This window comes from Salvia miltiorrhiza, chromosome 1, assembly GCF_028751815.1.
Source record: "Salvia miltiorrhiza cultivar Shanhuang (shh) chromosome 1, IMPLAD_Smil_shh, whole genome shotgun sequence".
Classification (NCBI taxonomy): domain Eukaryota; kingdom Viridiplantae; phylum Streptophyta; class Magnoliopsida; order Lamiales; family Lamiaceae; genus Salvia; species Salvia miltiorrhiza.
Genome location: NC_080387.1, coordinates 35,247,166 through 35,391,344, shown reverse-complemented (window position 1 = coordinate 35,391,344; position 144,179 = coordinate 35,247,166). Strand labels below are relative to the sequence as shown.

At 35.2% G+C, this 144,179-nt stretch overlaps 10 protein-coding genes, 1 long non-coding RNA gene and 2 pseudogenes across 16 annotated transcripts; 7 read left to right on the top strand and 6 right to left on the bottom strand.

Annotated features, from left to right (window-relative positions):
• Positions 1–24,322: 24,322 nt before the first annotated feature.
• Positions 24,323–28,864, bottom strand: LOC131007086 (uncharacterized). Its single transcript, XM_057934244.1, has 2 exons — positions 28,646–28,864; positions 24,323–25,222 (listed from the first exon to the last, which is right to left on the bottom strand). The coding sequence occupies exons 1-2, from the start codon at positions 28,862–28,864 to the stop codon at positions 24,323–24,325; spliced, it is 1,119 nt and encodes a 372-aa protein (XP_057790227.1).
• A 21,088-nt stretch (positions 28,865–49,952) lies between these two features.
• LOC131022465 (protein FAF-like, chloroplastic) lies at positions 49,953–51,537 on the top strand. Its single transcript, XM_057951961.1, has one exon. It carries the CDS (start codon positions 50,060–50,062, stop codon positions 51,350–51,352), a length of 1,293 nt encoding a protein of 430 aa, XP_057807944.1. The 5' UTR covers positions 49,953–50,059; the 3' UTR covers positions 51,353–51,537.
• Positions 51,538–55,216: 3,679 nt separating this feature from the next.
• On the bottom strand, positions 55,217–63,021 carry LOC131022444 (serine/threonine-protein phosphatase BSL3). Of its 2 annotated transcripts, XM_057951939.1 has the most exons (21): positions 62,293–63,016; positions 61,605–61,665; positions 61,434–61,512; positions 61,260–61,339; positions 61,030–61,124; positions 60,854–60,953; positions 60,251–60,320; positions 60,018–60,119; positions 59,832–59,913; positions 59,554–59,733; positions 59,030–59,303; positions 58,710–58,944; positions 58,457–58,627; positions 57,874–58,112; positions 57,490–57,574; positions 57,254–57,352; positions 56,981–57,180; positions 56,829–56,904; positions 56,378–56,513; positions 56,130–56,269; positions 55,217–56,001 (listed from the first exon to the last, which is right to left on the bottom strand). In XM_057951939.1, exons 1-21 carry the CDS (start codon positions 62,696–62,698, stop codon positions 55,918–55,920), a joined length of 2,994 nt encoding a protein of 997 aa, XP_057807922.1. In that variant the 5' UTR covers positions 62,699–63,016; the 3' UTR covers positions 55,217–55,917. The 2 variants fall into 2 exon arrangements, with proteins under 2 accessions (XP_057807922.1, XP_057807917.1); XM_057951934.1 differs by having other exon boundaries at positions 55,217–56,269; positions 62,293–63,021.
• A 3,182-nt stretch (positions 63,022–66,203) lies between these two features.
• LOC131022551 (uncharacterized) lies at positions 66,204–71,186 on the bottom strand. Of its 3 annotated transcripts, none has more exons than XR_009101333.1 (4): positions 70,849–71,186; positions 69,545–69,641; positions 66,584–66,684; positions 66,204–66,491 (listed from the first exon to the last, which is right to left on the bottom strand). It is a non-coding gene; the product is annotated as an uncharacterized LOC131022551 (long non-coding RNA). The 3 variants fall into 3 exon arrangements; XR_009101337.1 differs by having other exon boundaries at positions 66,580–66,684; positions 69,545–69,627; XR_009101334.1 differs by having other exon boundaries at positions 69,545–69,627.
• LOC131022532 (uncharacterized) lies at positions 68,000–69,385 on the top strand. 2 transcript variants are annotated; one of them, XM_057952046.1, is made up of 3 exons: positions 68,000–68,439; positions 68,535–68,808; positions 68,903–69,385. In XM_057952046.1, exons 2-3 carry the CDS (start codon positions 68,680–68,682, stop codon positions 69,281–69,283), a joined length of 510 nt encoding a protein of 169 aa, XP_057808029.1. In that variant the 5' UTR covers positions 68,000–68,439; positions 68,535–68,679; the 3' UTR covers positions 69,284–69,385. The 2 variants fall into 2 exon arrangements, with proteins under 2 accessions (XP_057808029.1, XP_057808035.1); XM_057952052.1 differs by having other exon boundaries at positions 68,000–68,808.
• On the top strand, positions 69,654–73,163 carry LOC131022513 (uncharacterized). Of its 2 annotated transcripts, none has more exons than XM_057952039.1 (6): positions 69,654–70,507; positions 71,815–71,901; positions 71,985–72,221; positions 72,300–72,359; positions 72,680–72,757; positions 72,891–73,163. In XM_057952039.1, exons 1-6 carry the CDS (start codon positions 70,444–70,446, stop codon positions 72,971–72,973), a joined length of 609 nt encoding a protein of 202 aa, XP_057808022.1. In that variant the 5' UTR covers positions 69,654–70,443; the 3' UTR covers positions 72,974–73,163. The 2 variants fall into 2 exon arrangements, with proteins under 2 accessions (XP_057808022.1, XP_057808021.1); XM_057952038.1 differs by having other exon boundaries at positions 72,297–72,359.
• LOC131007083 (uncharacterized) lies at positions 73,057–78,550 on the top strand (the record flags this gene model as incomplete). Its single annotated transcript, XM_057934230.1, has 6 exons — positions 73,057–73,476; positions 73,643–74,537; positions 74,625–75,376; positions 75,557–75,842; positions 76,867–77,810; positions 77,949–78,550. Coding segments are annotated over 6 exons (3,879 nt in total), but the record flags the coding sequence as incomplete, so codon positions are not given.
• Positions 78,551–86,899: 8,349 nt separating this feature from the next.
• Positions 86,900–89,554, bottom strand: LOC131022473 (dnaJ protein homolog). Its single transcript, XM_057951973.1, has 6 exons — positions 89,090–89,554; positions 88,430–88,595; positions 88,200–88,341; positions 87,830–88,106; positions 87,525–87,723; positions 86,900–87,437 (listed from the first exon to the last, which is right to left on the bottom strand). Exons 1-6 carry the CDS (start codon positions 89,240–89,242, stop codon positions 87,118–87,120), a joined length of 1,257 nt encoding a protein of 418 aa, XP_057807956.1. The 5' UTR covers positions 89,243–89,554; the 3' UTR covers positions 86,900–87,117.
• Positions 89,555–92,010: 2,456 nt separating this feature from the next.
• On the top strand, positions 92,011–96,890 carry LOC131022458 (protein IQ-DOMAIN 5-like). Its single transcript, XM_057951948.1, has 8 exons — positions 92,011–92,265; positions 93,500–93,590; positions 93,767–94,336; positions 94,431–94,523; positions 94,620–94,847; positions 94,947–95,069; positions 95,213–95,711; positions 96,470–96,890. Exons 2-8 carry the CDS (start codon positions 93,510–93,512, stop codon positions 96,631–96,633), a joined length of 1,758 nt encoding a protein of 585 aa, XP_057807931.1. The 5' UTR covers positions 92,011–92,265; positions 93,500–93,509; the 3' UTR covers positions 96,634–96,890.
• An 826-nt stretch (positions 96,891–97,716) lies between these two features.
• LOC131022493 (glycosyltransferase BC10-like) lies at positions 97,717–100,290 on the top strand. The gene is made up of 2 exons (XM_057952006.1): positions 97,717–99,238; positions 99,884–100,290. The coding sequence occupies exon 1, from the start codon at positions 98,142–98,144 to the stop codon at positions 99,222–99,224; it is 1,083 nt and encodes a 360-aa protein (XP_057807989.1). The 5' UTR covers positions 97,717–98,141; the 3' UTR covers positions 99,225–99,238; positions 99,884–100,290.
• Positions 100,291–107,175: 6,885 nt separating this feature from the next.
• Positions 107,176–109,548, bottom strand: LOC131022500 (probable receptor-like protein kinase At1g49730). The gene is made up of 7 exons (XM_057952019.1): positions 109,079–109,548; positions 108,351–108,606; positions 108,074–108,126; positions 107,935–108,002; positions 107,765–107,854; positions 107,620–107,686; positions 107,176–107,563 (listed from the first exon to the last, which is right to left on the bottom strand). Exons 1-7 carry the CDS (start codon positions 109,149–109,151, stop codon positions 107,268–107,270), a joined length of 903 nt encoding a protein of 300 aa, XP_057808002.1. The 5' UTR covers positions 109,152–109,548; the 3' UTR covers positions 107,176–107,267.
• Positions 109,549–129,903: 20,355 nt separating this feature from the next.
• LOC131022508 (methyl-CpG-binding domain-containing protein 11-like) lies at positions 129,904–132,138 on the bottom strand (annotated as a pseudogene).
• An 11,331-nt stretch (positions 132,139–143,469) lies between these two features.
• The window catches only part of LOC131022478 (E3 ubiquitin-protein ligase PUB23-like), a 1,507-nt pseudogene continuing 797 nt past the window's right edge, over positions 143,470–144,179 (top strand).

The window sequence follows — 144,179 nt, the reverse complement described above, 5'->3', positions numbered from 1 at the left end:
TCAAGTGCTTCCCCTATGCACTTAAAGATCGGGCGAGGACATGGATGCTAACTCTGCCGCCCAACTCTATCACCACTTGGGGAGAAGCTTGTGAGAAGTTCATGCTAAAGTATTATCCCAGCCACAAGACTCAGGAGCTCAGATCGCAAATCATGGAATTCACCCAAGGAATGGACGAGCCCTTTCATGAGGCTTGGGAAAGATTCCAAGAACTCCTCCGCCAGTGCCCGCAACATCAATTTCCTAATGTGATGTTGATGCAATTTTTCTACGATGGGTTAGTGCAAACTGCCCAATTTATGGTGGACAGCACTGCAGGAGGGAACATAACTCGGAAGACTATGGCAGAGTTTAAGAAAATATTCAAAACATTAGCTGAGAGCTCTCAACAAAAGTTGGTCCGTGGAAAGAGAGTTGAGGCCAGCACTGTGACGAATCAGTTTGAGATGTAGAAACAATTGGCCTCAATTATGCGAGATGTGCAGTAAATGAAGATGGGAAGAATGGAACCGCCCCCTGCCCCTATGCAAAATATACAGCCTCGTGGAATTTGTGGTGATTTTAACCACGGAGTTGATCAATGCAATAGAATGGGCGAATTCACACCGGAAGGGCAGGCTGAAGTTCACTCTGTGCAAGGATTGCAGAGCAGACCAGACGGACAGAGCAGACTGCAGCATGGGCAGAGCTATAACCAAGGGCAGCAGAATTTCAATGGAGGATGGAGAGGACAACAGCCCTATGCACCGCAGCCTAACTACTCCCAACAATACCCACCGAGGTACCAACAGCAAGGGAATTTTCAGCGCAATCAATTCCAGAATGCACAGCAGATGCCACCGCAAAAACAATCTCTGGAGGAGATATTGCAGGCTTTTATGGAGGTTAGCAAGCAGAGCATGGAGTCTCAGGCTGCCACTATCAAATGCCTTGAGACCACCATGGGGCAACTGTCGGGCGCTCTGGACCAGATACAGCAGCAGCAGTCAGGGAAAACAAATCAGGCGCTAGCTCTGGCAAAGATGCCAGAGCAGAACAGGAGGCCAGCTCTAGCGAGGATGCCAGAGCAGACTAGGATGACAGCTCTGACGGGAATGCCAGAGCACAGAAGAGGGTCAGCTCTGACTTGGCAGCCAGAGCAGAGAAGACCTTCAGAGCAGAGAAGAGGGCCAGCTCTGACTTGGCAGCCAGAGCAGAGGAGATGGGTGACAGAGCAGAGAAGAACGTCAGAGTAGAGAAGAGCGTCAGAGTTGATAAGGCCAGAGCAGAAACTTCACAAATCAAGTATGCCATATCAACCACCGAAGCCCAGCCCGCCTCTGCCACCATCAATTGTTGATCCAACCCAACCATTACCGAAGCAAGAAGATCCAGGGAGTTTCATTGTTGGTATTGGTTTGGGTCGAGCTGGAGAATTCACGGGCATGTTAGACTTGGGTGCGACAGTCAACTTGATGCCGTATGCTATATTTCAGAAATTAGGCAGGAAGGAAGAGGAGCTTAAATGCACAAACACGAGACTTCAGCTAGCTGATGGAGCAATTAGTAGAACGTGTGGACTTTTAGAAGATGTCGAAGTCATGGTGAGAGGAATCACGGTGCTAGCTGATTTTGTGGTGCTTGAAGCAGGGCAAGGTATTACCGGAGAGAATGGGCAGCTTGTCGGCCTTTTATGGCTACTACCCAGACGTGCATTGATGTGGGTTCTGGAACTTTGAGTATGGCCGGGTCAGGTAGATCGGTAACGTTCTCCGTTTTTGATAAAAGCCTGTTATTTCTAGCTCTTCTATGCATATTTGTTCTCTTGTTGAGATTTCTGACATTGTGGAAGAAGTAGAAATTTTCAGAGCTAACATTCTTTTGCCAGCTCTGCCTAGCACTCCAGCTGTGCCCGTTCGGCCAGCTCTGACGATTTCAGCTCTGCCCGTTCGGCCAGCTCTGACTATTTCGGCTCTGCCCGTTCGGCCAGCTCTGACGATTCCAACTCTGACACTGAATGTCAGAGCAGAAAGTCTTCCGCCAGCCGAAGACTTAGGTTTATTGCTTTCTTAGTCTTAGTTTCGAATTCTGTTTTAGTTAGTTTATTATAGTTCTTTCAATTCATGTTTTAGATTAGTTCTTCGTTTAGAGTTGTAATTACGTGACAGGTTGCTTCTCGAGACCGTTTACGGTATTTCTTTAATCAAGTTTATTTATTTGCTTTTACTTGCATTACTTTAAATTCTGCTATTTCAATTCTGCACTTTTAAATTATGCAATTTCAATTATGCGTTTTTATGATACTTTCCTTTAAATTATGCAATTTAGTTTTATGCTCAATTAGATTAGAAGCTTTTAATTTACAAGTATTTAAATTCCTAGTTAGTATTTAAATTCCAAGTTGCTTTTACTTTATGCGTTTAATCATGCCTAGGTTTAATAGTTTAATTATGCTGAAGTATTTACGTTTGTTCTTTCTCGCCTAGATAATTTTAAGATTAAAGTTTTAGTTAGGTTTAATTTACAAGCATTAGTTAATAATTCATTTTCGCCTAGTTAAGTTTAATTCAAATTAAGTTTACTTTACAAGTTTTAGTTTAATAATCTCTAGTTTACAGCTTTCGTGTGACATAATTAATTGCCCTTAAAGATCTTCTTTGATAGACAACATTGGGTTAGCTTGCCACTGCTAGAGTGTCCTTGTCCTATTGCAAGTCAATCTAGAGGTGTTCTAGTTGAGCCAAATTTTAGCTGACCATTCAGCCAGAGTAGATTTCCAATGCCAGAGCTGATTAAATGTTCCAGAGCAGAGTACATCTCCAGAGCAGATTACAATTCTACAGAGCTGACTTCGTGTCCAAAGCTGACAATTACGCGCACAGTAGCCAGCACTGGCAATCACGCGCAAGGCTGCCAGCACTGCTCCAGAGCTGGCAAACACTCGCCAGCGCTGCTGTTACTTGCCGAGCATTTTTTCCAACCTGAAGTTTCCTTTGATGTCACGACTCTATCTCTTAAGCCTAGTTTTGATGGACTGTTCTTGATGGTTTTTTGGGTTGATGAAAGATAGTCTATATAAAGGGCTTAATGTTCATCATGAGAATCATCCTCAACCTTTGGACCAAGATAATCTTCGACCTTAGGCATCAAAACACTTTACAGTTATCTTGTTTTCATAGTTCTTAAGATTTCTGAGTTTTTGTTCTTAGTTAGCATTCAATTCAGTTTGGTTTAGTTTACTGTTTCGAGTTGTAATCAAGTGACAGTGATTCGCTTCTCGTGACAATTTCGGTATTTATTATTTATGTTAATTCTTTGCTTCTACTTGAATTATGTTTTGCTTTCAATTATGCAATTTCGTTTATGTCGGTTTAGATTAGAAGCTTTTAATTACAGTTGTTTAAATTCTTAGCGTAATAGCGTTTAAATTCGAGCATCCTTTACTTTACCGTTTAATTCTGCCTAGGGTTAGTAATTTATTTATGCTTAAGTATTTGTGTTTCGCCTAGTTGATTCTGAGTTTAATTTCACGTTAAGTTTAATTTACAAGTGTTAGTTTAATTTTACAGTTTTCAAACGACAACCTTTACTGCTTTCGTTGTGATACAATTAGAAGCCCAGTTAAATCTTCCTTGAGAGACAACTTGGGTTAGCTTACACGTTACAATAGATCTCGTCCTATTACGAGTCAATCTAGCGTAGTGTTTAGGTTGAGTCATCTGTCCTTGCATTTTCTTAGCCACTAAATCTAGTTTGTCGTTGCATTTGGTTTTTGCTTCATTTGTCTATATATTTCTGTAGTGTGCATTTCGATTTCTTCATTAGAAAACCCTTAAATAATATTTTGATTGTCGATTATATTAGTACGTCCTCTCGTTCGATGAACATTTATAAATTGAGGATATTTTTTAATAATATAATTGAGAATATTTCTTAGTTATATTATCATAATTAGAAAATAAAATTGATGAGTTATTTATATCAATGAAGATGAATTCATTTTATAGTTGGAGACGTATCAAATGAATGACCAAGATCTTGACAAAATCTTTTTTATCTAATGATCATTATTATCTATTTGAAATTTTCTTTCAAATTTTCTATTAGCCTAGAAAGAGTTTTTGAAACTTTTAATTACTTTTTATAGATATGTATTTCACAACATATTTTCTCCAAACGTTAATTAGCTGTAAATCTACAAAATATTAGTGAATTTCAGTATTTTTTTTCAATTCTATAAAATTGTAATGTAAATACATAAACTTTAGTGTATTCCAGAATTTGTCATGAATCTTAATTTCGCCCAAATCAAAATTGACATGACAAAATTAATGCTGATGTATTGAAATGTGATTATATATATATATATATATATATATATATATATATATATATATATATATATAAAGAAAAAACCCAAAAAGAAACCTTTGAAAGCACAGAAAAGCAGACTAAGGGCCGAGCCTCATTAAAACATTTTTACGGAAAACCCAATGGAAAAAACCGTAAAAAGGAAAATGAGTGCTCGTCTACAGACGAAAAAAAACAGAAGAGGTGGATGAGCGGGAAGGATTATTTCCAGAACTCCAGCCTAACCATCGTCCTCAAACAATCCCGGCTCTGAACCACCCAAACAAAAATAACAGCAAAACAATCCCAAACATGAGCGTCAACAAAGGAAATCTAAGAAGCAACCAAACAGAAAAACAAGGATGAGAGAACCTTCCAACAAGAAACCAAGAGAGCAGTAGCCGAAATCTCCGACCCTCCATATCGCATGAACTCTTGACGTCGACAGCCAATATCGTCCAAAATTTGATTAGGAATGCAGCATTCGGGCGACAGCGGGACCATGGTCAATAGGCCGAAGTTCATCACGATACACGAACACAACCAATGAACTTCAATAAAACTCAACGCCGACAAAGAACTCTGCCGCGGAGCCACCAAAGGGACCCGACTCATCGCATCCCAACCCCGAGCACCTGGGAGTTGTATGAAGATGCAATGAACGCCCCATCCCATCGTCAATCGCCACCTTAACATCATAAAAATCCAAGAAAGAACACAGCTCAAGCCCCCGCCAAGTGTTCGACGACAAATCAGGCAAGAGCGTGGAAAATCTCCAAAACTGAACCCAAAAGAAAATGCAGGCAAAAATGGCTAAAAAGCCGAAACTCATCCCAATTCCCGAACAAAACTGATGAGCTTCAAAAGATCTCAACCTTGGCAGACGAAACCACCGCGGAGCTGCCAAAGAGGCCCGACTCTCTACATCCCAACCCCAAGCGTACCCGAAGGTTGTAAAAGGATGTACAGACCGCCCCACCCGAACACCAAACGCCAATAAAAAACCAACTTCAAGGTTAACAAAAACACTCAGCGTGTAACTACCCAAAGGACTCCAGCTAACCAGCCACCACCAATAATGCGTCAGGGAAAGAAAGACCGAACACCAAGTGTTCGAGAAAAGAACCAAGCCAAAAGGGTGAAAGAAACAAAAGAGAGACATCAAAACTTGATCCGGACTTTGCTATGCGTGGCCATATTCGAAGCCACCGCTTTTTTAATATCGTCCAACGCATAAGGCCACCGGCCTTCAGTACGAGTCGGATTGGCTATAATATCAGCCGCACAATTGCCTTTCCTATAAATATGAGAAACTTGAAAATGAAAATCCAGGAGCAAACGAAGAATTTTCTTCCAAGAAGCCATGAAACGCCAGGGAACATCAAGCGAGCGAAACCTCAAAATATTGATAATATATGCCGAATCCGCTTCCAGCCAAAGAAAACGCCACCCCTTGTAATGCGCAATACTCACAGCATAAATAACGGCAAGAAGCTCAGCCTCAAACGCAAAACCAGTTCCACCCTTAAAGTGAAAGCACCTGCGAACCCAACCCTAATTGTCACGGTAAACACTTCCAGCAGCAATACAACCAGGAGCTCCCATAGTCGAACCATCGGTATTCACTTTAATCCAATGCCCAACAGGAGGCCACCAATGAACCTAAATCATCGTTGGAAGGGGCAGCATGAGTTGCCACGCCTAAACGCCGCAGAATTAAATAGTCCGACTAAGAATTATCAGTGATACCAAGCTTCGCAAAATGAGAATCCATTTCTTTAAACATGACTTTGAGAAAACCAATAATAGTACGCGAATTAAAGCCCATATCATTAAAAGTCGCCTGATTACGACAATCCCAGATTTTCCAAAGCAAATTGATAATTCCCGCTTTCCAAAAAGAATTCACTTGGGAAGTAAATTTGGTGTTCCAAGCCATAACAAGCATACTATAAATATCCACGCACTGCATAGATTCATCTTTGCTAAACTAAGCCATAAAATCCTTCCACACCTGTTGCACCGCCAAACACTCCCAAAAAAGGTGGTTAATGGATTCCTCCGCCAGTCCACAAAGAATACATCTATTTGGACCAAAAATACCTCTTTTAATAAGACAATCAAGGGTCGGCATGCGCTTATGAATAATCCACCAACAAATGAGCGAACGACGTTCCAGGATGAATTTCTCCCAAATCCAATTGCCCCAGCAAACCTTAGGGAAGCTAGAGCTATTTTTTGAAATAAGCCAAGGTTGCAGTAACGTTCCCGCTGACGGAAGGCTTCCAAAAACGAGTATCTCCCTCGTCACCAATAGGAAGCAACAAAATATCAACCACGACATCTGGATAAGTAATAATAAAATCTTCTGTGAAATGCCAAATCCCGTCAAAATAATAGTCTTCAACAGCCTGAGTAAGAAAATCATGCATAAAGTCCATAATATGAAGCTTCTCAGTAAGCTTATATCCCAACCAATCATCCCTCCAGAAATAAGTATTCTCACCATTGCCAATGAAAGAATAAGAATCGTCCACCAAATGATCGACATGGTGTTGGACTCCCTTCCAGAAAGGCGAGGAAGGCAGATAAGTCTTGGCATAACCAAACTGAGTCAATATACACACATTATATTAAAATAACTTATACAAAATTATACTAAAATATACACAATACTAATATATATATATATATATATATATATATATATATATATATATATATATATATAGGGGAGGGCTAAAATAAGTACACTTCTTAAGATATAAAATAAGAATAATTTTCAATCCTTAGATCATCAAGATCTACGGTTGATTCGTAACCCTGTTGGATGAATTTATGGTCCTGAGTTCGAATCCCAAAGGTAGCAAAAATCTATTTTTCACAATTCATACCTTTATACAACGAATTCATACGTGTTCTACATAAAATTCATACATTGAAAATTGCTCTTATTTCTTATTTTAAGATGTGTTCACGGTAGCCCACCCATATTTATATATATATATACACGTGTGTTTGTGAGTGTTAATATATATATTTCTATTATTTTTTTATATTTAATGAATATGTAGTTTAATTTTAAAATTTATATTTTGATAAAATAATAACAAACACATCCTAGCAACAATTATCCTAAAATAGACGAGTAAGGATTATAACATTTTAAATATTTTTTATGCATTAAATAGATAAATTAATTCGATCAAATTCAATCAACAAACAATTAAACTTTCCAATTGAAATAACAAGTGATTTTGCCAACTATATATATATATATATATATATATATAGGGAGAGGTTCAGGAAAGAACCATAAATAAAAAAAGAACGGAGAACCATTTTCAGCCATTCGATCATCAAGATCTACGGTGGATACATCATCTTGTTGGATGAATGCAGATCCTGGGTTCGAATCCTGAAGGGAGCAATTTTATTTTATTTTTTTGAGTGCATTTATTTTAAAAGCGAATGCATTAATTTTTACAGTGAATGCATTAGATTTGATGGTTCTCCCGTTCTCACAAATAATGTAGTTCTCTCTAGAACCACACCCTATATATATATATATATATATATATATATATATATATATATATATATATAGGGAAGGGCTAAAATAAGAGCATTTTTAAGATATAAAATAAGAATCATTTTCAGCCCTTAGATCATCAAGATCTACGGTTGATTCGTAATCCTGTTGGATGGATTTATGGTTCTGAGTTCGAATCTCAAAGGTAGCAAAAATTTATTTTTCACAATTCATACCTTTATACAGCGAATTCATACGTGTTCTACATAAAATTCATTCATTAAAAATTGCTCTTATTTCTTATTTTATGATGTGCTCTCACAGTAGTCCACCCATATATATATATATATATATATATATATAGAACTTATAGTTGGGGTTTAGGTGAGAAAATAATTTTGCTATCATTATGCTATTATATAGATTGATGAGGAGTGAAATACGTTCGCATGCGTGATCATGACACGTGTATATCATAATGTGATGATCAGTCGATAAATAATACAGGGGGTGTGAGATTTACCTGCCAGGGAAGTGACATTTCGCAGGGCTGTAAATGTACATCGAAAAAGATACTATCGTACAGGCCTAGACATGTCTATTGTGGGAAATGATATTAAATACTCAGAGCAAGTTAGTAGACCGATATCTTAATCACTACATGGGAGGAAAGTACACCGTTGATATCATCATCCAACCGTGTAACATAAGACAAATTACTGAGTAACAATGATAGATCGTTATTTCTACAATAATCACATTTACCAGTGCATGCGAAGTACGTGAATTTATAGGAAAAGACTGAAATACCTCTGATACTTGTATCGTATAAATAGTTGGCTGTCACCGGCCGATCAGATGTTATATCCGCCTGAAATCAAGTTTTATAGACAATTTCGAAGTTAAAAGTTAGAAGAAAAAAAACCTATATCAAAATGCATAATTCGAAATTCATCTATATCAAAATGCACAAACTAACATCTCATCTATATAATTTCATAACAATACGAATTAATACCCTTATATTTCATGATATACATCAACTAAAAATGAATTTCTCTCTCCAAGCAATATAATTAACTCAAAGAAATTAAAATGTACTCTCTCCGTCTATGAAAGAACTTCCTAGGAGGGAATGACACGGGTTTTAGGAAAAAGATTGTTGAGTGTATTGGGAATGGTGAAAATATGTTATAATTAATATTGAGAGTTGTGAAAAAGTGAAAAGTAAGTAATTATAGGTGGCGGGGTATAGTTCAAAAATAGATAGGAAGTTTTTTTGTGGACATCCAAAAAAGGCAAGATAGGAAGTTCTTTCGTGGACGGAGGGGATATTATTCAACTAAAATATAGCATGTGTAAATACTAATTCAATAATAAAACAATATAATTTACAAAATAAAAACCATATTAAATTCAGTAAAATAGTACTCCCTCCGTCCCATTAGTAGTGTCTCATTCTCTTTATGGCAATATTCTTTCTTTCTATACCTAATATTTAAATAATTTCCACCAACTCACTTTATCTACTTTCTACACACTCCTTAATCTCCGTGCCCAAAAGAAATGGACACTACTAATGGGATGAAGGGAGTAATAATTACTATAAAGATAAAAATACACAAAAAGGTGATTTTAGGTGGATATAACATCCAAAGAAATCTTTATTTTTTTTTAAAAAAAATTCACCCTTAGATGAAGACGATTCTTGGGCAAAGTAAATATATTGGAAATCATCCTAATTTAATTGATTGGTGGTATAAGAAGAGGGTTGTTTTAGAAAAGATATAGATATATATTCTTCATAATTTAATCATCCAAACTCAAGACCACCCGCTTGGTCACACACTTTAACACATTTTCTTTTGCAAACTAACATATAATATTATCGATATTGTGTATCAAATATGAATATAATTAGTTGAGATATATTCAATTATTAATATTATATTGTCTCAATTTTTTTAATTTTTTTTTTAATTAATATATATCTTGCATTAGTTAGTTCTATATAGCTGTTGTAGGAGTATATATCAATTCATGCATGAGTTCTTTGAATCTAAAAAATAAAAAAGATACACGGTCGGTTACAAATTACAATAGGGTCGGTCTCATTGAAAAGAAATTCAAATTTTACACCTCAAACATTAAAAACAAAAGGAAAAAAAACCGCATGCAATATTAACACTTAAAATAAATAATAAAAACAAATAATTTTTTAATGCACTAAAAACAATGAATTCAGTCAATATCAATATTTTTTCTTTCAAAATTATTAAAAATAATTCAGTATTTTATGGCATAAAATGCTTATGTTCATAAGATAGGGTAGGCATTTTAAATTTACACTCATTTATATATATATGAATAGATACAAACGCATTAACGTCCAAATATAATATACTAATAAGAAAACTCCAAAAACACGTCGATATGATTAATATAAGAATTAAGAAACTCGAAACACAGGTCGATATAACAGAAAAAGGAATTGACAAATACTGGCATATATGCGATTGAGAAGATTCCACGTGTACATAAAAATACAAATTATGGGAAATCAATTATTCTTATAGACAAAGAAAATCACGCTAAATAGGAGTATATATTAGTCGATTGGAAAGTTATTACATGTGCATCGTTGTAGGCTCATCATCAAATTGCAGGACATAAGGACAAAAACAGGGACGCGTCTGCTGCGTTGCGATTGGAGCACGTGGCAGAACCTCATTCGCGGAGTGGATGGCTGTGATTTTGTGGAAAAGGAGAGGAGAGGGGAATTGGAATTCTCCTTCACATATTCTGACAGAGAAATCGTGCTTTCACTTTCGCTGTCTTTCTTTTCTTTATAGGCTAGGCCTATCGCTGCTCCAATTGAGAGAGAGGGAGAATTGGAATGTCTAATAATGGCAATGAGATTGAGAGAATAACAAAGGAGCTTTCCGAAAAAGCTTCATTACAAAAGATCCCACAATCCCTAAAGTTTTGCCCTTTTTCTAAAATCACACACTCACACTCACACCATCACGTATATGTAACACTTCTTAGTTAAGGGAGCTTGCGATTTATAAATTACTCTAATTTGCGCAATAATACTTGTCTTGAGGCTCGTTCCACTCGATTCTTAAGCCTCTAAATTTTGCATGTGTTCCATAATTGAACCTCGAGCTTGGTGATGAGAAACTAGTCAACTTTATGCTTTTAAACTTATTGGGGATTTGGCTATGCTTGTTTTAAAGAATTTATAAAATTTTAGAGCTTATAAGATGTTTCAAGATCTTAAAAGATGTACTTTTTAAGAGATTATTAATTGTCAAAATATTTGGATGATTTAGTTTATAATCTAGAGAGAGAGGCAAAATTTGGTAGAGAGAGAAAATCGAAGAGGTGAAAATTATAATGATATATGATGAAAATAAAAAATAATAATTGAGTTACTTTTGTAAAATAAGTGTTGCTTATAAGATAATGAGACAAAAAGTTGGGATAAGAGCATCCCCATCGCGCGGCACAATGAGGAGGACCGAGCCGATGAAAGGCGTGCCATGCTGGTACGACCCGAGCATTGTCCATGGTGCCGGGCACGCTCGGCGAAAATGTGAAGCGCGTGTCTCACAAGCGCTTGAAATTAAAAAAAAAAAAAACATTAAAAATTTGAAGAATTTGGCCGTTAACTCCACTTTTCCTTTCTTTCCCCTTAATTTCCCAATCCAACTGTTGGATTCAAACGGCTATTTTAGATTTTTTTTATGGCTTTTTTTTTCAACATCTATATATACCCCTCTTCTACTGCTGAAATAGAAATTTTATTAAAAAGAAAAAGAAAAAAAAGAGAGACCAGATACAAAGGAAGCAAGCAAAAGCACCCGCAAGAAACCCCGGGTAACCAAAAAACAAACCAAGACTAAGAGAACATTTTAAGAGGGTCGTCCTCGTCTAAATCGTCCTCTTCATCGTCCAACATATCGCCCCATTTTTTCTTCATTTTTGAAGAGGCCACAACCGACATAGCATGGGCTGCATCGGTAGAGTTAGAGGAGTTGATCACAAAGTTTTGCAGTATATGTCCTCGAGACTGAGCATACTTCACTTTATTCAGGAACTCCACAGGCGAAGAAGTGTCAGGACCTGGGCCATGCATATCGTCACGGCGTGCTGAGTTTTGGAAATCCGAAGACATGCCATTGATTATGATACGACGGAGCCTGTGCTTGATAGAAGAATCAGAAACTCTCCCCTTCTTGGTGATAGCCCCTTTCGGACGCCCTCGTGTACGAGAAATGGGTCCTGTCGTCCCAGTCAAAGTTAGCACAGCGTTGTTGTCAGTCACAACAGCAAGCGGCTGAACAATCAGAGGTGCAGAACTCCTCTCGTATTCCTGCTCAACTACCTCAATTTGGCTCTTTTCGTCATCTGACCCAGGGTGTTCCATATCCTTTCTACCCTGACTGTCCTGAGGGATGCAAGCATCTGAAGCTCGGTCTCCATCAGAAGGCGGCTTGTCCATGTTATCATCACCAACAAGTCTCTGTTCATCTTGCAACTCTAGAGAAACCAACACAGCAAAGGGATTGGATGAGGTAGGAGAGTCTGAAGAAGAGTTCAGTTTCTGTCCAACCTCAGGAATTTCCTTTCCAGCCCATGCTGGAGTTTCCTGATTTCCGGTGTAGGGACGAGGATGAACCCTGTGGTCATCTACCTTGGACTGACGACGTTCCTCGGTCGTGGTCGTTTTATTTCTTCTGCATTCGTTAGAATTATGTCCCACAACATTGCAGACGGAGCAGTAATAAGGCAAATTCTCATATCCAAACTTGACAGTAAAATCAATATCGCCACACTTAATATCTAAAGCTTCAGGAATATCAGCCGAAACATCTAACTCAACAAGAATTCTAGCAAAGTGACCCACATGAGCCTGTGCAGACTGACCATCAATCAAGATAGGCGTACCCACTTCTCGTGCGACCCCGGAAAGAACCTCTGGGTGCCAATATTCATGTGGCAAGTTAAAGATTCTAATCCATACCTGAACCAGGGTAGAATTCGCTTTGTAGGGATCAAAATTCGGCACCCAAGCCTGGAGATGGAGTATACCTGAGCGTAAACGCCAAGTCGTTTTAGCGAAAGCCGCTGCCCTATCCTCGTCGGTGGTGAAATTAAAAGTGAAGTAACCTTTTCCGAGCGGATGAATCGACCAACCAGCAGCCGGTTTCCAAAGCTGCTGAAGTTCCTCCCAAAGATCCGCTGCAAACCGAGGTGACTCACCTTTGCGGAGGATCAGCCGGCCGTGAATCGCATGGGCGAAACGCTGGACTTGTCTTTGGTGGAAAGAAGGCTCTAAAACAAGGCAACGTTTGAGATCCACCAACTCTGGTCGGAGGATTGTATAGTCATGAGCGGGGACGTCCCTAGGCTTGGAAACTTGCTCTGTCGGACTGCCATCCCTAGCTTTCAGTTTATCTGCAAAAGAGGCTTTCGGCGGCACCTTCGGAGCAGACAGCGGACTGACCACTTTCGGATGGGCAGTCCCGATCGAGCGAGGCGGGATCAGGCCCTTAGGACCATCGGCCTGAGAAGAGACGCCGACAGTATGGGAAGTCATCACCGCAGCGATTTCCGAGAACGAAACATCAGCAGTAACTCTAGCAGCCTCCGCCGAACGATCTGTGACAGTGATGCTCGGAGGCATCGTGATCCCAGACTCGGGGAAGAGAAGCGCCGTCATTACTGTGGAAGAGTTCATTGTCGTCTGATCAGCAGTGGTGAAAACCCTAGTAGAACTGTGTAGTGGCGATGAAGATCAACTGACAGGAGCAAAGTTATTAGACACAATGGGGTAATTTGGGAGGGGAGGCTGGAGCGATGCCATTTCTCACAAATAGTTCAGATCGGCAGCGGAGATTGCAGCGCCGACATCGAGAGAGCAACGTGCGTTTAGCGACGCCCGCTGCCTTGCCCGAGCAGCTCGCTGTGGAGTAGGCCGCGCGACGTCGATGGCGTCGCTGCTCTCAAGCGGCGGCGGGGCTGATGGGACTGAGCACAGCAGCAGCGAACGGTGGGCCGGCGTGCGGCGAGCAACGCCGGGCTGGTGGCTGTCACGTAGTCCAGGCTGGTGGCGCGTCTCCTTGCCAAGGGCGGATCTGGAGAAATCACCCGAAGCCGCCACTGGAGAAGACTCAACGCCGCTGCTGGGTAACTTCGTGACCGGTGCCGTCGGCTTCGATGGAGGCCCCGCTCACCGAACGATCCGGCGAGTCGGCGCGAGTCGAAATCTGGGCCGTTGGCCGTTGGGCGTTGCTGAGGCGGGCGAGCAGCTTGCGGAGTGACAGCGAGGGAAGGTCCAGGCCGTCCGACGGTCCGATCCGGCGCCCAGATCTGGTGTGAATGGACTCCAGGGGGAGAAGACGCGTGAACGCGTGAACGCGGACTTTTACTGAGGATGATAAGTAGTGTCAAGTAGCTCAACCGCAGCTCGTCCTCCAACCGGAGCTCCGCCCGAATTTCGAGCGTATGTGGCTCGACAAGCCTCTATGCGAGACTGTGACATGCACGTTCGCCTCACTTCAGATTTGAAAGAGTACATTTGATTTCGTATTGGTCTGATTCAGCCTTAAAAAAATTATTGCAATTTTTATTTTAATTATTGTATTTTTTTTAAGTCTTTAATTTTATTTTAATTATTGTAATGTTGAATTTTATTTTAATGAAAAGTATAATTTTAAAATAGAAGAGTAAAAATGAGGTTAAATGGAAATAGAGATTTTAGCGTCTCTTATAGAGTCAATGCACTGTGGATGGGATGTGCTAAGGTGGGGACCACCAATTAACGCCTCTCCTTAGGGCATCCCACTGTGGATGCTCTAAAGGAACTTATTTTTGGGGGGAGCTTATAAGCTCTTAGTACTTATTTTTACAATTTATAAGTTTTTTAGAAACTTATTTTATCAAACACTTTAAATGAGCTTATAAACTTTTAAACAGCTTATAAGATATGGAAATTTCATGACACAATTATAAAAATCAGTATTTAATAGTTACATAATATAATATCTTTATTTTTAAATAGCATGCCAATTGGTTGGTATACATCAATTTCTTTCTGCATTCTCTTGTTGGTTTGGGAGTTATAAATTTGAATAGTATTAGAGATTATTAGTACTATATATATATATATATATACATATATATATATATATATATATATATAGGGATCCATAGAGAATTATATTTTTCGAGAGAATGAAAAATAACGAATAAGCCTATAAATTTTACGAATAGATCAACATAAATAATGAACAGATGTATTCAATAAATATGGTAAAAATAATGAAAATCTCGCCCATATCAGGATTCGAGCCATGGCCAAAAATCTTATTCATACGATATATTGATTTATTCATCGAAATTTCTTATTCGAACGCATTCTCTATTCTCAAAATATTTATCAGTCTCCATGGATCTTCTCCCTATATATATATATATATATATATATATATATATATATATATATATATATATATATATATTGTTACATTCAAAGAAAGGAATTGTGTTGAACGTATATAGAGTTCGAACCCCAAAAACCCCAAACGTTCGACAAAATTATTGGTATGTTCAGCCGTATTTACCGATGTTCAATGTTTCTCCATTCTCTACTTATATATTCTATATATATATATATTAGGAGAGAGATCATGTACTATCGAAGTCTTATATAGTATATGTTGTGCCCAAAAAAATCACCTATAACGGAAAGCAATAAGAACACAGAGATTTACGTGGTTCGATCGTAAGATCTACGTTCACGGGGGGTTTTCACTATGTTTTGAGAAGAGATTACAATGTACAAAGATGGCTCGGTTGGGACCGATTGGGATGCTTGAATAATGAATATAAGCCTCTATTTATAGGCAAAATACTAAGAAACCTAGTAAGAAAAGAATTTTATTTAGACTTATAATAGGACTATAATTTTTCATATTTATCATCTTTTCCATGATAATCTCCTTCTTTATCTAGAACTTGATAGTTTTCAAGATAGCTCCAAATCCCGGAAAATCAAGGCTGCTAGACCGTGAACAGCGCTGTTATCGTTGGATCGGCCTTAATCTCCCGGTCTTCAAGGGATGCATATTTTTGTTTTCATTGGTATATAATATTAATTTCGGATCACATTTTATTCATATGACGCAATAAGAACACGACACGTGGCAGAGGCATTCCAAGGAAAAATACACCTAGGATTAAAATAAGAATAAAATTTTTAGATATTAAAAAAAAATCATTTTTTTATCTATTTTTTTTTTTTTGCATCACTCACTGCCTTGATTATGCATATAATGCATATAATTGAACACAAATATGCATTGCATATATTGTGGCAGCATCATGCATATTTTTGCGTGCAAATATACATATTTGTGTGTGTGTGTGTGTATTTTTGTGTGCTGCTGAAATAAAGGAAAAGAAAAGCCTAAAAGGAATCGATCGAATACATAAGGATGTAAACTGAGGACCAGACCTATTAAAACCTTTCCGGGAAGAATCCCATAAAGGAAAAAAAGTGCTTGGCTAACACAAGAAAGACCAGAAGCAAAAAGACGTGACTTAGGGGGGAGGAAAGCTAGCAGAACTCCGATCTGACCATCGCCCCAAAGCAATCTGCTCCACCGTAGGCCAAAAGTAAAATCACGAGCTTGGTAGAATAAGCAACGTGAGACTAGAAAAAAACCCCAACGGAAAAAGCCTAACCGGGACCAGAGTCCAGCGCACCGAAACTCTGAAAAAATCCCAATTAGCCCTCCTAAAACCAAAGCCAAGTTCAAAGAAAGGTGCCAGCAATCCAGGCACGAACAAAGCTCTGCAGAAAGAGGTCCGTGCAACGGATACCTCAAAGACGAGACATGGAGCAGCTGGTCCGAATCAACATCAAGAGCCCCCACAGTCAATCTGCTCCTCGGATGCCCACCCCAAAGTAGAAAACGTTGAGAAAACCAATGCATGACCCTCAAATTAATGGACAACACGAACAAATGAGAGAGTAAAGACATCGTCTAACACCAGTTGAGTAATCTCGGGCACAGCCTCATTCTAGAAATCGGACTAGTCATAAGAAGAATCGAGGAAATCGACAACACGATTCCCTTCCCGATACACATGGGTGCAATGAAATTTAAAATCCAGTATGTGATCAATTTTTAATCGTTTTCGAACGACTCTTAAATTTCCACGACACCAAGAGAGAGCACGCATTGAAAATGTTCACTACGTACATGGAATCTGACTCAATCTAAAGCTTATTCCACCCTTTAGCAATATCATGTTACATGGCAATGAGAAGCGCAAACAACTCCGCTTTAATCGACAAACCCACGCTAGCAGAAAATGGAAACAACCCACAACTTCATTAAAAACATATCTGAAAACCCCTCCCGCGTGCATTTTACCATTTTGAATGGCACAATCATTGTTCACTTTGATCCAAGCGGGTGGCAGAAGGACCCAAGAAATCGAGATAGACTTGGGAATCAGCCTCGGGTTAGTCGGGATATCAATCCGCCTAAACGTTTGAAGGTCATAAATAGCATTGGCTATATGCTCTATATTGAAATTCTTCTCCATCTCAATGAAAGCTAGTCAGATATGTCTGATGAACGTCTGCAGCACCGGAGAAGCCCCATCGTAAATAACCTTATTCTGAAGCGACCAAAGACCCTAAAGAACATAGACCACGCCTCTCTTCCAAAGGGAAGTCACCTTGTAACCCATCGCCGCGATAATAAAGTTCTTCACATCGTAAATTTGAGAAAAGTCCTCATCAAACCACGCAATGACTTGCCTCCGGACGGATCTCAAGAAGGCACATAACCAAAAAATGTGATCAATAGATTCTTTGTTGCAAAAGACATAACATGCATATATTTGGGCGCAAGATGTAACATTTCGGCTCTAGACTTGACGGCTATCCCCACAGAACAATACGAGTCTTTTCTAGCGTGTTTTGTCCTCACTCGCACGTTTCCCGAGAAACTTCCCAAGGGGTCACCCATCCTGGAATTCCTCCAAGCCAAGCTCGCTTAACCTTGGAGTTTTTTCCACATGGGCACCAGAAAAGAAGATGCATCTCGTTGATATGAGTAGCACCTATCAAATCATTTAAGCTCTCCTCGAATATGCAGTCTCATACCTGTATATTCTCATAATCCCTCTCGTTCGAGTGTGTTCCGATTCATTCATGCGCCCCTCCGCTTGGAAGTCTTAATCGGAGCCGCTCCTTGTCCGTGCCTCTTTTGCACCGGAGATCACTCCGCACTTCATCCCCGGGCGTCACAGGCCCACCAGCTTTCGCTTGGTTCATCCCCGAACCACACCGTACTAGGAGAGGTTCGGTTCTGATACCACCTGTAATAGCCGGCTCCCTCCGCCTGAAAGACTTAATCGGAGCCGCTCCTTGTCCGTACCTCTTTTGCACCGGAGATCACTCTGCACTTTGTCCCCGAGTGTCACAGGCCCGCCAGCTTCCGCTTGGTTCGTTCCCTAACCACACCGTACTGGGAGAGGTTCGGCTCTGATACCACCTGTAACAGCCCGGCTCCAGACTTGACGGTTATCCCCACAGACCAACACGAGTCTTTTCTAGCATGTTTTGTCCTCACTCGCACGCTTCCTGAGAAACTTTCCAGGGGGCCACCCATCCTGGAATTGCTCCAAGCTAAACTCGCTTAACCTTAGAGATTTTTTCACATGGGCACCAAAAAAGAAGATGCATCTTGTTGATATGAGTAGCACCTATCAAATCATTTAAGCTTTCCTCGAATATGCAGTTTCATACTTGCATATTCTCAGAATCTCTCTCATTCGGGTGTGTTCCGATTCATTCCTGCGCGCCTCCGTTTGGAAGCTTTAATCGGAACCGCTCCTTGTTCGTGCCTCTTTTGCACCGGCGATCACTCCGCACTTTATCCCCTAGCGTCACACAAGATGTTGTGTCTTTGCAAAATATCAAAAGTCGGGTATCGTCCCATGATAATACGCCAAGTAATAATGGAGCGTCTAGCCGCTACTCCAGTTAACCTTGGGGAATGAGGGAGAGAGGTAATCATAGGCGAGGACCGCTATGACACTGAACCAGGCATGGATCCACGAATGTTCATCTGTGCTAGAGGAGGGTGGGAACGGAAATGATATCAAAAGCAACTTCAGGGAATTCAGCAATAAAGTCATCAATGAAGTGCCAAACTCATATGTATTTTTATGTGTAACGCTATGCATATTTATGTTTATATATGTCCATATTTGTGCTCAATTATATGTATAATTAAGGCGGCGATAGTAATCTGACAAGTCGCCTACTGCAATGCATTTTTGTGTGCAATGTTATGTTAAGGATATTTGTGTTTAAGTGTATGCATATTTATCTTCAATCATAGGCATTATATGCACAATCAAGGCGGCCACCGAGTGGAAAAATATATTTTTAAAATATTAAAAAAAATTATTCTCAATTTACCCTCGCATGTATTTTGCCTTAGAAGGCTTTAGAAGCCCTCTGCCATGTGTATACAATGTGTGGTCCAGATTGGTACTACACATAGAGGGTGTTTGGCTAAGCTTATTTTAAAGAGCTTATAAGCTCTTGGAGCTTATAAGATGTAATTTTTAAGAGCTTATAAGTTGTCAAAGTGTTTGGATAATTGAGCTTATAAACTAGAGAGAGAAAATCGAAAAAAAAATGAACTTAAATGATATATGATGGAAATAATAAATTATAGTTGAAAAATATTTGTAAAAAAGATTGTTGCATATGAGATTATAAAAAAAAAATAAGTTGGGGTAGATGAACTTATTTTTTGGGGAGCTTATAAGCTCTTGGAGCTTATTTTTAGAGCTTATAAGCTGTTGAGGAGCTTATTTTGCCAAACACGAGCTTATAAGCTGTTTTGAGGAGCTTATAAGCTCAGCCAAACATCCTTATAGTACTCTCTCCGTCTCACTTATCTTGGCACATTTGCTTTAGGCACGGAGATTAAGAATAAAGAGTTAAGAGTGTAAAATGGGTGGAGACCATTTATTTTATATGTTATTATGAATGATATAAACTAAAAAGAAAAATGTGTCAAAATAAGTGAGACGGACATAATACTACTGAAACACAATCACATATATATATATATATATATATATTCAATCCATGAATTCAATTACTTAATTGAGTTATAGTTGAACAAATTATAAATTGTTAATCTATTCAAATCCTATAATAATACAATCAAACTAACGAATCTGCCGCCATACCTCGAACCAAAATCTAAAATCCAGTACAAGCATTTCCCAAATAATAATAATAATAAATTGTGCGAAATGTGTAAAGAAAACTTTTAGCAAAGCAAAAGGTATGAAAGCCTGATAAAAGCTGCTTGATACATGATGTCTTAAAATGTTTTTAGGACATAGTGCTTGTACAATTTATCGAATTTTGACTAGTCAAAACTTTATGCAAAAGCTACGACCCAACACGTTTATTATTATTATTATTATTATTATTATTATTATTATTATTATTATTATTATTATTATTATTATTATTATTATTATTTTGCAGCATTTTAGTTGATTATGTATCTTTTTTAAACATAGAGTTTCAGGACTTACGGCTTAAGAAGAGTTAAAATTTAGTCCTATAAATTAATTTGGTGGTAGTTTTAGTTCAAACTTCAATTAACATATTGTTCAAGGCTCAAGCTACATAAATATATTTAGTGATAATTCTAATTTTTTAATTATTTCTGGCAACAGAAAATCTATTTGACCGCCCAATTTTAAGTGTGACATTTTCCCTACTATAAATTTAGTAATGTGAACCAATGAGATATTTTCACATCATCAAATGCCATGTTTCTTTAATATATTTTTGAAAAGGTACACAAAAATATGTTATTTTAATAATATGAAATATCTCAATTATTCATGTTGAAAAAATTTATACGGATAAAAATAGCACGTATAAAACTCGTCTACCAATTAGATTTTAGGTCGACTAAATCACTAGCGAGCTAAATATATTACAAAATTAATTCATGAGACTTGATTGCTATTTTTTATTAAATGACGATTTTATAAAAAAAGAAAAGAAAAAACCAAAAAAACCCTTGAAAGCACAGAAGGAGCAGACTAAGGGCCGAACCTCATTAAAACCTTTTCACTGAAAACCCAGTGGGGAAAACCGTGAAAAGGAAAAAGAGTACTCGTCTAAACACAAAACGAAAGTAGGGAAGAGCGGAAGGGAAAGTTTCCGGAACTCCGGCCTAACCATCGTCCCCAAACTATCCCGGCTCTCACCCCACGGGAAAAAAAAAAAAAAAAAAAAAAAAACAAAACGGGCGGTTAGAACCAAACAGCCACCCATCAGCCCCAACTACCGTTTTTGACGCAGATGGCTATGCGAAGCCATGTCAAGACGAACCGCAGCCCTAATCTCCTCAATCTCGTGCGGCCACCACCCTTCCGAACGTTGTTGGTTAGCCATTATATCGGCCGCCTTGTTTCCTTCTCTAAAGATGTGAGAAACCTGCAGCGAGAAAGCATCTAACATCTTTAAAATCCTATTCCAAATGTTTCATTACCTGATTGGACTTGATTGCTAATTACTCCTTCCATTTCATTACAAATGTTTCATTATTTTTGGGCACGAAAATTAAGAAATATGTAATTAATATTCCCTCCATCCACCAAGAGTGTAACACAATTACCTGATTGGACGTCCACAAAGAGTGTAACACTAGATAATGACATCACTTTCTCATTTTAATTACAACCACTCATTTTTTATGGTTCCACACTAAATTCAACAACAGCCACTCATTTCTACTTTTTGCACATCTATCAATTATTTTTCTTAAAACTCGTGTCCGCCAAAAAGTGTTACACTCTTGGTGGACGAAGGTAGTAGATAAAGTGAGTTGATGAAAATTATTTAAATATTAAGTATACAGAGAGAATATATTGTCAAAAAAGAAATAAGACATTTATAATGAGACATCTCATTATGGAAAGTATGACATTTGTAATGAGACGAAGGAAATACTATAATTATCAATTACACTACATGTGACCCAGTGTCTTTTCGCTGGCTTTGGCGGCCAGCTCATTCCGATGGACGCGGCGAGGTATCGAGGATTGGTTGAGGCTGGAGTTTGGAATGACCTCTGGGCTCTTTTACAGTTATTTGGTGCGCTAGATATTGGGGCTTGGAGGGACATATTCCGTTTATGGCTTGGTGAGCATGAATTCTGAGCTCACTTAGCGTACCCCACAGGTTTTTCATGCGCATGGGATTGCTTGCGTCGGGTTCGGCTTCGGCCTTGGCCGTGGGGTTGTACTGGTGGTACTTTCGTCTGGGGTCTGTGAGCGAAGGACATGGGATGACGCTGGTTAGTCTGGAGCTCTTCTACGTTCATCCTCGTTATCCCCGAGTTTGGGTAAAGAAGTACTACAGCATGTCCTGGTGATGGTTAGCCCGAAGCTTGGGATTGCTGATTTTGCTTCCAAACCTCTTTCTTGCCGTTGGTTCTTGTTTCTTCGTCTTTGTATTAGAAGGGTACTATTTTTTCCTCTTAAAATTTTTGTTCATTGAGTTATCTTTAAGAGGGTTTTAATGAGGCCCGACCCTTAGTCTGCTCTCTCTGTGCTTTCAAGGGTTTCTTTTTTAAAAAAAAAAATCTTAATAAAATCACAATTTAATAAAACATACATATTATATACTTTTAGCTTTATTGTTGAGTAAATATCACTTTAAACCTCAAACTATTTTTGCACTATCAATTATATCCTAAAATATCAAAAATATTTTTTTAAACCTTGAACTATTGATTTTGTATCAATTGTACCCTTCATCCATTTTTCACCGTTTAAATTTTCAATTAATAAGACATATAATGACGTCGTTTTGATTATATAGGTTAAAAAAGAATAATTTTAAATATAGTATGACATTTGGCGAACTACATCAAATTTTCGGAGCCAAACAAATGGACAAATGATATAATTAATACAAAATTGATAATTCAAAATTTAAAAGAATATTTTCAATAGTTCAAGATATAATTAATAGTGCACCAATTGTTTGAGGTTTAAAGTGATATTTGCCCTTTATTGTTTAAAAATATGACCAATCAATTGGGGGATCTAGCATTCCCTTTGGGACTGTTGGGTAATTAAGATATTTGTGTTGGCTCATAGATGTGGTGCATTATCAATTGTCATTCAAAAACAAGCTCTATGATTGGAGAACTTCTGATGAGTGGTAATTTTTTCCATACAAAAATAGTTCAATTTATTGCAAAACGTGCTTTACTAATTTATACTTTATATATGTGCGTGATAAATGCTCTATTAATTCCCTCGATTTCAATTTTTTTTTCTTTAGCAAATCCAAAAATTATTGTAATTTTACTTGAGATGGTATTTCGACTTAGTATTACTTTTGATCAATAGTCCTGTACACCCGGCTGTACGATACATCCAAGGTATTAATAGTATTTCGATATAATGATAGTATCATTTAATATTAATGTCATTTCAATATAATGTTAGTGTCATTTCAAGATAGTATTATTTATATAACATGATAGTGTCATTTGTAAAATAAAATTGTGTTAGTGTCATACCAAAATGATATTAGTGTTAGTGTTAATGTCATTTATATCCGAGTGTACAGTACACTTAAGTATACAGGAGACTACCTCTACATACATAGAGGATTGACCTATAGCAAAAATTTCATTCAACGTAAAAACTACAAATCTTGCATATAACCTATAAAGTAATTGTACTTATGTATTCTTATAAGTATACTGCAATTGCATCTTACCCAGAACCATTAAAGTACAAATTTAGTATAAATTATGCACTACAATTTATTTCAACAAAAAAAAAATATAAATACTTTTCGTGTTAAGTACAAACATTTTACCAGTATAATTTTTAGTTAAATAAAATTTTTAAACATGTGACGTATTACAATATATGATCAATTTTGGGAACCCTGAATACAAAGTGCTTTATTTCCATTTATGGGCGACATACACGTGTTCCCCTGCCATTCCTCGCGACACTCAAGTAAGATCTTTTCTTTAGACAATTCCTATAATAATTCAACCTTTACCTTCTTTTAACGTTATTACTAATTTTGTAACGTTATTACTAATTTTGTAGGCATCATCGAAAATATATTTTATGCTAGCTCAACTGTCTTCTAGGATAGTTACCAAACTCGTAACGTGGTTAGGTTTCTCCCATATATTTGGTTTTATATGGAGTATTAAATTATGAAATATCAAACACAATATTAAATTATAAGTTAAGAAATAGCATACCACTTTAGTGGCATTATAGAGGATTTTTTTTTTTTTTTTAGGGATAAGAAAACTTCATAACTAATCAGCGGAAGAGTTTAACAAATTAAACAGGACAATCCTCATCAAATTGGGGTTGAGAACGATTACAGAGAGCAAACTTTGCTAATCTATCGGCTATGTTATTCCCTTCTCGCGGTGTCCAACCATACACATAGTGATGGAGAGCAGCTACCTTGAGTCGAATATCATTCAAAGTTTGGCCCAAGTATGAATTATCTTGGATGTTCTTCTTCAGCTTCCAGTACAAAAGTTGGCAATCCATAACCAAGATTGTATCTTGGATGAGGCGATCCTCACATAGACGGAGACCCTCAAAGACCGCCTTAGCCTCCGCTTCAATCGCCGTGAAGACGCCCGGGATGAAGCCAAACCTGTTTCCTAACAAACAGCCATCTGCATCCTTCATGATAACTCCAAAATCCAAACCCTCCTGCTCATTAAGCGCCGCACCACACCAAAGCAAAACTTGTCCCTGTCGGCAGCACACACTCGCGATAGGCATCGACTGAGGGGGCTGAGAGCTCACCGGTTTCGTCCAAACTGCACGTGAGGCGATCCGAAGACAGTCAACATGGGAAAACTCCTTTTCATTGAAGAGCAACTGATTTCTGGAGTACCAAATGGTCCATAGTACAATAGCAAAAATAGTATGACTCTCTCTATGGTTGTTCTTCCTGAACTCGTCGATCCAGTGGGAAAGATTGGAAGAATTCTGCGCATCCACCGTTTTCAGCTTAAGAGGCGACACCTCCCAAAGAAAAGCAACCCAATTGCAATCTCTTAATGCATGCTCTCCCGTTTCGATCGCTTCACCACACCTTCGACATATAGGATCGACGTCGATCGAACAACGACGCAAACCCTCAGAAGTTGGCAGGGCATTAACCAGACAACGCCATAAAAAGAGCTTCACTTTAGGAATAACATCCAACCCCCAAATCCACTTCCATAGAGTACTATCATTAGAAGAGGAAGAAGCTTCATTTTGTCTATCATTACAGAGTTAAAGAGGCGCGCATGATTGAAACATGATGTGTAAGCATGTTTAAAGTAAATTTTTGATAAAATTTTGTTTGACGAAAAGTAATTTAATTAAGTGTTTAATTTATATGATTCAGCCTATGTATAATGCAATGCGAATCAAAAAAATATATATTTAGAGGTGGAACACATAATTATATAAACATAAATGTGAAAAAATATTTAATATTAAAATAGAAAATATCTCTCTCGACAAAATAATCAAATAATCATTTATTAATTCATCATTCGTGTTATTTCGCAACTTATTCTTGACATAAGTTATTTCAAAAAATATTCTCTTTATACTTATAGTAGCAATCAAAAGAATTAACATCAACTTGATGAATAAAAACATGATAAAGGACAAGTCATATATGTATATTTATTTCAACAAGCTTCATCGAATGAGAACTAACGTCGTGCAAAATGAGGTACAAATAAAAAAAATTACTAGAAGTTATTTTTTACTAATATTTACGTATACTAGTAATGTTTATAAATTGGGGGTACAACTTATACAGTTATGCCACACTGGATTCATCGGTGCTATGATTAATAACTCAATCTGCACTCTAGTCATTCGATCAATTGAGTAATTATTTACCATTCCAAAATTAAAATTAAGTGGATTATTTAATTGACCTCCAATCTTATTAATTTTATCTATCACATCCATCAAATCAAACATCCCAAAATTTTACTCTCTCTGCTCCATTATAAGTGACCCGAAATTTTTTGGCACGAGAATTAAGGAGAAGTGTTAATTTATTAAAAGTGGTAAGACCCACATCTTTTTAAGGATTAAATTTTTCTATTTATGAAAACAGACCACTTATAATAGAACGACCCGAAATGAAATACATGTCACTTTTAATGGGACATATGGAGTATTCTTTTGGTACGATCATCCACAACCATTTGCACTATTTAGGCGATAATTTTATTTTATGGAGAATGAGTCCAATTCGTGCATCAACTTTACAATCTTATCCTCTTATTTTGTAAGAGCATTGGCAACGGACATCCTCGATGCCTTACTAGAACTCGAGTAGCCACTCGAGTAGGCGTTGCAAGTGAGTGCTACTCGAGTTATCGAGTATGCTCGATAATTTCTTTTTTTTTTTTTTAATTCTCTTCTCCTCTTTAAAAATTTCTCTCTCCTCTTTAAAAACTAAAAAAATCAAGTAGGCTATCAAGGAACCCCAATGCAGCACTACCTACTCAATAACACAACCACTATCAAGTAGGCTATCAAATAGGCTATCAAGGAACCCCATTGCGGATGCTCTAAGTCTAGCTAAAATAATTTGTATTCTTAGATTAAAATAGAATTATTCACACATAATATGTATTTTTAATCATTCAAATTCTATGTTCATTTAATCATTAAATTTCTATGTTTATTTAAGTATCTAATTCGGAGTTTTTACTCCACACACATTCTCAATGGACTCTCTCTCTCTCTCTCTCACTCTATATATATATATATATATATATATATATATATATATATATATATATATATAGGGGGCCGCTCCAATGAGACCCCCTAATTTTAATGAGATCTAGGGTACGATCTGGTGCGTTTATTTTATCAATCCTATGGCTGATATTGTATCTGGAGGGAGATTTTTTTTTGCAGGGTTCGAATCCTGGAGAGAGCAAAATATTTTAAATTTTATTATTCATTAGTATATAGTGCATTGTTCATCAGTATATAATGCCTTGTTCATCAGTATATATGTCTTATTCATTAACAATTTTTTAAATTTTGTTTTTCACCAGTATATACATCTTGTTCGTTAGATATAAGTTTTGTTCATTAGTATTATATGTCTTATTCATTGTCCTAGTGTTTCACGAAAAATAGGGGGTCTCACTGGAGCGCGCCCCTATATAGTGTGTATATATATATATATATATATATATAAGGTTAGGTTCTATAGAGACTAACAAATAAGTAGAGAATGGAGAACTATTGAACATGTCAGTAATTCCCGTTAAACGTTAAACGAACGTACAAATAATTTTATTGAATATTTGGAGTTTTTGGGGTTCGAACCCTGTATACGTTCAACACAAAATCTCGTTAAATGTTGAACAAACGAACGTTGACCGTTAGATTAGATTAGATCAACGCATGAGATTTGGTCTCTGTTCTTTGAATATATATTGGTCTCTATTGAACTTCTGAGCTAAAATAAAAACACATTTTAAAATATATGAACCATTTTCAATCGCTAGATCATCAAGATCTACTATTGATTCATCACTTTGTTAGATGAATTCATGGTCATGAGTTCGAATTTCATAGGTAGCGAAAATTTTATTTTTCGCAATTTAGACATTTACATAGCGAATTCATACGTGTTTTATATCGAATTCATATATTTCCATATGATTTCTCTAATGAGGCGTTTATTTTGGTGGATTAGCCTTGATAGATAAAAATAGTAAGGCTACTCCTATGTTTACTTTGATGGATTGAAACTTTAGGGTATCCTAAGGCCCTTCATTATTTTTATCATTTAAGCTAGTTTTGCTTTATTCTTAACCCATTGAAAGAGTGGGACAGAATAAATCCTACTCTTGAAAGATAAAAATAATCAATCTTATGTGTGTGTGTTGGCCTAACGGTAGATGGTTAATGCCTAAGATCTGAGGTCTTGGGTTCGAGTCTCTTTTAAGTTATTTATTTACTTATGTAATTTATCAACTAGAAAAAAAAAATGATGCAGGTAGAAGCGTGAAAATATATTTGATACTGATAAATATACGAACTCCGTTGATAACCATTGTATGCCGGAATACGTACAATAAGGGTTAATCCGTTGATTCACTCATGAATACCGGAAGAACACCGCGAGAAGGGAACAATCCCACCCCCTACATTTTAACTCTCAATTCGACTCCCCTAAAACATAAATAAAACTCCTATTTATACTAAAACCCTAAACATCTAAAAGGAAACAAACTAACTTGACCAACAAGACAAATCAATAATTAAAGATATAATATATTATACGATTCTATCTTCATCATACTAACTGATGCAGGTAGAAGCGTGTAAATATATTTGATACTGATAAATATACGAACTCCGTTGATAACCATTGTATGCCGGAATACGTACAATAAGGGTTAATCCGTTGATTCACTCATGAATACCGGAAGAACACCGCGAGAAGGGAACAATCCCACCCTCTACATTTTAACTCTCAATTCGACTCCACTAAAACATGAATAAAACTCCTATTTATAATAAAACCCTAAACATCTAAAAGGAAACAAACTAACTTGACCAACAAGACAAATCAATAATTAAAGATATAATATATTATACAATTCTATCTTCATCATTCTCTCCATCCTTGAAACGATTCGTCCTCGAATCGGAAACGTCCTTGATGATGTTCTGCATAGGGTCGATCATATTGACCGTGTAGGAAGTCAAAGATCTCTCGATTCTGTGCTCATAATTCCTTGAATTGTTGAGACAGAAGGTCGTCGCCACGATGGAGATAATCTTGAACATTCTGAACGGTTGATTGACGGGAGACATCGCGTAGGAGCATAGCAAGGCTCTGGATACCAACTGATGCAGGTAGAAGCGTGAAATATATTTGATACTGATAATATACGAACTCCGTTGATAATCATTGTATACCGGAATACGTACAATAAGGGTTAATCCGTTGATTCACTCATGAATACCGGAAGAACACCGCGAGAAGCGAACAATCCCACCCTCTACATTTTAACTCTCAATTCGACTCCACTAAAACATAAATAAAATTCCTATTTATAATAAAACCCTAAACATCTAAAAGGAAACAAACTAACTTGACCAACAAGACAAATCAATAATTAAAGATATAATATATTATACAATTCTATCTTCATCAAAAAATCAATCACGCATCTTATCAATCATGCAAATAAACGCTCCATAAGATTAAATCTCAATCATTAGATTATAGGTAGATCAATAATGTAAATCTATTCATATTTTATACTTTAAGAGTGATTTGTAGCTTAGTCCTCTCCAATTAACCGTACAACTATTATAACTTCCCTCCAAAGCAATCTAAAATTAAAAACAATTAAAACCATAAAGAAATAAAAGAAGGAAATTGAACCAATTAAGCGAAGTTGAAAAGAGACCTACATCATCGTTGGTCCTACTTCCAAAAAAAAAGAGAAAAGGAGAAAGAAAAAAGAATGAAGTAACATCTCTTGCTGATATCATGTGTATGATACCTTTATATATATATTATTATATATTCAAATTATTTCTCACTCACACACACACACACATTTTTATTCGTCCAATACATTAAATTATTTTACCATGTGTATCAAATTAATTAATGTACAAAATTAAACTACTTTAGGAAAGGAATTTACATTACGCCGCCATCTTGAAGATGAAGTTTCTCTTAGATAAAATTTTAAATGAAATATAAATATAGTAAAATTAGTTAAAATCATATACTAAATATATAACTAGGGGTTTATATATATAGGGGAGGGCTAGAATAAAAACACTCTTAAGTGTATAAAATATAAATAATTTTCAGCCTTTAGATCATCAAGATCTACGGTTAATTCGTAATCCTTTTGGATGAATTCGTGGTCCTGGGTTCGAATCCCAAAGGTAGCAAAAATTTATTTTTCACAATTCGTAACCATGTTGGATGAATTCGTAACCCTGTTGGATAAAATTCATACATTAAAAAACATTTATATTTATATTTTAAGAAATATTTTTACTGTAGTCATCCCCTATATATATTCAAATTAGTAGCCATTGATAACTGGTTGTCACTCTCAATTGCAGTGCAAGTGGGAATAATGTGTGTGTGTGTGTGTGTGTGATGAGAGAACAAATAAATTTGGTGCTATCAGATCAGCTGTAGCCGGCAGAACCATATGCTCTTTTCCAATAATCTTTCGTCTTATTTTATTTTAGTTTTTTCACCTCAGCCTACATCTTTTTAATTCGTATTTATTATTTTAATTTTTTAATTAATTTTTCATGGAATTGAAATGATATTAAGTGTTTTTTTTTTGTCGCTCCACCACATCCCAACATTTCTTGATGCTATTTTCTAGCTATTGTCTCCTTATATACAGTCGAGCACACGTCTCTCTTTTCAGATATTGGAGGATTCTATTCATTTTTATTTTATTTTATTTTAAAGTCTTTTATGAGAAAATTAAAAAATATATATTCTTATTCTAGGAGTCACTCTCTTCACATACGTTTAATTTACTAATTCCAAGAAATTCATTTGATTGGATTGGCTGTACATAATTTAAAGGATGAATCTTATTAAAACAAATTACAATCCCATCAAAATCATAAGACATTTTTGTTATAAGAAGTAAAAAAAAAAAACTGATGACGTTATTTTGATTTGATTTTGCATGAATATTTCATTTGTCTTTTGGTCATGTTAGATTTTTTTTTCATTTCTTTTTTCAGCTAGAAACGGCTATCCGGAAAATTTTCAATTTCGTACAACGAGATTAATCTTTTTTATTATTAAATGAGAGAAAATATATATTTTGTTATATGAGACGGCATTTTACTGCTGCCACAAGAATAAAATATAATATTAAAGTTGAATTAATTTATACAGAGTTGATGAGGTGGCGAATATCTCTTTCGGTATCATTTATTGATATTACATTAATTAACTAAGTATGATACTTAAGAAAGTAATCCCACTTTAATTGCTTTATTTGAGGAACTAATGAACTTCAATATTCCTCCTAAAAATACTAATTTGCCGTACTCTTTTGACTTAACAATAGTTGTTAAATTAGTAGAATTAGCAATTAATTATAAAATTTAAAAAACAATAGTCAAGGCACTAAGTTGATGCTTACATTTAATTACACTCCAATCCAGCAGAAAATGACACGATGGATTATTACTAATTGTGTACTAGTATTCTTTAATACGATTAATTAAGTATATTAGCAGACAGATTCCACGGATTAAATGAAATTAATTTAGTCAAACTGTGAATCTATCCATCGGTTTCGTATAAATGCGTTAATACTTTCGGTTTTTCGCTATAAACTTTAGTTAATTATTGTATTAGTAGTAGGTAATTATCATTAACTATTTATGTATCCAATCATTTCTTGAGTTGACTTAACACTAATTAGAAGAGTATATTGTACTCCATTAATCAAAGCAGTGCAGCGCATCTAGTTACGTGATAAGAGGGGTTCAAACTTCATATTAATGAATTAATCAGACCTTAATGGTGACCAAAGCTTATTAAGATGATTTTAATATTTTTGACAGCAATGGTCGAATTCGAATTTTCAAAAAGGTTTTCATCACTAAAGGATTCGTAAAATATGTAAAAGCATGTTCATTGATGGCAAAAATCGTCTCCGATATTTAAATTAGACTGTACAATTTATAGAGACAAAATCGTGTTGTCTAAATATATAAACATCAAGATGGTGACGTTGAAAAGAAAGAGAAAAATCTAATACTTTTACTTTCGAGGTTACCTCAAAAAAATTACTTTTAAGAAAGGGGAAAATGAAATTTATCGAGAACAACCAAAAAGAAAAAAAAATTAATAAAGTGACACTATTAATTATTAATTACTAACTTATTAGTGAAACTAACTTCACAAACACTCATATGTATTGATTATTAATTAACTAATGTTGTAATTACTAATCAACATTAACTAATTATGAAAATTTATTAATTTTTAATTAATATTAATAAATAAAATCGAAATCAGATCGACCACACAGGAGATCAGCTCAACTAACTTATAATCGGACCATAATTTCGATTCTTTATTATAATAGTAAAAAGTAATTTATTCTCTAAATTAAGTGATATATATTCAATTAAGCATCAAATTCATTTGAGATTAGTCATTTTTGGAAAACCAAATGGTTCTGGTTTTGTTCTTCATAGGCTCCCACTTTAGGGTCGACCTACGACTCTAGAATGTGACCTAATTTGCTCCATGCAAATTTAAATTTTTTAAAAAAATGTCAAATTTAATAGATAAGGGTAAAGAATTTTAGTGGCATTGCTTTATAGGGAGACAAAGAGCATCCAGCCTTTTCCTAGCCTTCCTTGTTCTGTGGCAAACCCTTTGCAAAATAATTTTATTTTTTATGTCACACATTATCAATATTTTTTGTCTGTCAAATACTGTAGATATTATTCGATTTTGCTAAATTCATGTCCCGCGTAGTGAATTTTAATTATCTCTTATTTTTGAAGAAAGTTATGTTACATGTCAAATAAGGGTACGCCATCACACCTTCAATTTGATAGTGGGTAAATTTATAACTAAAAGAGATTTTAAATTTGAATTCTATCTTCCTCACAAAAGAAAAAAATAAATCAAATTCCATCCATTATTTTAAGAAGAGTAAGTCGTAGACAGCGAAATGCAATTCAATTGATAGAATTTTTTCTCACTAACTAATAAGTCGGGAGTCGAGAGGGTAGGCCCCACAAAGTTTGTCTAGTGCAATGTTGTCGATTTACTTTTTGTATGTAATTTGGGGTTGCGATTGACCTAATTAGAACGAACGTATTTTCCAAGTTTTTGTCACCAAATATACTTGTGGAATATTTATTAAATACAAAATAATATAGGGTTGATAGCCTGTAAAAGTACGAACTTTGGATATATTCTGATTTTAACCTTTAACAAAATATTCTTCTTGTAAAACTAGGAACTTTGGACATATTTTGATTTTTACTTCTAACAAAAGCATCTGAGTATAAATATTTGAATTTTTAATTATTTATGATTTTAACTATGGGAACAATATCCAAGCACATACGTAAATTTAATTAAGTCACATTCTGCATGATTATAATTAGGATAGATTAATTTATTCATTTTTTAAGTATGAAAAACGGCATCGTTTAATTTTTATTAGCCACACTAGCTAGTTGTAAACCACATAAGATTAAAATGCCATGTATGTGGCCGAATATCGTTCCCATAGTTAAAATCAGATACAATTAAAAGTTTAAATATTTATACACATAATCTTAGAAGTTAGAACCAAAATATGCTCAAAATTCATAATTTCGACAGGCAAACTTTTTTGTTGGATATTAAAATCAAAATATACCCAAAGTTCGTGTTTTTACAGGCCATTAACCCAATATTATATACTCCATCCGTCCCAAATTTCCAATGGGGACGTACGCATACAGGACCCTCAATCACTGGATGAACCAAACACTACAAGAAAACATGCGTTTAACGACCGAAATATTCGGTCGTTAAATTTGCGGCCTTAACGACCGATTTACGACCGTTTCACGACCGATCTTTTTTTTATTTTTTTAAAATTTTTTAACGACCGAAAATTAGGTCGCTAGTTATTTTTTTATTATTTTATTATTTTATTCGTTAATATTTTTTATTTTTTTTAATTTTTTTTAACGACCGAAAATTCAGTGTAAATATTACTGCCTCCGTCCCAAATGAAATGTCCTGTTTTCCTTTTTGGGCTGTCCCAAACAAAATGTCTTGTTTCCTTTTTTGGCAATACACTCTCTCTCTATACTTAATATTTAAATAATTTCCACCAATCCATTTTATCTACTTTATACACATTTCTTAATCTCCGTGCCGAAAAGAAATAGAACATTTCGTTTGGGACAGAGGGAGTATTTTTTTTCGTTTTTTTCAATTTTTTTAATTTTTTATATTTTTTAATTAAAAAAGTATTTTTTTTAAGACCGAATTTTTCGGTTGTTAAAATTATTTTTATTTTTTATTTTATTTATTTATTTATTTATTTATTAACGACGGAAAAAACGGTCGTTAATATTATTTTTAAATTTTTAAATTTTTAAATTTTGTTTTTATTTTTATTTTTTTGATTATATTTGTATATATAAATATTAATTATTTTTAATTATTTTTCTATTTAATTCTTATTTTTAAATAATTGAGAATATTTTAAAAATGATTGTTATTTCATAATATTATTCTAAAAAATTAGATAATATTTTTTATTAATAAAAATATGATAATATTTGCAAATAATAATAAATTATTAGATTTATTATAATTAATTATTAGATTCATTAGATTTATTATAATAAATTATTAGATTTATTAGATTTACTAAATTATTAGATTCATTATTTTCAAAATATTAATAATATTATTATTTTAAAATAATAAATTATTTGATTTAATAAATGAGTGATATTGTATATTGAATTATAATAAATCTAATAATTTAATAAATTTAAATAAATATAATAATTAATAATTTATTACGATAATATTACATATTACGATTATTATTTGATTGTGTAATGATTTTATTGTATATTTGATTTTTATTTTTCATACTCATATTTTCTTTTTCTTTTTTTTTAATTACGATACTATTAATTTTTTATTATTTTAAATTTGATCATATATTTACCGTCAATGTTTCGCCGGCACCTCAAGTCTTAGATATTATCTCGACATATTATAAGGTAATGAATGATTAATGATATTGTATATTGAAATAGAGTTTAAATAAATTAATAGGTACTAGATATAACAATAATACGAGTGCTCTGTACTGGTGAGCACTCGAAAAAAACTTCAAAGTTAAGTGTGCTTGACTTAGAGCACAATTAAGATGGGTGACTCACCGGGAAGTTCGTCAAATGGTATGCAATTAAGGTCAAAATACATTAGAAATACATTAAAATACTTGTGAGATACAGACAAAAAAAATAATAAAAAAATCAAAGAAAAAAAAATATATTTTTTATTTATTTTTAACGACCGAAAATTCGGTCGTTAATAATAAAAAATTCGGTCGTTATTAAAAAAAATAATAATAAATTTTTTTTATTTTTTATTCTCTTTTTAACGACGGAAAATTCGGTCGTTAAAAATAAAAAATCGGTCGTTAAATTTAACGACCGAAAAAAATGATCGTAAAACTCGGAACGACGATGCAAACAACGACCACCGAAAACAGTCGTTAAATCGATCGTTAATAACATTAACTATTAACGACCGATTTTTAGGTTTTAATGATCGGAATTTCGGTCGTTAGAGCCGCAGTGTCTTGTAGTGAAATGAGTTCAGTTAAGAAGTATCACCTTTACTGTCCTTCTTATGCACTATGCCTTTGAAGCATTGTAGGTTATTCCTAGATTGGGTGCAGTCGTGGGCAAATCCGTTAATGGGGCTGCATACCTTAGATGTGTGAGGTGACATTTCCAGAATACCACTAGAGTTGATTTACAACTATTTGAGACAGAGGTAATAATTTACATTACTATTTTATTTTTTTAGAGTTGTATTACTATTTGTTATTCATATTATACTTTTTGAAAATTAATATATAACATATTCATGTTTATCTTTATTGTAGGGTGGAGAGATTTTTTACCTTACCTACAATGACTATGAGCTGATGACATTGTACTGGACATCGGTGGCACATGTCAATGAATTAGGTGTCGTATATCGGGCTCCAGATGCAGGCAAGCGGGTTAGGCTAACCTCCGCGTGAGTGGTAGGCCTCGCAATAAGGCTTCCTATTACTTTTTCAATAGGAAATTGAAGAAATTTTGCTCCACATCTTTTACAAAAGGTTTTTTGAAATTTTTAGGGTTTGTATTCTTCAATTTGTTATCTCAAATCACCTAAGTTTTTTCAGTTTGTGATTCTAATTTCCGAATACCTCCTTACATAGAACATATCTTTGAGTTTTAAGTACAAATTCACGTGAAATTGAATGTTTATTTAGTACAGATCCAACCTATTATTTCATGTACAATCACATATATGCATATGGTGAAATTTAATGCCACAACAATCCAAATATTGTCAGACTCACTTTCACTCATATTTTACGTCAATATGTACATCTTTTAATATATATATATAGGGGGCCGCTCCAATGAGACCCCCTAATTTTAGTGAGATCTAGGGCACGATCTGGTACGTTTATTTTATCAATCCTATGGCTGATATTGTATCTGGAGGGTGATTTTTTTTCGCAGGGTTCGAATTATGGAGGGAGCAGAATATTTTAAATTTTGTTATTCATCAGTATATACTGCATTGTTCATCAGTATATACAGCCCTGTTCATCAGTATACATGTCTTATTCATTACGAATTTTTTAAATTTTACTTTTCATCAGTATATACATCTTGTTCATAAGATATACGTTTTGTTCATTAGTATTATATGTCTTATTCATTGTACTCATGTTACACGAAAAATAGGGGGTCTCACTGTAGCGCGCCCCTATATATATATATATATATATATATATATATATATATATATATATATATATATATATATGGGGAAGGCTAAAATAAGAACGCTTCTTAAAATATAAATTAGGAACCATTTTCAGCCCTTAGATCATCAAGATCTACGGTTGATTCATCACCTTGTTGGATAAATTCATGGTCCTGAGTTCGAAAGGTAGCAAAAAATTATTTTTCGCAATTCATGTCTTTATACAGTTTATTCATGCGTGTTATACATAAAATTCATGCATTTTTGTTGGTTCGTAATTCTTAAAATAAGGGTGGTTTATTGAATAACCGCCCCCTATATATATATATATATATATATATATATATATATATATATATATATATATATATATATAGGGGAGGGCTAAAATAAAAACACTTCTCAAAATATAAAATATAAATAATTTTCAGTCCTTAGATCATTAAGATCTACGGTTGATTCGTAACCCTTTTGGATGAATTCGTGGTCTTGGGTTCGAATCCCAAAGGTAGCAAAAATATATTTTTCACAATTCGTAACCCTGTTGGATGAATTCGTAACCCTGTTGGATAAAATTCGTACATTAAAAAACGTTTATATTTATATTTTAAGTAGTGTTTTCACTGTATCCCTATATATATATATATATATATATATATATATATATATATATATAGGGTTGGGTTCCGGTGGATCCCTATGCTTATAATAGATCCGTAGATCCAAATCTAGACCACACATTTATGATATGTGGCGCATCAAGATGGTGACACGTGGCAAGGCATTTCAAGGCAAAATCTGGATAGGGGTAAAATTGGAATGTAATTTTCGAAAAAAAAAAAAATTAGATTTTCTCAAAATAGGTATATTTTAGATGCATAAAGTTTCATACGAGAATGCATGAACTTTCATATAAAAATGCATAAAGTTTCATATAAAAATGCATAAGATTTCACCCCACCCCAACCCCACCCCCCACACCCCTGAACCCCACCCCACCCCAGAACCCCACCCCACCCACCCCCTACCCCCCCACCCCCCCCCAAAAAAATTTTTTTTTTTTATTTTTTTAAAAACTGATTTTCTGACCACTGACCCACCCCTAGCCCCCACCCCCCACCCACCCACCCCCCCCCCCCCCACAAATTTTTTTTTCTCAAAAACTGATTTTCTGACCACTGACCCCCCCCACCCACCCACCCCACCCCCCCAAAAAAATTTTTTTTTTGAAAATCAGTTTTGAAAAAAATAAAAATATAAAAAAAAATTGGGGGGGGTGGGGGGTGGGTGGGGGGTGGGGGTGGGGGTGGGCCAGCAATCAGAAAATCAGTTTTTGAAAAAAAAAAATTTTTTGGGGGGGGGGGGTGGGGGTGGGGGGGTGGGTTGGGTGGGGGGGCAGGGGTGGGGTGGCGAAACTACCAGATTTATTAAAATGAAATGCATTTTTTGTATAATTTAATGCATTTTTATGTGAAAACTTTATGCATTTTTGTTTGATTTTATATGCATGTGAAACATTCCTATTTTTGGGCGGTGGTAATGGGGAGGGTTGGGGGGTGGTGTGGGCTGGATTGGGGGGTGGTATGGGGTGGGGTGGTGAAAATACCAAAATTGGAAAAATTAATTGCATTTTTCTGTTCAAAGTTATGCATTTCATGTGAAAACTTTATGCATCTTTGTGTGAAACTATATGCATCTAAAATATACTCCCTCCGTCCACAAATTAATGCCCTACTTGCCTTCAAAAAACTGTCCACAATTTAATGCCCTACTCTATTTTTTGTACCCTTTTACCCTCCCTTGTTTCATTTAATTACTACCCTTTGCCATATTTAATTCATCCTAATTAAGAATGTGGGTTAATTAGCTGCTCCTTATTTTTAAGTTAATTACGCAGACTCTTTTTTTACTACTCTCCCTACTTGGTTCTAGATTATTCCTATCTAACCTAGATCTAAGGCTTTCTCTCTCTCCATTCGAAACCCTAGATCTCTCTCAATTGAGTTCTTCGTCTTCCTCGATGGAATCTGAGACGATTGTCGAAGAAACTCCGTTCTCGGAGATGGATGTGTGCAAATTGGAGCCGATTCCGTCGGACTCCGAAGTGGCGCCGTGGTTGCTGCCGGACTCCGAAGCTGCTCGCCTCCCTCTCTCTGAATCTCAGCCGATTCCTCCGGGATCCGAAGCGGCGCCGTGGTTGCTGCCGGACTCCGAAGCTGCTCGCCTCCCTCTCTCTGAATCTCAGCCGATTCCTCCGGGAATCCAAAGCGGCGGCTTCGATCTCTCTGAATCGGCGCCGTTCCTACCGAAATCTGAAGCGGCGGCTTCGATCTCTCTCAATCGGCGCCGTTTCTACCAAAATCCGAAGCGGCGACTTCGATCTCTCTGAATCGGCGCCGTTCCTGCCGGAATCCGATGCGGCGAGCTTCCATCTCTCTGAATCAGAGTTGTTCCTGTTGGAATCCAAAGTGGCGGCTTTCAAAATCTCTTAATCGGAGCCCAGGCAGCCATTGAAGGCCGGAATCCATCCGCGAAGAAAGGAGTTAGGGCTCATGTCCTTGAGGGTATATCCTTGGGGGCTCTGCATTTGTTTAGAATTCTAAACTTTGTGTTGTTTGGCTGCTTCGAGTTGTTTTGTGAAGTGGGTATTCACTGAATTTTCAAATGATGAATTTTTTCTTGCCTGTCTTTCTCAACTGATCTTGATGTGGTGTTCTTAGTTTTGTCTGCGGTTGGTTTTTTTTTTTTTTTTGATGAAATTTGTTCACTTGGGGGTTTTGGGCGTAGGAATCTTGGATTTGTGGGATTTGATCTGCTGCCCGAAAAAATCTTGGTCATTTTAGTTTGACTTGGTTTCTTCAATATTTTCACTTGAGATGTGAAGACGGCAGCGGGAGGGAGAGAGAGAGATCAACGAGAACAGAGACAGAGAGAGAAAAAAGAGAATAAATCAACAAAGCAATAGTGATCTCCTAATTTAAGATTAGTAAAAGTAATCTAATCTATTAACACTACCCTTTTATTTCATCCACATCACTTTTTTCAGTTTTCTTAGTCTCCGTGCCCACACCAAAGTGGGGCACTAATTTGTGGACGGAGGGAGTATCTATTTTGAGAAAATCTAAAAAAAATATATATTTTTTTAATTATTAAATCCGAAAATTACATTCCAATTTTACCCCTCCAGATTTTGCCTTGGAATCCTTGCCACGTGTCACCATCTTGATGCGCCACATGTCATAAATGTGTGGTCAAGATTTGGATCTAGGGATCTATTATAAGCATTGGGATATATATAATCTCATTCCTATATATATATTACATTATCTAAGAATCGGTTTATTAAATTAAAACATCAATATAAATGTTAAAAGAATTAAAACATTACATATTATGCTCCCAAATTTAGTTCTCTACCTAAATATGTGATTATCCGATTAGACGCCGATAACTATGGCTTAAACAACAGTCAGCAGCTAATCCGATTTAATCCCAATTCAGCGGCGACAAACGACATATTTAGGAAGAGAATTAAATTTAGGAGTGGGATATATAATTTATTAATTTTTTAACCTTTATATTGATGTTTTAAATTAATAAATAGATCGTGATTTTTTTAGAATTCAACGGGTAGAGTAGGTTCGCATGTTTAAATTTATTTCACCATAGGTGAAAGTGACGTGAAGTTAACAATAATTACTTCATTGTCAAATTTTGTACATGTTTTCAATTAATAATGGTACATTTTTTATCAAAAAAATAATGGTACATTTTTACAAAAATCAATGCAAATATATCCTCATCCAAGAGTTGAATCGATACTTCATATTAATTTACATAGATTCATCATATTTTTATAAAAATAAGTATTTTAAATATGTAATTACCTACTAACAATTAACAATATATATGAAACAACTAGTATAATGCCAACGCAAACCCATGCACTAGTATAATGCGAACGCAAACCCACACGCAAAAAGAAGTTGTTCAAAATGATCAACATCACAAACTTTTTTGTAAATAGTAGTACCTCAAAATTGTATAATTAGCATGTACTACTAACTATATACATATATATAATACTAGTATACACACACACAAACAAAAATACCATCAAAATCTTGGGTCCCTAGCTATATGGAACGTGACTCCATGCATGGTTTCCACATACATTATTCCCTCTTATTATTTTATTTCCTATCTATGAATACACACATTATACAAAAAGTTATATACAAATAGAATCTTGATTGAGATGTGATAGAACAATTACAACTGTTCGATAACGAAAATTACTTACAGTTCATCAATAGACGACGGTGACTGTTTTTTAGTCTAATTACATAGTAAATTAAATTTCATTAATTAATGCTAAATTTTATTAAGGGTTAAGTACCAGATTCCCCTCTATCGATGGCGTCCCTATCGCGTTTAGCCCCCCTAACGTCAGGGGGGGGAGCTGCCAGCTACCTGAACGTGGCTTTTTGGCACCAATTTTCCCCCCGCGTTTTAACGGACGTTAACGCCGTTAGAATTTTTTTTTTTTTTTTTTTTTTTTCTGATCCAGTGATTGAAGGATCGCCCCTATCTTGCCTGCCTCCGTTGTTGCCGTGGAGACTTTCGCTGATCCCGCCTCCGCCGTCAATTGAAATTTGTGCTACAGCAGGATCGGGTAGCGCGGATGTGGAGGAACTCCGCGGCGGCGGCGATGGTTTAAATAGAGATAGAGATGTTAATGGGGTTTTGATAGGGGTTTTGAAGATTTTTATGGCGGTGGTTTTGGCATTGGCGACCAATAGATTGTTGTAGGGATCACCATCTCGGCGGTCTTGCTACTCTTCCTTGAGTACGTCGGGAAACACTGTCGCCGCCTCTCGTCGCCGCCGCGCGAAGGGGGGAATCGGTGCTAGATTATTAAGGTACACGGAGCAAGAGCCTTCAACAAGAAAGCCTGCTTCTCTGCCTTCGATTACCTGCGAATCATACATGCTGCCCGCGGCAGCGACGGAGATTCAACCGGAAAAGGATACGGCAGAGGAGGAGAATCGAAATCCCTAGAATTTTTTTAAAAAAATAATTTTTTCTAACGGCGTTAACGTCCGTTAAAACGCAGGGGGGAAATTGGTCCTAAAAAGCCACGTTCAAGTAGCGGGCAGCTCTCCCCCTGATATTAGGGGGCTAAACGCGATAAGGACGCCATCGATAAGGGGAATCTGGTACTTAACCCTTTTATTAATAATACCTCAATAATTATTTCGATTCGCCCAAAACAATTTTAATCAATTATGGATTAATGTTTCATTTCTAACTCTCCCGTCCCCATTTTCAATGATTAATTAATTAACTCATACTAACCAAATCGAGAACCCTATATTTCAAATTTAAATACACTAAATAGAATTTGAACCTACGCAATAAGGCATAGATCTTTGATCTGATTGGAGATTGGAAATTTTGTTTTGATCGCAATAAAATATTATTATTTCGCTAAAAATCGCAGGCATTCTTATGTGTATGTATATATGTGATTCCGATAGTATATATAAACAAATAAAATATTTTATAAATGTCCGTGATTCTTTTTAATAAAAAATAAAAATTAATTAATGAATTTATGGCCGCCCAATGGTGGTGGCTCTTTCAAAGTGATTCCTTTGCTTCCTTCTTAAGCCATTTTCATCCAATCATCCACTCTTTTATGCTTTACCTAATTGTAAATTGCTCTACCTCATAATATTCTTCTCATGTTAATCTTATCTTCTTTCTTCTTTTTCCATAAATATCTATGTATACCTACGCATTAAATATCTCAACCTAAAAAATTATAGTAAAACTCGAACTTATTTTGACATTTTTACTCTTTACAAAAGTGTTAAAATAAGTGAGATGGAAAGATTATAATTTATCACACTAAATATTTCTGACTTAAAAATTTATGGTAGAACTCGAAATAATATAATTTGTCACTCATTAATTAGTTCATCCATCCACACCAATCAGTCCTTCCATAAGACCATATGTTAACTTAGATTTTCTTGTCTCCTACCTTTCACTTTCGCAATCTTTATTTATATAGTTTATAAAATACTTTGCTAAAACTGTGAATTAATTTGAACCAATCGATCTTTATATATGATGTATATCATACACACATGCATTATTGTAATATGTATAAAATTCATTATCACGAAAGATATATGCAAAACAAAAATACGTTATTCAGCATGAAAATTAATTAATCATTACCATCTTTTCGTCAAAACTTATCCATATATAACGATATATTATCAAAAACTGTCATTTGTTACGTACAATTAATAACACAATGTTGTTGCATAATTGTTTTATCTTACATCATTGTCATTTTTGTTTTATTGTATATACAATATCATATTATTAAGTTGTTGTAAATGCTAATAAACATGAGATTTGATCAAGAATCATGACAAGGCATGAGTGAAACAGTACGCAAACTCAAGCACATTCATAATTAATTTAATATTTTGCTCTATTATATTTCCTTCATCGAAGACTCTCGAAAACTTGTAATTATATATATGATCGGATAACTAGATTGGTCGGTGAATAAATAATACGTCATCGGGTAAGCAATAAACATATTTTAACCCAGAATCTCGATTAAGCCCAATCCTATTTGTAATTACATGAGTTTTTTTTTCTTTTTGTTTGCTAAATGTATATATTTTTTCCAAGGTCGAACGCACTATAGTGCCAGGAATCTTGCTTAAAATATGTGAGGAAAAAACAAAAATTTCCAGTAACTTTTAATGAAATAAAAAATCTTCTTCTTATATGTAAAAGTTTTAACTAATATATTAATATATGAAAAAACAATTTTAAAGCAGTTTTTTTCCATTAATTTGACAAAAAAAAATTTTGACAGACCGTGTGATATGTGATGCATTTCATAATCTGTTTTGGATAGTTATATACTCCCTCCGTCCCGGCTTTTGGTATCCAGTTGAGAACGGCACGAGTTTTAATAAAGTGATTGATGTGTTGTGAGTGGAATAAGGGTCTCATATTTTATGTGAGAGTTAAAATAATTAAAGTGATTGATGTGTTGTGAGTGGAATAAGGGTCTCATATTTTATGTGAGAGTTAAAATAATTAAAGTGGAGTAAGGGCCCCACTTACTTTTACCAAAAATAGAAATGAATACTAAAATGTGAGACGGTCAAAAAAGGAAAGTTGGATACTAAAAGCTGGGATTGAGGGAGTACTATTTTTTGATCTATTTAGTTGTATTTAATATTCTTTGAGGGAACACCCATATTTTAAACTAGCACACGTGTGACCTTACCAATTTAACAAAAAAATACATTGTTAAAAAATAAGGTTAATTAATATAAGATCATGTGATCAATTTAACGCGGTGTTTAGCTATTTAGTTTTTTCTCTTTTTTTATTTTGTTTTTTCGTAAATCATCAAAATTTGGTCATAAAAATATTCAACATGCATCTTATAATAAAGGGTTAATTGCATAAAAATACACGAACTTTAGTCGCAATTTCATTTTGCATATGACTTTTGAAACTTACATTTTTAATCATGAACTTTGCATTTGTTCCAAAATTTCCTTAAAATTGAGCTCTGGCAGCCGGAAAGATGACGTGTCTTCAAACATGCCACGCGTATGTGACACATCATTAATTCAAACGACGTGGCACAAAACGACGTCGTTTTAATACCGTGTTTCTCAATCCCCAAATCGAAAACCCTAGCTCCCTCAATCTCAGCCATTAGCGGCGGCGCTCTCCGCCGTCAAAGGAGAAGAAGGGGGAATCGACGGCGTGAACTGTGCGTCGTATTAGTGTGGGTGTGTGAGTTTAATTTCGAAGAGAAGTATCACCAATTTTGATTCCGGAAATTAGAGGAGAAAACGGGGGATTGGTTGCGTGAAACCTTGCCGGAAATTAGAAGGAATAGGCAACTGCTCTGAATTTTGGGAGTGAGAGGAGTATCGCCATTCTGATTCCAAGCTCCGGCGCTGATATTGTAGTGGTTTCCGGTTGATTTTTGGACGGTCTTAGCATTAAAATCAGTAATTGAAGCAGCAACAACAGTCTTAGCATTAAAATCCAGCCACTTTGCTACCGCCGCGGCCGGTGACGATTTCTGATTTTTTCAGAGCTCATTGTAATGATGTCAAGGCGGCGTGAGCCGTTTCCAGCAATTGTGGGGTAGAGGCGGTTGTGGTTTGAGAAGAGAAAAACTTCCGGCTGTTTAAATGGCATCGTTTTACAAAACGACGTCGTTTCCATGTCTACAAACTTTCGGCTGTTTAAATGGCACATGCCCGGCTGCCACATAGGCGACACATCAGCCTCTCCGGTGACTGGAGCTCAATTTTAAGGAAATTTTGGAACGAATGTAAAGTTCATGATTTAAAATGTAAGTTTCAAAAGTCATGTGCAAAATGAAATTGCGACTAAAGTTCGTGTATTTTCATGCAATTAACCCTATAATAAACATCATGACGATATCTTCAATAATTGAAGAAGTTCACGAAACTTTGTTAAATTCGTATTATGTAAAATTTTAAAGATGTAGGGTTTGAGGCTTTACTCCACACACATACACATTATATATATATAGAGAGAGAGTTATTATACAAATTATATTTATCACATAAAATACATTTAGATTAAAAACTATGATGCTTGTGATGAATCCGCTGTGAAAAATAATGAATTAAAAAAATAATATTTTCATCAACATAGATCTTAACTATTTAAGAGCTAAAAATTATTCATATTTTATATGATATATAAAATTTGACACAAAGTTATATACATTTCATAATAAAAGCATTTTTATTATCAATATAATTGCCTAATAATTTTTTAATATATATAGAAATAATATACTCGGATGGTCATTTTGAAGAAGGAAACACAATATTTGGTCACTAATTGAAAAAAACACAAAATCTGGTTATTTTTTACGTTTTATGACTGTTTCGCCTTTAATTAGGACGGGTCAGATTCAGGTTTGCGCGCGGGTTATGCACACATGGCCCTATTAGTGTCATATACTCAGTGCTGCACAAATGGTACTTATGGTCATATTAGTGCCATTAGTGCCATATACATATGCGCTGATATTATTTAGATGGGACAGTTATATGATCATTTTGAACACTTCCCCGTAAGGTTTAGATTGTCCATTTAGGGTTTAGATTATCCATTTAGGGTTTAGATTCTTCATTGATATTGGCTAATACACTGTATTAGCTAATTTAGTATAGATAAGTCTAGTGTTTGGTATTATTTAGTAATAATGCGGATGACCCGGTTTAATCCTACGACCCATTATTATTAATCCAGATTTCTTTAGGATTAATAATACCACCTCCCCCTAGGATTAACTTAAACCAGGATATTCTGTATTTAGCCATGATAGCAAACACCAACTCAGTATTAATAATCTGTCATTATCCACGCTAAAATATCCTGGTTACAAATTATCCTACATAATCCTTTACTGAAAACCAAACGAGCCCTTAGGATGTTGCACGAATGGTACTTATGGCCATATTAGTGTCATTAGTGTCATATACAGTGTTGCAAAAATAGTACTTATGGTCATATTAGTTCCATTTGTGTCATATACTTAGATTTTTTTTTTGGATGGCACATATGGCACTAATAGTGTCATATGTGCCTAACCCACGCGCAAACCCAAATCCGGCCCGAATATGATCCGCCCTAGTTAAGGGCAAAATAGTCTTAACACGTAATAAATGGCCAGATTTTGTGTTTTTTCAATTAGTGGCCAAATATTGTGTTTCCTTATTCAAAATGGCAATCTCATATAAGGGTTAGGTTCAATGAAAAAAGGCCTAACTGTAAGAAAGAAGAGAGAAGTAATCTCATCATTTGATCTTATCTAATCTAGCGAACATGATTTATTCACGTCATGTTCAACGAATTTTTCCATTGAACATTCGTGAACATATACAATATTTTTGGGGGTTCTGGGTTTCTGCCCCCTATATGTTCAACGAAAAAATTCGTTAAACATGGCGTGAATAAATCATGTTCGTTAGATTAGATAACATCAACGGATGAGATTACTTCTCTCTTCTTTCTTACATTTAGGCCTTCTTCATTGAACCTTGGTCTATATATATATATATATATATATATATATATATATATATATATAGGGGAAGGCTAAAATAAGAACGGTTATTAAAATATAAATTAGGAACCATTTTCAGCCCTTAGATCATCAAGATCTACGGTTGATTCATCACCTTGTTGGATAAATTCATGGTCCTGAGTTCGAATCCCAAAGGTAGCAAAAAATTATTTTTCGCAATTCGTACCTTTATACAGTTTATTCATGCGTGTTATACATAAAATTCATGCATTTTTACTGGTTCGTAATTCTTAAAATAAGGGTGGTTTATTGAATAACCGCTCCCTATATATATATATATATATATATATATATATATATATATATATATATAGGGTGCGGTTACAGTGAGAACCACAATTATTGTGAGAACATAAGAACCAATAAAATTACTGCATCTGCTATACAAATTAATGCATCCGCTATTAAATTTAATGCATCCGAAAAAAATAATTTTTTTGCTCCCTTCAGGATTCGAACCCAGCACCAGCATCCATCCACCAAGATGATGCATCCACCGTAGATCTTGATGATCGAATGGCTTAAAATGGTTCTCCGTTCTTATTTTATTAGTGGTTCTTATTTGAACCTCTCCCTATATATATATATATATTCCCTTCATCCCATAAGAAAGTATCGCATTTCTTATTTTCGTTCGTCCCATAAAATAGTACTCCATCCGTCCCAACTTTTAGTATCCAATTAAGAGTGACACAAGTTTTAATAAAATTGTTGGATGTATTGTGAGTGTGAGTGGAATAAGGATCGCATTTTTTATGAGAGTGTTAAAATAATTAAAATTCAGTAAGGGTCCCACCTACTTTTTACGAAAAATAGAAATGGATTAAAAATGTGGGACATCTAAAAATGAAAATATGGATACTAAAAGTGGGATAGAGGAAATATTATTTTTAACCACAACCACTCATTTCTACATAACTCAACAATTCAATTCAACCACAACCACTCATTTTCACTCAACACGTTATCTATCAATATATTTTTAAAACTTGTGTCGTCTCATATGTGATACTCTCTTATGGGATGGGGTAAGTAGTACTTATTTAGTAATTAATACTCCCTCCGTCCACCAATTCAAGGCCTAGGGCAAGTGTAATTTATACTTGCCCTAGGCCTTGAATTGGTGGACGGAGGGAGTATATAATAAAATAGTTTTTAAAATATAAATATAAATATAAATTAAATGGTGAAACAACATTCTTTCGAGAGAGAATCTTATTCTAGTTCATGATTTAATAAATTTATATTTCATTTTCTTGCAATGTGTGATATCATGTTTTTGCTCCCCTAATCGGAGATCATTATTGATAGAAATGATGGTAGTTCAACCACAAATACTGTATATAAGAAAGTATTTCAAAATATATAATATTATGATTTTATTTTTTTGTTGAATTATTGATAATTTGATTATTACATATACTAGCGTACCTCCCGCGCGATGTGCGGTGATTATGATTTTAGACTATAATATAATATAATATAATATAATATAATACTATTATTATTTTTATAATAGTGAAATTGTATTATATTAACAAATTTTCAATGTAAAAAAATAATACCATAAATAAATAAAAATAATGATGAGAAAAACAACAAAATGTTAAGAAGGTGTTTAAGTGTTGTAGTAGTCTCTAACTTTCAAGAAAATTAATATATAATATATTATCATTTTATGATAGTTACATAATATGCTATTAATAATTTTTTATATAAAATAAATAAAGATATATAATTTCATAATTTTAAAATTTTGAAATATGGTTCTAATTTAAAGTGAAGTATCATTACTTTTTGAAGGAAAATATCATTAATTATAATATAAATTATTTTATATATTACAATTTAACTTGAGTATTTTAAATTTCTTTTTTATATATTATATATCAAATTAAAGGTCATTTCATGAGCTTTCATTCAAGATGTGCATTAGATATTTTATCTAATACATACTTACGTTAAAGGAGAGATTAACCACTGAGCTACTCTTAAAATCTAATACATACTTACTTGAAAATGAAAAAAAAAATGGATTCTATCTATAAAATAAGAAAAGAAAGAAATAACGCTAAGAAAGAGACACGTGGCAAAGAGCTCCCAAAGCCTTTATACACAATCCGCACAGGGATAAAATTGGCATAAATTTTTTTAATATTAAAAAATCAAATATATTTTTTTTAGATTTTTTGAAGCCGACATGTTTTGATACATAAGTTTTAACACAAAAATAAAAAACATTGCACACAAAAATGCATCACATTGTACACAAAAATACATTGCATTTGACAACTGATCAAGTATTTTTTTTACTGTTGCCCACACCCACCCACTCACCCCCTGATCATTTTTTTTATTATTATTTTTTTATTTTGCATAACTTTGCACATAAAGATGCATAACATTGCATATAAAAATTTGAATCGGGGATGGATGGGATGAGTGGTAAGAAATACCTAATCGGTTGCAAAATGCATGCATTTTTATGTGCAATGTTATGCATTTTTAAAAAAAAAAATTATGCATCAAAAACATGTCAGCTTTAGAAAATACGAAAGAAAATCAACAAAAAATATAAAAAAATAATAATTTTTTTTAATATTCAAAATATTTATTTCAATTTTATCCATGCGCTTGAAAGGCATTTATCGCGCGGGCCGACCCACCGAATTTCAGGCTAGTCCTAGCGGGTTACGGGTTATTCGAGTGCGGGCTAATCGAGTTGAATTTTTTTTTTTCAGGTTAGGAATTTCCAACCTTAACTCTAAATGTTCAGATTTTCAGCCTTAACCCTTTACGATTGGCGGGTTAATCGGGTCAGTCCATAAATTTCGGACTGAATTGATATCCTTACATGTCATAATTTTGACGCGTTATATGAACATAGTGTGATCCAGAATTAATACTCCCTCCGTCCACGAAATGAGTACCCATTTGTGGACGGCACGGGTTTTAAGAAATGTGTGGAGTGTAGTGTGAATAGTTTAAGGGTCCCACTTTTTGAGTGTATTAATTAAAGAGATGTGTGGGGTACACTTGCCAAAAAGGGAAATGGGTACTCATTTCGTGGACGGATGAAAAATGAAATATGAGTACTCATTTCGTGGACGGAGGGAGTACTATATATACTTTGTAAGACTTGGGTACTAGATGATATCCTTCGTCTATATATTTGCGAAAATTTGAAAATAAGGAAGTCAATAAGCATGACATAGAATGAAGTTAATAAATGAAGGCCTAATTTACTAATACACACATACTGGGGCCCATGGGATCCATTCGATTCTGCATTTTGGGCTCCCTACAAATACCCCTTCCATCACCAAGTAATCCTCATCAAAAATTCTTGCTCACAACCATCCTTGTCTTGGATGCTGTTGTCTGCTTGAATTTTCAAGCTACTAACGTTGATATGCCTGCGAGAAGGAGCCCTAATCACATTCCCTCGGAGTCGGAGGGCATCGTCACCATCCTCGCCGAAACCTGCAAGGCCGGATCCATACGCCGCACTCTCTCCGCCGACATGTCCTCCAAGAAATGGCTCCACCAAAACGGCTTCTTCTCCCCCATCAAGAAGATCGTCTCCTCCCAACAAATCGCCCCTAATCAAGACCAAGTCTGGAGCTCTATCCAAGCCGACAAGGACACGAATGATCAGCCACCTCAAACCACCGGAGTTTGGGGATTGATTCTCACTCAAAAGAGCGACACTTCCCCGCCCTACATCCCACCCATGCTCAAGAGGAGCACCAGCAGCTTGAGCGACAAGAGCCTCGAGGTCTGCACCGAGAGCCTCGGCTCCGAGACTGGCTCCGACTGCTTCTCCTGCCCCACCGATGCAGATGATCAAGACACAGACGACCAGATCTTGTCGCAGAGAAACGAGGGCGACCCTTTTGCTGATTTGCACGTCGTCAAGTACAAGAACTCGCCGCCGAGGCCCTTCCCTCCGCCGCTGCCCTCCATCGCCGCCGGCGCCTCCCTGCAAATGCAATCCCACCGCCAGAATGGGAGGCTGGTTCTCGAAGCCGTCTCCGTTGCTCCCAGAAACGTTTTCCACGCCCGCCGCCACGACGGCCGCCTTCTCCTCACCTTGGAGCATGCTCCGGAAGCCGAGGAGGAGGAGGAGGAGGAGACGGCGGTGCAACTGAAAAGTGGTGGTGGAAAAGAAGAATCTTTGGTGGAGAAGAATCTGTCTTTGCCAAGTGGGATGATAAGTGTGCATAAATCAGGGCTAGTGATGAAAAAGCTTATGGCGGTAGGGAATATTAACCCCAAATGGGCCAATGACGTGGCCGCGCGCGACGGCGGGGAGATTTCCCCGCAGTCGCTGCCGCCGCGGCCGCGGGCCGGGCGGCTGTCCTTCAACGACTACGAGTACTTCTGGCGGAGCGAGCCCGGGTTCATGATCAGCAGGAGTGTGCAGGAACCGAACCGAACCGAGAAAACCGAGCGAATCAGCAGCAAGATGAATCAAGAATTGGTGATGTACATGAGGGGTTGCAAAGAGAAGAGGAGATCGCTTATTTGGGAGAAGCCATACTGCATAGCAACTTCTTGATATTGTTCCAAGAGAAAATAATGATTTTTAATTAATTACCAACAAAAGACAAAAAATTGTTGATTTAACCAATTAATATTGTTCATCTCCCACTCCTAGTGCCTGGCCCTGCCCTGTTGTTCCGAAAAGATTTGTGTAGCCAGAAATAAGCCTTAATGGGAGTGAGAAAAATACTCTTTTTTCCATTGCATGAATTATATTTCAGTTATGTGTGTGTGATCGAGTTAGTTAGTTATGTGATTAAAAAAATAACAATAGCAACAATAGTGATAATAATTACTATAATGTGTGGTGAAACTTCATTATGTTTGACTTGGTGGGGCACTATGTTGTCAGTGAGTGCAATAATATAGTATAATGGAATTCACTTTTCCCTTTTTCTTTATTTTCTTTTTTTTAGCTGATGAGCAGTTAGTTTGTCTGATTTTGGTGGTTTGATGATATATGGTTGAGGTTGGGGACAGTGTGATCCAATATTCTTGATTTGTGTTGTCCTTTTGGATTGTGTTTGAACAACATGAATGACGCATGTACATTCAACTTTAGCATAAAGAGGACATGTTTTCGAGAGAATTATTACCGGAAATATGCTTTGTACGTTCGAATAGGGTTTAGTGGGAGTGAGAGAGATAGAGACGTACGCCTGCTAACATGATGATATTATTTGGTGCATGCAGTGTTGTCGAAGATTATTTAATTGTTTCAATTTTGATAGAATCATGAAAAGCATGTAACATGGCTTCATCACGAGTATTGATTTTAGGCCACCAGATATGACGCTAGGTCGATCAATAAGAGAAATTTACAAGTATTAAACTAATAATCTCATAGTTAGGGTGACTTGGACATACTCTTCTCGTTCCACAAAATTAATTTCTCTTCAATTTGCACACAGAGTTAAAAAAGGCATTTTATGGTTCTTTAAAAAATACGGTATCTATTCACAAAAAATTGTCACATTGTGAACGGCACAAATTATAAGACTAAAATAGTTGAAAGTGTTGTAAGTAAAATAAGAATGTCACTTTAAATATAATTTTAAATTAAGTGATTATAATTTTAAATTTCCCTAGGCTCTTTCACCTCTCTGCAAACAAGGAGGCTACCATTAGCGAGTTCGGGGCTTGGGAAAACGGGGTTTGGAAGTGGGAGTTGAAATGGCGAAAGGAGTTGTTTGATAGGGAATTGGAGGGTACTAACGCAATCACTACTGTTATCTCTAATGTTTCTCTTGATGCAGGTTCTAAAGATGAATGGAGATGGAGCGAGACAAAAGATGGAAAATTTTCAACAAAAACTGCATTTTCCTTGATGTCGGCAGTAACAAAGACGAACACAGCACCTATCAAAGACTTGGAGGCAATCAATATGATATGGAAGACTCTCGCTCCTCAGAAGGTAAAACTAACGGCGTGGCGAGCGTTGAAAAATCGGCTGCCGACTTGCGATAATTTAAGGAAGAGACACATAAATCTGGACGAGACCGACTCCATGTGCACTGCTTGCTTCCAGCCCATCGAAACAACCAAACACGTTCTCCTGCTCTGCCTAAAATCAGGTGCGGTCTGGGACGAAGTACTAAAGTGGATCGGGATGACAACGATGAGCTCAAATAGCGTGGATACCAATTTTTTGTCTTTCGCAAATTTGGGGCCGAGAAAGAAGTGTCGGAAATTCATGTCAGCATTGTGGGTATGCACTATTTGGCAACTTTGGAAGGAACGCAATGACAGGAGATTCGAAGGGAAACAAAGGGACGTGAAAACCACGACCCTAGAGATCAAGGCAAAAATGTGGAGCTGGAACATTAATCTCAAATTGTTAGATAGAGAGATTCCTTTTTCGTCTTGGTGTTCAGATGACATCCACCTTTCTATTGTAAGGTGGGGAAGTTTTTGGTATTGTAGCTGCTGTAATTTTGATAGAGGGGTTTCAAAAGGGGTAGAAGAGGTGGGGTTCCTTTTTGGTACCTGTGGAGAAGGAGTCTGGCTCTTGCTCATGCATGTTGTACACTTTCTTTGTCGAGCTAATGGTACCTCTGGTACCGGCGCTCTCTGTTTCGTCATAAAATCGCATTTTCTCTGATAAAAAAAAGTGATTATAAAGTCGAGTAAGAATCACATTGGCAAATTTTATAAAATATTAATTCCTCCATCCCTAAAATGCATATTCATTCAAGAATGTCACGGATTTTACGAAATTAGTTGAGCGTGTGTAAGTGGAATAATGATTTATTTTTTATTGTAAATGAAGTTGTGTGAGTATACTTAAAAAAAATAGATATGCATTTTGGGGACAGACCCAAAAAAAATATGAATATATATTTCATAGACGAAGAGAGAGTGAGAGAGAGAGAGAGACAAAAAAAAAAAAAAAGCCAACTGCCCTTGGGCTGGCGAAGACCGACCCCAACGTTGTAATTTCATGTCCCATTTTGTGACAAATAATTAATTTGCCAAAATTAGTTATATATTAATTATTTATATCACATATTAAATTTAAATTTTGTATTTTTTTTTCATGCTTTATAAATAAAGACCAATATTGTTATAATTATACACATAATACAATAATCTATTCTTCTTTATATATGAGAGCATTCACAATGGTGTCAATAATAATTAACAAATTTTTATTAAAATCGAAATGGGTACTACACAATAGTAAATTGTTATTCGTTATTTTGTTATAATTAATTATATTCTAATTAAAAATAATATTGGCATATTTATAGTAAATATTGTTATAGTTGAATGGTTGGAGTTGTCATTGATAAATGATCAAAAATATATATGGTTAAGTTAAAATGAATATTGATGATGTAGAAAAAAAATAAACTAATTAAATACTCCCTCCGTCCCATTATAAGTGACTCTTTCTATTTTAGGTGTCACACCATAAGTGATATTCTTTCCTTTTTGGGTAAAAGTTTTACTCCTTAAATACTTTTTCACTTTTTCACCTACACACAAAATACACATTTCTTAATTCCTGTGCCAAAAAAGGGGTCTCACTTATAGTGGGACGGAGGGAGTATAAAAAAAAATCGATTGTTATAAGTTTTATTTCTTAGTTTTTAATCTTTTGTATTTTTATTATTTAGTCTTTTTTTTTAGGTTTTTACAATTTTCTATTATTTTAATTTATTTTTAACATAATAAAAAATAATACTCCATTTGTCCCGCTAAAAGTGGCTCCTTTTTTCATTTTCGTATGTCCCGCTAAAAGTGACCCAGCCTATAAATGATAATAATTAACTCTAGAAAATATATGGATCCTACCATTTTTATTCAATTTACACATTCTCGTAATCTTTGCGTAAAAAATAAGTATATAAAATGTTATGTTTGAGTAGCAGGAGTAGTCATTGATAAACCATCAAAAACAGAAGTAGTTGGGTAAAATATTGATGATATTAAAAAAAAGAGAGAGAGAAATAAATTAAATATTTAAAAAGATTAAATGGTTGAGTGAGTAAACCGATGACAATAGAGATGATCAAATTATCTTGTACCGAGTCCACACCATGCCAACTCCCACACACTTCTAATACAACTTTAAAGTGTCTTGTTGGAATGCTCTATCCACAATCCACCCGATAGACGACCCAATCCATATATATTACATGACACTTTTACAAACGACAAATAGCATTTTTATTAATAATATCATATTTTATTTGTATATAATTTTATAACATGCTTTTCCCATTTGTTTTTAGCAAAAAATATCATTTACATAATACTATAACTTGGATGGGGAAAAGCGAGACGGATCAAACATTAACTCTACTGAGAAATACTTTTCACAAATATGAAAAGGTGGTGCTACTGACCAAACATTAAACAGTAACAAACTAAGAAGTGGTAAAAATGGCAAATAGCGTTGCTAAAAATATAAAAGAGCAGTTGAATATCGCAATTACAAAGAATACTTCATCTCCTATTTCAATACACGAAAACCCAATAAATTGAACTACAATTGGGAAAAAAAGCCATGATTGTAAAAAGATACGTCGTTATTCAAAACACCAATTATAAAAAAAAAGAAACCACCTATTATCATCACACAACTGTAACGAAAGTAGACACAAATTACACAAGGCAACACCCTCTCTATTATACATGAATGACCAAGAAATATCTCACCAACCACGTATACGAACCTTACCCCCCTCTTAAAATAGAAGAAGATCAAAATGATACACCTAAACTAAGAAACAAAGGAAGGGAGAAATATAAGAACTAACGATGAATGCCGTCGTAGCCTGCCCACCCAACAAAGAAATGACAATACTGACTACCTGATTTCTCATGTACAGAAGACATCTCAGAAACACACAAGTATACACACTTCTCATTTGTACTTGTCACCTCTTCCTTAGAGGGTTCCTCAACCGTATGAAACTAATCGGGATCTCAAGGCCTTGAGGCCACCAAGAGGTATATATACATACCTCTTCGCGTAATTCTCCAGGTGGTATCATGCTATGTACAAATGGCTGGAAAGCCCGGGTGTTAGCATAAGCCCGGCAGTTGTACTAGAAAATTATCTGGGATCATAATCTAAATCCAAGCAAGAGAACCTCGATCATTAGTGACTTGAGGTCGACCTCTAGTAGGCGTAGGTGGCCGATTAGCATTGAGCTCCTGGATTGAATCCAAAGATTGAAGGAGAAAAAAACGAAATGAATGACATAAGGAAAGAAACATGACCAGTCTGACCACATAATTAGATAATACGAAAGAGATTGCATGGTTGGAGATAAATGTAGCACCTGCATCCACGTGTCTTCTACATGACGCTCTGGAGATGTTTCAGGAGATGAAATTGCGGGAGGCAATGGATGGATGAGTTTGGGCACAACTACTAAATCTCTACCCAAAACCAAGATAGCACCAGCATTATTTGCAGTACCTGCAGAAATTCAAATAAGAAACCAAAGTCAACCTTCAAATAATAACCAGTAACACGATGCTGGAAATATTAACTAACCATCATTAATCTTAAAAAGTTAGGACATACCACAGTAGTTTGTTGCAGAAAAAAGAGTAATTAAGTGTCCCTGAGCAAATCTTTCAAAGCCGTCCATTACACATTCATGTGCTCGGACTATCAACTGAAGATCATTGTTGTTACAGAACTCCATGACGCGATCAGGCTGCATAAGATAGGATAAATTATCAAGCACGCATAGGACGTAAAAGTTACTCCTCTCCTCACTGAGTATAATGATTTACAGGATCCAAAATCCCACATAACTATGTCCACAAATAAAATGATAGTGTGAACCATAACAACTGAAGGTGAAAATAAGCATGGCATTTATAGCATACATACTAAACAATTCTCAATAATTAGGGTTTCATAATCTATCACCAACATCTAGATCCCACAAAGTATAAAAGTAAGTTGCCTCATGAGGTTTTGTATCATATAAAGATATATCTTGAGGAGAATATGAGAGGAAACCCACCCCGAAGGTTACTAACCCAGGACCTCTAGCATTTGGCCGCAGCCCTTCTACACTGTCATTTTCAGTGGGATCGGACCTACAAAGAGAAGATTTAAATCAAGAAACAACTATTGAAACTATAAAAGAAATGGGAAAAACTAACATGAACTGACCACAATAAGTCCATAAGAACAATTGATCCTGCTTCCATAGGAATTGGCCGTTGAATATTCTCAATCTGTTCAACATGGTTTATGGATCTCCCAATACCACCATGCATACAGATAATCTTTTTTTCAATTAAAGCAGCCAGAGGAAGCCAGTTGAACAATCTGTTTATCCGATGCCATGCCCATATTCCATCTCTCTCACCCTATACAGGAAGCTTTATAAGTCCTATATGCTTCATCCAAATAACAGGTTATTTAGATAATTTTCGCATTTACCATACGCTCAATGCACTCAATCCGAAAGCCAAAAAGCGCATTGATATCAGCAGCCTCATGATTGCCGCGGATTAAATGTACTTGAAGTGGATACTCGACCTGCGAAATTATTGAGAAATCCAATAATCAATAATGGCCAGATAGCTTCAGAATGAGGCAGCAAAATTATGGTTTTTACAGTCTATAACAAAACAAATATGAGAAAAGTCTGCGTTACTCAAAAGAGGAGCAAATACCTTCAAAGCAAGGAGAAGAGTAATGGTTTCCAAGCTATGCTGGCCACGGTCAACATAGTCTCCCAGGAAGAGATAATCAATATATCTGACATGCATTCCACAAATCAGTTTAATGTAATAGCAATGAACTTTAATGGCAAAAAAGTTAACTTGATCAGCCAGACAGACTTATCCACATGACATTCCTGTGGTTAGGAGTACCAAGGGATTAAGTGTAGTAACATGGTCTACATTAATTTAGAAATAACTATGTTGAGGACACTGGGAGTTCAAGATGTATATCAACCCTTGGAAATGATACGGATTAAACAGAACCTACCCTTGTATAAACATAAATGTACCAAGGACTAGCATGCAGGAAGATAAGGCGATTTGAAAACTCACGCTATGTCTCCTGCGGTAGAAGGAGATCCATATTCATCAAAAAGTCTCATAAGATCTCCAAATTGACCGTGCAAGTCACCAAATATTTTAATAGGAGCCTTCAGCTGTAGCACACTTGGTTCACTAGCAAATATTCTCTCAGCGCTATCACAAAGATCAGCAATCTCATTACAGTCCAAGAAAAATTGTCTTCGAACTGGAGGCTTCCACCCACGAGGTTTCAAAAGATGAGCAATAACCTGAGACACATTGAGAGGCTGTGATGTAATTTTTGGAAAACTGGAAAGAAAAGATGCATCATATAACCTAAGATTATATTACTGAATTGGATTTTGACAGCTCGGACAGGAAATCAAAAAATATAACCCAGAGTTCAAACCTGTCCCGGAGCAAATTAATTGTCACAAACAAAACACGATTGGTTAACAATCTCAGCTACAAGACAACTTAAAGCAAAATAAAGAGAAACAAACAACACTTAGGCACTGGAACTCCATTCTACACCTCTACATTATCAGCCCTCTCTTGATCAACCTGGTGTCAAGTGTTAACATAATTGGAATCTTCAGAGGATAAAATTTACCTTCTTAGGTACACTATTAATTGACATTTGCCGATCTAAAAGTTTCCTAGCTGCTGTTGCACTTTCTGGAGTTCCATAGCTGACCCGTCTGCCTTCATTTTCAAACTGATCAATTGACAGCTGTCTAACCATACCACCTAAGGCACCACCAGTCTCTGCAGCAACAACCACCTGCACATGTTCTCATAGTGTAAATAAAACATTTCACAACTCAAATGTGATTATGCACTGCATATCTTGTCCTGATACTGACAGCACGATGATGAAGTCGAACTCCAGCTGGGATAGAATTATTTGACATTGCAGAGTCAGGTTTGATCAACGTAGATTGTTTTCCACTTGGCGTTGCCTCTGCCCCACGATCTCTGTCTGGCAGCTCAACCTCTCCATTCACTTGTCGAGCTTTAGCAGCTCTTAATGTGGCACTTATCGCCTCAGCTTCAGCTGCAGCAGCTTCAACCAAGTAGTCGACACCTTTACTTAGTTGTCTGTGTGCAAAACACCAGAAATTGAGGCAACCGACATAGCAAACTAGTCAGAGAGACAGGATGATTAAAGGCGACAGAGATATACCGAGAACCCTGTAGCATTGCATTCTCTGTGCTTATATCTGTATAGATATCACCATTTACAGGAGGGGCAACAGGACTTCCAACAACAACTGAACCATCAGCGGCAGAATCAGTTAGAGGTACCCTTGGTCTATCATCATTAAATCCGTATCTGCCTTGTGGCCTCCCTTGCTGCAAATTGGATGCCGCAGCCGCAGCTGCCGCATGAGAAGCTGCACTAGTCGTTTCAGCAGCAGCCAGATCTTCAGCAACAAGCAAATCATCAAGAAGCACCCCTACAGCATTGTTTTTCAATAGTTAATACAACCTGGCTCTATTTCTAGTAACAGCAGAGAATGCAACAAAACGCACTAATTAAGGACAACAGTGATAAGAGCTTCTGATAAGCTACAGATGCCTCAAGACAGAATTTAGAAACCACGATAACTGAAGTCACCAGAGATACAAATTAAGATCTAAAATTACCATTGTAAATTTAAAATTAAGACTAATAGATTTTTATCAGGCACAAATATCATGTCTCACCACCACGTAGACCACCATAAATGAATATCAAGTCACCCACAGCAGCGGCAGCATGCCTACAGCGCCTTGTTAATTCAACTGCTGCATCTCCTCCAGCAGCATCGGCACTGTACCGACCTGTTCTCGGAGTCGTGACAACAGACTTTGTATCACACCATACTCCAGCTGCTGTATCCAATACTGCACAAAATACAGATTGCAGACAATCCCAATCATATAGATGCAGGTACATATGTAAACATAGATATTCAAGTAAACGATGTCCAAATGAAAAGTACCGGCAACACTTGATGAGTCCTCTACCATGCGTCCACCACCAAGTGCCCCTCCAGACACATGAAGACGTGCGTTAACAAAAACCTGGAGAAGTAACATAAATCGTTGTATTTTACAATAGCTGTCTTTATTTTATGTAACTAAACTAATAATTATTATAACGATAGGCTACCAAATAAATAACTTACCGCTGCATGCTGATATCTTGGTGATGGTGAGACACCAGGTGCGATGGCCCATTCCCACCTACCATCTCTGTGTTTGGCAAGCCCATATGCACTAGCTAGTGGCTGTGTATTATGACGTTTGGAGAAAATCAGTCAAATGGGGAGATTACAAAGGAAGTTGCACCCATGATTACTGAAGACAATACTATGCGGAGGTTTGAAGCAACATCAACATCATAAATATAGAGACTTACAACACTATTCGCATCCCTTCCACCACAAAGCAGAAGAAGACCATCAGAGCGTGCACTTGCAGTTGCATACCTAGGCAGGTGGGGCAGGTGGCCATGTTAGCACAACCGAAGATCTTTTCTTTATTTCATAAATTAAAAACCAAACCCTTAAATTGCCCATCAACTCTTGTTTTTATTAATACACCTTGGTTTGTAAAATTGAGAAAATACAGTGTGCTTTATATGTTTATCTATTTATTTAAAACACATGAGTTATTTAAGATCAATACAGAATATTTTAAAATTCGATAGAAAATATAAGGTAGTCGATTATAAAATGAGGTGGTAGAATTTAACCACTTAAGCAATATTATTTTCTTCAAAAAATTTGACTGTGCCTTATTTATTATTCAACTACACAAAATAGAATTAAAATCAATTTGATTAAATAAAAATTATTGTCGACTATCGTAATTCGGACTTTCTCTAATTTATGTTCATTGCTAAGTACTTTTACGTTAAAAAATACTTTCAGTTCCAATACTTCTGCAAATTTTGTAGAGGAAGGAAAAACCGTAAAATCCAAAATCAATTAAGGCTATTAAGAAAGTTGCACAAACTCACATGCATGGAGGTGGGCCTTCACCCTCAGGTTCTAGTTTCCTCCATTCATATGGCTTTGCAGCAGTGTCTAATGCCCATACATCAGCTAAAGGTCGTTTCCCTACATAAAGAATACTCAATTTATTTACCAACAGATATCAAATATACAAACGGGAAAGTAATTTAAGAAGACAAACCATCATTTCCACCAATTGCCATTAAATATCGCTGTCCCACCAAAGCCATTACATGCCCATACCGTGGCCCTGGGCCAGGACCATGCACCACAACCCTAAAGAAATTAAAATGCTAGCTCAGTGATAATATTGATAATGAAGTAAATGGGTTGTAATTGTATAGAAAGTAATCACTTCAGAATTTATGGAGCAAAATACAAAGATGCATTTAACTATTACATAAAACCTACCTATGCCATCTTGGCCGTTGCTGTGTAAGGTCCAGAACATGAAGATCTTCAGCCGATAAACCCGCCGGACCAATCCCACCCTATGACAGATTAGAGGTTCGATTTGGTTTAGTGTCCAAATATAGAAAGATAAATATGTAACTTTCATAAAAATCATTCCATCTGTCAACAAACCTGAATAACAACCATGGTACCTACAGCAGTCGCAACATGAGCTGCCCTAGGTGTGGGTGGTTCCCCAATTGGGGTAACACTGCAAATATGAAAGTCCCCAGCCTCATCAAGAAAAGTGCAAACTGAATGAAGCAACAACAGGACCAGAACAAAAAGGTTATCTTAACTTACCAAGACCACTTATTTGCCAATACATCATAGCAATGCACATCTGCAGTAGCCCCAGCCAACCCTGCAATAAAATGTTTGCTAAATTGGAATCTGTAGCTGTATGATATGATCAGCTAGTATTTCCCATTTCATAAATGGGCCTTCAATGACTCCATGTCATTTTATAATATAAAACTCTTGTTTTAAAGCTTATTAGAAAATTCTTCTACCAGCTAAATGCTTAAAACTCTCTAACAAACATCAGCATGTAACAGTGATTCAGTGAAGATAAACCAGTGTCCACGGAACCCTCTAAATTAAGCAGAAAAGAGTAAACTCATCTTATGAGTATTGCAGATCCCCAAGATAATAGCACCGAGAATCTACATTAAGTTTTTCATAACATACGACATAGTGTGAAAATTCACTCTCGTTTAAATCTATACCACAAATTTACTCTTTCATCATCCCATACAAAAGATCAAGAAAAACTACTCGAGAAAATCAAGATACAATTCTCATGCTTCAAATCTTTCTTTACTTAACTTTAAAGGAGCACCGAACGGTATTGTAATGAACTGAAGGTAACTAAATCAACAAGAAGGGAGAAATCAACTTTCAATAATAAACAAGACTTAGGGGATGAATAACATCCTTAAATCTTAAATCTCACGCATTAATAAATATCTAGAGGTATACGAGAACATACGGATTCCTGCGCTTCCCGCAGAAGAAGGAGTTCCCGAAGCAGCTGAATTGCCTTCGAGCGCCGTCGCCCCTCCAAAGAGAATCAACCTCGGCCCAATATACCCAGGACTCCCCTCCTCCCCAACCGCCGGCACCGCCGTCAGCGTGTGACCACATCGCGGACCCGGACCATCCTCCTTCTTGTCAATAATCGCGTTCACCGCAGTATACGTCGGAGCGCAGCGTGGTCCCCCCACAACCGCCCCTCCTCCGCTATTACTATTATTGTTGATATTGCTTTGTTCCTGCTGCAGCTGCGGCGACGAGGATTGAGATTGGTTGGACAGCAGCGCAACCGTATTAGCAGTGGCGGAGTCCGCCGACGGATCGTGATCAGGCTCGCCCGCCATAGCGGAATCGACGTCCATTTATGCCGAGAAACCCTAAATTCCGAAGCTTCGCGATAAGACCGGAGCTGGAATCCTCAAAAATGGGCATTTTGAATCTTCATTCTGGACAAAGCCCTAGCTCCGATCAATTGAGACCTTTCCCCAAGAGCGACGAATCCCCCTTTTTCTTCTTCAAAGTTTCGCTTTATTTCGTCGCTTTATCTCTCTATCTTTGAAGAGGTGACGAGGAATACAAACGGGACGGCTAGTAATCCAAACACGCTCTTTCTCTCTCCAACACAACTGTTTCTTTCTCGCCCTCCCTTTCTCTCTCTACAAATAAATATAGTATAATCCAGCTCCCAATTTTACCTTTTTCTTTTTCGTTTTTTGGTAATCTTTTCATCTTTATGAACCACATCCGTCGCCCATCTACGCCGGACTCACAAAATTACTAAATTAGCGCTCACAATTTGGCTCACCTCACTATTTATTTTATTTATTCATAAAAGCAATTTATTATACATTCACTGATTCACAGTTGATTCCATAAATAAGGTGTTTCTCAACTCTAACGTTTATAGATTATTATATCCGATTATATTATCAATTTAATCTATATGTTAATGTATCGTAAAATTATGATGTTTATGTCTTACTATGTGTAAATTTCTCAAGATAAGTGCAGTAATTCGTTTAAGGATCGATGAATAATAACAAAGTCTTTTTCCTCATTTTTCCTCATTTTGCCTCTTTAATTAACAAAGTTATCATAAAAAATAAAGTCTTTTTCCTCATTTTTCATAAATGAGAATTTCAGCATTTTCTTCATTCTTCATTTTTAGGATGAATAATACTATCATATCAAAAATAGAGAGATAATATTATTCCTCTTTCTAGTTAAAAGAATGAATGCAAAATGGTAAAGTTCTCTTTGGTAGAAAATAAGGGAAATGAAATGTTGCTTTTAAAGGGAAATTTATTTGTTATTCATTTTTTTCTCATGACAATTTTATCAATCAAAGAAAACATACCATATAAATATATTTATTTTAAGGGCAAATAGCGTCAAAATCCCTATAGTTTCCCCGAATTCGCATTTTTCCCTCGATCTTTAAATTTCTTGTTAAAATCCTTGAACTTAATTCCGATTCTCGTTTTTTCTTTAATGACGTTTTTCGGCAACTAATTGCACTGACGTGTCACCTATGTGACAAGCTTGTGCTGAGTTATTAAATTAGGACCAAAACATCGTCGTTTTATACACGAACAGTCTCCTTCTCTGTCATCGCCGTCAGAATCGCAGCTTCCGACCGAGGTTCTTTATTGAAATCGGCGCACTCGTGTATAAAACCCTAGGTAAATTGAACGATGAAGGCGGTGGAGCAGAAGGTGTGACAGGGCGGGGGCAATTCTGGTAGAAGAAACTATTGGCGGGGCATTATAGGCAACGTAATTCTCAAGAGAAACGGTGAGCTCGGACGAATCGGAGGGGAGGGTCGGTGGAGCAGCGGTGGTGGATGAGGAGGAGCTGCGAGTGAGGGGGTAGTGGAACGTGTGGGGTAGAGAGAGTGGGGAAGGGCAATTCAGGTAGTGAGAGAAGAGAATCGAATGAGGGAGGCGGTGGTTAGGGTTGAAATGGCAGGGGACGAAGGTAGCAGTGGCGGTGGAGGTTTCGGCGTGGATTGGTGTTGGGAGGGATCGGAGGGCAGTGGCAGAGAGATTTGAGGTCCGAGAGAGCAGTGGTAACAGACGGCGGTGGCGGTGGCGGTGGCGGAGGCAAAGTTCCGGTGGGATGATGAAGATGAAGACATGGATTAGGTGTTTCTTTTTTCTCAAGAACCCTAATTTGAGAATGAATTCAATTTTTCGATTGGATTTCATTTAATTCCCTAAATAGACATAATACTACATCGTTTCACGTTATAACTTAAACTATGTCGTTTGCTTCGCCGAAAACTTAATCCTACGTGGATTTCCAATAGCCATGTCAGCATTAGTTAAATTGCCGATCAATTTTATGGGAAAAACGAGAATCGGAATTGAGTTCAAGGATTTGAACAATAAATTTAAAGGTTTAAAAAAAATGCGAATTCGAGGAAACTATAGGGATTTTGGCGCTATTTGTCCTTATTTTAATTATAAATTTATCATAAGAAAATTATGGTCTTTATAATATTTTATTAATAAATAAAAAATAATACTCCCTCCGTCCCACTCAAGACGCAACATTGCTTTTGGGCACAAGATTTAAGGAGTCATATATTAAGGAGTGATAAAGTAGGAGAGAAGAAGTAATAAAGTGATAAAGTAGGAGAGAGAATGTAATAAGAAAATATTTAATTAGTGATAAAGTAAGAAAGAGAAAATAAAAAAGTGATAAAGTAGGAGAGAGAATGTAATAAGAAAATATTTAATTAGTGTTAGTTTTTGCCAAATAAAGAATGTAGCATCTTGGTTGGGACGGCCCAAAAAGGAAAATGTTGCATCTTGGGTGGGACGGAGGGAGTAATTTTTTTAAGTGAAAATAGAAAATTAGAAAAGATAAAACTATCGTTTATATAAAACTAGTACATTCGCCCGTGCGATGCACGGTGAACATAGTTTTGCATCAAAATTAAACGATGTAGTGTGTGTATCGGTTAAGCGATTAGGGGTTAATGTCTAAAATCGAAGGTCTTGGGTTCGAGCCCCCTGTGGCGTGGCCTTTAAATTTCTTTATTTAATCATGTTAATTTATCAAAAATAAATAAATTAAATGATATATCAAATAAATAAAAAATAAATATTAAATATAGTTAGAATATAAGTAAATGTAAATTATTTTTTCTTCAAAAATAAAATAATCTACAACAATTAATCAGTAAAAATCCTTAATTATTTTATAATTTTGAAAAGTATCGTTTTTAATTTTCCATCTATTTGATGGAAAACTTTATTTTCTTCCCTAAAATTATAGAATAAACACATCATTCAAATTAAAATAAACGAAGAAATAATAAAAAAAGAATTTTCACATCACAATATATATTTTTAAAACATGAGCTAATCATGCATAAAATTATTTTTTCAAACTTAGCTCATTACCAATGTCATCTTATTAGAAAAGCTTCAATTGATAAGTAGGAAAATAAATTATATTATTAAAATTTATTAGAATACTAATAAAAGAGTTGAATAATTATTTGATACCAAATCAAAGATCTTGCATTTATCTTTAATTTAAGATATATATAGAATATTTTTTATAAATAAAATTTAATTTTTTTAAAAAATCATCAAAATATGAAAGAGAGAGAGACAAAGAGTATCTATCTATTATACTAAAGGAGAGTTGCATCCTAAAATTTTCCCGCCAAAAATGCATGCAAACTCATGCAGATACATGCTCTGTTGCTATTTTAATAATGACACAAATTACTATGTTAATGCTATTTTAATGATGACACAAATAAATTTGTAAATACAGCCCACTACAAATACACGCATGCAGCCCACTATCACATTTTCCCAAACAAAGTCATCATTTACTTATTAAAATAAGTTGGTACTAAATCATGTAGTGAAGACTTATTTATTGCAGCAAAACTATATCCAAGTTAGCCGAAATTTAAATACACTCACACTACAAAAAGTAATAAATCAAATAAACAAAAGCAAAAACAAGTCAGCCGCAAAAGTGCCAGCCCAACCCAAAAAATGTTTAAAATTTTCAGAAACCCTATGCGTCTCTTGCTCTCCCCAATAAAAAGTAATGCAACCATCTCTTCAAATACTCCCAATCCATATCCATATCCAATTGTAATACATCTGCAGCACAATTGTAATACATCTGCAGCAAAAAAAGAAAGAAAATATTTCATTCCTCACGTTTTCAGTAAGTTCAAAGCAAATAGTTGATGTTCAAAACTATTACTTACATACATGTATTCTAACATTGAATATCATGCAGATTCAACGTTGAAGCTCTACAATGGTCGGGATGTGGTCACTCTTTAATGAGCTTCGCCCCTTAGCAATGTCGCCTGCAGTTAAAGCTAGGTTAATAAGATGTTATGGCATGCCATCCTCCAAACATGAGGAGCTAAATAGCTTTGAATGCATATTTCATGATATGGAGGTATGTATTAAATAAAACATGGAGTATAACTTATATTTTATTTGCATGCCATCCTCCAAACATGGAGTATAACTTATATTTTATTTGTATGTCTTATTATGTAGTAGTATCTTGAAAAGAAAACTGTTTTTTTTTTCTTCGAAGGCTGTCACTCTTTGATATTCGGGCCCTGATTTTTGTACTACAACAATTTCAGTGAGGTTTATTAAAATTATTGTCTTTTTTTAATTTCTACTTATATGCATAGTAGGAAATAATAGTAATGAATAATAGGACAAAGCAAGCATAACATATAAATTATAATCAGCACATATATATTGACATAGTAAGTATGTGGATAATCAATATTCTAATGATTATCATCAATAAAATATGCAAACTAATACAACCTTTGACTTTCTTAGTTCATGAACATCTGAAATTGTTGTAGTACTCAGTTTGGATTCTGATACACTATTTGAGAATGGATAATTCATTTCAGAATAACATGATTATAATGAAATACTTATTACTTACTTTATAATGAATGGTGCAGGGAACTAGGTATCATTTTACAGCACCAAAACATATAGCATCCAAGTTCAGCTCTAAGTTTCAAGAGGGAGAACATTATGCCATGCGAAACTTCGGCATTACACATAACATATCCAAGTATAGAGTCACTTCACATAAGTATAAAGCTACTTTTTATGGAAACACTGAGGTGCGAGTTGAAACTAATCAAAGTTTTCCTAACCTCATCTATGCATTCAAATCCTTTGATGAGATTCAAGCCATCGAAAACATTGCGGAGGCTGTTCCGATTGGTAATTATAGAAAAGTCTTATGTTTTTTCATGTATTTCTATTTTTACTCCCAATATTTTATAATAGAATTGATGTATGCAGATGTGATTGGTAGAATTATTTCGAATCCTAATCCACAGAAAATCACAACACGAGATGGAAAAGAAAAAAAACTCTTAGATCTCATTCTAGAAGATACTGAGTGAGTTATTCTGTACAGATTCTGTGTACATTAATAAACTACAACTTTTGTGTTTTGTTGTTCCTTAAATGTACTTTTGTTTGAAGGGGAAAAAGAATCTCATGTACTATATGGGATGATTATGTTGATGAATTCATCAAAAAATATGAAGAACGCGAATTGGATGCCAACATTATCATAATACAATTTTGTAGGCTGAGTATGTATCAAGGTAAATAAAAATTAAATTTTATTTTTTGTACTGAACTTTAACTTTATGTTGGTAAGTTATTTTTGTATCAAGGTAAGTTCATGTTTGTAATTATAACTTAAAGGAGTATTTAATATCTAATCTTCTGTTTAATATTTAATATGGTAGGTGTTGTTAGAGTGCAGAATGGATATAGAGTTACAAAAATTTTGTTGAATGCTGATATACCCGAAGTTCATGAATTCAAGGAGAGGTATCTATCATTCACCTAATTGGTAGCTCACCATTCTTAATTGATTGATGCCCAGCCATTTGTAATTGACTCATGTGTAACCTTATTTTTTTAAAAAAAGGCTTACTCACTCCAGCTTATGCACTAAAATTATTGTCAATACTTCACAACAAACAAGTTGTACCGTTAATGATGAGCTCGAGGCTGGAGTTACTGTGACAACCATAAAAGAGCTTTGTGAAAATTCAGAGGTTAGAAAACTGAACTCTATTTAATTACATACAGTCTTTTATTATGCATATTTTGTTATAATTAAATCCTATGTGTGATTTGATTAGGGTGGAAGCTTTTGGATATGTGGAACTGTGGTGAATATTGATGGAGCGGGAGATTGGTTTTACATATCATGCAAAAAGTGTTCGAAAAAAATTGAGAAGTTAGAACACCGATTCTATTGTAAGAATTGCAGCAACTTTAGCGAGTCTGGGGAGATGAAGTATAAGATTATAATAAATGTTGCGGATGAGTCTAGCAGTTCACCATTTGTGTTATGGGATAGGGAGTGTAAAAATGTGATAGGAAAACCAGCTGCTGAAGTTAAAGTTCAGACGACGACAGAGGTACATTTTTTTTTTGAAAAAATTATAAGTATGTAATACCTTCATAAACACAGGTTTCCTGCCAACTTATATCTTATATTCATTATTTTTTAAGGAGTCTGAGGTTCCAAATGAGATTCGAGACGCTTTACTACAAAAGAAATACATGTTCAAGATTAAGGTCCCTCTTGGTGAAGGGTGGAGATATAATAAAGCCTATAGTGTCTCAACTCTAGCAACAGACCCTAATGTTGTTGCTACATACTCTGCTAAGTGCTCGGACAGCCATCAATCTAATTCAGTTTCCATGCTTGAGAGTTCAAATGAGGTTATGGATACAATTGGAGAACAAACACCTGTTGCTGCTCAGTCAAGGCTTGGAGATGAGAGTGAATGGATTGATGACGGAGTAACTAAAAGAAGTCTAATGGATGAATTTTCTTCCACTAAACCAGCAAAGAAAGCTAAAATTGAAATCAAGCAAGAGAAAGACTAGATGTTGCAGCAATTAGTCTCTTTTTTTTTTGTCTAAGGCTGTCACTCTTTGATATTCGGGCAAATATCCTAAATACAGCCTGTTTTTTGTACTTGAACTCATTATTTGAGGTTTATTAAAATTATTGTCTTTTTTAAAACGATACAAGCCGTGCATACCACAACGAAAATTTAAATACACAATAGTAGAAAAATTAAAAATCATGAGCATATATATATATATAAATTTATAGATAGATGAAATCAATGTGAGGATACTTACATCTTTTGAAGAATCGTCGTTTTCTTGCTAAACATCCCATCTAATGGTGATGTTCCCATTGGGATCCAATGGATCATACGCATCTACAATATTGCAACTGAAACTCACTATCATAACAGCTTAAAAATGATTTTTTTAAATATCAATTGAATTTGTTTCTACGCTAACACCAAGTTAATTCGAAACCAAAAGGCTAAACTCACATGCTGGTGACATAAAAACTGCACAACAGAATAAACTAATCAGCAATATTATATCTAATAATCTGTGCTTCGTAACAAACCCACATTGTATCACCTCCATTACTCTTTCTCTCACTCTCTCTTCTTCTTCTTCTTCTTTTACCTAAATCTTTTTTCATTCAATTTCTCTATAAATCACAATCCAAAGAAATGAAGTATAAGTGCCATCTCAAACTATGAAAGAGTGAAAGATCACAAATAGAGATATAAAGCACCTCCAGGAATTCATTTTATAAATTCGATGGGGGAATCACCTTCGTCTAGACTATTAAAAGTTGTTGTGAACATCTACAGTTGTTGTAGTACTCGGTTTGGATTCTGATAAGCTATTTTAGAATGGATAATTCATTTCAGAATAACATTATTTAAATACCTGTTTTAACGTGCCAATATTAAAAGAGATCTGCATCTGAAAAGGTATTCTTAAAGCCTATAATAGTTCATCTTGGGGATTACACTAATGAGTACGTATTAAAGCCTGCAAATGCAACTATGTCTTGGGCATCTAAACAGGCATTAAAAAAGACATTAATAGTTTTAAAAGCATCAACCAACAATCAACATCTAATATTGTGAACCAAAAACTCTATTGTCTCAAACAAAGAACATCAGTCAATTCAGATCTTAGAGTATTCACCCAATTTCAGTCAAGAAAAGATGAGGAAGATAACCAAGTCTACTACAATTGGGAAGCAACACAGAAAGTTTCAAACAAGTGAAGGTAAGCATGCACTATCTGTCCCCAGCCTTACTGCCCTCTTTTTTTTTAACTTAGTTGTTTTAAGTTCTAACTTCTTCTTGTATGAAGTTCGGATGGCGACATATACAATATTTTTTTTTCATTTTGATATTATTAATAATAGGTAAATAATTTTCCCAAACCAACTCAGTGAATCGTATTGTGTATTGTCTTGGCTTAAGTTTCTTGAATTCACGAGGTTTAGCTTACGGAGAATTTCAACTTTCATATTGCAATTAGAGGAACCAAATAGGGTCGAAAAAAATACTCAACACAAAGATTATTACCACGAATCCACCGCAATAAAAAATTTGAATTCGAACCTAGGTAGCCGAAGGAGCGATGCGTCTGAGGCTATAAGACGGCACATAGTTGAGATTGAGAGTAATGGGGATGGGGGGCGGTGCGATCACGGGCTTGGCGGCGCAGATGCGATGTTGGTTTACTGCTGTCTGCTGCAAGTTGTGGCGATGCATCTGTTGCGTGCTGGACTAAGCGGCAAGGTGGAAACCGGAGGGAGGAGGAGGCGAGACCGACGCACGAGTGACACGGCGCCGTCATGAAGCGAACGACGGCGAGGCGTCATAGAGAATTCATGAAGTAAAGCTCAAGCGCAAGAGAGAAGATATCTCCCAATTTTTGCAAAATAAAAGTCAATTAGGGCATTACCTACCGCATAGGATATTCCTATATTTATTTAATTTTAGCAAATAAAGATAAAAGAACAATTTCAACATATTACTCAAATCATGGTATAGTGTATAACCAATTTAGAATTGGAGAACCTATAGTGCGAATAACAGAAAATTAAATACTAAAGTAAAATTAAATAAATAAAAATTAATAGACATTATAGATAAATAGTTTGGGACTTTTTTTTACTGTACCTCCAATCTAATGCTAATATCCATTTAATTATAGTTGTATATGTATTTCTTGAAATTGAGGTGGACCTTTATTTGAATTGTGATGTATAGATATATATTTTATTTATTATTAGTTAATTAGTTAATAAAAAAATCGTTTTCTATATATAATCAGAATATATAAATAAATTATGTGAAAATAAAGAAAAATTCATTGAATGCTTTTTATTAGAGTAACGATTAATTTAATACTATAACTACACAAATTCACAAATCAATAGTAACTTCTAATTACAGTTTAGTTATATCCATTTATCATTATTAAATTTCTAAAATCTAAGTAGTCAAATTTATGTTGAATTGATGTTACATTTTTCATAATTATATTATATATTTTTTTATATGTATTGTTTTTCTCTATAGATGATTTGAGTCATCAGCCATTTAAATTGCCGCGTATTAATGTGTCTACAAGTCAACGTGGAGCACCTTTCAGAGATATAACTAATGGTAATTTCTCTTTATATTATATATACTGTGTACTTAAATTTGTTGAAATTAATCTTATGTTTCAATGCTTAAATTTGTTGCAGTTGTGGGAAGTAGTTCATCTTCTCGGAATAACACATTTCAAGTGAATGAATCATGTCCCTCACAAGATCATATAATTCACACAAGTAGTAATAAAATGTTAGATTTTATAGATTTAACGGATGAAGGCTTTGCCGGAGTTCATGCTCAAAAGTCTATGATTGCACAAGCTTTGAGTAGTAAAAGTTTCACTCCTGAAATGATGACAATTGATCCACTCATTATTAACTTAGAAGAAGGTAAACATAGCGTTATTAAGCTCAAATAAATTTTTTGAATTACAATAATAATCGTGCAATTTTAATAATTGGCAGCAGAAGATAGCAATCCTCTTCCATCAAGTGCTTGCGATGAAAGATTACCTACTACACATGATGGTAAGTTATAAGATTTATATTTGGTAAAAAAATATATATATAAGTTAATTTTATATTAATATATAAGATACTAATATAATTTACTATTTGATGTTGTTTGCTTAAAAATATAAATGTTTGCTGACCAAGAAACTTTTTGAATATCAAATTTGCATGAGAATGGTGTTTTTCGGTAGAAAAATTAGAAAGCTTTTCAGTAAGTATATAGATATGGAGGTAGTAATAAACATTAAAGTTTTAGATGCTTTCAACTAATGATAAAATTAATATGTATTTATTTTACCATAATCTTCTTGCAAATTAAGAATTTGTATTTTTAGGCACATTGGCTTCCTCAATAATGGATTGCAATCCAATTCCATCAGATATTGAAGAAGAATCTGAAAATTCTGACGATGGTTAGTAGCATTTGTTTTTTTTTTTTTTTTAATAATTCAAATGAATAGTGTTAATTTATATTTGGAAAAGCAATAATTATTATTTAAAATTAACCTTATCAAGATACTTACACATTTTTAATTTTTTGCTCAGATTCGACAGCTGATATGGAGGAGTTTTGCTCTTACAGTGCAACAAGTGGTATGTGTCCTAATTTGAACCCAAAAAAAAATTAGATTGATTTTTTTTAATTAAATTTATTGATACAATTTAAGAAGACTTTAAATATCCTACTCATAAACTATCTTTTTTTTTTTTTTTGGCAGAATATTGGGATATTGGTGACCCAATATATACATGTGAACATTGTAAAGCATACTTCTGGTTTGAAGAACGATTAAACAAAAGTTACAAGTCCAAAACCCCGAAATATTCATTATGTTGTTTGAGTGGGAAAATTGAACTTCCACGAATGAAAAGACCTCCTAAATTACTGGAGGAGTTGATTTTTGGGAACAATGTCAAAAGCAATCATTTTCTTGAAAATATTCGTTCTTACAATAGCATGTTCAGTTTCACGTCCATGGGAGGAAAAATAGATAGAAGTTTAAATACTGGCAAATCACCGTCAATGTTCCGAATGCACGGCCAAAATTATCATTTGATCGGAAGTTTGATACCACCTGAAGGTTCTCAGCCAAAATTTGCTCAATTATACATTTATGATACCCAAAATGAAGTTGCAAATAGATTACGGTCAGTGAGGTAAGTGGCCTTTAACTTATGTTATTTCATATATAATTATATTATATTATATATATATATATATATATATATTACATTTCATAACATTTTTTTTATAAAATTACAGGCAAAATGGGGATATTAATAAATTGCATGCTGAGCTTGTGGTTGAACTTAAGCAAATGTTAGATGACAATAATGTATTGGTGAAGTCTTTTAGAATGGTAAAGGAGAAGATTGAGGAGTCTCAGACATCTGAAGTTAAGCTACGACTTATTGGCAAAAGAGGAAACGATCCAAGAAGATACAATCTACCTTTAGTTTCTGAGGTTGCTGCTTTGATTGTAGGCGATTTTGATGAATCACTACAACATAGAGATATAATTGTTGAAACACAATCTGGAAAACTAAAGCGCATAAGTGAGTTGCATGCATGTTATCTTGGTTTACAATATCCACTGTTGTTCCCATATGGCGAGGATGGATACCAAGAAAATATACCATTTTCCGGCGCAAATGCTGTATCAAAGAAAGATAAGCGGAAAAGAGTCAGCTTTAGAGAGTTTTTTGCTTATCGGTTGCATGAGAGACAGAGCGAGTTACCAATAATAATGTCAACCAAGAGGTTATTTCAACAATTCATTGTTGACGCATATACAATGGTTGAATCAAATAGACTATCGTATGTGCGCAGAAATCAAAAGAAATTACGTGCTGAAATGTATAAGGGCCTTAGCGATGCATTGATAAGAGGAGAGAATGACCCGACTATGCATGGAAAACGTGTTATTTTGCCATCATCATTTACTGGAGGTGCTCGATATATGATTCAAAATTATCAAGATGCAATGGCCATTTGCCGATGGGTTGGATATCCCGATTTGTTCATCACATTCACTTGCAATCCAAAATGGCCAGAGATTGTTAGGTATGTGGAGAAAAGAGGATTGAAACCTGAAGATCGTCCAGATATCATTGCTCGAGTGTTCAAAATTAAGTTGGATAATATGATAAAGGACTTTAGAAAGAATAAAATATTTGGCACTGTCAAAGCAGGTAAATTTCCATACTACTTCTCTTCTGTTTCTATTATAAATAAAATTGCATAACTATATGTCTTACCAACTTTAAATCTATTGTTAGTTGTATATACAGTTGAATTTCAAAAGCGTGGATTACCTCATGCTCACATCTTGCTATTTTTGAGCAAAGAACATAAACATCCGACAGCCGAACACATTGATAACATTATCTCGGCAGAAATTCCTGATCCACAATATGATGGAGATTATTACAAATCAGTTCAAGATTTTATGATGCATGGTCCTTGTGGAGCAACCAATAAAAACTCTCCTTGCATGTCTAATGGTCGTTGCACTAAATATTTTCCAAAGAAGTTTATTGAGGCAAGTTCTGTTGATGAAGATGGATATCCTGTGTATAAACGTCGGGACAATGGCAGGTTTGTTGAAAAAGGTGGTGTTATATTGGATAACAGGTATGTGGTACCTCATAATAGATATCTTCTGATGAAATATGGTGCACATATAAATGTTGAATGGTGCAATCAATCTCGATCAATCAAATATTTGTTCAAGTATATAAACAAAGGTCATGATCGTGTTACGGCATCTTTCTATGAAAGTAGTAGAGATGACGAAGCTCAAAGAAATTGTGATGAAGTGAAGATGTACTATGATTGTAGATACATATCACCTTGTGAAGCAGCTTGGAGAATATTTAAGTTTGACATCCAATATAGAGATCCTGCAGTTGAGCGCTTGAGCTTTCATCTTCCTGGTGAACAAAGTGTGATATTTACAGACTCTGATCCAATAGATGTTGTACTTGATCGAGCAACTGTCAAACAAAGTATGTTTCTGTCTTGGTTTGAAGCAAATAAGAAATATCCTGAAGCAAGAGAGCTGACTTATGCTGAGTTTCCAACAAAATTTGTCTGGAAAAAAAAGAAAAGAGAATGGTGTCCACGGAAAATGAGATATGCAATTGGAAGATTAAACTATGTACCTCCTGGTTCGGGTGAATTATACTATGAAAGATGTCTACTCAATGTTGTTCGTGGTCCAAGATGTTATGAAGATATAAGATGCATAAATGGAGTTCAATATACTTCATTTCGAGATGCTTGCTATTCTCTAGGACTTCTAGACGACGACATTGAGTACATTGATGGGATCAATGAAGCAAGTCAATGGGCATCAGCAAGTTCCTTGAGAAATCTATTTGCAACTTTATTAGCGTCAGATTCTCTTGCCGTTCCAGAGAAAGTTTGGGATAAGTGTTGGAGTTTTCTTTCAGATGACATTTTGTACAATCGAAGAATTTTGCTACAACATCCAGGTATGTTTGGTAAATTATATTTTATATATGCGCGCGAACACACACACATACACACACACACACACACACATATATATATATATATATATATATATATATATATATATATACACCGCATTAGGATATTATTCCTAAAGCATATAATGTTAAGTATATGTATTTCAGTTTAGCAAAGAAAGAGAAAAGAACAATTTCATAGTATAATTAACTCAAGTCATGGTAAACGATTCTGCACACAATTGGGCTTAGTGTAGAACCAATTTAGAATTTGAGAACCTATATTGCGAATAATAGAAAAAATTAAATAAATTAAAATAATAATTGACATTATAGATAAATAGTTTGGGACCTATTTTATTGTAGTAATACTAAGTGTTAATATCCATTATTTAAATATAGTTGTATATGTATTTCTCGAAATTAAGGTGGACCTTTGTTTGAATTGTGATGTATAGATATAGATTTTATTTATTATTAGTTAATAAAAAATCATTTAGTATATATTATAACATCATATATAAATAAATTATGTGAAAATAAAGAAAATTTTGTTGAATATATGCTTTTCTTAGAAGAACGATTAATTCAATACTATAACTACACAAATTTTCACAAATTAATAGTTCTCCCTTCGTTCTGGCTATCTTAAGACCCTTTTTTGACACAAAAATTAAGAAAGTAATGTTTTGTGTATAGATGAAAAAGTGAAAAAGTAATTAAAGAGTAATTTTTTTGCCAAATAAGGAAATATCTCAAGATAAGTGGGACTCCTAAAATGGAAATTGTCTCAAGATAGATGAGATGGAAGGAGTAACTTCTAATTACAGCTTAGTTATATCCATTTATCATCATTAAATTTCTTAAATCTAAGTAGTCAAATTTATGTGGAATTGATGTTACATGTTTCATAATTATATTATATATTTATATGTATTATTATTTTTCTATATATTTATGTATATATTATAATATTATATATCATGCATTCTTTAAATTTAAATTATCTTATTAATTTATATCACAGATTTAATTCTTGCTGAGGATGAAATAAAAAATTGCGCCTTGATCGAGATTGAGAAGTTGTTGCGTAGTTTGGGTCGGAGTTTGCGTGATTTTGCAACCATGCCATTTCCGACAGATGATAACTTTCAAATCAATCAAAATAGATTGATTATTGATGAGCTACAATATGATCGTATTGCTCTTGAAGAAGAGTATCGAGATTTCTTGCAAAAGTGTACATATGAGCAACGTCATGTCCATGATAAAGTATTGAGTGCAGTAAACTCAAATTCAGGCGGGATGTTCTTTGTATATGGTTATGGAGGTACTGGTAAAACATTTGTTTGGAAGGGTTTATCAGCTGCACTGCGGTCAAAGGGTGATATTGTTATAAATGTTGCTTCAAGTGGAATAGCTTCGCTTTTGTTGCCTGGTGGAAGAACAGCTCATTCACGCTTCAAAATTCCTCTCAATCCAAATGAAGACTCAACGTGCAACATAAAACAAGGCAGTGATCTTGCAAATCTCATAATAAGAGCAAAACTCATAATTTGGGATGAAGCGCCTATGATGCATAAATTCTGTTTTGAAGCATTGGATAAAACTTTGCGTGACATAATGCGTTTTTCTTGCTCTTACAGTTATGATGTTCCATTTGGAAGGAAAACGATTGTTTTCGGGGGAGACTTCCGTCAAATTTTACCTGTCATTCCAAAAGGTACTAGACAAGATGTTGTGAATGCTACAATCAATTCTTCATATTTATGGAAGAGTTGCACTGTCTTACGATTGACAAAAAACATGAGACTTGGGAATGCACGTACAAATGAAGAGTCCATCCAATTGGAGCAATTTGCTAAGTGGATAGCAAGTGTGGGAGATGGGATACTAGGAGGTCCAAATGATGGTGAAGTGGATATTGAGCTTCCAGATGACATTCTCATTAAATATTCAGGAGATCCTATTGCTGCTATAGTCGATGAGATTTATTCATCATTCAGCAATTGCAGTGACAATCCAACCTATTTGCAGGAACGAGCTATTTTGGCACCCACACTAAATGTGATTGAGTCTATAAATCAATACATGGTTTCATTGAATGAGTGTGAAGGCAGACAATATTTGAGCTCAGATAAGACGTGCACAACAGACTCTACTTCATCGTTGCTCCATGACATACATACGCCTGAGTTCCTAAATAGTCTTAAATGTTCTGGTGTCCCCAATCATGAACTATACTTGAAAGTTGGAACTCCAGTCATGCTATTGAGGAATATAGATCATGCAAATGGCTTGTGCAATGGCACTAGATTGGTTATTACCAGATTGGGGAGTCACGTATTGGAAGCCAAAGTTATAACTGGTCATAATGCTGGAAACAAAGTTCTTATTCCAAGAATGTCACTGACACCATCAGATCCAAGATTGCCTTTCAGATTTCAGAGAAAACAATTTCCTGTCATAGTCTCTTATGCAATGACAATAAACAAAAGCCAAGGTCAATCATTAAACCATGTTGGATTATTTTTGAAAAAACCAGTTTTTAGTCATGGACAGTTGTATGTAGCAATTTCACGAGTCACAAATCGTTCTGGTTTGAAAATTTTGATTTGTGAAAATGATGGTGACTACCAAAAAAATGCTACTACAAATGTTGTATATAAGGAAGTACTGCAAAATATATAATATATGGAGTACTTTGTTTACATTGTTTTATCTATTTACCAACAATATGTTTTACGTTCAATTATTTTATTTCTCCATTTATTTCAATTTAAATTTATTTTGATATTAGATTATACAATTGAAATATAAAAACATATATGTTTAATATAAAAAATTACAAAAGAAATACTTTAAAAAATATTGACATATTTTATATATTTTAAATATCTAAAAAGTTCAATAAGTCCTCAAATAAAAAATGTTATATCGCATTGTGAGACTTTTCTAATTTTAAAAAATACACATCAATAACAACTTTATATTATTAATATTTACTAAATATAAATACACTAAATATAAAAATAAAATTACGTAAAAAAAAAGCAATAGATCCTGTGCATCGCACGGGTGTAACACTAGTAGAGAATTGAAGAATGAATATGATGAAAGAGAGGAGAGAGGAGAGAGAAAATATATGGAATTTGTTGAGTTTTATAAATACTCTTTGATTGATTCTTTAATTACAATTTTGCCACAAACTGTGTTTTGATATAATAAATAGATAAAGGAGAATAAAGAGAAAAAAAATATATTATTCTTTATTTTCTCACGATAAATATATCATCGAAGAAAACACGGCTTAAAAAATCTCTTACCAAATCAAAGTCTCCTAAACAAAATAAAACAAAATAAAATCCGAAACGTGGCTCATGCAGTCATGCCATCATCCTCTTGGGTTGAAGAATTAGCACGTTAATGTTAAAATTACCAACTATAAACTAAAATTACTTATGAACAAATTGTTCATCAACAAGCAAGTAATTGGTTTGATTTTTTTTCCCAAGATCTTTTCATGTTTGTCGCCCGTATGCAGGATTTGGATAAGAAGAGAAAAGAAACTAAATATGATGAATAAAAAGGGTTATTGGCGCCTAAATACACTAATTTTGGGGGTAGTTTTTGATTTTTGCACATGAACTTTGAAAGGTGTAAAAAAATACATGAACTTTAATTTTGTAACAATTTTATCGCAAATTCAAATACTATTAGATATTCGAACTCTATAAAAATCTTACGATTTACGGGTTTAGAGATGTTTTAGACGATATCTTTTTGAGATATCCTATGCGATGTCATTTTTTAAAACGTCCGATGAATACACGTCGATATTTCGACTTGCCATGTCAGCTTTAATTTGAGCAAAAATTGAATTTGTGACATTGTATAGGACATCTCTTAAAGATATAGTATAAAATATCTCTAAACCCGTAAATCGTAAGATTTTTATAGAGTTCAAATATCTAATATTTGAATTTGTGATAAAATTGCTACAATATTCAAGTTCACGTATTTTTTTACACCTTTTAAAATTCATGTGTGAAATCAAATTACCCCCAAAGTTGGTGTATTTAGGCGCTAATAACCCAAATAAATATAATTAGTGAGAACACCCACTTATATAAAAGTGGGTACCAAAATGATCGACTTTCTTATATATTACACTACGTTCCTATTTTATTTTTAAAGTATTCTTTTAAAAGTACACTAAATGATTATTCATATTAATAAAGGTTATTGGCACACATAAATACACGAACTTTGGATTCATTATGATTTTTTTCATAAATTTTGATAGTTGTCAAAAAATACACGAACTTTAACTCAATTTTTTTTGTTTTCCACGATATATATTATTATTATAAAATTGATCCAAATAATTCTTTTATTTTATTTTTTTCAAAACAATGTCGTTTTAATTAAGAAATACTCCATATTTTAAAATAAAAAAAAATCATGTCGACATGAATAATTGTCATCTATCATTAATTAAATTAATTAAGATAGCTAGTTAATTATAAAAGAATTATTTGGATCACTTTTTTATAATAATATATTTCGTGGGGGGAAAAAAGTAAGCCAAAATTTGTATACTTTTTGATAATTCTCAAAGTTCGTGAGAAAATAAAATGAATAAAAATTTGTATATTTTTTTTTATAATTTTCTAAATTTATCAAAAAAAAAATTAAAATGAACCCAAAATTTATGTATTTAAGCGCCAACCACCATATTAATAAAAATTGATTTGATTGTTTCAAACATTAAGGGGGGTGTATTCGTTGTGGAGTTTAATAGATTTCTATGGATTTTAAAAGTCTGAGTGTATTCGTTCCAGACTTTTAAAAGTCTGCAGAAATCTGGGTGTATTCGTTCAAGACTTTTAAAAGTCCATATAAATCTGGGTGTATTCGTTTCAGACTTTTTAAAATCCATACAAATCTAGGTGTATTCGTTATTCCGTTGACTTCAAATTCGGAATGACTTTCATGGATTTCATCCAAAAAATACACACGACGAAATCCGGCCAAGAACCACGAGAATTGAAATCCATGGAGTTTTGAGCGAGCGCTGAGTTCCAGCGGCCGCGGCCAAGAAGCCAGCGACCGCTGGAACTCAGCCACCGTTGAGAGAGTTCAGCAGGCGCTGGATTTGAGCATGCGTTGGGTTCAATGTGTTATTATTGTCTAGCGTGTCTGAGTTTTTGAAGGGATGATAACAGTCGTCTAGTTTCTGTATCAATCTCCCAAGTTTTCAGGTAATTCACAAAGAATATTTGCTTGATTTCCTCAACTGTTCTTTCACTAAAATGAATAAAACTGAATATATTAGTGAAATATAATGAAAAATTAAATAAAAATACAAGAAAGTTGGCAACAGCAAAAGTCAGCAACACCACTTCCTCCTCAGTATTCACAAATAGATAGATAGATACAGAAGGCGAGTCATCTACTGATATACAAACTAGTAATTAATGAAGATGAAAAAATGAATGTCATGGTAAGGTTGGGGGCCTGTCAAAACTTGTTCTATCTGAGAAATGCGCACAGTTATCATTGTGCATGCATTTGCTGCAATATTCATTTCCTCCTCGATCTCTAGAGGGGTAGTTATAATATGATTGAGAGTGAGTGGAGTAATCTGGTTGGAATCGTGGCCCAGACCTCAAGGGCGGGTTGGGAGCTAGACCTATAGCCGGAGTGGGTGTGGTAGTATTGAGGAGGAAGCTGGTGATGAGGAGAATAATGGATGCTGTTTTGCAGTGCGATGTTGAGGAGGTTGGATATGCTGGGAGAGCTTTGGAACCCAGCGCTCGCTGGATTCCCAGCGGTCGCTGGGTTTCCAGCGGTGCTGGGACTCAGCGGGCGTTGGCATCATGGATTTCAATTCCAGAATTATCCCCTAAATTCTTCGAAAATCAGTGAAAATCGGGGTGAAATCCAACCACGAATTCTTTGAAAGTCGTCTGGAATCTATGTGAATTCCATGGAATTTAAATTCCATGGACTTTTTAAAGTCTGTGGAAATCCACAACGAATACACCCCCCTAAATTCCTCCCACTAACACATACTGAAATCTCCTCTCTCTAATACGTAAACAGTCTCTCCCTGTTAGTCATGCACGCTTAGATAAAAGGAAACTATATCACTCTCCTCATTCTTCACACCACAATCCGAAATTATTTATGTAATATTATACTCTAGTTTACTTCATTCGTTCTTAAAACATATTCTTTTATTTATTTTTTTTGTTCATTTTTAAAACATTTTTGTTGTTAATTTTTGGAAACAATTCCACTAACTATTATCCTTTCAATTCTCACATATTTATATCAATTATCACAAATTGATTCATTATTTTTTATTTTAATTGATCTATTAGTCACTATCATCACTTTTTATATCATCATTTTTAAATTTGTGGAATTCTTTTTTCATTCATCAAATACATAACTAATTTCTATTACACATAGAGACAAGGGGAGTACAATTTTCAAACTAAAACGTTTAGAATTTCGAGTGAAATGCTATAAATTAAAATGGAATATTGCATAAATATTTTATCGTGAATAAGGGGGAGAGGGATCCCCCAAAATCCAAATAGAGAAGTCGAAAATCTTTTTTTTTAGGAGAGAAGTCGAAAATCTTCTTCATGGCAATTCGGCCATTTCCGAACCTGTCTTTCCCTTTAGATGGGGTAGAAAATGGGGAGAGATAATTATTTTATATTACACAGGGTACAAAAGTAATTAAAAGTTTATGTAAATGTGTGTCGTTTGTAACATAATAAATTAATAATCAACATCAAATCAATTTATTTTATTAAAAATATATTTTTTTAAAATACTTCATCCGTACTGATATCGTTTTCATTTCTATTATTTTCATAATGTCCACAGTATTACTTTCACTTTAATTTATAGTAATAGAATTTTCAAAGTCCATTCACAACAATAGTACTCACTACTATCTATCGCTTTCTTAAAATATGTGTCATTCACAAAGTGGAAACGATATCGTGGGCACGCATTTGATATGAATTGGATAAAAGTGAAAAATGAAATCATACTCACTTCATCCTATAAAATAGGGTTAAGTGAACACCCCTAGAGCGTAGCCCTCCCCATTTTCGATCTTGGCCCAAATAAACCCCTAGAGTCCATGAAAAAAGTACATTTAAACCCAGCAAAAAAATGGCCGTTTTATCGCCGGGAACTTTTTTTTTTTTTTTTTTTTAATTTCTCTGCGAATTAACTGGGATCGGTCGAAGATGGCATCGGTGTGCGTTAACAACATCAAAATGTCGCCGGAGAGCTTTCTCGATTGTCCTCCGGCGACTTTCCCCTCGAAACTCGCCGCCAATAGGTCGTCTCCAAAGCGGCTGCCGATGGTACACAATGCTGATGAGGAGAAGCTAGAAGAGCCAGATCCGAAGGTCTCCAGCAAGGATTTCGTTGATTTCGAGTTTTGCCTCGAAGATCCGGTCGCAATGCTTTTCACTGACGAAAAACTCGTGTCGTTGCAACTCTCCTCCATTCGGCACTCGATGACGTCAGTTCCGGTGTTTTCTATAGGTGGCTTCTCACCGGAAGGAAAGCTGTGCGGTGGAGCTTCGAGAAAGAGAGAGAGAGAGAGAGAGAAATCCGCTTTTGCCACGTGTCTGTGCGTGGAAATTTGGGGAAAATAATTTTTAAATAACCCACTTTATTTAAATAATTTTCACTCACTAACCCACTTTATCTACTTTCTACATATTTCTTAATTTTCGTGTCAAAAAATAATAATGGAACAAATAAAAATATTAGGAGTCACAATTTTGTAAGAATTAAATATTCATTTTTATTCAAATAAATTATTTTTAATGGAACGATCTACAGTAAAAGACGAGCCATGTTGGTTGCAGATGGGATCCTCTGTCCCACAATATTATGTGTACCATGTGTACCACTCTTCATTTCTTTATTTTATAAATTGTTTTTTATAAAAATAAAAATTATTATTATATTATAAACTCTAATTAGTATTTATCATTGAAAAATTAAAATTTTAAAAATTATATACCCTAACTTTGAATTAATGAACCCAAATAATCTATTATTAATTCAAATAAATGTAAAAAAATATTTATAAACCCTAAATGGATGAGTGAACCCTTGTTAATTATCTTTATATTATATAAAAGCATAATAAAGTAAAATTGAATAAAAAATAATTTATAAATATAAAGAAATAAAGAGTGGTACACACTATATTTTGGGACAGAGGATCTCATTTGTGTTGGTAGAGGATCGAGTAAATTTACGGGGAAAGCCAAAATGCAAAAGGCAACGGCTGTTCCCAATTTAACGGAGGTTAAATGTCCCGGATTGCGTGAAAGTGACGTGACAGTGAGGCGCGTGCGATTGAACAAGCTGACGTGTCCTGACAGAAACACAAGGGTTGGAGCTGGCTTTCAGCTACATTGTCCGTCTAATATCATTAACCACATTCAAAATCCAAACCCACATTGTCTATCAAAAACTATTATCTCTAAGCTCATGCATCAAAGTTTTTTTTTTCAAAAATATAGTACTCCCTCCGTCCCAATAATGAAGACACACTTCATTTGGGCACGGAGATTAAGGAAGGATAGATTAGAGAGTTTAATGTAGATTTTAAATGTGTGGACCAAAGAGTTTAATGTTGACTATATTATGCAATTTCTCTCTCAACGCTTTCCTCTATTTTCTTCTCTCTAATTCGCCGGCTGCAGACAGTGGCGATGGTGGTGCTTGTAATGAGACTGGTGCTTTCTTGGGAGGTTTTATGATTATGGAGTCCTGTCAATTTGCAGATGGAAATTAATGGTAAGTGTGACCATATACAAAATTGAAAGACTGAAACCAAATTGAAAGAGAAAATACTTCAATCTCAAAATTTTAAATTTCAAACAAGATTTCAAGAATTTTCAGAAGCCAAAACTACTTAAAAACCTAAACCCAAACCTTCAATTTGGGGAAGAGGTTGGATTTCAGGCGAGGAGACGCGAGGTGATGAATCGGGCAAGGTGTCGGTGGTTGAGCCGGCGGGATGTAGGGCTAGGGCTCAGGGCGGTGGTGGTTGTGCGATGGTTGCTGCCATCGGAGAGAGAGAGGACGGAGCCGCGGCGATGGATCTGGTTGAAGAGAGAGGAGAGCCGGCGGCGCAAGCTGTTGGTGTGTTCGTCGGCAGCGTAAGGGAGGGCGTGGGAAAGGCGCCGCTGTTGTCGCTGGAATTTCTGGTGGTTCAGTAGATCTAGGTGGTCTAGGAAGGGCGCCGCTGTTGTCGGCGGAATTTCTGGGGGAGTCTTCTTGTTGTGAGGGAGTGGACGGAGGGGCGACGGTGTTCGGCGGTGGCCTTGGCTCGCCGGCGGCGACTTCACCGAGAAAGGGAAGGAGATGGGCGGCGGATTTGGGTGTGTTCCAGAAATGGGGCAGTGGGTTTGGGAGATAATGGGTTAGATAGTTTAGGGTTTCAAGTTTTATAGTGTAATTAGGGTAGGATTAATTAAATGTAATATACCTTAATTTTTTCCAAAAATAGAATGTGTCTTTATTATTGGGACAACCCAATAAGGAAAGTGTGTCTTCAATAATGGGACGGAGGGAGTACTAGTTTAAATTCAGTTAATATTATGCGAGTTGCATTTAATTCAGTATTAATTTAATTATTACTTAATTTATTTATTACCCCCTTCATCCTTCAAACATCTTCATCTCTTTCTATTTTGGTCTATCCCTAAAATATCTTCCTAACCTACTTTTGGAAATAATTTCATTCACTATTACAATTACAATTTTCATTTTTTGTCGAACTCATTCTCCACTCATCTAATACACAACTAATTTTTATTAAAATCAATGTCACTTTCCCTTAAGAAGATGTTTGAGGGAGAGAAGGAGATATTTGAGGGAGAGAATGAGTAATATAAGTTAGTATTTATGACATACTCCCTCCGTCCCGGCTTTTGGTATCCAGTTGAGAACGACACGAGTTTTAATAAAGTGATTGATGTGTTGTGAGTGGAATAAGGGTCCCACATTTTATGTGAGAGTTAAAATAATTAAAGTGGAGTAAGGGCCCCACCTACTTTTACCAAAAATAGAAATGTATACTAAAATGTGGGACGGCCAAAAAATAAAAGTTGGATACTAAAAGCTGGGACGGAGGGAGTATTATACATGTCCATGGGTCCTACTATTGATGTTTCAGATATCATTTTGAATTATTCTATTATTATTATTATTATTATCTTATTTCCATAAAAAGTATTTTTTAGAAAGTGGGAGTCCTAATATTGTATCGAAGGGAGTATCTGTATCTATAGAATAATGAACACTATCTATCATTCATAATATAATCACTGTATTCAAACGGGGTAACATCTGGTGAATTTATTATTTATAAAGCAATTTCAAAAAAAATACGTAGAAAATTGTATGACGTGGCGAAAAGATTTCCCGGCAACCAATCACATGCCTCACACGATAAGAGAGAGGGGAATTGGCGTGCTTATGAACTTTTAGTACTATGTTTTTTTTATAAATTAATAATATTAAATAAAAAAATTAAAGATAACGCAGGTGACTCGAACCCAAGACCTTTAATCTTAGGCATCACTGAAGACCGTATTGCACTATTACGTCTTTTTATACAAGTACTATATATATATATATAGAAAACCTTGCACAAGATACTGCAAGATACCAATAATTTGATAAATTTTTCTATAAAAAAAAAAACTAAATTTTCTACATTTCCAATATAAAATATTAAAAACTTGCAAAAAATACCAACAATTTGATAATTTTTTTATAAATAATAATAATAAATATTTTGTTAAGAAGGAGCTTAAGCCTCCTTCACTCCTAGTCCACTAGAGTACGCATGCACTCTATAAAGAAATTAAATATAGCTTCAATTCCAAAAATTACTGTTTCTAAGAATAGAATATCAAACGCCTTAACAAATTTAGGAAGCAAAAAAAAAATGGTCCAAACGAACATTCAGCTTGTCGCCAGAAATATAGAAACGATGAAACAAGGATCGTGCATTATCATTAAAAATATATCACATACAGACACAAACCTAGTTGAAGGAACATTACTGTGTGCATTTATGAGAGAATATGGTTTTCACAAACAGGCGAGGCCAAAAAAACCAGTCTTTTTCACTAGGGGGCCTCACAGCTCAAATAAATTCTTTTTGTTTCAGCCCCCCTACATTGCCGGAGGGGATTTCAACACACCTCCATCACTGTTGGGCGCATTGAACCCTTTGTGCCCCGCCGTGCATGTCGTCATCATCCTCATCATACGCCTCCTGTTGCTGAGCCTTCCTCCTCATCTCCTCCTCGATGTTGACATCGTGGAGGGTCGTCTCCTCACACTCATCAATCTCCATGTCTGTCAACTGGGACTGCGGCCTAGTGGGGAGGATCTTCTCCAATACAGCGACTTGGTCGAGAGCTAGGGTTTCAGGGAAATCAACGTTGAAATGGATGTAGAGCTTGCCCTTCATGAAGGGCCTCTGGTACACTGGCATTCCTTCATCGTTAATAGCCTTGTATGAATCTGTAAAAGGTCAACACATTAGTAAACTCGAACCCCACCATATAATCATCACAAAACCAAGCCAAGAAAACAGAGCGAATAGCTTACTAGGCTTCACAACTTCTCCCGGGTGCGATTTGATGAGGAGCTGCCTACCATCTAGATGAGACAAGATAAACTGGAAGCCACACAAGGCCTCAGTTAGCGACAGCGAGTGCTCCGTGAAGAGATCATCGCTCTTTCTCTTGAATTTGGGGTGCTCCTTCTGTTGGAGCACGAACACTATATCTCCAGTCACAGTATCAGGCTGCATAAGAAAACAGCATAAGTAAACAAATAAAGAACATCCTATCATCCCAGGAACATCTCAACACCAATAGCAGACAAGATTAATCAGGATATAACCATCATACCGCCTCATCAGCCTCTCCGGGGAAGGTAATCTTCTGTCCATTCTGCATCCCCTTCTCAACGTGGACTTCCAAGACTTTCTTCTCCTGAACAACCTTCTCACCCTTGCACTGGCTGCACCGATCTTTGTCATTGATGGTTTCTCCAGTGCCTTTGCACTCATTGCACGCATGCTGCATCTGCTGGATCATACCGGGGCCAAGTTGCCTGATTGTGACCTTCATACCACTTCCTTGACAACCTGAGCATTTCATTGAAGCTCCTGATTTCGATCCTTTACTGTCAGAGAAGAGCACATCAAACCACGTTAGCCACAATTCTCAAGAATAAAGCAGAGTAGGGCACCCAAAAAAAGAACGGGCAAAATCATACCCACTACACTTTGAACATATAACATTGCGCGATAATGAGAGCTTCTTAGTGGTCCCAAGGTAGAGCTCCTCAAGAGACACCTTCAATGGATGTACAACATCTTCTCCCCTTCTTTGCCTTCTTCCTCTGCTGCTACCACCACCTGGTTACACAAGGAGATTTACAACACACAAATTAGGTAAGAGTACTATAGGCAGTTCGAAAACATGCACAAGGTGGATCGTGCTCACCTCCAAATGGGCTCCCACCAAAGAATGAGGAGAATATATCGAATGGATCATGCATGCCGCCTCCTCCACCCATTCCTTCCTTGAGTGCATCCTCACCATACTGGTCGTAGATTTCACGTTTCTCGGGATCACTCAGGACTTCATACGCGTGAGCAAGCTCTTTGAACTGCATCACATACCACAGTTTCAGTCCTCCAATAAAACTAAGCACCAACGAGGCTAGAAGAATTCTTATTTGTTACAAAACAAATTTATAACACCGCAGCATATAACACTGTTTCAACCAACCAAGTCATGCGTAAAATCCAATATCAATATGTCAAACAATGCACTCGGGTCAGCAAACAGCTTGTTACAGTAGAATTAAGCTATCAACAAATGTGATCACAACACCTAGTTCACGTTCAATGTTTATCAAACTGATGCTGTAAATACAAAAGAAACATCAATAATGCATCTTTACATTACATCCAGGAACCGTTCCACTAAACAAAGGCCAAATTATCCGTCTTCAATTTATCAGAAAAATTCACCAACATATCCCCATCGTTTTCACATTCAAAAAGCAACAAAAGAGAATCAACACAGATCGAACGAAAAACCCTCGGTAAATTCTTCACCCACTAAAATAAAACAAATAAAAAAATCAATCAACAATACCTTCTCAGGATCACCGCCCTTATCAGGATGGTTTTTAATCGCAGCTTTCTTATACGCCTTCTTCAAATCATCAGGCGATGCCGTCTTGGGCACTCCAAGGACCTCATAATACCTCGAATTGTCGCTCTTCTTTGGCGCCCCTCTTCCAAACATGTTCAATTACTCAGTATTAACTCCTCAGTCGAGAATCACAGGGATCGATTGTCACACGCGATCGCGAGTTCGGAACAAGAGCTTCTACAGCTAGAAGAAGATGAGAGAGAAGTAACACTCGTTAATGCGAGTGTGAGCGAAACAAGGGCCGAATATTTATAATGAAAATTCGGACGGTGGAGATGGAGAAATGATGCGATCCTGGCCGTTGGACTGGGCAAAGGTAGTTTCCTTGGATGGGTGAAGTATCTGGAATTCTCTACCTTTTTCTTTCAATTTGTTTGCTATTTTTATTTTTGTTGGGAGTGGGGCATGGGCCGTTGATTGTCGAAGGAGGGTCCAGATTTCGCTTCTAGATTGTTCTGTGCAAATTGAATGAGAGCGCGCTTTTACGCGTTGTCTCTGACGCTTTTTAGTAATAAAAACGTGTTATTCGACTAATAGGAAATTTAAAGTTTATGTAACGAATTAAGATATAAATGTTTTGAGCATATTATTTTAAATTCTAGTAGTAATATTTATGAGTCAATTTGTGAGATAGTTATATTGAGCAATGAAACTCATATTTGACCACTACTCTAAAAAATACAAATTTTAGTCATTTTTTACGTTTTAAAACTGTTTTGCTCTTAATTAGGGCGGACCAAATTTGAATTTGCGCGAGTTGGTTGGCACTATTAGGGCGTGTTTGATATTGGCTAATACACTGTATTAGCTAATTTAGTACAGATCAGTCTAGTGTTTGGTATTATTTAATAATAATGCGGATGACCCGGTTTAATCCCACGACCCAGTATTATTAATCCAGATTTCTTAGGATTAATAATACCACCTCCCCCTTAGGATTAACTTAAACCAGGATATTCTGTATTTAGCCATGATAGCAAACACCAACTCAGTATTAATAATCTGTCATTATCCACGCTAAATATCCTGGTTACAAATTATCCTACATAATCCTTTACTGAAAACCAAACGAGCCATGTGTCAAAAGTATCAACAGAAAAAAAAAAAAAAAAGGTAAATTGGTACTTTTGGCACAAATGATACTCCATCTGTCCCAAAAAAAATGGTCACCTTTCCGTTTTGATTTGTTCCACTAAAAGTGGTCACTTTCTTAAAATGAAAATATTTACTTTAATTAAGTCAAATTAATTAATTTAATTAAAGCTTCTAACTAAACCTAAACCCACTTTAAATAAACACACACACGCACACGCTGCCCGCTGGTCCGCCTCTTGCTTTCTTCTTCTCCGGTGAATGATAGCAGCGCCGGCCGCCGCCCCGCCCCCTGACCTCTCTCTCACTCGCCTCTACTCTCTCCCTCTCTCTTTTGTTGCGCTCACACACACAAAACACACCCCGAAAACGTCGTTGCACGCGCGCACACACACACACAAATCTGAGGGTGGTCGGCGGCATGGACACACACATAGATATAGATCTGAGGGTGGTCGGCGGTGGTGGTGGTTTGGGGGTCGTTGCGTCGCTGCTTTAAACCCTGAAAATCCGACGAGTTGTGTCGGTCCTCTTCTTCCCCGTCTGAATCCATCGTTGTCCTCAAACACTGAAAATCCGGCGAGTCGCGCCGGTCCACTTCTTCCCTGTATGAATTAGCTGTTGTGCCGTCAGAATCGGGCAGTGAGAATCGCTTTTCATTTGTGGTTCTGCAGCTGTGTAGGTTTTAGATGACTATGTGTGATTTTTCATTGTGGCTTTTAACTGACTATGTGTGGTTTTTCGATGGGAAAACTGTTTGTGTAAATGTGTCCGAATGAATTTGAGAAATTGTTGCGAGTGGTATTGAGAATTTTTTTGCTTAAGCTGTGATTATAATTAATTCAAATTAATAAATTATTAAATTAATTCAAATTAATAATAAAAATTTTAATCATTATTATTAATTAAGTTGTAAGATGACAATTGGAATTATGATTTAATATAATTTTATACTGATGATGTCATCTCAAGCTCCATAAGTTATGATATTTTATAGTATTTCATGTTTCAAACGAGATAACACTTGTAAGTCATAAATGGTATATCAAGCTCCAAATAAGATCATACTCAAAACTTAGTTATGATCTTTCAAACCACAGACAAGATGATGCTCATAAGTCAGTTATGGTCTTTCAACCCCATATGATGCTTAGAATTGAGTTGTGACCTCTCAACTCTCAAGCTCCAAATAAGATAATGCTCATGATCATTCAAGCTCCAGGCGAGATTATGCTCAACAATCAATTTTAATTTCACAAACTCCAGATGTTATGATTAGCAACAAATGTGGTACATCAATCCTCAATCATATCTCACGTCAAATTTATATATTTTCTTCTTTTTATTTTCCTAACATCTACAATTCCACGTTAACTTTTTATAAAACTTCATTAAATGAAAACTGATATAACAGAGTATTTCTATATTCCAATAAAAAATTAACATTTTAATTAAGAAAGTGGTTGAAATTAATATAATTTAAAATGCCAATCAATTTAATTTGACCAAACTAAATTAATTAACAAAATAGTTTATATAACAATGATTTCATAATAAAATAATAAAAAATGATTATAAATAACGATGTAAAGTGAGTTCCGTCGAATTTGGATGGGTTACGCCCTAATTAAAACAATAGGAAAAGAAGGGAAATTGAAGGAACAAAAGAAAATGAGAAGACAACAAGAATCAATGAAAATAGAAGGCATTTCAACCTAAAAGAAATTGGTGGTAATAAATAGGTGCAACGCCGGTACATGCTCTTGGCCACATTTTTCTAGTGGATTTTTTTATTTGAATTTTTCCTTTACTCTATTCATTTCCGCAGACGCATACAATCTTTTTCCCTTTTACGTTGTTTCTGGGAAAATTAAAGTGTGCGTTTGTCTTCAAAATTTAGTAATTATTAATAATTTTGACGAGCATCTTCAATTTCATCTTCAGAAATTCTCCAGTGGAAGTTGCATGGATTAAATCACGTATTTTTACTGCTTGGTTTATAAATTCGTGAGAGTTTATTGCAGGTATTGATTATTTACAAGCGTGCTTAGATGAAATTTGTTTAAAATATATAGATTTTTGCCTGCATGATTATCAATATGACTATATCTATATATATCTAAATATTTTCCGTTTCTTGGTTTCTCACATCTTTTAATAATTTTTGATTGAACTCGAAGATTTTGCACAAAAAGAATCTGAAGGCTATGTTAAAATTTTAAATATTTATATCAAGCTTCATTGCATGTACAATTCTTTTGGAAGTTATATTAAAGATATTACAGTCTTCCCCCCGAAAAAACAGATAATCCCGGATTTATTAAGATATCTAAAAAAGAAAAATTATATTAAGAAATTAAAATTATATCATTACTACTACGTAAAAAATCTACTGTTACGACTCTGTGTCTAAAGAAACGGAATAGTCTAATTGACTATTGGAATTTAGACCTATTTTTATTCAACCCGAATTTTGCCCATGTCCAAATTTTGATTTTTCTTTCAATAAATCCATATATAAGCACACAGTATATGATTAAGTGTAATAGTTTACCATTTCAACGAGATATCATAGTCAAATACGAATTTGTTCGAGTTTTGTTGATAATTATGTATATATATATTTCAACATGCAGAGCAACGTATTATGGATTTATGATATTATCCGAAATGGAATTCAGCCGTAATAATAGTACGTCGCTTAGTTTTTTTTTCCTTGGCAATTTGGGTATTCGGATTTGCGTTGAATAATCTGAACTGAAAGTTGAAATTGCGCTTTGTTTAAAGCTCAATAAAAATTCCCTTTCTGCAATGTGAAGATTGCAACGATCCAAAATGCATAGTTGCTGCCATTTTTCATTTGATTTGCCCCCAAATTTTTGTTCGCCTTTGCGGAATTGCATGATGCGTTGGGAGAAATATAAAACTTCATTGTAGGGTGTTTATAATTATAGCATAAATTGTCTCGTTGATTGATTAGTTGAGCTGAAATTAATGGCGACGATCATATTGTGCGAGAGAATCTGTGAATTTGATGGTGATTGGGGTACTTTGCTTTCATGGAATGTACAACCGGCTTATGCACTTTATGACCTCCATTTTGTGTTGAGGCATATGCTTATTCGTTAGAAAGCTTTCATTTATCTCGTGTGCTTGCTTCTTTTATGCATGCTACAATGATCTGTGAAGAGGGATTGTTGAAATGTTGGTTGATTCGTGCCAAATTATGATGCTTCTTTTCTGGATTTTCTGCTGCAGCTCTGACAAGATGGGTGCTCCAAGGAGATGGATCAAACAATTGCTTGGTTTGAAGAAATCAGAGAAAATAGTATCTTCGGAGGAGGAAAATGTTGGTGAAATTTTCTGATATATATTCTCCTTAGAACATCATTATTGTGTATTGCAATTCTTTTGATGTTTGATACACAGATAGGATGATGCCTTGAGACTGCCATCTATTAGTTGTTGATCCAAATGTAGAAAAGTTCGATGAATCACAAATCTCAAACTGGTTTCAATGTGCAGAGTTCTGGAAATGTTGGCAAGAGTTGGAACCAAAGCAAGCCCTCTATTGAGCCTGAGAAAGGCAGATATGAAAATGAGTTGAATGAGAATGTGGACACAGAATTTGAAGATGCAAACTGGCAGTGGGAGATGGACCAATCCGGTGGTGCGCCTTCGACATCACTTCAGGCAAAGAACGCAGCTCAGCTTTCAGAGGATCCGCCCGCTGTCTCACCACGTGTGCAGAATGCACCTCAGCAGCAGCCTCAAGAGGATTGGAGAGAAGAATGGATGGGTGTATATGCCAAGGAAGGAAACTTCAAGTCAGCTTTGGATTCACCCAACTCACCGGAGGAGCAGAGTGCAGCTCGACTAGACGATGATGCAGTAGAAGGATGGGCAACACCGGATGTGAGAGAGATGTTCGAGTCGGATCCTGATCCGATTAGTCCACATTCTAGCTCACTCGAGGTGGAATACGCAGCTCTAGATGCTGAAGATGCAAACTTTCTGTCAGCTCTAGAGGAGGACGGGAATATGCAGGAGGAATCGGCAGCCAGATGTATCCAAACAGCCATTAGAGGATTTCTGGTATAGCTTTCATTGAATCTCTAAACTGTTTTGTTGCTTGCCAAATTTGGAGAGCTATCTTTAATTCTATCTCGTGCTTTCCTCTTCATTTCAGCTGCCAAATGAAGCGCCTAAAACTGATACTCGACTGCCTATGAGTGAAGAATCGGCTGCCATACGCATCCAAACTATTTATAGAGGATTCATGGTATAGAATTGATGCATTTCTGGAAATAATATGTTTCTAGTGTTTTCTTACCAGAATGAGCAATAGCTTTGATTTCTTTATCTTGTTACGCATCAGGCTAGGCGAGCCTTTCGCGCTATAAGAGGACTGGCGAGACTTCAAGCCCTAGTGAAAGGTCATACTGTGAAAAGGCAAGCTGCCATTGCCCTTCGCTGTATTCAAGCTTTAGTAAAAGTTCAGGCGCATTCCCGTGCAAAGCATGTCAAAACTGCATTAGAGAATCAATCAGTACAAAAGAAGCTAATACAGCAACTTGAAGTCGAGGCTCCAGCTAAAAGACCTGAAGTAATTAAGCCATCTTTCGCAAATCACTTGGTTATATTATCTTTGAGTTACTCAAAATCTTGACATGATTTGCTTTTCGCCGCTCAAATTATTTGACAGTATATCCAGAATGGGTGGTGTAACAAGGTTGGCTCTGCTGCTGAAATCCGAGCCAGGTGGCAGAAAAGGCAGGAGGCCGCAGCTAAACGCGAAAAAGCAAGAGCGTATGCTTTAGCTCGTCAGGTAAATGTCTCTTTATCCTCTATTGAGAAACAGCTTAGCAATTTCTGGGTGTAAGAGAGTAGTGCACAAGAATCCAATGGTGTAAAAGCAATATCTCTAATATGTTGATTATGTTTCAAATGAAAAGAATCTTTATTGTGCAGTGGCAGGCCGGGATAAGGCAGCAGCCACAGCCGCAGCCGCAGCCACAGCATCAGCAACAGCAAGAGCAGCCGCAGCAGGAGGCAACACCTGCTGGTTTTCCCTCGGTTAAAACTGAGTGGGGCTGGAATTGGTTGGAGAGATGGATGGCTGTTCGCCCTTGGGAAACTGACATTTTAGACGACGCTAGTCTTAGAGATGGAACGAAGAGCCCTACAAGTGAACGAGTTTCTCTGGTGAATGTACCAACATCTCCATTAACAGAAAGAAAGCCATTGTCAAGTATTGGAAATGGGAAAACTATCCCCCGTTTCAACATCACAATCGAGAAGAGTTCTTCACCGAGGAGGTTATCTGCTGCGCTGGAAACTCCCACCACACCTGTTTCGAGTAGGAGTCCAAGAACACCTATGAAAGCTATTGGTTCTAGATCGTTCAGTACTCCTAGAGAGCGATCAAACCTTTCGGATTTTCAAGACAAGAAGCGATTGTCTCTACCTGGTAAGGGTCTCTATCATTCACACTCACTCGCACAAACAAATCCTTATCATATTTGATTTCCTATATAAGTTCTGGTTATGTAAAAAATATAGTGAGATTCAAGCCATTGCACAATCAAAGGCAATTCTCAATATATAAAGAACACAAAATTAATTACTTACAATGTGCCTGCAAAATTAGTGCCAAGATGAGCCTTGCCAAACCAAAATCTGCAATCTTGGCTTGAAAGTCTGTCGAGTAGGGTATTACCAGGCTTGATGTCTCGATTTATGATGGTTACCTGGTAATTCTCATGCAAATATGCAATCTTCACTTGCAATTCTTGAATTTGCTTGCCTTGCTGCAATCTAATTGAACTAGGACAGATCTTCACACACACACACACACACACACACATACATTCTTGTCATATTTGGTTCCATATGTGAGTTGTGGTTCTGTCAAACTATGGTGAGGTTCAAGCCATTGTCTCCACTTGCAATTCTTGAATTTTCTTGCCTTGCTATAATCTGATTGAAGTAGGGACATATCTTCCCTCTCATTCACACACACATTCTTGTCATATATATATAGTGAGATCCAAGCCATTGCACAACCAAGTGAGAACTTGCAATTCTTGAATTTGCTTGCTTTTCTACAATTTGATTGAAATAGGGACTTGTCTGTGGTTTCTTACATTGACACACAAATACACAGGATCATCCATCTCACTTGCAATTCTTGAATTTGGTTGCTTCTCCAAAATCTGATTGAAACAGGGACAATGCATGGAGCTAGGCTTCTGGCTCAAAGTGCTGTGAATAGCCCGCGCACTCGAAGTCCTCGAACGGAAAGCCCTCGAGTTCAAAGTCCTCAGAAAGCCGGGAATCCCAGAAGCAAACTGAACGGGAACGATGTCAAGCCCTCGAAGCTCAGCCGCTAGCTCTCTCATTACTATCCACTTTCATCTGCCATCAAACACACATTCTTGGAGCGGAAACAGCCACAAAAAGGTTCGTTAGCTCAAATGTGGCCTCCAATGGTTAAAGTTAAGAGAGCTAAGAATGAAATTGTCTCAACTCAACAGCTATTTTGTATATGATATGTATTCAAGTGCTTCATTTTAGCAGTATTTGTATTATGAGTTTGTTTTCTACACTTTAAAAGATAATGATTTAACTACTTTATTTCTATCGACTAGCTATGTGCCCATGCATATTACTTTCTTCCCCAATCTGTGTGGGACCTACCATGCCGTTTCTCGAAGCTTTCGTATTTCATACTTCATCACTTCATCATCGTAATGTATGCCACCTACGTCTATTCTATACCAGATACTGTATAAAACATGTATTGATGGTTATACAAGGTTTGTAGTAGTTCTTTTTAATTGTCTGTCTCAAGCATTATCTAGTGTATAGATAAATAAATGATTTTTAGGGTAAAATAAAACATTGTGTTCGTAAAGCAATTTCATTTCATATAATTGGAAAAATATTTTTCACCACCATAATTATTATTTTCGAATCTAGTTGAATTTGAGAATATTGTCAGAATTTAGATGCTATGATCAATCAATGGTTGACAATTGAAAGTTGAGAAGAAACCAAAAGATCATTCAAATGTTTTCTCTACACTTGTTTTTATTCATGGAAGTACTCCCTCCGTCCGCCAAGATTATGTAAAAATTACTATATTTGGCGTCCGCCAAGATTATGTCACTTTCCTTTTATGGCAATGGTTCCACCATCCTCTTTAATATTTTATCCTTACTAACACTCTTTATTTACAAAAAACTCACTCAAAATTCAATCTTAACCACACATCTCATAAAGTGGTGAGACCCTTTCTCCACTACATCAAAATCATCACCAATTTTATTAAATCCCGTGCCCAAGCAATTTTACATAATTTTGGCGGACGGAGGGAGTATTATTTTAGTCTGCTTGTGCGTTCTTTCAAGGCATCAATTGGTCAACTGATTCAGTAAAACACACCCTAAATAAACAGTAAAACACAGAAGACAAATTAAAATAGTATACTGATTTCATAAAAGAATCGGAATAAAAAAAGGGAAAGAAATCCATAAAGGAAAAAGAAAATGGCGGAAAAAGGAGAAAAAAGAAAAAGCGATCCATTTAACGGCGTTAACTCGACCATGCTTTCCCGTCATATATCCGACTTCCGCAGCCCTTCCCCCCAATTTTCACTGCCCTTTATCTCTCCTCTCTCTCTCTCTCTCTACTTTCAGTTCTCTACACAAATCTCTAATCTAATTCTCAAAACCACCCAAAACCACCAAATCGCCACCGCATCCGAACCCTAGCGCAACACCGTCACCACCATGAAATCCCACTTATATCTCCCATAAACCTCATAACCCCAAATTAGTGTTCCAATCAAACCTCAAAACACACACACACAAAGTGAGGAAGAAATTCATCCGCAGCCATGGCGATTTCCTCAACTTCCTCCCCACTGGTCCCCGCCCTAATCCTCCTCCTCTCCCTACCGGTCCTCTTCTTCTTCCTCGCACCTCGAATCCTGCCGCCGCGCCAAATCTCCATCTCCCTCCCCGACGAGCTCGACGACCTCTCCCTTTTCCACAAGGCCATCGCCATGGACTCCGCCAATTTCTCCCGCCGCCCCGTCCGCCTCCCCGCCGCCAAATCGCACCTCTCCGCCGGTCTCCGCCGCCCCAAAATCGCATTCCTTTTTCTCACCAACTCGAACCTCCACTTCGCCCCCCTCTGGGAGCGCTTCTTCTCCAATGCCACACTCAAGCACTACAACATCTACATCCACGCTGACCCCTTCGTCAAAATCGCCCCCTTCGAAGGCGTCTTCAAGGACAGGCTCATCCCCTCGAAGCGAACCCAGCGATCCTCGCCGACTCTCATCTCCGCCGCGCGCCGCCTCCTCGCGACGGCGATGCTCGACGACCCGTCCAACGCCTACTTCGCCCTGATCTCGCAGCACTGCATCCCGCTCCACTCGTTCAACTACCTATACAATTTCCTCTTCGATCTGGGCAGGTTGTCGCGGAACTTGGAGTTCTCGAGCTACATTGAGATTCTCGACAGTGAATCGACTCTATGGGATCGGTACAACGCTAGGGGCCCGAATGTGATGCTACCCGAGGTCAATTTCGATCAATTCCGCGTCGGATCACAGTTTTTCGTGCTCACGCGAAGGCACGCGTTGATGGTGATTAAGGACAGGCAGCTTTGGCGGAAATTCAAACTGCCTTGCTTAAATGTGGAGTCCTGTTATCCAGAAGAGCACTATTTCCCCACACTTTTGTCGATGCAGGATCCCAATGGCTGCAGCCACTATACACTGACTAGGGTTAATTGGACTGATAGTGTCAATGGCCATCCGCACACTTATCACCCTCCCGAGTTGTCACCCGAGCTCATTTACAGGCTTAGGGAGTCAAATTCGAGCTATTCGCATATGTTCGCGAGGAAATTCTCACCCGATTGCTTGAAGCCTCTGATGGAAATGGCGGACGAGGCTATCTTTAAGGACTAATCATTTTGCCATCGGTGAGTTAGATGATTTGTTCATTTACTTAAATGTATTTCTGCTTAGAATTAGTTCTCAACTTGTTTGATTCAGCTAGTTCTGGGATGGTTTAATTAATTTTAACTCAGAATTCTGAATTTCTGATAATGTGGTCTGGTCTATATAGTTGCCTCTGATGATCATTTCTTGTGTTGATTGCTGAGAATCGTGGTAGTTTATTGGCCTTATTTAGTTGTGTTTTGATTGTTTTTGACATAGGGTGGTGATAATTTGGATTAAAGTTAGTGTTTTTATGCTCAAATTAGGTTATAGTGGTCACGTTTTAAGTGGGATGCAAGATGTAAATATGCGCATTTGTGCTGCATTTTTGGTCAGTTCAGAATTAGGGAGTGAAATGAATGGATTACCACAAACCTCGTTCGATTATTCTTTTCTTGGAACAATTCCATGTAGGGGAGGCTTTATAGATACTTTAGTTGATATCTTGGAGAACTTTACATGATTCCTTCTCCCCATATGATTTGAACTATATTAAACTTGGGAGTGATTAAAAGTTGCACATTGTTGAAATAGTTAGATATGCTCTCTAAAACTTGGTCTTGATAAAAATGTAATGCAGAATGATACACAATATGATCGACCCCTTTTTTCTTTTTTTGTTGCAGAAGAAGGAACATTGAAGGCAAATTTTGAGAGTCTTTTGGAAGGAAAGGATGTTGAAACCTGAGCGGGATTAGGTTCTTTAAGTGGCTGGTAAAAATAAATGCCCTAAACCTAAGTAACCCCATGGTTTTCCATCTCAAGCAATTTTAAGTGTCATTTAAATGTGTAGGACTGCAAACTATGTTTATTGTGGTGTAATTTGGTGGTGTGATGCTTTCTCAATGGTGGTTCAATAGGGCTTTGTACACATCCCACAATAGATAGAGTGGTTGGAATTGTGATTGGGACTTTTGGTCCCTTTTGTTTATAGTTGTAAATATGTATGAATGGTATGGATGGCCAAGTTTGAGAAAAAAGGAACAATTCTTGGCTCAACATAATGAAGCAATGCCTATTTCATTTCCCTTCATTTGATTTGAGGTAATTGATTGGTGATCCCCTTAGTTAAAGAAAAGGCGATAACACGATACCTTTTTTGCCTTTAGGCTTCTTTTGTTACTTTCATCTTGCTCTCTTTGACATTCCCTTGCTTTGATATTGGGTTATCTCTTATTCTCATCTACCAAATTCTTGATTTGAATGTGGATTTGAATAAGCACTCTTAAGATTGAAAAAGCAAGTATGAAAGTGCAGCTACTTGGAATATATATCTTGTTTAACATCTTGTGACTAAGGAAATGATTCTTGAAACTAATTAAAATTTTTTTTTCATGCAAAAGAATGGATGCTTGAAGCTTACATCTTTTCCTACCTATTGCTTATTTTAGTGGATGCTTTACTTGGACATTACTTTATATTGAAGGGTGAAAATTTACTATTAGGATTCAAATTCGACATGCATATCTTGTTGATGTGTTGTTGCCCGAAATTGGGATGACTTAGTACTAACTTGGTAGTATGAACATGAGAAACTTTATGAGTTTTCAATTTCATCATAGAGAGTATTTGATTCTCAGTTTTATCTGTTTATGCAATTAAAATTAAAATGTGATTGTGATAGTAAAAGAAGAAAAGCAACTGTAAAACAAAGAAAAATATGTTTTTTAAAGAAAAAAAATAAGGAAAAGAAGATTAAAAAAATGTATTAGGGGGGTGGGTAGTTAGGCCTACCTCGATTGGTTGTTGAATTGAAAGGGATGCTGTTTGGTCTTATTTATAGTCATTCTAGAAATTTTTCTTGAAGATGATATCTTTTGATAGTGAAATTAATAGAAAAATATTGATAATCAATGAGAGTTTTTCGAATAATTATGTTTGAAGAGTTTTGTAATAATTTTTTTATATAATACTTCTAAAAGAAATACTTCGTCTTTCGAAAAAAGAAAAATAAAAAAAGAATGATAAATAATGAAATCATAGAGTAGTGTCGGTGAGGGTTTTGATTTCTCGCAAAGTTTTCTTCACTTTTGGTCAAACTTGAGCAATGGAATTAACATAAAATATTTCATTTTATATAGCAGCCTTCTTAGATCTGAATTTAATTTGATCTATTTGTAGATCCCAGAGCAGGACTACCTTCTATTTTAACCTGTATTCGTTATAGCAATACACTTTAAGTAAAATCGACTTAATTTAATTTTAAAATTATTTACACTAGTTCGATATTATAGCCTTAAAATTATACTCCTTCCGTCCCAACGAAGATGCTACATATTCCCTTTTGGGTCGTCCCAACGAAGATGCAACACTTCTAAATATGAAAAAAATAATGGACTTTAATTGGAGAATTACAACTAATTATTCACTCCCTTATTACCTTCTCTCTCACACTTTATCACTTTATTACCTTCTCTGATCTCTCTCCTACTTTATCACTTTATTACATTCTCTCTCCTACTTTATCACTTTTATACTACACACTAAAAATTTCTTAAATCACGTGCCGAAAAGAAATATATCATCTTGGTTGGGACGGATGTAGTAATTTTTTTTCACATGATTAATTAGGCCGCCCAGCAAATTGAGGTCAGAAACACAAACACATAGTGGATTTATACACGCAAATGTAGAAAAATACCTTTATCCTACTTGGCATACATTTCATTTTCATTATCCATAAGAGCATCCACAATGGTGGGTGCGATGGCCGGATCGAACCCGGCCTATCGCACCCACCACCATTGCCGCACCCGGGTGTGAAGGAGGGGAGGCGAAGCTACGCACTCGTGAATAGTGGGTGCGATGGAGGAGGCGTGTAAAACACGCGCCCCTTTTCGGCCGAAAAAAAAAAAAATTAAAAACTAGCCGTTTTCGACCGTTTTTACTTTTCCGTTGCAGATTTTTTTTTTTTTAATTTCTATACTCCCTCTATATATACATATACAACCTCATTCTCTTCTTCATCATCTATCATTCATCCATTCTACTCATTCATCCATTCCCCTCATCTTCTAAATTATTTCAACAAATAGCAATGGAAGGCGATTGGAGCAACTATTGGCGTGAACATCCTCAAAATCCATCCCCCGGCGAATCAAATGCTTCCAGGCAAGGATTCTCGCCGTTCACGCAAGAATCCAATGCCTTTCAAGCGGCGGGCACCAATTTGAACCCCCGTTTTGCCGCCGTTGCCGAGCCCGAGCCCGACGTGGAGGAGATTGCTTCTATGCCGGCGGCATCCAAACGTAGCAACTATTATCCGGCAGAAACGGTGCTAATTTGCCGTTTGTATTGCGAGCACACCCACGACTCTGTGGTGGGTGTCGATCAAAAAGGGGCGAAGTTTTGGGGCTCCCTCTGCGCCGAGTACAACGCTAAAAGGCCCGAAGGATCTATTTCACGCGACGTCACGCAAATCAAATCTCACTTTCAACGGGTGTCGAAGGATACGAAGAGGTTTGAGGCCATGCACAAAAAATGCCATGATCAATGGAAATCAGGCATGAGTGATATTCAAATCCTGGAGCAAGCAGAGGCAATGTGGCTAGCCGAGTACCGTGTTCCGTTCCGGTATTCGCATGCATGGAAGATCTTGCGCGAGTCGAAGAAATTTTCAAGTCTCGGCGGGGATGTTCACTCCGATGTCCATTCGGACAAACGATCAAAGGGGTCCGACGGTCTTCCCACAACGACTTCTAGTGACGCCTCTATCTCCACCCGGCCCCAAGGCCAAAAGGCGGCCAAGAGAGACAAGCGGAAAGGCAAGAAAAAGGCCGAAGAGACGTCGGAGGATAACCAAAAAGCTCTCGGGTACATGGCGTATATGGTGAATGCAATGGAAACGTTCTCCCAAGTTCAACGTGACCTCGCCGATAGCATGTTGATGAGCCGGGACACCTCTCAAATGAATCCCGACGAATTGGCGTTTCACATGTGCAAGGTGGCGGAGATCAAGCAACGACACAACATCCCGTAGATTTTTAGGATTTTTTATTTTATGTTTGTTTTAATTTAAATAATTTAGGATTTTAATTTCTTGTATTTCTTTTATTTCTAACAATGTAGGATTTGAATTTTAATTCAATGAAATTTTAATTTCTTAATTATTGTAAAATGGAAACTAGAATAAAACTAATTCAAAAATAAAATAAAATCTATTGCACCCATAGTGAGTGCAATACCATTGTGGGAGTGGGTGCAATAGAAGTGGGACCCATTCTATTGCACCCACTATGGGTGCAAGCATTGTGGATGCTCTAACTAACATTTTCTAATTTACATTTTCTCAAGAAACAAAGCTTCTTCTGTGTATCGAAGGTAACAATTGGCAACTTTAATGATGTATTTTGAAGTAGTAAAATTGATGGAATTACGATCTCACGATGAATAGGGGATCAAATTTGAATTCCACAAAGCATCTTTCTCATCAAGATACTAAGTGGAAATTTATGAACATACAATTGCAAGTATTTAATTTGTTCGGAAAATATATCATCCTGTCTTTTTTCTAATCATATAAAACAAGAGAAAGAAAATGCCAAGATTATGGATACATCATCATGTAATCACAAAAATAAGTATTTTAATATTTGGTGGGAGTTGAGGCAACGAATTTAAAGACCACAAGCAAAGTATATATGAATTAAAATGGAGAACAATTCGACGACGATGATGTTATTTTAATTTAATACTAAAGAAATGAACTAAATTTGGTGAGCAATCACTTCACCAATTATGCTAAGTGCTAACTATACCCAAAACGATTAAAGATAATCCACTTGTTTTCTTTAAATATTCTTAAAATTGAGTGGTAATCACTATTATATTTTACTATAATTTAGCTAATACGCCAACAAATGAGTCAACTTTTCATTAATTTTGGTAGACCAGTTCTTGAACTTATATGAATGTGACTAATCCACACCTGAATTTCATTATCCTTTTCGAATACTATATGTTTGGAGAGAGGAAACCTTCCAATATTTTATTTTGAAAATACTAACGCCGAATCATTTTCCGTTTATGTTTCACTTAATCACAAAATCATCCTCCAACCTTCTTATATTTCATTTGGTTAATTAAAAGTTTGTGAATTTCAGATTTGATATACTAATATACTAAGGGGGGTGTATTCATTGTGGATTTCCACAGATTTTAAAAAGTCCATAGAATTTAAATTTCATGGAATTCACATAGATTCCAGATGACTTTCAAAGAATTCGTGGTTGGATTTCACCCGATTTTCACTGATTTTCGAAGATTTTAGGGGATAATTCTGGAATTGAATTCCATGAAAACCAACGCCCGCTGAGTTCCAGCACCGCTGGAAACCCAGCGACCGCTGGGAATCCAGCGAGCGCTGGAAACCCAGCAACTGCTGGGTTCCAGCGACCGCTGGAAACATCAAACACCATAGTTCACATTACCACCACTACTACTGACATTAGATCCTGCACCAGCAGCCCCAATAGCTGAGTTCACCAAATCACTAAGTTGTGGATATATATGATTGGCCAATATATATGTTGGCCATCATTTAAGGGAGGCCCACCATGTTTACAAACAAAATGTATGGTCTGGTGTAATTTTATCTTACTTCGTTGTGGTCAAAGGCTGCCATCAGTGAGAAGACAAATGGAATCCAGCGATTGTTGAGTTCCAGCGGTCGCTGGCTTCTTGGCCGCGGGCGCTGGAACTCAGCACTCGCTTAAAATTTCATGGATTTCAATTCTCGTGGTTCTTGGCCGGATTTCGTCGTGTGTATTTTTTGGATGAAATCCATGAAAGTCATTCCGGATTTTAAGTCAATGGAATAACGAATACACCTAAATTTGTATGGATTTTAAAAAGTCTTGAACGAATACACCCAGATTTATAAGGACTTTTAAAAGTCTTGAACGAATACACCCAGATTTCTGCAGACTTTTAAAAGTCTTGAACGAATACACCCAGACTTTTAAAATCCATAGAAATCCATCAAATTCCACAACGAATACACCCCCCTAACTTTAGATTTGAAATCCACTATGTTTCAATATTGAGAGTCCAATTTTAACGCTAATATAGCCTCATATTAAAGACTCATATATACAAATACCTAAACCTAATAATTAACCATTGTGTTGTGTGACAACTTTTATTTTTAATTTATTGACGTGGATAATTTTTATTTATCACTCTACGTAGTTTCCCTCAATTTCGGAAATCTGGGGAGTTTAAATGCCAAATCAAGAAAAACAGGCCAATCGCTTTAGGAATGAAAAAAACTATTATTCCCTAAATTGTAAAAACTGAATGTGATAAATTGTACCTATATATATCATAGTCAAATAAGGCTATCCTTTTCAAATTTTACCGAAGTGGTATCTACGACGTCAAATAAATGCAAACATCAATCGCATTTTTAATACCATAAAAACATATTATAGGTTCAGACATTTAGAGGTGCATTACATATAAAATGTATAGGAGTCCTAAATTTTTGGGAATAATTTTGGCAAATAACAATTTCTTTGTAGATGCCAATAAAATGTGAGTCGTGATACATAGGTATTTTCATACACATATTTTTGTGGGAAATGGTTCAAATAAAAACTTTCTATTGTGAGAACTATAAGAATACTGCACTATGTTCACTTGTTCAATGCATTATTATAGTGTAACAATTTTATACGTTAAATATATTTATTTTAGGAGCTATTGTCGAAGAATATCTAAAGTTTGTCAATTTTCTTGTTTATATTACGACCTTTATTTTTTGTCAGAAAATACATGAGTTTAAGATCTATTCTGAATCATCTCACGGCGGAAAATTTCACCTAAATCCAATTTGATGTCGCAGTGAAAAATAGCAAGTAGTGGGACTATTCAGATTGGTTTTGGGCAAAATTATTTTATTCTACCATATAATTGGTTTAGAACTTTACTTTAATCCCATAATCAGTGGATTATTTGGATTAAATTTGAGCGAAATTGTCCATCGTGAGACTATTCAGAATCAATCTTAAACTCGTGTATTTTTTTTGGGCAAAAAAAAAGTCATGATATAAACTAGAACATTGACAAAGTTTGAGTATTTTTTGGCGACAACCTCTTTTTTTTTTCTTTTTTTTTTCTCTTTATTGCATTGTTTTCACAATTTTCATGATAATAAATTTTTATTTAAATTCAACCCAATTTTCGTAATCATATACTTCCTCCGTCCTATTAGGCTTGTTCCATTTCTTTTGAGGACGGTTATTAAGGAGAGTATAATTAGTGTAGTAAAAGTGTGTGATCATATTGTTTGCAGTGTAAAACCATTACCAAATATAAAAACAAGATAAAATTAATGGGACAATCTAAAAAAGAAAATAGGATAATATCAATGGGACGAATGGAGTATCATTCGAACGAGTTATTTTTTAGTCTTGAAAAATCCATACTTACATCGACATGTTCAGTAAATGTTCCCAAAATCATTTCAATATTTAAATGATGATTTACATAAGTGACATATGTGCTTATGGACATAGTTGGGCTGATGTGTAAAATTAGTATCTCTTTGATCATTAATTTTTTAGAGCCTTAATTAGATAAACATGAGATTCACATGTGCAAATTGGAGTCAAAACTAGAGTACCAAAGAAGATCCAATAATGTAACATTTAATGATGCACCTCCTCTATACTATGGGCATAAAAGTCAATTTGACCCATTTCTCATTTATTAGTATTTCTTACAATTGGGGCCAATTATGTACCTCTTGCATTAATTATCAATTTTAGGGTTGTCAACTATGCAGTTGGATTTTGACCACAAACCCAAAATTAAATGCCACAAAAAATGTAAGCAAAACGCCATCAATCTAGTTGGAAGAGTGGACGATCATACGATCCAACGCCTTTTAGAACAAGTATAAATTAACAAATGCCGATGGAAGAATCAAACACAATCACACATTTGAATGATAATAATAACAAAAAAAAAGAGTTTAGAATGTAAAAAAATGAATATGGCTCACAAATTTCATTTTCTTGTGATCCCTATCTTTTTCTGCAAATACCACAAAATTTGAGGGGTGTATATTCTAGTCTCATCTACAGATCTTATGCACAATCTTGCAACATTGAGGAGGCCGTTGAGCTCTCTTGGATCATAGGTATTACCAAGATCAGGATCTATCATCTTGTGTATCGATCTCAAGAAACGCGGTTCTTGAACCCATTCTGCTAAATCGACACCACCCTTATCGGATGACTGGCCGGTGATCAGCTCCAGGATGAGCAGCCCGAGCTGGAAGATGACGCCCTCCTCTCTACATTCTGCAATCGGAGAATGTCAGCAGGATTTCAACGTGTCGGGCAACTAGATTTTGTACCTTTTGGACAACGGGAAGAGGCTGTGGCATTGTGTTCAGAAGCACCGGATAGGCTAATGCCTGAGATCTGCAGCAACAAGTGGAATCAACGGTTACTTACCTTCGTTTCTCTCGTCTATCAACAAAGTGTACGCGTAGTAGCTACCTTTGGTGTGAAATTTTCATCCAACATTATGGTGCTTGAACTTATAGAGACGCGATAAACTGGTGGATCACAGAAAAATTGCAAATATTCCTGCATCGTGCATCACATAATGATAATGCAGTAAGGCTTATGATCCTATAAGTTTAACGGTGGGTAGCATGAGAACTAACCACTGCAGCAGCTATGCCAACGGCTATCTTCAGCCTCGTTCGCCAGTTCAAGGGAGTCTTCAATGGATCTGAAGAGGACAACAACAGTCATGCCAAAGTGAAAGAGGGACAACACAACATTTCAAACCAAAATAATTACCAGACAGATGCTCCTTTAAGCTTCCTCTTTCCATGTTTTCGAATACTAGGAACCTGAAACACCACGAGCCAATGCTAAACGACTTCAAAAAGTTTCATTTGAATCACCATTCATCTATTTACACCTTCATAACCAAAACTCAGATTTAAGCAGCAAGATCAAAACACAACACAATACGCGAATGCACATAGATATAAGGCAGGACAGACAGAGAGATAACAAGGAGCAGTACTGAATAGGTAAGGGCAAAAATTAATGTAATTATGAAGATCAATACCGCCTAGGTCCAGTTGAAAAGCCATAAAGTGCCACAATGTGGCGGTGATGCAGGCGCCCCAAGAGTCGAACCTCCTTTGAGAAGGAATCATCGTCTTCATCCAATAGCTTCACCTCTCTCACCACCCCAACACGCCCATTCTGAAACTTGGCCTTGTAAGAGGCCTCCTGAGATGAGTTTTCGAATACTCTCCTAAATCCATCCGTCGCCTTCTTTATATCTTTATATGAGTAGCGTTTCAGCAGAACAGGCGGACCTTACGTAAAATTAAGTGTACATGAATCATTAGTCAAACATACATATTTCTTTGCAATAAGCACACATATTTTGCTACACATTTCTTTAGAATAATGCAGCATTATTGCTCGAAAAAACACAGTAATCACTCCCTAAAATCATCATTATTACCCCCTAAAAACCGAATTCCATTTTTATTTTCTTTTTGTTGAAGGAAGGGGGGTTGCTTCTAGCCCCTCTTCATCTTCATTCTTAGCTCAATAAACTTTTCAAGATTGAATTTTTATCACCTCAAATTATTCAAATTTCCAAATTTCAACCCTAAAACTAATCAAATTGCTACTGATTCAATCGGACAGAGTGAGCTCATAACTTAATCATCGACGTCAATTTCTTCAAAAATGGTCTGAAAATAACTCAAAATTAAGCAAAAACATAAAGCCAGAAAATTCTCGAGAATTAAAACCAAGAATCAAGAAACGTGAACTTACTGGGTTGGGATCGGAGGTGAAACAGAGCAAGAAGCAGCAGCCTGATCTTGAGAAACATATTCTCGGTGCCCATTTTGTTTTTCCCCTGTAAATTATTATTTGGAAATGATTAAAGATGGAGTGACAGAGGTGGGAAGAATAATTAATTGCTGCGACAGTGGATCATAGGATCCAAAGGTTTCATCTTTGAGAAATGGAGTTGCAGTAAAATAAGAGATGGAAGTTTCCACTTTGTCGTAAGCAGTCACCTTTTCCGTTTGTTCGGTTAAAAAAAAAGGCTGCAAGTGTGGGGGTAAAAGTGGCAATCTCACATTTGTTAATGTTGTGTGTCCATTCAACATTATTTCTGCAAATAAAGTGAGAAAAAAATATGGAAGATATAGGATTTTGGGGGTTCCAGTTAAATCGAGCATGTCATAGGCAATTTATTTTGTGGGATTTTAATTTTGCAAGAGCTAGTGTTTCAAAATCGGCACTTTATCCTTAAAAACATGTCTTTCTAAAGTTGTGCTTTTGGACCCAAGAGTTATATTCTCTAAGAGTATATATTTGTACACGGTTGTGTTTTTAAATTAGCATATTTCTTTGAAAACACATCAACCATTTATGGTGTTTTTAAAATACAAAGCGGTATCCAACAATCGTGTATTTGTCAATACAGTTGTGTTTTATAATGGGCATATTTCTTTGAAAAACACATTTGCCAACAGTTGTGTTTTAAAATACAAAACGATATCTAGAAAATGTGTATTTATTAACACTGTTGTGTTTTGGTATGGGCACATTACCCTGAAGAAAATGTCTTCATGAAGTCGTGTTAATTGGCAATGTGAAAACTTTTACTAAGGAAAAAATTTTAAATCGCCCACCAGTTGAACATAATACGTAAAAAAATATTTTTTCTAATCGAGTTCGATGAATTAATAAACTCTTTCATGGTCTTGAAGTTGAGATGTGATAGATTGTAAGGTAATTACAAAATGAATTATTTTAAACATTATTTGTTATTATTTTATGCTTATATTTACTTTGATTTCTTGCAAATGAAAAAGGATAGGAGAAATTGAATAAATCTCATATTTTCACTATTTAATTTTTTCATTTATGGGTTAAGTACCAAATACCCCCCAACGTTGGGGCCCCTATCGCGTATAGGACCCTATAGTCAGGGTAGGCGCTGTTTACTACCTCAACGTGGCTAAATCTAAGCAAATCCCCCCTGCGTTTTAACACCGTTAAGTCACCGTTAAAAAAATTATTTTTTTAAATTTTTAATTAAGATGGTCTCTCTCTCTCTCTCTCTCCCCCCATCGAGCATCCTCTCTACTTTCCTCTGCGTTCTCTTTCCATCTTTGCTATACCGTCTCTCTCCCTCCTTCTCCAGTGAGCGTCGCCGGTTCTCGCCGCCTCCGGCGTGGCGAGGCCGGCGCCTCCCTTCTTTCCCCTCTTTTCCTTCATTTTCTTCCCCTTTTCCTCAAATCAGAAATAGATCTAGGGTTTCTTAGTTATTTGAACAGAAGGGGTTCACCGGCGGCCTCAATTACTACCGGGCGCTGGATCTGAACTGGGAGCTGACGGCGGCGTGGACGGCGGCGAAGGTGAGAGTACCGGTGAAGTTCATGGTGGGAGATCTGGACATGGTGTATACGACGCCGGGAGTGAAGGAGTACGTGCACGGCTGCGGATTCAAGCAGGACGTGCCGTTGCTGGAGGAGTGCGTGGTGGTTGAGGATACTGGCCACTTCATCAATCAGGAGAGACCTAATCAAGTCAATGCTTGCCTTCATCAATTCTTCACCAAGTTTGCAGCTTAGCTCTGTCTAATGCTTCAATTTGGAAATTCATCATTTTCGTCTCTAAATAGGGGAAAGGGGAAAGAAGGGAGGCGCCGGCCTCGCCACGCCGGAGGCGGCGACAACCGGCGACGCTCACTAGAGAAGGAGGGAGAGACCATCTTAATTAAAAAAAAAAAAATTAACGGTGACTTAACGGTGTTAAAACGCAGGGGGGAATTTGCTTAGATTTAGCCACGTTGAGGTAGTAAACAACGCCTACCCTGACTATAGGGTCCTATACGCGATAGGGGCCCCAACGTTGGGGGGGTATTTGGTACTTAACCCTTCACTTATCTGTAATGTAACACTTCTTTTATTGATTTGTCATTGTACTATTACATTAAATAATTATTTAATTGTATTTTGAAATAATATTTCTAAATTATAATATTAAGTGATTCCCGTAGATTTAATCGACGAGTTACATTAAGTCCGTCGGGCTTTCGGGCCTGGTGAATTATAAACGGGCAGATATAGATTTAATCGGTGATTTGTTGTAGAATTACGAATTATACCTAGTGTTGTTTGGAAAAGCGAGAGAAATACTAAGTTGTTGAAAGCACGAAAGTAAGACTGCAGTAGTATTGCGAGTGAAGAAAAGCGTCGATTTACATGGTGCGTGTGCATGACTATTTATAGATTACATGTTGAGGGCAAAATAGTAAATTCGTTGTTAAAACATGCGCCTCGCGTGGTCGAGGGCATAACAGTAAATTTGCCCCTAGACGGGAGATTTCTCCGCTCTTTTGGTGATCTCTCTGGCGAAGGCCATTTCTCGGGCGAAGGCCATTCCTCTGGCGGGAGTGACTTCTCTGACGAAGGCGACTTCTCTGGTGAAGCCCATTCCTTTGACGAGGCCCGTTCCTCTGACGAAGACCAATCCTCTGCTCTGCACATATTACTCCTCATCAGGGCCAAATTGGCTCGTTAATTTAATGTTAGAGTTTAGACTAATTAGGATTTAAATACTGTTTCATTTTCATTTTTCTTTTGCTAATCATTTCTGTATTCTATTACTACCTAATTAGTAATTAAGTTAACTATGAGTAAAAGTAACAAAAACCTATCTCTTAAACCTACGAAGTTGCTGCGACCTCTTTCATTTTTATGTACTTTTTTTTTTTTTAATTTTAGAAATACAAGAGGAGGTGGAGAAAATACAAGTGTCAAATGAAGATTCAAGTACTTGATTTGATATATGTAAAAGTCGGGTTGACCCGACCCGACCCAAAAATATGCCCATGACAGCCCTAGTCACACACTAGTTCATAATGCAAAATTGCCACTTCTCATACGTCCTTCCAACTTTCTTGCATCATTTTGAGTTTCAAATTTAAATTGGACTCTTAAAGTCGTTTTTAGTGATCGAAGCCCATTTATACTTGATTGTTCTTTTTTTTTTTTTCATTTTTAGTTTTTTACGATTTAGTTTTATTACATTGGACCAAAATGGGTCACTTTCGTGATATATCCTTGGTTGACCGAATGGGTTCTTCTTAACAAACTCAACAACATCTTTGGCGTTCAGCAAATTTTCAAAATATGCACGAATTATGCCACTTGGTCCTGCATGAGTTAAATAACTCAAATCATATCAGCAAAAAAAAACTGATGCTGTAATAAAGCTTGTGGTACTGTCTCAGCTTAACATACATGCTTGCACAAATTTATGTCAATATCAAGATCTAAACAGAGGTGTCTAACCTAATGCATAATCAGCTTAATCTCCGTAATGATATCCATATGGAAAAATTATTGAGCCTTCCTAATGGAAAATATAGGTATATCAATGATTCATCAAAATCCTTATATTTGTTCATAATTCAGGAAAAAGATACATTCAAGAAAAGACACAAAATTAGTGTTTACGAGAGAGGAGAAATTGAATAAATCTCATATTTTCATTATTTAATTCTTTCATTTATTTGTAATGTAACATTTCTTTTATTGATTTGTCATTGTACTATAACATTAAATAATTATTTAATTATATTTTGAAATAATACTTCTAAATTATAATATTAAGTGATTCCCGTAGATTTAATCAATGGGTTACATGAAGTCCGTTGGGCTTTCGGGCCAAATTGGCCCATTAATTTAATGTTAGAGTGTAGACTAATTAGGATTTAATTATACTGTTTCATTTTTATTTTTTTTGCTAATCATTTCTGTATTCTATTACTACCTAATTAGTAATTAAGTTAACTATAAGTAAAAGTAACAAAAACATATCTCTTAAACCTACCCAGTTGCTGCGACCCCTTTCATTTTGAGTAAAATTTTGAAGTAGCCAAAATGAAGCATAAAACACAATTTATGGCCACACATTGAAAAAACACAAATTTTGGCCATTTTTATTGATTTGGACGTTTTTGCCCTTAATGAGGCGGACTGGGTAGGATCAGGCACGCGGGTCGCGTGCCGGGTCGGGTTAGGCACTTATGGAACTATTAGTGCCATAAGTGCCAAGATGGCACTTATGGCACTAATAGTGCCATAAGTGCCATCGGAAATCCAAAATAAAACCAAGTAAAATAGTCATTTTGGCACTTATGGCACTAATAGTGCCATAAGTGCCAACGAAAATTCAAAATAAAACTAAGTAAAATGGTCATTTGGGCACTTATGGCACTAATAGTGCCATAAGTGCCATACGTGCAGCACAAATACAGAAACAACATCTAAACCCTAGGGGGAAGTGTGCACTTATGGCACTTATGGCACTAATAGTGCCATAAGTGCCATACGTGCAGCACAGATCAGATCAGATCAGATCTGATCTGCCGCCGCCGCCGCCTCATCATCCGCCACCTGACCAATCCCTCCTCCACGCGTTTCAGAGGATCGGATCTCCTCCACCGCCGCCGCCTCATCCTCTACTCCGACGAATTCTGCCGCTGACTTCTGTTCGGCGCCGCTGCGATCAGATCAGCTCCGCCGCTGCGATCAGATCTGCTCCGGTGACTTCTGCTCGGCGCCGCTGCCGCGTAGCCGCTGGAGAAAGAGAGAGGGAGATGAGAAGGAGAGAGGAGATAGCGCAACCGCTGGAGAGAGAGAGAGGGAGATGAGAAAGAGAGAGGAAAGAGAGAGAAGGGTAGAATAGTCATGACATACAAAAAATGGCTAAAATTTATGTTTTTTCAAATGGTGGACAAAATTTGATGTTGTATGTTGAATAGGGCCATTTGGCCCTATTGTTTCTTTCATTTTTATGTACTTCTTTAAAAAAAAACTAGATTTTCCCACCGTGCATAGCACGATAATAGTTATTATTAAAATTATATATATATATATAATATTAAATTAGAAAAATTATTAAATATAATACATAGTTAATTTTGAAATGTTTAATTTTATACAATATTTATAGTTGTACTACAAAAAATAGAGAAGTACACTAACAAAATAAAAACCTTAATATTTCATAAGATTATTTTTTAAAAACGAACATTTACGATTTGATAGAATAATCACAATTAATATTTTAAAAAAAGTCATAACTTTTTTTTTTATATTAGATATAGATAATTTTCAATTCTATAATTCATGAATAATATATTAATTTAGGCGAAGACTACATATAGTATTTGTCAAAAGAGGCGTTCTTCTGTGCTCCATGGAGCACCATGCTCCCGGGTGCAAAATGACACTGACACTTACACTAAATGACACTAACACTAATATTATCTTGAAATGACACCAACACTATCATGTTATATAAAAAAATAGATATGATTTAATGTCAATTAATAATATGTATTTAAGATATTCGAAATAAATATGAAACATTTCATTTGTATATATATAATTGTTACTATTAAATTAATCAAAGAAAATATCTTATGTGTTTTTTATGAAAATAAATATAATTGTAATCTTTTTTTTTTTTTGACTTGGGGGAGTTGGGGAGGGGGAGCAGTGGGGTTTGAACCCGGGACCTCACTGTTCACACACAGGAGGTCGCACCGCTTGGTGTCCCCTTGAAGACATAATTGTAATCTTTTCGTGACTGTTACCATATTATACAGTTATATATTAAAACTTTTGTTTTCATTTTCAACGGTATAATAGGTTATTGATTTTTTGTACATTTTTTTATTACATCTTCAGATTAGTAAATTTATTAGAATGTTTTATAAGTAATTAAAGTTAGTTCAAATAGGTTTATATATCGGATGAACCAAGATTTTCATGTTTTTTTTTTCTTATTTTTATATTGAATAGCCCAATAGATATTGGTGTGGCCCAATGAATATTGTTGTGGCCCAATTTATTTTAGATAAAGAATAGAAATAGTAGTAAGTGCTCGGTTATTTTTTTGTTGGCAAATATTTTGAATTAGTATTAACGAGTGTTATATATCTTAAAAAATATTATTTAATTAATTATTCAATAAAGTATATGTTATTTACATTTTATTTCATTATTTAGTAATTTTTTTTTATCATTATGGGCCAAATTTATTTTTGAACTCAATAAAGAAAGTGAATTTATTGCTGGCCCAGCCCAATTGACTTAACATAACTTAGTGTTGGTTATATGTTTTTTGCTTTCCTGTGGCCTAAATGTATAACTAATATATATATATATAGGGGAGGGCTAGAATAAAAACACACTTAACTGTATAAAATATTAATGATTTTCAGCCCTTAGATCATCAAGATCTACGGTTGATTCGTAACCCTTTTGGATGAATTCGTGGTCCTGGGTTCGAATCCCAAAGGTAGCAAAAATTTATTTTTCACAATTCGTAACCATGTTGGATGAATTCGTAACTCTGTTGAATAAAATTCGTACATTAAAAAACGTTTATATTTATATTTTAAGAAGTGTTTTTACTGTAGCCCTCCCCTATATATATATATATATATATATATATATATATATATATTTATTATTATTAGTCACTTGATGTAAGTATATCTCAGTATAACTAATATGTATAGTGCATGAATATGTATTTAATACGAAAGCAAATCACAAGAAACTGAACTAGCGAAAAAAATCAGGAAATAACCCCTACAAATTCCACTGCAAATATTTCTAAGTACTAAATACAAAAAATTAGCAGTGCAAAAGACAGTAGTTACCAAAAGCCTAAAAAAAAAGCACTATCGACATAACACATATTCTGAGTATTTTCAAAAGTCAGCTATTTACCAAAATATATGATAGACAACATTTTGTAGATGTTGGTCTTCTAAGTCATTGTGCTTTGTCAATTGCTGCAGATAATTGAAAATGCAGTTAATATCTATGTGTATTTGAATGATATCGTTTTATATTGTACAAATTCTTATAGTGTAGACTACCTTTTGCGTACAATGATGTTGTCTTTTGTGCGATTGAAGATGACCCTGTAGTCAGTGCCGTTCATCAAAGGGATGCTCCGAGCAAAATCTGACCATTCTCCCTTCAATTCATAGATGTAGCTTGGTGGACGTGATTTTCCACTTTCTTTTTTTACCTTCAAATTGAACTGTGATGTTTTGTCTATCCTGCAAAGATGAATCAAGAACAAACTTCTTGCACAATCCCTGTTTGATATGTCATATATATTAGTATATAGTTGATGTTGTGAAACTTTGATATACTCAGTTATAGGTAGCACAAAAAGATAGACTAATCTTTCTTACCATTCTCGAATGTTAGGCTTTGGTGTATTTGAATTCAAAGTGAGGAGCAGCCTCAAACTCAGTTTCTGCATGTTATATGATTAATGTATTTTGTAATAGTAGAAAATCTTTCTTACTTATGATTCTAATGAGATTACAATTGTAACAAAAGCAATATTTCTCCAACCTTACTAATGCAGTCAATCTTTTATACGATTCTAATATAGCTTTCTATTTTCCATAAAAGCAATAGTTCATCAAGTTTGTGAAATTTATGTACTTACCATTCTTCATTGTTGGTCGTTTGTGAAACCTACTGGTGCAACCCTTAGCTGGCATCGATGAAGTACCGGCATATGAAATGATATTAACATGTAAAGTTTTCACTAAACATTATAATTCATTGAGTATATAATATAACTATATTTCTTTTACCATTGTTTAAAGCTTGATGCTTCTCTCTACCCTTTTTGTCATATATCTTTGCCACAAAGTTATTTGCAGCAGTCAGGTGCAATACAAGGTAATCAGTTCGAGTTAGGTGCGTAAACTTGATGAAGTTTTCCATTTCGCCTAACTACCAATTTCTTTCACTTCTGGTGCTGTTTTCATCAACCAATATTTTGATGTTCCAGCTTTTTCCACAAGTTGTTGTTAACTTTACATGCTTATTGAGGTTGTGTGCATTCTGTTTGACAAATTCATTAAGGAGCATCTACATTTTTGGATAGAGCAGAAAATAGTTAATAGTTAATCTAAATAAAGTTCCTAAATACAAATATACTTGAAACAATACTGCAGTTCATACAAGAATTCCTTGTTGTTTTATGTTTGGATAGTTGTAGTTCAGTTGGAGTAGGGTTGAAGGTGAATCCATTCTTCAAAGATGATAATATCAAACAAAATTAAGAGGCATGGTCAAGAATCATGAAACAAAAATGTTGTGGAAAAATGTACATTACATGCAATTGAGATTAGTTAATCATTATTGAATTTCATTTGAAATTGTGAAGCTACAGTGCAACAATATAACTAAAAAAAGCAAGCATCATCATCAACACACATAAAAGGAAGCAGCGATTAGTAAAACTTATAAGCACTGTGAGAGTTTTTGGGGAAAAAATAAATGTAGAAGATGTAGCAGATGGGCTATGTGCATTGTGGGAAAATATATTTTTGCACAAAAGAACTTAGTAATGTGGTTGCAACAAGAACAAGAACATTGTGTTTTCTTCGGTAAAATCGAAACAGTAATTAAATAGACTAAGAACAACAACCAGAATCAATGAAATATACAATGCAAAGGTAGCTATTTGAAATCGAAGTTCTAACCTGGTGGATTTCTTCTGCCGTTGACTATGATTTTGACGGTGGTTGTGTTTTGTGCTGATGTTTTGTGGCAGAAAATAAATTTTGCAGGTTTTGAAGAGTAGTTGTGAAGAAGAAAGTAAATATTGTTTCTAGGTATTTGTGAACAATTATTGTTCATCACCAACTAATATATTTAATTAGTATATAAATATTTTGTAAGTGTATCTAGATTTTGGAGTATTAAAGATTAAGTTAATTTTGATTAGTGGTGGTGAGACTAATTATAGAATTTTATCTTAAATTGACAAAAAGAGTATTTGGTAGTTGTTGTGTTTCATAAAATCTTATATATAATTTTTTAGCCAGTATAGATCTTTTTAATTTCTGTAAAGAAATTTATTTAATGAAAAAAAAATTGTTGCTGAGATAGTTAAAAAAAATTGTTGTTGAGATAGTTAAAAAAAAATTGTTTGATGAAATTTAAATAATATAATGAAATTTGTATTGATTTATGATTTAAATATAATTTTTGTCAATTAAATTTTGTGGACTTATTTTTTTGGTAAAAAGCCCAATGTCATAAATTTTGTAAGTCCAACACATGAACATCTTATTTACTTTTGGCCCATTTATAAGTTAGAATTATGAAATATATAATGCAATCAAATATGAATGTTATTTTATTTAGTAGTTTTATTTACAAATTTTAAATGTAAATATATAATTACCAATTCTCTTGCTTTACTATCATGTGCTTTTAGTTTTATTACCTCATAATATATGTATTGTATTTTTTTGATTGCTATTTATGTATTATGTAACTTTAAATAAGTACTTAAATTAATTATTTTTTCCTTTGTCTTTAAATACATAAAATTATTTTTAGAACTATATAGTATTCTTGCTATATATATATGCAAAATATATATGAGTGATCATGTAGTGGAAACTATTTAGATTGACTTAACTCTCTGAATTTTGTATGTTGACTCAACTTTTACTTCAATTTTATAGTATAATTTTTGTATTTTTGCTCTACCGCTCAAATACACTTATAAAATTAGATCTATATGTAGACCGTGTATCGCACGGGTAAAATACTAGTAATATATTAATTTAGGCGAAGACTACATATAGTATTTGTCAAAAGAGGCGTTCTTCTGTGCTCCATGGAGCACCATGCTCCCGGGTGCAAAATGACACTAACACTTACACTAAATGACACTAACACTAATACTATCTTGAAATGACACTAACACTATCATGCTAAAGTAGTGGGTTAACGAAAATTGATGTATATTGTTGGCAGTTTTTTAATATTAATTTCACCCTCTTTAATTGTATTTATTTACAAAATTACCATTGAAATCAATTTGAAATTGATTTTAAATTGGAAACTCCCTTTTTTATATAGTATAGATTTAGAAATACAAGAGGAGGTGGAGGAAATACAAGTGTCAAAGGAAGATTCAAATACTTGATTTGATATATGTAAAAGTAGGGTTGACCCGACCCGGCCCAAAAATATGCCTTGGCCCGCTGGGTTGGGCTGGGCTTGCCCGGTCCGAAGGTTTTGACAGCCCTAGTTACACACTAGTTCATAATGCAAAATTGCCTCTTTCCATACGCCCTTCCAACTTTCTTGCATCATTTTGAGTTTGAAATTTAAATTTGGACTCTTAAAGTAATTTTTAGTGATCGAAGCCCATTTGTCTCAGCTTAGCATACATGCTTGCACAAATTTATATCAATATCAAGATCTAAACAGAGGTGTCTAACCTAATGCATAATCAGCTTAATCTATGTAATGATATCCATATGGAAAAATTGTTGAGCCTTCCTAAAATGGAAAACATAGGTTTATCAATGATGCATCAAAATCCTTATATTTGTTCATAATTTAGGAAATAGATACGTTCAAGAAAAGAAACAAAATTAGTGCTTACCGAATTATATGAGCCCTTGTATGGAGAGTCGTCTACCAGTAATGTGTTGGATATATTAAACCTTGGATATTTACTCCAAACTCTTCTTATATCTTTCACAAATACAGGTTTAGTTCATTCGTTTATAGTGGGAGTGTAGCCTACTTCAAGACATTTATCTTGGGCCTGCACCAAATCATTAGATATTCAAAAATGTCCAATTTTGAAATAATTTCATTCCCATTATATACATGGAAGGTCACTTAGAATACATACCATGATAAAATATAACTTTGATTTGAACTCCGAAAAAAACTTATCACAAAACGTGTTCAAATGATGACTGCAAATTATAAAGAAAACGAACAAATATATTAATTTATTAAATGTATAAGAGAACTTTAAATCTTTGAAATAAAAAAGTAATAAACCTTTTGTAAAACGGCCTCAAAAAAGCTAAAAAACAAGAAATGAATTGACTTAAGATATTATAGTTTAAATATAAATACACTAGCTGTTAATGTAGTGAATAAAAATTACCGAGTTGGTGCTTATTAAATTTAACACTGTGATTCTTGTATTGTTCATCATAGTCACTTATGTTCACTATATGAGCTAGAACCCCATTGATATCAAGTATGATAAGCTTTTCATTGGCCAGAGCAGGCATGCGCGTGTCATGAACTCCCTGAGAGAGAGAGAGAGAGAGAGAGAGAATATCATTGAAATATTTGCATACTTGGGTACAATTTTCTTTCCTTGTGTTTTTCTTTTTCCTTGTCAAATTCAAGTGAATAAATAAATAAACTCACAAATTTAATAATTACATGATTGCTTGTATGTTCCTTCTCTTCCTCGAAATTATCCTGGATGGCTTCCCTTTTTTTGAGGTTGTCACTATTCTATGCACTTCCTTCTCTTTCTCCAATTTATCCTAGGAACTTGGCTGTAGTGTCATGGAGAGGGAGATGGGGTTGAAAGGGTTTTCAGAGTTTGTATATGGATTCAAGTTGTCTGAACATCTGCACATTTTTCTTATGTTGGGATTCATTTCTTTCGTGCATCCCAAACTACATCTTGTGTCTTTTCCCATTACTGTTGGAGGCTCTATCGAAGAAATAATAGGGTTGTCAAAATGGGCCGAAAATGGCCCGGTCAACCCATAGTTTTGGTTGGACTGGGATAGGAATTCTAAGGCCCAAAAAATACTGGCCTATCTGGCCCGATCCATACGGCCCGTCGGGTCATGCAGGCCACGGGCCAAATAAATAATATGAAGGTCACCACTTCTAGATGGCGATGCATAAGCACCACCTCCAATTTGCCTTGCCCCTAGAATGGGTGTCATTCTCACCAGCGTTAACAACATTAGGTGGTGATGAATAAAAGGTCGTCCAAGCTTCCCATTGTGCTTGTAATAAGGCAATCTACTGATCTTGAGCATCTAAACGGCGACCTACTTCCTTACGAAACTCACCCAAAGAGGTGTTATACTGATCATATCTGGAGTGCATCTCTTGCCGGAAAGTACCAAAAGATGAATCAAAATGATCACGAAATGATTGTAATTCATTCCGAAACATTTGAATGTCATCAGCCGACATAGTCATCGGAGCATGTTGCTCCGGAGACAATGGATCATCATCGTCATCGGTAGCAATTGAGGGACCAGCTTCAGGTGATGTCAGAAGTATGGGATGACACCCATTTGCAAGTTCAGAATTAATATAATCCTTAACACAATGCCGCTCTAACTAGGAAACAATCTTATACCGATCATAAACAAAGGGTGCCCCCTAAGCTCACTAAGATCAACATAGTAAGGAGTAAGTTCCTTGTATCCAGGTATCAGACTGTCTGTTTGAACTATGACACCAAAATCAATAGCTAGACCTGTGACAATGGGACAAAGAGAACATGAGATTTGGGACGACGCTATATTTGATTCATAGAACTCCAAATGAAATTGGAGATACACACCTTAGTGTTAAGCAACGCACATGATAAGAAGAAAACTTCAGTGGAGTTAACTTTATTTGTCTGTTCTTTTCCCAAAATATTATATGCAAGGAATTTATGCACAATAGCAAGCGCCGGATCCGTAATAAAACCATTAGACATACTACAAGAATTCCAATTATCAAATCTAGTCAATCTTTCCACACATCATTAACATTAAACTTAGATGGCTTTTTTCGTAATCCATCTGTAGGAAAACCAAACACTTTCTTCATCCTACCCAAAGAAACAGTACATTCTCTACCCCTCATCCGAACTGTAATCGTCTTCTTATCCGCATTCAATAGCATAGAAGTCAGAATTTCATAGCACAACGTATCATACCCCACATAATCAACATGAGCAAAAGTTTCCAAACCCAGATTTTTCAAATATCTAGTAACCATAGCATCAAGTTTAAGACTTCACAACAATTCCCAATCAAGATAATGTGGACGAGTAATTTTCAACTTATCAAATTTCTCAAACAATACACCTTCAGTGTCAGAAAAGGTTGGAAATGGGCAGCATACATGGCCGTGTAATCGACCTCTTCTTCCTCATCGACGTTAGTCATAGGATCATCCTTGAATTTCTCTACTGGTTAAAATACTAAATATATGTATAATAATCGATCTTTCATATAAATTCACATTCCCAAGTCTTGGCTACACGCACAGAAACACACAATTTATATGCATGATTCTTCACTTTATCACTGTTCAACAATTTTAACTCATTTAATGAATATCGTGCTTGCATCATCAAATTTCTCTTGCAAACTAATAATTCAAATAGTTCGGCGTTATCAACGGCAAGGTGGTAATCAATCAGATTGATGAATATTGTGCCTACATCATCAAATTTCTCGTTGCCCAGCATATCCATTGACTGGGTCAACAAGAACTTGATATATGAGCCTGAAATGGAAGAAAGCTAATTAATACTCCCTCCGTCCGCCAAAAGTATGGCACTTTGGCTGGACACGGAGATTAATAAAATTGGTGATGATGTTGATGTAGTGGAGAAAGGGTCCCACCACTTTTTGAGATGTGTGGTTGAGATTGAATTTGAGGTGGGTTTTTTGTAAATAAAGAGTGTTTGTAAGGATAAAATATAAAGTTGGATGGTGGGACCATGGCTTAAAAAGGAAAGTGGAATACTTTTTGCGGACGCCAAATATAGTAATTGTGCCATACTTTTGGCGGACGGAGGGAGTAATTAATAAGAAAAAGTATGTAAGCAAATATATATATATTTTTTGAAAAATTTACCTATGTAATCATTTTGAAGACTACGCAAGAGGGAAGTGCTGTAATTGTAGGAAAAAGGTTTCACGTTTCCATGGTCCAGGAGTAGCTCTCGATTTCTACATTATGTATTTATACAGTTGCTTATTTTTCCCTGCCTTATTTATTCGAAAGAACGAACGAGATCATTTGATAAACAATGGCCTTTTTGCAGGTAGGTGATAATTGGGGCTGAAGCAGACTATGTACCTTCAACCGTAATTAGGCCGGTTCTCATATTGAATCAGGCCTGGGGTAAAAAATTAAATAAAATTATGAAAATACTAAACCTTGGTTTATTCATATGAAAAGTGAATAAAGAATGAAGTTGATATGTAATAGTAAATTCAAAGGCATAGGCAAGAAAATGTAGGGCAGATTTTAGAGAAAACGTACCTCTACGGGCAGGGACGGAGCCAGGGGGGGCTAGAGCCCCCTCCCAAATTTTGAGTTTTTTTTTTTAATTTTAAAATATATATAGATATATGTTTATACCTATTATAAAATAATTTTGTTTTATAAAAGAGTATTTGGTTATTATATTCTCTCATATATATACTTAATTTAAGGATAATTCTGTTATTTAAAACTATATAATCTATGAAATATTGTTTGTTATTATTACTATTATACTTGTCTTTTAATAAAAAATGCCTAATATGTATGAAATGCTAAAAAAAATTAATGTATTGAAACTACTTTGTAATATATAGAAAATATATAATCTATGAACATGTTGTTTGTTATTATTATTATTATGTTTGCATTTTAATAAAAAATGCCTTAAATATACGGAATGTCCAAAAAAAGTTTTGTGATATATTGAAACTATATAATCTATGAAAATATTGTTCGTTATTATTAGTATTATGCTCGTATTTTAATAAAAAAAATACCTTAAATATACAGAATGCCCAAAAAAAATTTTCTCGGGGGCGGTACCCCGTACAATTTCAGCCCCCCCCCCCGAACTTAATTCCTGGCTTCGTCCCCGTCTATGGGTTGAACCGTACAATTTATATTCGACATCCTTTGATAAATATCCCTTGGCCAATTTATATCATTGAAATCTTCTATGGATTCACAAATGACTACACAATCCCTCGGGAGCGTACCTTAGGTTTCTGTAGTAACCACATAAACAAACAACAGGTTGAAAACCCTTTGAAAATCAGTTTTTTCACTCTTAGTTTTACCTGTATAAGTTCCACCAGATCTTCTATTAACCCCAAAGCAATGGCATGTTCTGGAACATTTTTTCCATACCTCAAACACAGATTGTTGAAGTACGTGGGGTAACACTGAAGCTATGTGCACCTTAAATTCTTTCCCTTTGCAGGGTAAGTACATGAGACAAGAGATCTCTTCGGCGCATAGTGTCATATGACGACCATTGATGACGAAAGTATTACTGGTCGTATCATACGAATTGGCTACCTTAGTAAATAGCTCAATGTTATTCTTCCTAGCTTTTTCTACCATTAGAGGAAAGAAAGATGATTCTTTGCATCAAGCATGTTTAACATCCTCATCAACAAAGTCATTTCCTATATATACTTTGTGAAGTAAACTTATGTTGCTTCTGCAACTCAGCTTCTTTGATTCTGAAATTACAACTATTGCATGAGTATCTACACTGATAATGTCTCAAAAACTGAATGAGAAATATTTCAACCTCGAGTGTGAGAAATGACAAAAATTTCGGTACCTTGTAGCTTCTCCACCGGCTCTTTGGCCACTAGCTCCTGGGCGTGGACTTCTGACATTGATTCTGAAATTACAACTATTACATGAGTATCTACACTAATAATGTCTCAAAAACTGAATTAGAGATATTTCAACCTCGAGTGTGAGAAATGACAAAAAGTTCGATAAAATATGGAGCATGTCAGAAGTGATTCAAGAATAAAACATATGCAACTTTTGAATACATCAAGCGGCCCTATAATTTTTTAAAATAATTTTATAAGTATTTTATATCAAGGAGACAATATTGCAATAAAAACACAACTGGTCGCTGATGTGTTTTTCAGGGAAAATGTCAATTTTAAAACACAACTGTATTTACACATACATTCTTCGAGGATATCACTTTTGGGTCCAAAAACACAACTTTAAGAATATATGTTTTTCAGAGTAATGTGCCGATATCGAGCACAAATCATGACATTGATCACATTAGTTAATCTCCTGACATTAGTTAATATCTTTAAGGTGTTGAGTTTAAGTAGGGGGGAGAGTGGGCTGTGGTTGAGGGAGAACCTCGTGGTGAATGTCGGGGAGGGTGAATCGCTACTGTTTTGGCACCATTGTTGGGCAGGAGAGAAGAGATTGGTGGATAAGTTTCCAAGACTCTTTCATCTTAGTACCAAACAGGAAGGGTTCATCAAAGACTTGGGAGATTGGGTGGATAATGAATGGGTGTGGAAGCTCACCTGGAATCGAGAGCTGTCAGGAAGAGAGTTAGATCAGCTCAATAACCTTTTTTCTTCTATAAAAAATGTTCGTGTGGTTGCAGGCAAAAGAGATGGATGGAGCTGGAAAGCCGCAGATAATGGGATCTTCACCGTTAAATCGGCCTACAAAGCGATGAGCTCAGAAGCTAGCTCAGATAAGCCCAACAAAGAAAAGAATGAGTGGCAGCTGATTTGGAAAGCTCCAGCTCCCTCCAATGCTATCACGACCGCTTGGAAGGTCTTAAAAGGGAGGCTAGCAACATGTGACAATCTACAAAAAGACAAGTGGCGATACCAATTACGGAGGCGATTTGTACCCTTTGTAAGTCGACAGCTGAATCTATCGAACACTTATTTTTTGAATGTGCCAAAACTGAGGAAATTTGGAAGGCGATTCTGTCATGGATTGGACAGCAGGCAGCGCTTTACCACAAGGCTAAGGAACACCTTGTAGCTTTTTCCAACCTTGGAAATAAGAAGGATAAAACCTTCCTGTTGGGAGTGTGGATCTGTTGTATTTGGTGTGTGTGGAAAACAAGGAACGAGTGCAAATTTAGCCAAGGAGTATGGTGTAGAGAGAAAATGATTACCGAAATCAAATCCAGATTGTGGGGGTGGAGAATGGCATTCAAGCTGTCGACTTCGGTTAGTGAGTTTCGAAGTTGGATTGCCGTGGCCAGACTTAATGCTTAGGATGCTTCGCTTTTGATATGCTTCTGAGGATGTGAGCTTTCTGCTCTTTTGTTGTTCCGCTCTTTCTTTGGTTTTGAGTTCTCTACTCTTTTGTTGTTCTTTTCTTTATTTGGTTTTCCTTTGTTTCGTACGGTACCTCTGGTACCTTGATTTTATAATATAAATTTTCTTTACCTGATCAAAAAAAAAAAAGTTAATATCTTTAACATTGACTCAAATGTCACATTAGTTAATCTCCTGACAATGATCACTTTTATAAGGGGGCTCCAGCGATCGTTGCACACCACCGTGCGCTGAAATAATAAGCCCAAGCCCCAAGTCCAACGCTCTCTCAAACTCAACGCCGACTGAACTCGTTCAACGCGGTTGAGTCCAGCGGCCGCTGAAGTCCAGCCTCAGCGAACCAAATTTTTTAACTCGTTGGATACCACCGCCTGCTGGAAGTTAGGCACCGTAACTCAACCCAGTAGGTTCTGTAACCCAGCTCCGCCTGCTCCAATTTTTTTTTTTCAAAAATTCCAACTCAACACTGGCTAAAGTTCAACGTGGCTTAAATCCCATCCCATGTAACCGAACAAAACCACATACAATAAAACCTCTATAAATTAATAACCCATGGGATTAGAGGTGACCAAATTTGGTTTCGATTTTTTAGGTGAATCGCGTATGTCGCACAAAATTTAGGGCAGTTGGTATGCACCATCATGTCTACATATAACATTGTTAAAATCTAATTTTTGGGATGTTGGTTTTGCAAAGAGCTAGTCTGAAAAAGAAGAAAAAATTTCAAATTAGGGTAATTGCATATAATAATGTCATTTTAACTCATTATATAGTTTATGCTTTTTAAATCTTAGTATGCAAAATGTAACTTTTACTAGTATAATTTATGTGGTTTATAATATTTAATCAATAACTAATCACATTGAGATGGACAATTTTGTGTATCGTCATAAGCCCAACTCCACGAGGATCAATTATAAAATAGAGGCTTATAATCTCAATATTTAATTTATGATCAAAATTAATAATTAAAATGTATTTGAATTATTTTAAATATGATTATAAATTAAAATAGAAGTTCAGAATTGAAACCGACATTGAGACAATGCATGATAGATAGGGATGACAATCGGATACGACGGGCACAAATAGTAGCTATCCATATCCATACCCGCGAACTAAATGGATAGTGAATTTTAATCACGAAACTATCTATGGATATCAAATGCTATCCAAACCCGCCACCCACGGATACCCACTACCCGTCGGATATTCGTCAACCCGCTACCCATCGGATACCCACCACCCATTACCCGACGGATACCCGCCACCCGCCACCCGCTATCCACCGAATACCCGCGAAACATAATTTAAATATAAATTAATAACAAATTTAATACAAAAAAAAAATCATCACAAATAACATAGTTCAAACCCACATCTTGCATCGATGTTCAAATTCACAAATGACAAAGTTTAAATCCAAAGTTAATATCCAAATTCATCAACTAAAATTTAAAATCCAACAAAGCCCATATCTGACATGTATTTTCAAAGCCCAAGTATTTTGTGAGTATTTCACGGGTATGTTGCGAGTATTTCGCGGGTATTTTCACGGGTATTTTTCGCGGGTAAATGAGTTTCGTGTGTATGGATAGTAAGTATCCAAACTCATGCCTACGAACTAAATGAATAGTGAATTGTGACCATGAAACTATCCGTGAATATCAAATGCTTGTCAAACCCGCACCTATTAGGGTTGGGTAGTCGTGGATACCTGTTACCCGCGGGTAAATTGCCATCCCTAATGATAGAGCTAAATAAATATTCATTTTGTCCTCCATATTAATGCATACCTTTCCTTTTTGATGCGTTCCCCCAAATTTATGCATACTCTATTTTTGGATACTACCCCACACATAATTCTTACTATAATTTTACCATTTTAACTTACACTATTTACCCACAATTAAAATTCGTGCCGGAGTCAACCATGCATAATTTTAGGGGATGGAAAGAGTAAGAAAGTTAGCTTTCAACCAAGTCAACTCTAAACGGAGTCAACAAAATAAGCTCTGAAGGAGGCAAAGAAGCCAGTCTTAGAGAAAATAAAAGTCAAGCTTGAGGAAGACAATTAACAAACCTTAAGACACATATCAGACTCGACAACCCTGGAAGAGAATTGTCAGCTTTGAAAAATAGAAAATACATATAATATAAACTTTTCTATTTAGACATAGTACTCGTTTTTTCTAAACTGATGTTTCTTTTTTCACTTAATTTTTGCCAGAGAAATTTTAACGAGGCTTGGACCAAAGGACTTTCGTTGGTAAGCCATTGGTATTAATTTTTAGTTTTAGACTTAGAGGGTGTTTGGCTAAGCTTATTTTAAAGAGTTTATAAGCTCTTGGAGCTTATAAGATGTTTCAAGAACTTATAAGATGTAATTTTTAAGAGCTTATAAGTTGTCAAAGTGTTTGGATAATTGAGCTTATAAGCTAGAGAGAGAATTTTTTGATAGAGAGAGAAAATCGAAGAGAAATGAACTTAAATGATTAATGATGAAAATAATAAATTATAGTTGAAAAATATTTGTAAAATGATTGTTGCATATAAGATTATAAAAAAATAAGTTGGGGTAGAGAAACTTATTTTTTGAGGAGTTTATAAGCTCTTGGAGCTTATTTTTGGAACTTATAAGCTGTTTAGGAGCTTATTTTGCCAAACACTTTGAAAGAGCTTATAAGCTCCTAAATAGCTTATAAGCTGTTTTGAGGAGCTTATAAGCTCAGTCATAAACTATAAAAGAGGGGAGGAGAAGATTCAAGTCATAAAAACAATTAAAATTCTCTTTGTCTCTATGTATATTCAATACTCTTCAAATTCATTCAATTTTCTTAGCTCAATTTATAAAAGAGGGGAGGAGAAGATTCAAGTCATAAAAACAATTATAATTCTCTTTGTCTCTATGTATATTCAATACTCTTCAAATTCATTCAATTTTCTTAGCTCAATTTCTTCGTTCTTGTACAATTTACTGTTGAGATTCAAACCCGATCAACACACAAAAATTGCAAAGGTCCTGTTTTCTTTACCAATATTTTAAAACCTTTTTATAAATCAAAAAATGAATAAAAATGATATTATATGTAATTATACGACATGAAAAGTAATTTCCATCAAATGTCCTAAGATCTACACCAAGATTCCCGGTCCAAAGTCTACCTGTTTGTTCGTAAGAGATTCCATTTTCTGCTAAAACTACTGAAAATAATTAAGTTCGCAAATCGCGGATCTTGTGTTGAAGATTCAAACCAAGATTTTAACTGACTTGGACACTAATTGACATGTATTTATAAGCTTAATTGTGTATTTAATGAGGGGAGTAGAAGTCTCACAATTTTTTTTAAAAAAAAGTGGTGATAGAAAAAATGACGATAATAACTTATAGACCAATTAAAATAACAAGAGATGAATTCATTAATAAGAATGTGCGTAAATATATGAAAATTGCAAGCGTACAAAGATAACAAAATGGGAAGATATTTTGCAGCCGAATGGAGTACTATATTTTATCCAAAGACAGAAATGTACATGATGGTAAAGCCATGAAACAAACTTTTTTGTCTGAAAAATAAAAAAAAGAAAAGAAAACCAAGATATGATCTGAAGATACTGAACCACGCATACCACCATAACCTATTGAGAATTAAGCAATTATAGTTATTTATACCCCACACACACACTATCCAAAGAGATGAAGAGGAAGTTACAAACATCATAATAGTTATATTTGCTACAAGAATTCCTAGCAGTTATTTCTAGAGCAGATCTACAATCACAGGTTAGCAACTCTAGCTCAGGTACAGAAACAGCCCTAGTCCAAAAATTGAATTCCAACGCATGCATAAATGCCTTCAACTACCTGTTGTGGGTTCTTGCAACAACGGCTCCTTTTCTTCTGCTTGTTTCTCCTTCGAATTCTCATGACCCTCTTCCCTCGCAGCATCCACCTTCGCATCTGGGGTTTCTTTTCCATCGCTCTTTGCCTCTCCAGCTTCGTTAGGCGCCTCCTCAGATTGATCTGCCTTTGGATCGGGCACCACAGAAGGTGTCTCCTTCGACTCTTCCATTTTCGCATCTGGCACGACAGTAGTTGCATTGTTGGACTCCTCAACGCTAGCATTTAAGTTATCGGCACTCGTGTCAACTGGGCAAACGGCTGGAGGTTCCTCCTTCGTATCTGCTTTCTTCTCCGCATCCTCGCTATTCGGTTTTCCTGGGATAACATCTTCATCTGCGGCATCTTTGGCATCGACAGTAGAAGTTTCTAGGGCGTCTTTAGTTTCTTCAGCATTAGCATCTTTCTCTCCCGTGACTTCCTCTTCGGGGTCAGCATTGCTCTTCTCCTGAGCCCCCTTTGTGCTGGATCTTTTTTGCTTTTTTTTGGGAGACTGACTTGTAGGCGCCACAACTGCCTTTGATTTCTCACTCAATCGCGCAGAACGCCTAGGAGTATCACCTGCGTAGCACCAGATAGAAGGTTCATGACATTTGATTTGACACCTAAAAGACGTACAGGAGATTCATGTCTCTGTTCTAGCACACTCAACATAGTCAGATATTCCCAATCCAAAGGCAATCAGATGCTTGAGAGAGAGAGATTACCTGTACCCCAGTCGAACTCTGAGGCAGAAGGTCCTCCAGGATGAGACTTGAGGTATTGCTCCAACTGTCTCTTACTCTTGATCTCCTCTCCGGTCGGAGATATGAAAACAATGTCATTCCTTTGAGGGGGTACCGCCTTTCTTTGGAGTAAACTGGTAATTTTACAGAACAATGAGAGCAGTGGAAAATTGAAGTTCCATAACCAACGAAGAAAAGGGAAGAGGGATGGATACTTCACACACCAAAACACAGAAAACACGAACAGCAAGCCAGCAATGAAAGAAGACATTAAGAGTTTATTTCTTTTGTTGCTGTACAAAACCTTCAACTTTGCCAATCCCACCCCAAATCCTCTTTCTAAGTACCTTAAACTCACGATATATATACATGTGGTTTGGATTAATCAGATACAGACCTATTCTTGATGACTACAAAATTATAATCCCCAAATACATTGTCCTTGTTAAATCGTTCAAACAGTAGCTAAAAGTATAACTAACTTATAATAATAATCTAATTACGACTGAATCACAGTCGATGAATTGAATATGCAAAAAGGATGTTCAGTCAACACCAAAACCGGATGAATGCCAAACGAAAAAGAACAATAGCAGCAAATGAATACGCATATTAATAGACCTAAAAATGCTCGCCACCATAATAGAAGCTCTGAAACCGAAGCAATAATTTCACGAAGTCGCAATTAATTATGCCGTAGCTACTCAAACTTCATCTAAAAATTTATTTCATTTCATCAACGAGGAACATGCTACCACAATCGAAAACGCAATCCGTTGTCAAAGTCACAAATTCGCACTAATTAGGGAAACTCGAAACGGCATTAAGACAATAAAAAAATAAAAATAAAATTAACACCTACAACTCCTCCCTAAATAAATTCAACGCAGATTCAACAGAGAAAAAAAAAAAAAAAAAAGAGCAGTTTCTCCAACTAACCACCAAAACCAAACCCTCAACAACTCCACAAATTCACAGAAAAAGGAAATGCTGCTAAGAAATTTGGGCACAAACAGATAAACAAAAAAAATGAAAATGAAATTGAGCAAGAGAGGAGGGAGGAGAAGAGGGGCAGCACCTTCTTTGACCATCCAGCGGGAGCAGGGAGCTCGATAGCAACGACGTCGTTGTGCTGATTCTCTTCTTCACTCGCCATTTCTCCTACGCCCTTTCGTCGTCGTTTTGCATAAAATAATCAGAGAAATAAAAATTTGGAAAATTGCGAAGAATTTTAATTTCGACATTTACAGGATTTATTGATAGGTGAGGTGAAGAGCGTGACAGGTGTGGGTCTGGACTTCACGGGAACTATTAACTGCCATTAACTACCCTTTTCGCGTCCGGCTTGTTTGCCGGCACGGTCTTACGTATTTTTTTTTCTTTTTCTTTTTTTTAATTTTTACTCCCTCCATGAAAATATATTTTAATTTGTTATTTTTCGTCCGTCCATAAAAATATTTTTTAATTTTTTTATTATTCATATATTTACAATTTTTTAATTTACTCTCTCAATTTTTTTAATTAATGGAGCTCTTTCCTCAATTCACTAAATAAATAAGTAATTTTAAAAAAAAATCGCAACATTTTTTCTTAAAATAATGGTCGGAGGGAGAGAGAATATTTTTTCAAATGTGTTCATATAATCAGCAACTTTTGCGTCTGCCTAGTAGCTAATAAGTTCCTCCATTCCAAATATATATATATAGAGGGGCGCGCTCCAGTGAAACTTCCTATTTTTCGTGTAACATAAGGACAATGAATAAGACATATAATACTAATGAACAAGACGTATATTTAACGAATATGATGTATATATTGATGAAAAATAAAATTTAAAATATTGGTAATGAATAAGATATATATACTGATGAACAATGCAGTATATACTGATGAATAACAAAATTTAAAATATTCTGCTCCCTCTAAATTCGAACCCTGCGAAAAAAAATCTCCCTCCAAATACAATATCAGCCATAAAATTGATAAAATAAATGCATTAAATCGTACTTTAAATCTGACTAAAATTAGAGGGTCTCATTGAAGCGGCCCCATATATATATATAGAGAGCGAGCCCTTTTTTTTTCATTTGATATTAATTAATAACTTCCCATTGTATAAAAAACTAAAAACTTCCCAAACATAAATTAACACCCCGACTAACACCAATACCAATCTCCTAACAATTTGGAAAGCTACATAGTTTTGTCTTTTCTAAATTGAAATAGTCCATATCCTTCACATGTGGCCCTTTTATTGGGATTATCCAACATACCAGGGATTCGGACCTAAATTGCAACAAAATATTACTCCCTCCCGTCTCAAGTTTGAGCAATTTCTTTTTAACATGAATTTTAAATAATTAATATTTTATGTGTATAAGTATTGTAAGTGAAAATAAAAATAAAAAAGTGAATAAAAAAGATAAATTTATCATATAAAAAAAGTGCTCAAGCTTCGCAAAACAATCAAAAAAGAAATATAGCTCAAACTTCGTAGGACAGAGGGAGTACTATATTCATCCATTAAGAGTACAATTTTTGGTGAATGCGAATTTTAAGAAAATAATCAATAGATGCATGTTAAGTAAATAAATAAATAATTGTGATTAAATTGATTGTAAGATTATATAAAAATGAGTAATTGTAGTTTAAAAAGAAAATATCATAAAAAAGTTTAAAAAGAATGTATGATCGTGTCCAAAATAAGAAAGTAATATACTGCTTGTGAACGTCAAATTGAGTAATTGTTGTGTATATATAACTTTTTTATGAATGAAGATAATATATAACAAAATATAATTTAATTTACCGTTAATTAACACACACATACAAAATCATTAGTTAATATCGATATGGTTTGCATATAATTAATGGCGCATTAGGCTCGGGCGTCAGTACAGCTGTACAGTACAAGTTCCTACTCGTCTTGCTAAGAGAATTAAATCTAAATTATTAGGTAAGCCTAATAAACCTAATTATGTGCAGCATTACAAACCAGACAACAAAAATTAAAATTAATTTACTGACAACACAAAAAATATGAACAAGAGCTCCATATCGAACATGTACCGTGTAAAGCTGTAAAAATTAGTCCGATAAACTGCTCCTATTTCGAATTTGGGCATTGGGCCGGGCTAGGCCCAGGAAATTTTGGCACGAAAAGGCCAATCAATGCCCGAAAAGCAGGCCAACCTAAGCCATATTTTTTATGCATAAAAACTAATTTTCGGGTTGGGCCATGAAGGCCCTATTTTGGCCTTTGGGCCTGACCTATCTCTTTACAGTTCTCAGTATTGGGTGATTCTATTCATAGCCCCCATTTTACTCTTTATAATTCATTATTTAAAATAATGATTACAAATAATTATAAAATATAACCTCAAATTATTCATTAACAAACCTTAATTGTAAATCTCAATGTAATTAATTAAATTTAATTAGGATGATATTGTATATTTGAAACTACTGACATGTTTGGAGAGATGGTGGGATTCGAGAGAGTCTCCCACTTAGACAAACGAAGCCGGTAATTTTGAGCTCGCATTTGGAGTTGGTGAAGATGACCTCGTGGGTGATGAGATTGAGCAAGGGGTACAAGCAGGGGGCTTGTCGAGATGCCTCTTGCTGCCATTTCATGTGGGTCTTGATTTTGAGTTGAGAGCTATACAATTCTTTGTAGAGTTTATATTAGCAAAAAGTGTTTTTTTATTATATTATGATACTGAGCTATAAATATTTTCAAATTACAATTAAGGGTTACACGTGTTTTATTCTTTCAGATTTATTTAGATAAAATTGTTAATTTATTACAAATTTAATTTAATTTAATTTGGGAGTTATGAAGGATAAGGTAAAATAATAAATTTTTAATATTATTTTAGACATTGGACTATAAAGAATAAAATGGATACTATGAGATGAATCACCCTCTAGTATTATGTGTGGTTATTGACAATTTCATGAATTCAAAGATAACTAATATTCTGGATTTTATGTGTGGTTATTGACAATTTCACGAATTCAAAGATAACTACTATTTTGGATTTGACGTCTTGATTACATAACTTGAAGGGAGTGAAGTGAGAATTATTCTCAGCTCTTTCAATTAAAAATATGTACGATATCATTTTGATAAATGAATATAACACATGAATTTGAATTATCAATGAAGAGATTTTTTTTCCTTTTTTGGATGCATTAAATTTAACAATAAATGCATTAATTTTATAGAAAAATATATTATTCTCACTTTCCCATAAAAAATGTAGTTTCGCAATAATTATATTATATAATAATAAATAAATAATGAAAAGCTAAATCTACAAAATAAAGTCAGCGACTCAGCGGATAAGACTTGGAGTAATTCAAATTGATCTCTTCCTAAAACATCCCAAGTGGGGGAATTATGTTAACACAAGCAAATTATTATTCTTTCTATTATTATACCCGGTGGATTACTGTTTCAACCATTTAAAATAATATAATATATATATAGACAAATGATATACATTAATTTTAAGAGTTTAAAATTGATCAATATTAATGTGTATATTTTCTTTGGGTTATTGGAGCCTAAATACATTAACTTTGAGGTAATTTGATTCTGCAAATAAACTTTGAAAGAAGTAAAAAATACATAAACTTTAATAATGTAACAAATTTACCACAAATTCAAGTTTTGACAAAAAAATGAAAAATATTGAACCTTGTTAAGTATCGTCAATAATAAGGGGGATTTTGCACTCCTTTAAGATGTTGAGAGGTTAACAGTCCAAAATCAAAAAAAATGAGAAGATAAATATGGTAGGAGCTATTGCTACTTCTCCCTTTTTTATACTCCCTCCCTTCCGCCCAATATGCTACATATTCTTTTTCGGGCCGTCCCAACAAAGATGCTACATTTCTATATTTGACAAAAATAAAGAATTTTAAACGCTTAATTAACACTAATTAAGTATTTCTTTATTACATTCTCTCTCTTACTTTATCACTTTATTACCTTCTCTTTCTTACTTAATCACTTTATTACTTTCTCTCTCATACTTTATCACTTTATTATTACACACTTAAAACATTAATTTACAACTCCTTAAACTCCGTGCCGAAAAGCAAATGTAGCGTCTTGGCCGGGACGGATGGAGTATAAATTACTAAATTTCAAACTTTTTACATTGACACATAACAATTATTCACAAAAATAATATAAAATATCACATCAAAAATGTAATAAAAAAAATTCGAATTCTATTTCAACAGACTCATAAAATATGTTGTTTAATTTCGTATCATAATGACTGCTGCTTATCTTCTCGAGGCAGTCAAACGAGACGTGGAGCAAGTAAAAGTTCTACTATAGAAGTCTTGAATTTTTCTCGTGAACAAGATGATCAATTCAATGATTTTGCTACATCAATTTTTTTTCGAAGAATCCGACAACCTTCACTTTTGGATGCAATGCGAGTATTTCATTTATATATGTATGGTAGTCCAAAAAATTGTGCATGAAGCAAATAATTGATACGATTAACTGTAATTTATAGTCTTAATTTTCAACAAATTTTAGTTTATAGTCTCAACTTTAATTTAACTTTTATATAATCTGAACTTTGAGAAATTGTTTAATTATGACATTAATTCTTCTTAATCAAAATTATATATGAAACGATGACCGATTGCCACGAAATTAGATCCTAATATATCTACACGACTACACTAAATAAAATTTCAACGATAGGTAGCCCATCGTCATCAGACCACCGGTGAAGTCGAAATCACGTTTGAAAGTTGGCATCGTTGCACTAACTTTTTGGCACGATTCCGACTACACCGATGGTCCGATGACGATGTGTTATGCTACCTACGTTGAAAAACCTCTTTTCATGTAGAATACATTATACTCTAGTTTTGGGGCAATTGATAATCATTTTAAATGTAGTTAAGATAAATAATATTTGATGCAACTATGGCTATAATTAAATAATTTTTCAAAATTCAAGCTATACATAAAATAAATTAAAGTTGAGGTTATAAACTGTAAAATTTATTGAAAATTCAGATTATAAACTATAATTAATCCTAATTAATAAAGAGTAAATATTCCGTAAGTTTTTTACTTTTTTTTTTGTTTTTAAATGAGAAAGTTATTGATAAAAATTTGAGTACAAGCCAAGGGTACTCGAAACGCTTACATGACATACCAAAATGCAAAATCGCATTATTGATTTAAGGACAGACAAAATGCAAAATCGCATTATTAATTTAAGGACAGACAGGATACACGCAAATAAAAAACTACATCAATATAAATTGAGTAAACAAGAAAAAGAAAAAGAAAAAAGATAAGACCGAGTCTACTTATATGATCAAATTTGGGTTATATTATATATTAGAGGCGATTTTTGTACTAGTTATGCAAAATAGTGAAAATCAATAGTTATTCCTCAAATATAATTTAATAAATTAATGACAAAATTAAATATTTTGGACAAAATTACCCTTATACATAAAAAGACACTGGCTCTCTCTCTCTCTCTTTTCCTTACTTCCGCACTTCATCTCTTTCTAAAATCATAATTTCTTTCGTTTCCACTGCTCTGGAGTTTCAAACCGTGAAGAGTGCACAACTGGAGAAGTATTAGGAATGATGACAATAATCTCCAGCCTTCCTCTTTCATCACCATCGCTCTGTTGCACGAGGCTTTCCTCCACTGCAAGAAAGTGAAGGAAACAACGAAAAATAAAGTTTTAATTTGATTTTTTATTAGTTGTAAGATATCGTGTTGATTTTATCATATGATATATAATTGTATGGTTTGGGAAAACGAAGAAAATGAATAAAATTCGAATTTGAATTTTGTTATTCGATTTTTATTGCGTCAATTTTGTGGGACGAATGGTACGAATATGTCATTTCACACTATTCGTCCCAATGTGAATCGCGCCATGACTTGGGACGAATGGTACAAAATGACATATTTGTATCATTCATCGCAAGTGTTGGCGCGACAAATCTTGGCACAAATTGTATGAAATTGAATATTTGTATCATTCATGCTAAAACACTTGGCCCGACAGATATTGGGACGAATATGGCATATTCGTACAATTTGTGCCAATTGTTGGTACAAACTACAAGGGTATAACTTTTATTGGAACAGATTACACTATTATTGTGGGGCGAATGGTATGAAATGACCTATTCGTGCCAATACTTACTCGGCAGACATGGAGATGAATGGTACAAAATAGCGTATTCGTACCATTTGTGCCAACATTTGGCACAACGGATCTTGAAACAAATGGTACGAACATGCCATTAAGTACCATCGTCACAGGTGATGTTGAGACAGTTGTTGTAACGACTGATATGAATAAGTAGAAAATAACACGAAATAACACATGAAATTTGAATAAACACAAATTTGAAACAATATGTTATTCACCTTCTTCATGTAACAACAAATACAAATATCACTAAAATTATTATAAATACCTGAAATAAATCTAAAAATATTTGAAATGAATATCGGCTATGCCGATGAATCTTTGTTATGGACATGTATTATGGAAAAGGTTGATATTGGTTTCCTTGCCACCTCAAAAAAGTATCCCCACTGTAACCATCCTCGAATAGGGCCAAATGACATATTTCGAACCATTAGTATCGCACATATGTGCAACAGATCTATGAACAGACAAGATGTATGGTGCCAACAAGTGCGTTTGACTAACCATTACTTCGGGTTGTAATTTTATCGAGTTGAAAATTTTCAACCCTAACTCACTTGAATTGTTGATATAAATCAGATTAGCCCACAGATTTTGGGCTGAATTGACATCCCTACATATTAACGATCGATATTTTCGATCGTTAGAATATATATATATATATATATATATATATATATATATTATTCGATCTCTTATCAGTCGCTAATGGCATTACTTAACGACTAATAATTTCAGCCGTTAAGGCGTTGTTTTTTGTTGTATGAGAATCTTTATTTTTAATGAGAACGAATGATCATTCTCACCCTGAAAACCATCTCGTATGGAGCTTGAAAAATCATGATATATTTTTGTGTATTATCTCATTTGGAGCTTGAAATATCATAATTGAGTTATGAGCATCACCCTCATTTGAAGTTTGAAATAACATAATTGACTTGTGAAAATCATTTGATTTAAAGTTTGAAAGACTATAACTAAGTTTTGAGAATCATCTCATGTGAAGTTTGAGAAAATTGTTACTAGATTCAAATTATATTAATTTATTTAGTATATAAATTGGTAAATTTTTATAAAAAATGAATATTGAATCCAAATTGTATTTTAAAATTTTGTACAAAATATCTTATTTTATGGTCAAATTAAATTAAAGAAATAATTTATTTAATCACAATGCTATTTATTTATTTTAATTATATCAAATAATTTTTTTATTTACCAAATAAATTTGATAAAAATAAATTTATAAGGCAATTCAAATTGTATTAACCCCAATCACTCCGTCTATTAAATGTGAATTTTTGCTTAATTTAGAGAATAAGAGCATCCTCTAATTATATAGATTTTATTTCTTTGAAATCTCACACTACAAAAAAACGCACGATTACCGACGGCAGAATGCCGTCGGTAATAAGGCACGGCCGCCGGTGAAAAACGCTACCGACGGCGGCACCGCCGGCAACTTGCCGTCGCTAATAGGCTCGTCGGTAACGCCATTACCGACGATGATCGGCCGCCGCCGGCATTTCCGCCGTTGAACGGCGGAGAGTTGCCGGAATATCACCGACGGCAAATGCCGTCGGTAATTAGCGGCGGCGCCACCGCCGTCGGTAATTCCCACCGGACGGCGGCGGCGCACACGCCGGAGTTGGTCAAGGTATTACCGAGGGCAATATGCCGTCGCTAATTACCGACGGCATTTTGCCCTCGGTAATATTTTTTAATCTATTTTATTTATTTTATTTATTTATTTATTTATTTTATTGTATATCCACAATTTATTTCCGTATTTATACAGTATTGCATAATTTAGACGAACTTCTCAGTCGATCACCCATCTTAATTGTGCTCTAAGTCAAGCACACTTAACATTGAAGTTCTTTTCGAATGGTCACCAATACAGAACACTCGTATTATTGATATATATAGTATTCCCTCCGTCCCAAACGAAATGTCTCATTTCTTTTCGGCACGGAGATTAAGAAATGTGTATAAAGTAGATAAAGTGAGTTGGTGGAAATTATTTAAATATTAAGTATAGAGAGAAAGTGCATTGCCAAAAAAGGAAACAAGACATTTCGTTTGGGACAGCCCAAAAAGGAAAACAAGACATTTCATTTGGGACGGAGGGAGTATCCATTAATTCATTTAAAGTCTACTTCAATATACAATATCATATATATTCATAACCTTAGAATATGTCGAGATGATATACAAAAAATGTTGTTAATTACGGATTGCGCTCATTTGCGTTCTTATTTTTATGTCGGAAAAATATTTATTTATTAATTTATTATTAATTTTCAATTTTTTTTAATTTATACACCATAAGTATTTTATCAATCTAGTAAGAATCTTGAATTCTTACTAGGAATATTATCTTAGATTAGTGATGAGTGATGAGTGAATCACTAATCAAATTAACATTCTTAAGTTATAATTACAAGATTATTAATAAGAATATTCAATTCTTAGTAATAATATTAGATTAGTGATGATTGATGAGTGAATCACTAATCAAATTAACATTCTTAAGTTATAATTATAAGATTCTTACTAAGAATCTTGAATTCTTAGTAATAATATTAGATTAGTGATGATTGATGAGTGAATCACTAATCAAATTAACATTATTAAGTTGTAATTATAAGATTCTTACTAACAATCTTGAATGCTTAGTAATAATATTAGATTAGTGATGATTGATAAGTGAATCACTAATCAAATTAACATTCTTAAGTTATAATTATGAGATTTTTACTAAGAATCTTGAATTTTTAGTAATAATCTTAGATTAGTGATGATTGATGAGTGAATCACTAATCAAATTAACATTCTTAAGTTACAATTATAAGTTTCTTACTAAGAATCTTGAATTCTTAGTAATAATATTAGATTAGTGATGATTGATGAGTGAATCACTAATCAAATTAACATTCTTAAGTTATAATTACAAGATTATTAATAAGAATCTTCAATTCTTAGTAATAATATTAGATTAGTGATTATTGATGAGTGAATCACTAATCAAATTAACATTCTTAAGTTATAATTATAAGATTCTTACTAAGAATCTTGAATTTTTAGTAATAATCTTAGATTAGTGATGATTGATGAGTGAATCACTAATCAAATTAACAGTACTCTTAAGTTATAATTATAAGTTTCTTACTAAGAATCCTGAATTCTTAGTAATAATCTTAAATTAGTAATAATCAATGTTTAAATTTTCACTTGTATTTCAATATATATTTAATTTTAATATTTTTGTATTATTATCTTTGACCAACTTAGTAGATGATAAATGAAAAAAAAATAAAAAAAGGTAAAAAAAAATTACCGACGAAAAATGCCGTCGGTAATTAGCGGCGGCGCCACCGCCGTCGGTAAATTTCACCGGACGGCGGCCGGATGTCTCCGGCGGTGGTGATTAGCGGCCGCTTGCTGCCGGTAAATAGCGACGGCAATTGCCGTCGGTAATAAATAATATATATTTAAATTAGCGACGGCGCAACCGCCGCTAATCACCGACGGCTGTTTTGCCGTCGGTAATGCACCGGTAATAGGCAAAAGGTGGGTCGCCGTTTTTGCCGCCGCCGTGCCGTCGGTAATTTTCGCTGGCGGCGCCGCCGTCGCTATTTATGCGTTTTTTTGTAGTGTCATAAAAAAATCAATGCCGGATGAGATGATTTATAAAAGTAAGAATGAATAGATATGAAAATATTTAGAGAATTAAGATAAATAAAAATGCAATAATATATGTTACATGAGACTATTCCATTTCCCTATTATTTATGCGATATTTTAATACTTGTTCTCGTCCTAAACCTATATAATAATACCCACTAAAATCTAAAATAATAATTGGTTAATAATCTTAATAAAATTGCAAATAATAAGAACCTATTTATTTTAAATACATTTAATCATCCTTTTATTTAGATTTTCAAATGGTAAAGTTTAATAGTCAATTTATTTAAATTTTGAAATATAAATTCAATATAAAGAATGTATTAGATCAATTCAAGAATGATGATTTATTTATGTTAATTTCTATGATCAAATTAAATTGGATAACTTATTATTTCAAGTACATCTCAAAAGTATAATTTTATTTAGGTTTTTTTTGATGGTGAAGTTCAATAAAGATCAATGTGAGAATGATGATTTAATTGAGATTATTTCTTAGAGTCCATTGATTTCAAATACATCTAGATATTCTTTTATTTTAATTTTGTGAATTTGAATATCCTTTTTATTTAGATTTTAAAATGATAAAATTTATTAATTATTTTATTTAAATTTTGAATTGTGAAGTTTAGTATGAGAATGTATTTATTTGAAATACATCTTATAAGTTTCTTTTAAGGTTTCCCAATTATGAGATTTAATAGGAAATGAATAATTAGAATAATGAATTGCTAATGCAAGAATTATAATTGAAATTTGTAATAAGGTTATAAATTATTATTGTACGTTATAATATTTTTAATTAATGTGAGATAGAGAATCTAAGATAGTTAAAAATAAATAGAGAAGATGCTACATAGGTGATTGTCTCAAACCAATTGAAAAATTATTTTACTTTTGGTTCTCATCCGAAATTCGTATATTAATTTTTCAAACACATAAATATAATTAATTATATTTAGATTTCTTAATAGATAAAGCCTCATACAATGATGAAATTTTTTAAATATTAGTAAAAAATAGGAATAATATATAACTAATAGAAAATGAAATATAACTTTATCATAAGGATTTTGCGTGTGCATTTAGAGGCATCTTGTATTTGAAATTAAATTTGTTTCTTATAATATAGTAGTAGAAAGTAAATGATCAAATTCCAAAATATTTAATATGGTATAGCACAAGAGGTCAACGCCAGCCGGTCGCCCAGTGGCCACCCCAAACCAAAACGAAGCAAGCACGGTGTGAAGGGCGCGGAAATCCCGCGGCTGTCTGCGGCCGGCACCGCTGGCACGTGATTCATCTCCTTCGGCGTTTATATTTACACTCTACGCTACATTAAGTGCTAAAAAAAATGCTGGTATTATTTTTTTCTTTATCATTACTGCTTTTTTTTTTTTAAATGAGTTACCATTATTGCTGAAAAAATAATAATTTGAAAGTCAAAAAGGGCCCATAATTGAGACTCCTCCAACCACGCAAAACATCAACACCGATGTGCCGTTCATGCATTAACTCACCACACCCCTTATTTTAATTCGAAAGTCTCCTCTTTTAATTTTTTCAACTAATTTCCTCTCTACTTTTGAGTTCTTCAAAACTCTTAGAATAAGTCCATTATCAACTCTCTCTCTCTCTGTATTGACTTAATCTGCTTAAATTAATTTAGCGCAACTTGGGATGGTCAGAACCTCACTTCTCCACACATATAAAACCTTATCTTCATGTCTTGACAATGTTCATATAAGATCATCTCCTCTATAACGACTATTTCACGTGTCAAAATTCGTAAAATTCTGATCATGCAAAGTTGAGTTTTTCATATATTTTTTTGTGCCCATTTTTACAAATCTAAAATCCTCATTCCCACAAGATGGAAACAGATATCCCGTGTTATTTCCTATGCCCAATCTCAATGCAGCTGATGAAGATCCGGTGACGATCTCCACCGGAATAACCTACGACCGCGAAAACATCGAGAAATGGCTGTTTTCGTGCAAGAGCGCCACCTGCCCCGTCACCAAGCAGCCGGTCGGAACCCTAGATCTCACTCCCAACCACACGCTCCGCCGCCTGATCCAGGGTTGGTGCACACTCAACGCCGTCGACAGAATCCCCACGCCGAAGGCCGCCGTCGACCGCCCCCAAATCCTCAAGCTCCTCGACGAGGCCAAGAATTCGCCGAGCTCGAAGCTGAACTGCCTCCACCGCCTCCGATCCATCGCCCACAGAGACAACAGCAGCCGCGTCCAGCTTCAGGCCGCCGCCTCCGTCGTCGACTTCCTCTCCTCTGTCGTCAGAGAAAGCTCCGACGCAGCCGTCAGAGACGAAGCTATCGACATTCTGCAGAAGATGGAATTATCCGATTCCGAT

Bases quoted from the DNA above. Each gene is read 5' to 3' on its own strand.
- LOC131022444 (XM_057951934.1), bottom strand. From the start codon at position 62,698: ATGGACGTCGATTCCGCTATGGCGGGCGAGCCTGATCACGATCCGTCG. The intron at 61,666-62,292 runs GTATGTTCTCGT...ATTTTATTGCAG, and splicing joins TGCGGGAAGCGCAGGAATCC to GGTTGGCTGGGGCTACTGCA. The intron at 59,304-59,553 runs GTGAGACATGAT...ACAATGCTGTAG, and splicing joins TTATGGTGGTCTACGTGGTG to GGGTGCTTCTTGATGATTTG.
- LOC131022500 (XM_057952019.1), bottom strand. From the start codon at position 109,151: ATGGGCACCGAGAATATGTTTCTCAAGATCAGGCTGCTGCTTCTTGCT. The intron at 108,607-109,078 runs GTAAGTTCACGT...ATTTTACGTAAG, and splicing joins TCACCTCCGATCCCAACCCA to GTCCGCCTGTTCTGCTGAAA. The intron at 107,687-107,764 runs GTAGCTACTACG...TTGTTGCTGCAG, and splicing joins ATGAAAATTTCACACCAAAG to ATCTCAGGCATTAGCCTATC.
- LOC131022458 (XM_057951948.1), top strand. From the start codon at position 93,510: ATGGGTGCTCCAAGGAGATGGATCAAACAATTGCTTGGTTTGAAGAAA. The intron at 94,524-94,619 runs GTATAGAATTGA...GTTACGCATCAG, and splicing joins CTATTTATAGAGGATTCATG to GCTAGGCGAGCCTTTCGCGC. The intron at 95,712-96,469 runs GTAAGGGTCTCT...TGATTGAAACAG, and splicing joins GAAGCGATTGTCTCTACCTG to GGACAATGCATGGAGCTAGG.
- LOC131022513 (XM_057952038.1), top strand. From the start codon at position 70,444: ATGAGGAAGATAACCAAGTCTACTACAATTGGGAAGCAACACAGAAAG. The intron at 72,360-72,679 runs GTAAGTTATAAG...TTGTATTTTTAG, and splicing joins ATTACCTACTACACATGATG to GCACATTGGCTTCCTCAATA. The intron at 72,758-72,890 runs GTTAGTAGCATT...TTTTTTGCTCAG, and splicing joins ATCTGAAAATTCTGACGATG to ATTCGACAGCTGATATGGAG.
- LOC131007086 (XM_057934244.1), bottom strand. From the start codon at position 28,864: ATGTCTCCCGTCAATCAACCGTTCAGAATGTTCAAGATTATCTCCATC. The intron at 25,223-28,645 runs GTATAATATATT...ACTCTATGGAAG, and splicing joins AGAATGATGAAGATAGAATT to TGGATTTGGGGGTTGGATGT.
- LOC131022465 (XM_057951961.1), top strand. From the start codon at position 50,060: ATGGGATCCATTCGATTCTGCATTTTGGGCTCCCTACAAATACCCCTT.
- LOC131022473 (XM_057951973.1), bottom strand. From the start codon at position 89,242: ATGTTTGGAAGAGGGGCGCCAAAGAAGAGCGACAATTCGAGGTATTAT. The intron at 88,342-88,429 runs GTGAGCACGATC...TTGTGTAACCAG, and splicing joins TGGTGGGAGCCCATTTGGAG to GTGGTGGTAGCAGCAGAGGA. The intron at 87,438-87,524 runs GTAAGCTATTCG...GACCTTTTACAG, and splicing joins GGGAGAAGTTGTGAAGCCTA to ATTCATACAAGGCTATTAAC.
- LOC131022532 (XM_057952046.1), top strand. From the start codon at position 68,680: ATGAAGTATAAGATTATAATAAATGTTGCGGATGAGTCTAGCAGTTCA. The intron at 68,809-68,902 runs GTACATTTTTTT...TTATTTTTTAAG, and splicing joins AAGTTCAGACGACGACAGAG to GAGTCTGAGGTTCCAAATGA.
- LOC131022493 (XM_057952006.1), top strand. From the start codon at position 98,142: ATGGCGATTTCCTCAACTTCCTCCCCACTGGTCCCCGCCCTAATCCTC.